Source organism: Heptranchias perlo, chromosome 19 (genome assembly GCF_035084215.1).
Source record: "Heptranchias perlo isolate sHepPer1 chromosome 19, sHepPer1.hap1, whole genome shotgun sequence".
NCBI lineage: Eukaryota > Metazoa > Chordata > Chondrichthyes > Hexanchiformes > Hexanchidae > Heptranchias > Heptranchias perlo.
In genome coordinates, this window is record NC_090343.1 from 37,399,034 (window position 1) to 37,520,929 (window position 121,896).

A 121,896-nucleotide genomic window follows, 5' to 3' on the forward strand; every position below is an offset into this window, starting at 1 on the left:
GAGGGAGTGAATATTTAAGGTGGTGAATAGGGTGCGAATCAAGAGGGCTGCTTTGTCCTGGATGGTGTCGAGCTTCTTGAGTGTTGTTGGAGCTGCACTCATCCAGACAAGTGGAGAGTATTCCATCACACTCCTGACTTGTGTCAGGTAGATGGTGGAAAGGCTTTGGGGTGTCAGGAGGTGAGTCACTCGCCGCAGAATACCCAGCCTCTGACTGTGATGAAGTGCCACCTAAATGATATTTATGTCTTTGTCTCTTAGCTACTCCTCTCTGACTGAGTCCTCCAAGCTTGGTGTGCAGGTCGGTGGGGCTGTCGCTTACTTACCACAAACCTCCCTGCAGCATCTCTGACATGGGTGGCTGCATATCCACTGTGGGAATGCAAGGTGAGAAAAATATCTTTCATAATCATGTAAATAACTAAGAAAAATCGAAAGGTTTTCAGGAAGGAGACCTCCTGCGATTGTAACGAGCCCTTCTTATGGCTTGTTGAGCTCCTTGTCCTTGCGGATGGTGAGCTGCAGGTGACAGGGGATGATGCACGACTTCTTGTTGTCCCGCTCTGCGTTACCCGCCAGCTCTAGGATCTCGGCCGTCTGAAGTACTCTTATCAATATTTTTTGGTTACACCGTCCATCACGTATAGCAGACAAATTGCGCTGACACCAATGCAATAGGGGGTGGGTACTGTATTTTGATGTGGAATTTCGTTCCCTCTAAGACCATGTTGGAATGAAGCACATTCTGTGGTGACCGTAAAACAAATGTGTTTGGGAGCTTTAGTACAGTTCTTAGTAAGACAATAATTGATATGCTGTAAGTAAAGCAGAAAATGCTAGCTCAGTGAGTTTATCTAGCGAGGAGTTGAGCTATACAAACCAGGAAGATCCAGTTTGATATCCAGTCTGTGCAGAGTTAGCCGATCTCGTCTGGGGTGGGTGTAGTTGCTAGGTCTGTATTAACAGCGGAGGGTCATACAATTTCATACCAGCAGCATAGCCGTGCAAACTTTACTCATACGGTAACCATCCTCTCAATAAAATTTCCATTGACCTTGTACTGTTAATACAGACCCAGAATCAGCATTAATATTAGCCTCAGCATGCTTAGGTATGGGAGGGGTAAACTGACCAGGGCTCCGACTAATGATTGCAATTCCTACTGGAAGTGTGCCATTATGGACATAATGGGCTGCCTGGGCTTGGTTGTGACGCCCCAACAATCAAATAGCTTGAGGTTCACATATGAATAATGGCATTTGGGTGAGATAACAGAAAATTTTGGAAATGCACAGCAGATGAGATATCTGAAAGGAAAAGTTAGGTTAATGCGTTAGCTTTAGCAGAACACAAACTGAACTACTTTCGACATTAATTGCTGTTAACTCAGCAGCCTTGCAATTATCAGATTAGTGCCAAGTCTCTTTAACCTGTGCATTATGTGCTAATGTGACATAAACTGGTTAACATGGTGCTAGTTTGGAGATTTTCATATTTTTATGTACCGACTTGTTTGCTTTCCTTGACTCACTAAGTAATTTAAATTCTAACTTCCACTTTTGTCCATTAGACAAGAATTTCAGAGATAGGACCAATTAACAGCACGAAAATGCTCATAATTTTCCACAATTGACTGTAAAAGCACAGGAATGACTGGTGAAAGAAAGGAAGAAAAAAATAGTCACATTAACAGTAGAAGATTGAAATGAGGGCACGTTGTTGGTAAGAATAGCGAGAGCTTTACTTGTATACCCATCCTGTTCTGTGTCTGACTTGAGATAACAAGTATGAGGGACTTCAGTTATGTGGGAGATTGGAGAAGTGGCGAGTGATTATGGTGAGTTTTAAAAGCACATATCTGATACATATCTGATCTAGCTTGATGCATATATTTAAAATGACCGTTCATTTCATGGAGAGTTAGTCCCTTTAAATTGTGAGCAAAATCATGTAAATAGGACCGCGTTAAGTGTTTGCACCATAATATCGCACAGTATAATCGCACAGTCGTGAAAAATTGTGATTAAAACATCAATTTGGTGCTCATAAACCTGGAAGAAGAACATTTTGGGCATCGAAAGGTTAAAGTCGTTGTTGCCAATCACCCCCCCCCCCATCAACCCGTGAACACAAAGGTAACAGTTTGGTTATTGAAATTAGCCTAATTGTTGTCATATTCTACAGTAACAGAGAATGAAACCTTACTACTTAAAGCGGTCTGACGTCCCGTCACAAGAATTGAAGGAGTTACCTGAAAGGTAGCTGATTGTAAACGAGTTTGAGTGTTTTCCCTTTAATTGGCGTAGATTACAATGTGACACATGCTGGAATATTCTTTACTGATAGGCCTCGGACTACAGTAATATCTTAAATAGCTTCTAACAGAGTTGCTGCAGTGCATCCTGTGGATGGTACACACTGTAGCCACGGTGCGCCGGTGGTGAAGGGAGTGAAAGTTTAGGGTGGGGGATGGGGTGCCAATCAAGAGGGCTGCTTTGTCCTGGATGGTGTCGAGCTTCTTGAGTGTTGTTGGAGCTGCACTCATCCAGGCAAGTGGAGAGTATTCCATCACACTCCTGACTTGTGTCAGGTAGATGGTGGAAAGGCTTTGGGGTGTCAGGAGGTGAGTCACTCGCCGCAGAATACCCAGCCTCTGACTGTGATGAAGTGCCACCTAAATGATATTTATGTCTTTGTCTCTTAGCTACTCCTCTCTGACTGAATCCTCCAAGCTTGGTGTGCAGGTAGGTGGGGCTGTCGCTTACTTACCACAAACCTCCCTGCAGCATCTCTGACATGGGTGGCTGCATATCCACTGTGGGAATGCAAGGTGAGAAAAATATCTTTCATAATCATGTAAATAACTAAGAAAAATCGAAAGGTTTTCAGGAAGGAGACCTCCTGCGATTGTTACGAGCCCTTCTTACCGGCTTGTTGAGCTCCTTGTCCTTGCGGATGGTGAGCTGCAGGTGACAGGGGATGATGCACGACTTCTTGTTGTCCCGCTCTGCATTGCCCGCCAGCTCCAGGATCTCGGCAGTCTAAAGTACTCTTTTATCAACATTTTTTGGTTACACCGTCCATCACGTATAGCAGACAAATTGCGCTGACACCAATGCAATAGGGGGTGGGTACTGTATTTTAATGTGGAATTTCGTTCCCTCTAAGACCATGTTGGAATGAGGCACATTCTGTGGTGACCGTAAAACAAATGTGTTTGGGAGCTTTAGTACAGTTCTTAGTCAGAAAATAATTGATATACTGAAAATAAAGCAGAAAATGCTAGCTCAGTGAGTTTATCTAGCGAGGAGTTGAGCTATACAAACCAGGAAGATCCCAGGTTTGATATCCAGCCTGTGCAGAGTTAGCTGATCTCGTCTTGGGTGGCTATAGTTGCTAGGTCTGTATTGAGAGCAGAAGGTCAATGGAAATTTTATTGAGAGGGTGCTTACTGTATGAGTAAAGTTTGCGCAGCTAAGCTGCTGGCATGATGTTGTACGATCTTCCGCTGTTAATACAGACCTAGCATCAGCATTAATGTTAGCCTCAGCATGCATAGGTATGGGAGGGCAAACTGACCACTAATGATTGCAACTCCTGCTGGAAGTTATGGACATGATGGGCTGCCTAGGCTTGGTTGTGATGCTCCCACAAACAAATAGGTTGAGGTTCATATATCAATAAAGGCATTTGGGTGAGATACCAGAAGGTATCCCCAGCAAGGAGGGAGAAAGAGGCGCATTTAAAAACACAGAAAATTTTAGAAATGCACAGCAGATGAGATATCTGAAAGGAAAAGTTAGGTTAATGCATTAGCTTTAGCAGAACACAAACTGAACTAGTTTTGACATTAATTGCTTTTAAACCAGCACCTTGTAATTGGTAGATTGGTTCCAAGTCTCTTTAACCTGTGCATTATGTGCTGATGCAACATAAACTGGTTAACATGATGCTAGTTTGAAGATTTGCATATTTTCATGTTCTGACTTGTTTGCTTTCCTTGACTCACTAAGTAATTTAAATTCTAACTTCCATTTTTGTCCATTAGACAAGAATTTCAGAGGGCACGTTGTTGGTAAGAATAGTGAGAACTTTACTTGTATACCCAACCTGTTCTATGTCTGATTTGCAGCACAGGGATGAGGGACTTCAGTTATGTGGAGAGATTGGAGAAGCTGAGATTGTTCTCCTTAGAGTAGAGAAGGTTAAGGGACAACCTAATAGAGGTATTCAAAATTATGAGGAGATTTAATAGAGCAAGTTGGGAGAAACTGTTTCCTCTGGCAAGTGGGTCGGTAGCAGAGGTCACAGATTTAAAATAATTGGCAAAAGAACTAGAGAGGAATTGAGGAGAATTTTTTTCACTGAGGGTTGTTAAGATCTGGAACGCACTACCTGAAAGGGTAGTGGAAGCAGATTCTATAGTGTAGGGAATTCCTTATGTGTGAGATTCTTGGACACTGGACGAATAGTCAAGCAAAGAAAGTCACCCTCACTCACGATAGTTTCATTAATCAAAAGTAATTATTTAATGATATCATTCATACGAGCATTCTTGAAGCAAAATCAAATCATACATATGGCTTTCCTTTATAAAATCCCGTTATACACTTAATAATTCGCAACAGTAATTATGTAATGACTTAACAATTCATACACACATCAGGCAAATCATTAATACATATACAACCTTTAAACCAAGGCTTTTACTCATCGGGCCTGAAGGTTGATCAGCTGTTCAGTACTCGAGGTCCTCTTTTTCTTGCATGATGTTCAACTGCAGTGTGCGTTCCTTGTGACTGCCGGGTGGTGAAGAGGCTGTTCTTCTCTCAAAGTATTTTTATATTTTTTTACCAATTGGACATAGGATTGGGGAGGGTCATTCTTTTTGTCCAATCGCTCCCTATTGCTATGCCTCAATCATTAACATACTTCAATGATTGACGGTTTAGGTTTTGATCATGTGACTGGAGACCCTTTGATGTAGAAAAGACCATGTGCTCGAACGATGGGTTGTAAAAGGCCCCTTTACTGTCTCTGTTTATGGTCTTTCATGTAGAGATTACCCCCTTATATTTCTACACCCAGACATTCTGAATGGTCCTTACATCTCTAATTTTGATTGCTTCAATGGCTTCAAATCCATTCCTTATACCATTTGACTATATGCTGGGTGCAATACTATTTGATGTTTTACAAATCCCAGTTCTTTTGAACAGATTACCAGATAGGAATGAGAGGCCCATGCTTTTTACACACCTATCATTGCTTTCCTGATCTGAAGTCTTTGATGTATGTCCTTGTTGCCTTTTCTTACATTACCCCCCGCTGTGTTGAATAGCTTGTGCTTCCAAAAGCCGATGTATTTTGAAAGTCTGACAATGCTTTAAGCTCAATATTATCCATCTAACTTATTTATTTAATAATCTAGAAATCTATTCACAGTACAATGTCTTCGATCCCGAAACTCATACTTCTCCAATGCCATCAGCATCAGTGAGGTAAAAACAGGATTTTCGTGAATACAGTTTACCACATTACTGTGTTTGCAGGTTTTCAAATGTCTTTGTTTAAAAGGGGCACAGTTAACCCTTTCCTTCAAATGTCTTTTGTTAAAGGGGTTTTGAACCCCACAATAGGAACTTTCAAAGGGCCGTTGGAAATATACTTGAAGAGGACTAATTTGCGGGGTTATGGGGAAAATGCTGGAATGTGGGACTAAATTGGACAGCTGTTTCAAAGAGCCAGCACAGGCACGACAGGCCGAATGGCCTCCTTCTGTGCTGTAAGAGTCTATGATTCTATAATCCTTGTACTGTTTTACACCACTGTTTTAATTTCATTTTCCAATTATGAACGTGCATAATTTCTGCCAATGAGTTACACAATCACTACTCAGTGATTCCAAGCCTGCCCTCTATACCTTTATTCCTGCACTTTGCTCTCAAACCCTACTAAACTACCCATACTCCAATCCCCACTAAGCACAATTACCTGCTATCCACCTCCCTGCTCTTTATTACCTCCAAATGCCCAATACCTACCTGCATGATATTCACTTACCCTTAACTTATGATCACCCCCATGTCCACTACCCTGTTTCCAAATGTCGATTTTTCCCACTTTCCCCAATTGACCAATCCAAATTTTAACTGTACTACTTCACCCACCCTAGCCCTCACTGTTCCAATTTCCCAAAATACTCATTACTCTATTATTTCACCCATCCCATCAACCACTCATCACGCCTCACTTCCCCTCACTATTCTACCCAAGATGTGGAGATGCCGGTGATGGACTGGGGTTGACAATTGTAAACAATTTTACAACACCAAGTTATAGTCCAGCAATTTTATTTTAAATTCACAAGCTTTCGGAGGCTTCCTCCTTCGTCAGGTAAATGTTCAGGAGCCAAGTACAACCTATCCCCCACCGCCCCCCATAGATCGACATAAGAACATAAGAACAGGAGTAGGCCATTCAGCCCCTTGAGCCTGTTCCGCCATTCAATTAGATCATGCATGATCTGTATCTCAACTCCATTTATCTGCCTTGTTTCCATTTCCCTTAATATCTTTGCCTAACCAAAATCTATTGATCTCAGTTTTTAAATTTTCAATTGACCTAGCCTCAACAGCTTTTTGGGGGAGAGAGTTCTAGATTTGTGTGAAGAAGTGCTTCCTGACATCATCCCTGAATGACATGGCAACATCTAGGGCATATTTTGCTGTTATAGATAAAAAGAAAGAAATGTTATTTTACTAATTGAAGAAGCTTGTAATAGTTTCAACAAAAAAATTGTTTAATTTTATGCACAGAGCAAAATATCACTTCGTTGAGAGTTAAAATAAATTTTTTGTTCCCTCAGATCGTAGGAGAACTGCTGCCATACTGAGATCTAATAGCAGAAATTTGCTTTATCAATCCTCTGCTAGTGAATCTGTGCAATGGTATATTCCTGGTAGAGGGAGCTGGCCTCACCGATGAGCAGAACGTTTCGTACCCTGAAGTAGAACCTGCAGTTGTCGAGGTCTAATTGACGTGTCTGCTGTGGTTCAGTGGGTTGCACTCTTGCCTCTAGGTCATAGGTTCATAGTCCCACTCCAGGGCCTTGAGCACGTTGTCCTAGGCTGATACTTCAGTGCAGCACTGAGTTAGAGGTGCTGACTTTTGGATAAGATGTTAAACTGAGGCCCCATCTGGCCTCTCAGGGGGACATAAAAGATCGAAGAACAGCAGGGGAGTTTTCTCTAGAGTTATAGCCAATATTTATCCCTCAGCCAGCATCACTAAAACAGATTATCTGGTCATTATCACATTGCTGTTTGTAGGACCCTGCTGTGTGCAAAATTAGCTGCTGTGTTTCCTCCATTACAACAGTGACTCCAGTTCAAAAGTATTTCATTGGCTGTAAAGCACTTTGGGGCCTTTTGTGGTCATGAAAGGTGCTATATGACTGCAAGTTCTTTCTTTTTCTACCACTCAATTCATTAATATCAAACCAGTTAGAATACATTCACAACTGGCTCAGTGAATGTATACACCACCTAGTGTGGAACTGAGTCATGCAAGGTCAGGAAGATCCCAGATCAATCTCCATTCTATGCTGTTAGCTGATCTGTCAAGTAATAGTGTCATATAACCCAAGAAATTAGTTGGGGACACATCCTTGTGTCTCCTATTATAGCAGAGGTGTTAATCCATTCAAATTAAATAGGTCAGCGTCAACAATAGTTATAAGCTATAATCTCTCCATTATTAATGTCCCATTTCAGAATTTTTATCAGTTCAAATAATTTTCTCAAGTATTCCAATTGCTGTGCCTTCCCTGCTCAGTTTTTATTATTACTTTTTAATTTTGCTAATGATTTTCTTGTGCTCATAGGTAAGATCATAGAAATTACAGTATGGATGGAAGCCTTTCAGCCCATCATTGTGCTGGTGTCAGTGCATCAACTAGAGCAATCTAGTCTAATTTAATTTCCCTCCCCATTCCCATGTCCTTTTATATTATTCCTTCTCTAATACTTAACCAAATCTCTTTGAAATAATGTTATGACCTCTGCCTCAATAGCCAATTGTGGTAAAGCATTGCAGACTCTAATTAGCCTCTGTATGTAAAAAATTCTTTTAACTTCACCTTTTGTTCCTTGAGTGATAATGCTGAATCTACATCTCTTTGTTACAGGTTGACCAACCAGTGAAAACGATCTTTCACTGCCTGAAAGGGTGGTGGAGACAGATTCAATAGTAACTTTCAAAAGTTGTAAACAATTTTACAACACCAAGTTATAGTCCAACAATTTTATTTTTAATCCCACAAGCTTTCGGAGGCTTCCTCCTTCCTCAGGTGAACGGTGTGGAAGGAGGAAGCCTCCGAAAGCTTGTGGGATTAAAAATAAAATTGTTGGACTATAACTTGGTGTTGTAAAATTGTTTACAATTGTCAACCCCAGTCCATCACCGGCATCTCCACATCATAACTTTCAAAAGGGAATTGGATAAATACTTGAAAAGGAAACATTTGCAAGGCTATGGAGGAAGAGCAGGGAAGTGGGAGTAATTGGGTAGCTCTTTCAAGGAGCCAGCACAGGCATGATGGGCTGAATGGCCCCCTTCTGTGCTGTATGATTCTATATTTACCCTTTCAAAACCTCAAAATGGAATGGAATACTTTCCATTTTAGGCACCCAGTGCCAGGCATAGCGTAGTTAGATTCAGAACAAGGTAGAAGGAACTTTAAGGGTACAAATTTCGCTCGGTGGATACAGTTCTGCCAGTGGTAAGACATCAAGTGAAGACAGAATAATGGAGATTTCCAAACTGCTGGTTTCCCGTTCGTAATGCACACTGCATAAAAAGGCACTCCGCTGCTGTTGGCTCTCGCAAAGAATGTACAAGAGTTTCATCACATGTTGAAACAGAACCCAGATGAAGATATGTTGATAGAGTGAGATGAAGTAAGGTGGGAGGAGGCTTGTGTAGAGGATAAACACCGGCATAGACCTGTTGGGCCGAATGGCCTGTTTCTGTGCTGTAAAATTCTATGTCATTCTATGTAATGTTATGACGCAGCCCTTCATGGTATTTTTCTGATGTACCCGTTCAGTGTTACGTCTGCCCATTTAATATGAATGTCAAAAGTCAGCAAGGTTATTGGCTGTCAGTAAAAGAGCTCCTAAAGGTGCACTGTCATTTTTTAGTGAGCCATTTATTTGCAAGTACATCGAGTTACATCGAGTCTACAGCACAGAAACAGGCTATTCGGCCCAACTGGTCTAGGCCGACGTTTATGCTCCACACGAGCTTCCTCCCTCCCTACTTCATCTCACCTTCTATTCCTTTCACCCTCATTTACTTATCTAGCTTCCCCTTAAATGCATCTATGTATTTACCTCAACTAGGTAAATCGTGTTTAACTAACTTGATTGAGTTTTTTGATGAGGTAACAGAGAGGGTTGATGAAGGCAATGTGATTAATATTGTGTATATGGACTGTCAAAAGGCATTTAATAAAGTGCCACATAATAGGCTTGTTAGCAAAATTAAAGCCCATGGAATAAAAGGGGCAGTGGCAGCATGGATACGAAATTGGCTAAATGACAGGAAACAGAGAGCAGTGGTGAACGGTTGTTTTTCGGACTGGAGGAAGGTATACAGTGGTGTTCCCCAGGGGTCGGTACTAGGACCACTGCTTTTCTTGATATATATTAATGACTTGGACTTGGGTGAACAGGGCACAATTTCAAAATTTGCAGATGACACAAAACTTGGAAGTGTAGTGAACAGTGAGGAGAATAGTGATAGACTTCAAGAGGATACAGATGGGCTGGTGGAATGGGCAGACACGTGGCAGATGAAATTTAACGCAGAGAAGTGCGAAGTGATACATTTTGGCAGGAAGAATGAGGAGAGGCAATATAAACTAAAGGGTACAATTCTAAAGGGGGTGGAGGAACAGAGAGACCTGGTGCACAAATCTTTGAAGGTGGCAGGGCAGGTTGAGAAAGCGGTTAAAAAAGCATACGGGATCCTGGGCTTTATAAATAGCGGCATAGAGTACAAAAATAAGGAAGTTATGTTGAACCTTTATAAAACAACTGGAGTTTTGTGTCCAACTCTGGGCACCGCACTTTAGGAAGGATGTGGAGGCCTTAGAGAGGGTGCAGAAAAGATTTACTAGAATGGTTCCAGGGATGAGGGAGCAAAGAAGGTTCAGAGGAGATTTGATAAAAGTGTTCAAAATCATGACAGGTTTAGAATAAATAAATGAAGAGAAACTGTTCCTGTTGGCAGAAGGGTCGAGAACCAGAGGGCACAGATTTAAGGTAATTGGCAAAAGAACCAAAGGCGACATGAGGAAGAACTTTTTTACGCAGCGAGTAGTTATGATCAGGAATGCGCTGCCTGAAAGGGTGGTGGAAGCAGATTCAATCGTGGCTTTCAAAAAGGAATTGGATAAATACTTGAAGGGAAAAATTTTGCAGGGCTACGGGGAAAGAACGGGGGAATGGGACTAACTGGATTGCTCTTACAAAGAGCCAGCATGGGCTCGATGGGCCAAATGACCTCCTTCTGTGCCGTAACCATTCTATGATTCTATAACTACTCCTTGTGGTAACGTGTCCCACATTCTTACCACTCTTTGTGTAAAGAAATTTCCCTTGAATTCCCTATTGGATTTATTAGTGACTATCTTATATTTATGATCTCTAAGTTTTGGACTCCCCCACTTGTGGAAACATTTTCTCTACGTCTACCCTATCAAACCCTTTCATTATCTTAAAGACCTCTATCAGCACACCCCTCAGCCTTCTAGCCGCAGCCTGTTCAGCCTTTCCTGACAAGCATATCCTCTCAGTTCTGGTATCATCCTCGTGAATCATTTTTACACCTTCTCCAATGCCTTGATATCTTTTTTATAACATGGAGTCCAGAACTGTGCACAGTACTACAAGTGTGGTCTAACCATGGTTAATAAGAATATAAGAATATAAGAACATAAGAAATAGGAGCAGGAGTAGATCATATGGCCCCTGGAACTTGCTCTGCCATTCAATAAGATCATGGATGATCTTCAACCTCAACTCCACTTTCCCACCAGATCCCTATATCCCTTAATTCCCTTAGAGTCCAAAAATTTGTCGATCTCAGTCTTGAATATACTCAACGATTGAGCATCCACAGCCCTCTGTGGTAGAGAATTCCAAAGATTCATAAACGTCTGAGTGAAGAAATTCCTCCTCATCTCAGTCCTGAATGTCCGACGCCTTATCCTGAGACTATGGACCCGATGTTAGCAGGGCTGCGGGTTCTCGGCGGGGGGGGCTATCGGGCGCGCGACTGTAGGATCCAATCCATTAATTGGATCCACTTACCTGGTCTTCCGGGTTCCCCACTGCTGATCTGCGCGTCGGGCTGACTGCACATGCGCAGTAAGATCTGTCAGCTGGAGGCGCTCTATTTAAAGGGGCAGTCCTCCACTGACAGATGCTGCAACAAACAGCAAAAATTACAGCATGGAGCAGCGTGCGGGAGGAAGCGGCCTGCCTCTGCCACCAGGAAGGCCTGGCTCGAGGTGGCAGAGGAGGTCACCTGCACCACCAACATATCGCCCACCTGCATACAGTGCAGGAGGCGCTCCAATGACCTCAGTAGGTCAGCCAAAGTGAGTACACGTAGTCTTTCCCCTACACTCTGTCTGCCACATCACCGCCCCCACCCCACATCTCCTTCGGCACTGCCAACACTACTCTGTCACATCACCCCTCATACCCACTCAAACCTCATCCTCATCTTACCTGCACCTACTCACCTCGCCAGTACTCACCCCGCCACTACCACTCAATCCAATCCTCATACAATCTCATGGCTCTATCTCATACTCACCCTCTTGTGCATCTCTTTCACGGCCAGCGTCACTCAACCTGCCACTACCTGTGCTGCAGCCACAGGGCATGCATCACATATGTGCAGTAGGCAGCGTAAGGCAAACGTGTCGTGAGCATGAAGGGGATGCACAAGGGTGTTTGAGGGTTTGACATGGGTGTTACTTAGATTGAATTTCTGAACAACTCACATTACATATTATATTGGCACCACTACTGCCATGTCTTCGCGAATCCTGTCTGGTTTGTGCAATAATGCCCTCTCCTGAGGATCACTATGAGGACCCACAACTGATGCCACCCATTGTGTCACTGCAGAGTTGGTGTAGGTGTATTTGCAAGGCTCTTTTGCGCAGACGACTGAGAGACATCGGCGATGTCCCCGGTTGCACCCTGGAAGGATGCAGAGGAGAAGTTGTTGAGGGCAGTGGTGACTTTGACAGCGACAGGTAAGAAGATGGTGCTCGGGCCAGCCAGGAGCAGCTTGGCATGAAGGAGGCTGCAGATGTCCATGACTACATGTCGAGTGACTCTGAGCCTCCATGTGCACTGCTGCTCAGAGAGGTCCAGGAGGCTGAGCCTCGGTCTGTGGACCCTGTGGCGAGGGTAGTGCCCTCTGTGACGCATCTCTCTCTGCGGTAGCCCTCCCTCCTGCTGTACAGGTGGATGTGTCACAGCACTCTGTTGTGGAGCTCCACGTGTCAGAGGTGGACGGCGTGGATGGCGAGGCTGGTGAGGCTGGTGATGCTGTTCGACCTCCGAGGAGGTCATGACTGCAGCTACGGCGGCCCCCATCCGGAAGATGTACATCTGAGGGGGTCCGCAAGGTAGGCACATGTCTCCGGACCCCGGGGTAAGTGTGCAGGTTGGTGACTTTGACTGTCAGGAGGAGGGTGGTGGAGGCCAAACTTTGTCCCAAGTGGCCTCCTGCAATGAGTGAGGGTCTCCCCCACCGACCTGTCAAATGGACCTTTGCAGCTGCCACAGGCTGACAGCTGCAACACGTCCATTTGACCTGGGAGTGTTTCCCCCAATGTGGGAAACAGTTATTCTGCTTATCAGATTGACTTTTGCCTTCATCAACATAAATCTTTTATAGAACAGTATAATGGAGTTGTACTGATTATCCTATCAATAAAGTGTTTGGCAAAGAATACTCTGGAGTACTGTGGTTTTCTTCAAATTGTTCCACCATTTCCTTTCCAAGATTAAATAGATATTTCTCTTTCTTTCCAATTTGTAATTCTTTTCTCCCAATCCTCAAATTTATGCCCCTCCAGGAGAGAAGGCAGGTATTCTGTTCCCAGGTCTTGATCAGTGCCATTCATGAACTCCCTGATAGAAATTTGAAAGAACCACCTGAGTTGATAAACCCCCCAATTTCTCCTCTTACTCCTGACCTCTACCCAGTAATTTTTAAGATCTGTACAGTCCAGTGCCTGACCCCTCTAAACAGATATGCCTTTTTGTGTAAAAAATGCAGAGAACAGTCAACCACTTTGGTAAAAATATTTTTACAAATTTCTGCATTTTGACCATCTGTTTCACTTTGAGCACCGGCTGGTATGCTCGAAGGCATTTTCATCTTCACCCACATCCTCTTCCTGGGGCTAACCATGTTGTTGCTTCTCTTCAGCAAGCACCATTCGTCTCTTTTAATAGCATGCAATGTACTACAATTATTCTGCCAACTTGCTCTGGGTCATATTGTGAGGCACCACAAAGTGGTTCAAACATTGGAACTATGTTAACAAGCCAAAGATCTGCTCTACTATTTCTCGACCTCACGATTGAATATCACTGCAGGCCCTTTCACGGGGGTTTACACAGAGATGCCACCAGCCATATCTCTCAGGAGCCAATGTTGGATTTGGACTTCCTCTTTGAATAGCTGGGGAAGCTTTGACTCTCAAGATGTATGCGGCGAGAGCACTGTGTGTATTCTCTCCACAAACTCTTTAAGACTCTCAGAAGTGGCTAAGCCCATTTCAAGTTATGCAGAGTGCTGAGATGATTGTTGCAGTACTGTTGGACTGGGTTCCTTCTTTTGGACTCGAGGCTGTTCTATCAACAAAAGGTTGTGCCGAATAAGCACATGAGCATTATTCCTACTGCACTGACAGTGCATGCTGTGTACCGTGGAGAAACATAAACACTGTTTTTAGGCTGACAAGAGTTTGAACCATTGCCACAATGGACAAATGCAATTATCATGGCGTAAATTAAGAGTGTTATTATCTTCAAAAACTTTAGCAGTATCAGTAAGCCTTTCTATGTCAGGCTTCCTCCCTCACTGATCCACAGCTGGAATGATACACTGGTCATTGAGTGTTATGTTACATGTTTAATAAAGTGATCAATGGATGAGTCATTAGTATTATTGCAGAAGCGTCCTGATTGGATGCTCAATTGTCCATAAATTACTAAACACCCAACCACCAAGAACGGTCACCGAGTAAATCTATTGGTGCCGGGTCCCCCAATGCCTTAAAGTTAAAATTCTTAACCTTATGTTTAAATCTCCTCATGGCCTTTCCTCTTCCTATCTCTGTAACTTCCTCTAGCCCTAAAAGCCTCCCCCCCACCCCCCGCTGAACTCTCTGTACCTCTGATATTGGCCTCTTGTGCATCTCCCCTCCCTACGCTCCACCATTTGCAATCTGGGCCCCATACTCTGGAATTCCCTCCCTATACCCCTCCGTTTGCCACCTCCCCCTCCCCCCCGCACCCCTCCTTGAAACCTACCTCTTTGAGCAAGCTTTTGGTCACCCCTCCTTTGTTTCACTTGGTGCAATTTTTTGATTGTGCCTCTGTGAAGCATTATGGGACGTTTGAAAGGTTTTAAAGGCGCTATATAAATGCAAGTTGCTTTTGTTGCTTTAAATATTTTCCAAACAATCTATTCAGAGAGGAGTGGGTTAGAATTTTGCTGGGTGTTATTTTTAGTGCAAGGATTCATATATTTGGGTAAAATTCTTCTGTTCATAACTTTAACAAATCTTAAAGCCATATAAGGTAAAATGGATTAATCCCATCATTAAAACAGGGCAAAAAGAATCTTATTCAAGGGTATTAAGCAATGCATTAAAATACTCAGTGCAAATTCAAATCTGAGAATTTTAAGATTTTAAACACAAATCAGCAATTATCATACTTGCTAAATGAATTTGTCAAGAATCATTTTTAATGAAAATGTGAAAAAATTGTGCAGAATTTTCCCCCTTTGAGAATGCTTTCCTTGGAGCAGAGAAGGTTAAGGGGCAATTTAATAGAGATGTTCAAAATTATGAGGGGTTTTGATAAAGTGAATGGGGAGAAACTGTTTCCACTGGTGGGAGGACACAGATTTAAGATAATTGGCAAAACATCCAGAGGGGAGATGAGGACAAATGTTTTTATACATTGAGTTGTTTTGATCTGGAATGCACTGCCTGAAAGGGGGGTGGAAGCAGATTCAATAGTAACCTTCAAAAGGGAGTTGGATAAATATTTAAAAAGGAGAAATTTGTAGGTCTATGGGGAAAGAGCAGGGGAGTGGGACTAATTTTATAGCTCTTTCAAAAAGCCAGCACAGGGACGAATGGCCTCCTTCTGTGTTTTTTTTAATTCACTCATGGGATGTGGGCGTCGCTGGCGAGGCCAGCATTTATTGCCCATCCCTAATTGCCCTTGAGAAGGTGGTGGTGAGCCGCCTTCTTGAACCGCTGCAGTCCGTGTGGTGAAGGTTCTCCCACAGTGCTGTTAGGAAGGGAGTTCCAGGATTTTGACCCAGCGACAATGAAGGAACGGCGATATATTTCCAAGTCGGGATGGTGTGTGACTTGGAGGGGAACGTGCAGGTGGTGTTGTTCCCATGTGCCTGCTGCTCTTGTCCTTATAGGTGGTAGAGGTCGCGGGTTTGGGAGGTGCTGTCGAAGAAGTCTTGGCGAATTGCTGCAGTGCATCCTGTGGATGGTACACACTGCAGCCACAGTGCGCCGGTGGTGAAGGGAGTGAATGTTTAGGGTGGTGGATGGGGTGCCAATCAAGCGGGCTGCTTTATCTTGGATGGTGTCGAGCTTCTTGAGTGTTGTTGGAGCTGCACTCATCCAAGCAAGTGGAGAGTATTCCATCACACTCCTGACTTGTGCCTTGTAGATGGTGGAAAGGCTTTGGGGAGTCAGGAGGTGAGTCACTCACCGCAGAATACCCAGCCTCTGACCTGCTCTTATAGCCACAGTATTTATATGGCTGGTCCAGTTAAGTTTCTGGTCAATGGTGACCCCCAGGATGTTGATGGTGGAGGATTCGGCGATGGTAATGCCGTTGAATGTCAAGGGGAGGTGGTTAGACTCTTTCTTGTTGGAGATGGTCATTGCCTGGCACTTGTCTGGCACGAATGCTGTGTCATTGTATGATTCTCTGATTCTATAATTGATATGCTTCTACTAGATGTAATTATTAAGGTTATTTTATCGCATGGGAGAGACAAAAATGTTTGTATTAGGGTACGGAATTGCTCGTGAGGGCTGTACCTCCAGCAGGCCTGAGACTTGGTTTGTTGGTGGTGCTTCTTATAATCATCTCTCCTCACTAAAGATTCCCTTTACTTAAAACACAGTCCTACCTTTCAACAGAGAGATAGTCAAGGGTTTCTGCATAATGTCAAGCTGATGAGCATGGGATGAAAATAGACTTGCTTCAACATCGTCAGAGAGAAGCCTCATGTCATGTGCACTCCATTGGTTCTTGGTTTGTGTTACAGCAGGGCTTTTAGCCTGAAGTGGCTCAGCTGAGTTTTCCTGTTCGCAAATATTGTTTGCAGAACAAATCGGAAGTGTTTTAACAGTTAATATGAATAATTTAACAGCATTGTTCTTATTTAAGTGAAAGTGTGTGCAAATTTGCTGCCATGTTTTCTACATTACAACAGTGGATGCATTGGTAATGATCATCCAAAATTCCCTAGATTCTAGAACGGTCCCAGTGGATTGGAAGGATGCAAATGTAACCCCGCTATTCAAAAAAGGAGGAAGAGAGAAAACAGGGAATGACAGGTCAGTTAGCCTGACATCAGTCGTCGGGAAAATGCTGGAATCCATTATTAACGAAATGGTAACAAGGCACTTAGAAAATCATAATATGATTAGGCAGAGTCAACATGGTTCTATGAAAGGGAAATCGTGTTTGAAAAATTTATTAGAGTTTTTTGAGGCTGTAACTAGCATGGTAGATAAAGGGGAACCAGTGGATGTAGTATATTTGAATTTTCAAAAGGCATTCCATAACGTGCTACATAAAAGGTTGTTACACAAGATAAGGGCTCATGGGTTGGGGGTAACATATTAGCATGGATAGAGGATTGGTTAACAGACAGAAAACATAGAGTGGGGAAGAACAGGTCATTCTGAGGTTGGCAGGCTGTAACTAGTGGGGTGCCGCAAGGATCGGTGCTTGGGCCTGAGCTATTTACAATAGCGTCAGCAACATAATTAACTCTGCAAGAGCCTGGCTTTCAAATCTCTCCATGACTGGCTAACAGCTGGACAAACGCATCAGGGTCATGGACAATGTTAAAAGCAGAAATCAATGCAAGAAAAGCTTGTGGTGAAATTCCTGGGAAGGTGTCAGCGAAAGAAGCATTGAATTTAGTAAGTCGGTCATCTCTTTATGGAAAAGCATGGCAGCCCGTTTAAGTGTATCAGTGAAACTATTACTGGTAGAGTAGGAGTGCTTGCAAACATGACCAGACCCAAGCCAACTGTTGTGTATATTGAAGTGAGCACATTTCACAGGAGCTGTAGGGAGCTAAGGAATAAAAGATGCAGCGGGGAAATAGGGAACAGATGCTGCCAATAGGAATGAACCAGAGGATAATGAACTTCAAGGCCACAAAATTCTGACTGAATATAAAAACAGAACCACTCAGCAGGTCCTCGACCTGGATCGTTAACCCTACCTTCTCTCTCTCCACAGATGCTGCCTAACCTGCTGTGTGTTTCCAGCATTTTCTGTTTTTATTTCAGATTTCCAGTATCTGCAGTATTTTGTTTCCTGAATGAGTAGAGTGATCTTTTCAAACGGGCTGCAATGAGTCTGGGTTGAACCCTGAAGATGTGGAACATGGCTAATATTCTCAAAACCCTGGTATTGATTTGGCAAAATCTTGAAACAAAATTAAAATTATAAGCCAAGAAGTGAGAAATGCACATCCACGTGTGTTGGCATTGGAATAAGATAACAGGAAATGAAAACAGTGGCTCGAGGATCACAAGAAATTGGTCCTCGGGCCTCATCTACATATGCGGGATGATCTGTCGGCGCCTGTCGTGCCTCCACAGACAACTCGCCTGACGGAAACATATAATCCCGGGTCGCCAGCCTCAGAAATCCTGGGACTGTGAATGCCTGTCATGTGGCAACTTGTGATAAGTGAGGCTTTTAATTGGAGTCTACATTGTACAATCCAAGCCTTTGATGTTCAACCTCATGACTAGCCTTGAACATATATGAACTGCGCATGTGCGGTTGCCGGTAGTTGCTCTACCATTTGCATGGCCCAATGATTCCTTCACAAAACATGTCTAATTACAGTGCATCTTCCAAAGATTCACAACAAAAGGGCCTGAAAGCAGAAAATATGAGGCTTTTAATTGGAGTCTGCTTTATACAATCCAAGCCTTTAAAGTTCAACCTCATGACTGACCTTGGACATATATGAATTGTCTCATATCTTACAAAACACAATGGGCTGGATTTTGCTCTGAGCAGCAAACGAGCGGTACCCACCATTTGGTAGTCTTGCACTTGCCCATAGACTTTTCATGGGCTTTTTCACGGCACATTCCTCTCAAGGAGCCTTCAATCCAGTGCGGAGCCCTCCACAGGGCATCTGGGACCTGTGTGAACGGGGCAAGCAACTGTGTAACCTCTCAACCAATCAGATTGAAGCATCGTTAATAAGACACGCAGGGTCAGAAGCAGGAAGTGTAAGTTGGAATAGTGAATTCAATGTCAAATCAGGTACAGAAAGCGAAATAAAGATACGATAAGAAATATTGATTTAAGAGACAGAGATAAAAGATATAGAAAGTAAAAGTAAAAAAATAAAAATGTAATCTTTTTAAATGTCCAACAACAATTAAAATCTGAAGGAATGAGACACTACACTTGGAAAAGTTAATTTTCAGTGCCAGAGAGGTTGTTTGGCGGGCCATTAAAAAGGGTACTTTGACTTAAATGACTTGACGTACCTTTTTTTGGCGAGATTAGTTCGTATCCATCAGGTCAGTGCAGGAACTTCACGCCATTCCATTAATTTGAACGGTGAGTCAGCCGGCGAGGTTTCCTTCCCACGCAGTTTACGGAGGAGCAGGGCATCTGGTACAGCAACTTCCGGATTTCCTCGTTTAACTGCACGTGTGGTTGCCGGAAGTTGCTGTACGAGTTGCGCTGAATAACTGCTAGGCTCGCCGTTATTTTTAGAGCAAAATCCAACCGACTGTGCTATTCAGGGAAGACCTCGGGTTCAGCATAATATTATCATATCAGTTAATGTTATATCTGCCATTACCTTTTGTAGCTCTGGTTCCTTTTATAGGGTTATTGTAAATTTGTTTTCATTCACTCTTAAAAACACCATGCAAACATTTATTAAAACAAGCAATTGAAGATTTATCACAGAAATTATATTTTTGTTTAGTTCTAAACCAAACTACTTGATAGGCTTTAATTTACTGAAGTAAAATCATACAAATAATTTACATATTACTTATAATGATTAAACATTTACTTAATGCAAATATGAATTTTTAAGAAATCAATTTCTTTAATTCATAAATAACTATGTAAATTTAACCAAATTTAATGAATATATTTCATTATACTTTCACTTCAAGTTCATAGTATTTCAGAATGAGCAGCTTTGTAGGTACAAATTAATTATTTAATTTGAGATAAACCTTTAGCTTAAACTAGTATATTTTAATTACTGTTTTAGTTAATAGTTGACTGCATAATAATTTTTTGCAAATATTGTTTTCTTGGCTATTTAATGTAGGAGTTAACCAATTTACTTTAATGTGTTAATGTCTCCGTTACAATAACAGAGCGACCAATTTAATACAAACATGTTAAGCATTCGTGGTAAACAGTGTGACAGTAATTTTCAGGCTATAGTGATCTTTGATTAGAGGGTCAATTTTGCACTTTGACTCTGTGATTAACATTTCTTGCACAAGTTATTTGTGTCCTTGAGTTCTTTAAATTCAGGAAAGTGCAAACAATAAAATGTTTTTCATCTGCTTGATTTTAGATACAGTCCCCACCACTTATAGCGGGCTCGCTGCTGTTAATGACATTTGCCCGCGGTGGATGGTAAAACCAAAAAGGTAAGTAACCAACATATTTTAAAAATACAGGAAGTCTCCACTGAGCAACTGCCTTTCCTAATTGTTAGCAGTTGTATCTAGAATCTCATCACTAAGATAATTGCACTTTAACCAGGTGCAAACAGATTATTGAAGCTGCTTGAAGATCCGATCTTGGCTGAAATCAGCAGAGCTTTTTAAATTGGTAAGTTCAGGGTAAGCACTTATTGAACTGCCCAAAATGGTCAGCGCGCTTAATATGTTATAAGCAGCACCTTTGTAATTGACACCTATGGTAATGACAAATGGTTAGCGCCATTTTCCCGATATAGGTGGCTACCAGTGATAAGTGTGGACGGTGTAAGTGGTGGGACTGTAATATGTATAGTCCACTACTTGTTCAAAAACCCAGGCATGATGCAAGCCTTCCTTACACAATGGGTTTCCCATTCTTGCTCAGGCCATCTGAGGAAGGAGTGGAATACCGTAGACTAAATGTATCCAGAACGGATCCTCTTCCCAGGAGTGAATTCACAGGCAGCATAGACAGAAGCCGGGTAGCGTCTTGCTTGACTCCTCCCCCTTCCCCTCCATCTTAATTAGGGATATCTGAAATAGGGGTAAAATTAACAAATTTGGATTTTTTTTATAGCAAATTTTCTAACAAACAAACATTTAGACATCACTGCCCTGAATTTTAATGGGGTTTCTGCCAGACTCCCACCATAACTCCAGTGGAACTCAGCAGAAATTGACAGGGACCCGGTTGCGCCAGGTCCCTGCAATTCCTGTCGGCTTTGTAAGGGGTACAAACTCTACCCACCCCTTATAAGGCCAATGACATCAGTGGCCATTTCCAAAGGTGGTGCTATGGGTGGAGACTCCCTTTGCTGGGAGTTCCAGCTTTTCCCTGGCTCAGTCAGGACCCGATATATTAGTGGAGGCCGATACGCTGAGCAAGACAAGATGTACCAGCCTCCTGATGGGCATAAGTGGGTCCCACTGTATGGTCCAGGCGAGGGGAGTATCTCAGAAACATGCCTTACTCCAAACCTAAGAAGCACACACCCTTTCTTATCACTAAAATGTTTCCATTTGCCACATTAGCATCCTTGTAGCCACTTTGAGTGAGACTTTGTGTTGTGAATTTGTAGTTGATTGGATTGAATTGGATTGGATTGGATTGGATAAGATTAGACACTGTGTTAAAGATTCAAAAACTGTGCAACAAAGTTAAGTTCAGGTTCCAGATTGTTGTGCTATGAAAAGAAGGATAAATTTACTCTTTTCGGGATTTTTTTTGGATATTACACCTCTCATGACTGCTTTCAGGGTTACATCTTTAATAAATGTTTTAATCCAATACCATGTCGTATCTTGGATTCCTGTGGCTTTTAGAAAACAAAGGCTAAAATGAATCGAGTGCAGCCACTAAAACTATGGCCGACATTAGGAGGAAGGAGAAAGAGGCGAGCCAAAAGGGGCCTTGACACGACAGATGTAATAAAGAGATAGAAAAGCTTAAACAACAACTAAAGTCCCATAGGGGGATGGCACATGTCATAAGTCAGTGTGGTATAGTTGAGGGAGATGATAGTGGGAATGAAGGTCTAGACTGGAACAACCTCGCAGAAAGGGCAGAGCATTAATGGGACGGGGATGATGACCGAGATCATCATCGTTATCAAGGTCCGAGGGACCCATCACCCAAAATGGCCCCCACACGTACGTTCAAATGAGAGGATGAGAGAATTAGGGCCGGGGGGAGTCCAGCCACCAGAGGGTACAACTGCAAACGCTGCAGGGAAGGTGACGCAGACCATAGAGATCCCCTATACAGGTATGGAATTACAGGAATTAGTGAAAACTATTCCTAAAATAAAAGCAAGGGGAGCCCTAGGAGCTTCAATAGCAGCGATAGTTCAAACTGTGGAATTGAACGACTGTTACGATAGAGAGAAGGTGCGAATGATACTGTATGCCTATAGTCCCGAGGTATTCAAGTGTCTGTCAACAGGGATATGGGAAGGCAGGCAGGGATGGGTGGATACTATAGCCGTGGTCTGAAAAGCAGTGGCGAGAGGAGGATGTGGAGGTCAGGCTGCTATGTAAGCAATGATGAATTGTAAGCATGATGTGGAGATGCCGGTGATGGACTGGGGTTGACAATTGTAAACAATTTTACAACACCAAGTTATAGTCCAGCAATTTTATTTTAAATTCACAAGCTTTCGGAGGCTACCTCCTTCGTCAGGTGAACGATGTGAAAATGAAATCCTCGAAATGAAATCGCATTTATAATTCACAGAACAATGCTTGGTGAGTACAGACAGTTTTTTCAACTGCCCGTTGCCAAGGCAATCAGTGTGCAGACAGACAGGTGTTACCTGCCAGGTCTCACAGAATATACAAATCACCAAAAAAAAACAACAAACAAAAAAAAACAGAGATAGAGAGGTAGAAACATAGAAAAGACAGCAACTGACCCGTTATATTAAAAACAGATAACATTTGTTCGCTGGTGGGGTAACGTGTAGCGTGACATGAACCCAAGATCCCAGTTGAGGCCGTCCTCATGGGTGCGGAACTTGGCTATCAATTTCTGCTCGACGTTTTTGCGTTGTCGTGTGTCTCGAAGGCGGCCTTGGAGTACGCTTACCCGAAGGTCGGTGGATGAATGTCCATGACTGTTGAAGTGTTCCCCGACTGGGAGGGAACCCTCCTGTTTGGCGATTGTTGCGCGGTGTCCGTTCATCCGTTGTCGCAGTGTCTGCATGGTCTCGCCAATGTACCATGCTCTGGGGCATCCTTTCCTGCAACGTATGAGGTAGACAACGTTGGCCGAGTCACAGGAGTATGAACCATGCACCTGGTGGGTGGTGTCCTCTCGTGTGATGGTGGTATCTGTGTCGATGATCTGGCATGTCTTGCAGAGGTTGCCGTGGCAGGGTTGTGTGGTGTCGTGGACGCTGTTCTCTTGAAAGCTAGGTAATTTGCTGCGAACGATGGTCTGTTTGAGGTTGGGTGGCTGTTTAAAGGCGAGTAGTGGAGGTGTGGGGATGGCCATAGCGAGGTGTTTGTCCTCATTGATGACATGTTGAAGGCTGCGGAGAACATGGCGTAGTTTCTCCGCTCCGGGGAAGTACTGGACGACAAAGGGTACTCTGTTGGTTGCGTCCCGTGTTAGTCTCCTGAGGAGGTCTATGCGATTTTTTGCTGTGGCCCGTCGGAACTGTCGATCGATGAGTAGAGCGTCATATCCCGTTCTTACTAGGGCGTCTTTCAGCGTCTGTAGGTGTCCATCGCGTTCTTCCTCGTCTGAGCAGACCCTGTGTATTCGCAGGGCCTGTCCATGGGGGATGGCCTCTTTGACGTGGTTAGGGTGGAAGCTGGAAAAGTGGAGCATCGTGAGGTTGTCCGTGGGCTTGCGGTAGAGTGAGGTGCTGAGGTGCCCGTCTTTGATGGAGATTCGTGTGTCCAAGAAAGAAACTGATTCTGAGGAGTAGTCCATGGTGAGCTTGATGGTGGGATGGAACTTGTTGATGTTATCGTGTAGTCTCTTTAGTGATTCCTTGCCGTGGGTCCATAGAAAGAAAATGTCGTCGATGTATCTGGTGTATAGTGTTGGTTGGAGGTCTTGTGCAGTGAAGAAGTCCTGCTCGAACTTGTGCATGAAAATGTTGGCATATTGGGGTGCGAATTTGGTCCCCATGGCTGTTCCGTGTGTTTGGGTAAAGAACTGGTTATCGAAGGTGAAGACATTGTGATCCAGAATGAAGCGGATGAGTTGTAGGATGGCGTCCGGAGATTGGCTGTTGTTGGTGTTGAGTATTGATGCTGTCGCAGCGATGCCGTCATCGTGGGGGATACTGGTGTATAGTGCCGAGACGTCCATCGTGGTGAGAAGTGTTCCTGGTTCAACTGGTCCGTGGGTACTGAGTTTTTGTAGGAAGTCTGTAGTGTCGCGACAGAAGCTGGGGGTTCCCTGTACGATGGGTTTCAGGATGCCCTCGATGTATCCAGAGAGGTTCTCACACAGGGTTCCGTTGCCTGATACGATAGGACGTCCGGGTGTGTTGGCTTTGTGTATCTTTGGGAGGCAGTAGAAGTCTCCCACGCGGGGAGTACGTGGGATGAGAGTGCGTAGGATGCTTTGAAGGTCTTGATCAGTTTGTTGAGCTGGTGGGTGTGTTCTTTGGTCGGATCTGCGGGTAACCGTCTGTAGTGTTCCTGGTTGTCCAGTTGTCGGTATGCTTCTTTGCAATAGTCCGTTCTGTTCTGTATGACTATGGCTCCTCCTTTGTTCGCTGGTTTGATGACGATGTTGCGGTTGGTCTTGAGAGCGTTGATGGCGTTGCGTTGTGCTCGGGTGACATTCTGGACTGTCTTCTGAGTGCGGCTGATGAATCTGGCTGTGACGCATTTCCTGACAGCTTGAGCATACATGTCCAGCTGAGGGCAGCGACCCTCCGGAGGAGTCCAGTTTGACTCTTTCCTCTTCGGTTGCTGTACCGCGGATCCCTCTGTCTGCTGTTCCGGATCGTCGATTGTCTCATTGGAATTGTAAGCAAGAGAAAGAGGAGCCGCCCCATACTTTCGCCAGAAGGCTGTGGAATCATTGAAAGCATGTGTTCATGATTGGACCCGCTGTACCAGTACTGAACACATTGGAGGGAGCTGAGCTGCAAAGGTGGCTGGTGATCATAAGCAGTTGTAATGAGTTCTACAAGGCAATTGGGGACGTATATGAGTCCACCAATCTTCAGCACACGAGGTGTGGCTTCTTGCCTGGATGGATAGGAAATATGAACAAAGTAAGGAAAAAGAGGGGAAAGTCAATACGGTGCAGGGGACTGCAGAGTGCAGGCAACCGTGGAAGAATGGGGGAAAATTAGAGGACAAGGAGGGGTAATAGAATGTTGGAAATGTGGAAGAAAAGGACATGTGTCCTCCTCCTGCCCCACTAGGGCAGCAGGGGGACAAAGAGGGGTATTGGCTAAGGAAATGCCTGCCAAGTCCTGTGGGGTTAGTGAATACATTACGATCGGAATGTCACAAGAGGAATTGCAGAAACTACAGATTAAAGACGGTGCAGACAGAGTTATTGTTAGGAAGAGCAACTTCCGGCGAGTGCCCACGCGCAGTCAAACGCAGAAATCCAGAAGTTGCTCTGCCAGATGCCCGACTCCTCCAAAAGCTGCGCTGGAAGGACTGCCCGCTAACTGACTCATCGGTCAAACAGCTGCAAAGGCATGAAGTTGCTACACTGCCCAGCTAGAAATTAATTATTTTCGCTAGAAAAAGATACATACAATTTTTTTTAGTCTAACAAAATTTTAACAGCGTGGTAAGTCTTAATGATTGCCAAACAATCTCTCTGGCACTGAATATTTACTTTTACAAGTGTGAACTCTTATTCCTTCAAAATGTAATTGTTGTTGGACATTTAAAAAAACAATTTTTAAAATTTATTATTTTACTTTTTTTCTGTCTCTTTTTTCTCTGTCTTTTAATTCAATAGTTCTTACCCTCTGTTTATTTCACTTTCTGTAACTGATTTTACATTGAATTTACTATTCTAACATACTCTTCCTGGTTCTGTGTCTGCGCAGCTTGTTAACAATGTGATTGGATAAGGGGATATACAGTTCCTTGCCCCGTTCACACAGCTCACAGATGCCCGGGAGAGGACGCTGCACTTTCTTTGGCTCCCCATTACAAGAAGTTGGCGCCCAAAAGCCCGTACATAGTTTGTGGGTAAGTTTAAATCTAACGAGCAGCGGGTGCCATTCGTTCACTGCTTGGCGCAAAACCCAGGCTTTTATTTCAACCACACAGTTGAAAAACTAGGTGTGATGCTCCATGTTATTTATGACATACTCAATACCTTACGTAAAACAAGGCAAGGTTAAGAGGAAGTCATATAATGATCGTAAATGAGTACTCATTAGGGTAAAAATATGACAGGTATGGCTTACGTAAACGCAAATAGAATTGTCTGGGTGTGATAATGTTTCTGTTTGGTGTAAAGGTAAGGCTCCTTAGAGCGTAATCTGTGTGGCTGTTACTGTTCAGTTGTATTGAGTGTCTTTAATTACTTGCAGGTGCAAATTACCAGTTGAAACAAGTTTATCAGTGGAATGATTTTGTTTTGCTTCAATAATAACAGCACGATGAAGTATCGGTTGCCTGCTGTGCAGGTGTGTTCATTGTCTATTGTTTGTGAAATGTTTTTTGATTTGGCAGTAGCATTGGGATAATCCCAGGAGGGGGAGGATGAGACTATGAAATATGAGACAAAGTGGATCCAAAGGATATGAATGCGTGAGAGCAGTGGTAGGAAAGATAATGGAATCCTTACTCAAGGATGTATTAGAAAAACATCTAGAAACCAAAAATATAATAAAGAATAGTCAGCAGGGATTTCAAAAAGGGAAGGCCATGCTTGACCGACCTTATTGAATTCTTTGAAGAAGTAGCAGAAAGGGTAGACAAGGTTAATGTAGTAGGTGTAATATATTTGGATTTTCATAAGGCCTTCGATAAGGTACTGCAGAGTAGATTCATGATTAAGGTCAGAGCATGTGGAGTCAGGAGACAAGTAGCAGAATGGATAGCAAGCTGGCTAGAAAATAGAAAACAGACAGTAGGGGTCAAAGATAGTCACTCAGTAGGAAGTGGTGTTCCACAAGGATCGGTGCTGGGACCAATGTTGTTCATCATTTACATAAACGATTTGGACTCGGGAATCGGAAGTACAATTTCAAAATTTGCGGACAACACCAAATTGGGGGGTATAGTTAATACTGAGGAGGACTGCGACAAAATACAGGAAGACATCAATAAACTTGCAGAATGGGCGTGTAATTGGCAAATGAATTTCAATATAGATAAGTGAGGTATTACATTTTGATAGGAAGAATAAGGAGGCCACATGCTGCTTGGAAAATAAGAGTTTAAATAGGGTAGAGGAGCAGAGGGATCTGGGGGTACAGATACATAAATTACTAAAAGTAGCGACGCAGGTTAATAAGGCCATAAAAAAGGCATGATGTGGAGATGCCGGTGATGGACTGGGGTGGACAAATGTACGGAATCTTACAACACCAGGTTATAGTCTAACAATCTTATTTTAAAATCACAAGCTTTCGGAGATTATCTCCTTCGTCAGGTGAGTGAGTGAATGAGAGGTTCTCAAATCGCATATCTTATATTAGGCTGGGACACCATCACACCAATCAAAGGTGTCGTTGGTGTTCAGACAGGTTAGCCACGGAAAACAGTAGGTCCCAGTATACTGAATACACAATGGGTCAAATTACACAGACAGCGAGAAAGAGACCCGAAAGGCAGAGAGAGAGAGAGAGAGAGAGAGAGAGAATTTCCAGTTGTATTAAAAACAGATAACTTTTTTTTCCTGCTGGTGGGGTTACGTGTAGCGTGACATGAACCCAAGATCCCGGTTGAGGCCGTCCTCTTGGGTGCGGAACTTGGCTATCAATTTCTGCTCGACGATTTTGCGTTGTCGTGTGTCTCGAAGGCCGCCTTGGAGAACGCTTATCCGAAGATCGGTGGCTGAATGTCCTTGACTGCTAAAGTGTTCCCCAACTGGGAGGGAACCCTCCTGTCTGGCGATTGTTGCGTGGTGTCCGTTCATCCGTTGTCGCAGTGTCTGCATGGTCTCGCCAATGTACCATGCTCCGGGGCATCCTTTCCTGCAACGTATGAGGTAGACAACGTTGGCCGAGTCACAGGAGTATAAACCATGTACCTGGTGGGTGGTGTCCTCTCGTGTAATGGGTTCATGTCACGCTACACGTAACCCCACCAGCAGGAAAAAAAAGTTATCTGTTTTTAATACAACTGGAAATTCTCTCTCTCTCTCTCTCTCTCTGCCTTTCGGGTCTCTTTCTCTCTGTCTGTGTAATTTGACCCATTGTGTATTCAGTATACTGGGACCTACTGTTTTCTGTGGCTAACCTGTCTGAACACCAACGACGCCTTTGATTGGTGTGATGGTGTCCCAGCCTAATATAAGATATGCGATTTGAGAACCTCTCATTCACTCACTCACCTGACGAAGGAGATAATCTCTGAAATCTTGTGATTTTAAAATAAAATTGTTGGACTATAACCTGGTGTTGTAAGATTCCTTACATAAAAAAGGCAAACCAAGCACTTAGGTTCATTTCTAGATGGATAGAATTGAAAAGCAGAGTAGTTATCTTAAACTTGTATAAAACCTTGGTTAGACCACACTTGGAGCACTGTGAACCATTCTGGTCTCCATATTATAAAAAGGATATTGAGGCACTGGAGAAGGGGCAAAAAAGATTTACTAGGATGATACCAGAACTGAGAGGTTATACCTATCAGGAAAGATTGAGCAGGCTGGGGCTCTTTTCTCTAGAAAAGAGAAGACTGAGGGGTGACCTGAATGAGGTCTTTAAGATTCTGAAAGTGTTTGATAGGGTAAACGTGGAGAAGATGTTTCCACTTGCCAGGGAGAACAGAATTAGGGGCCATAAATATAAGATAGTCACTAATAAATCCAATAGGGAATTCAGGAGAAACTTCTTTACCCAGAGAGTGGTTAGAATGTGGAATCGCTACCACAGGGAATAGTTGAGGTGACTAACATAAATGCATTTAAGGGAAAGCTAGATAAACACACAAGGGAAAAAGGAATAGAAGGGTATCTTCAAAGGGTTAGATGAAGCAGGGAGGGAGGAGGCTCGTATGGAGCATAAACGCCAGCATAGACCAGTAGGGCCTAATAGCCTGTTTCTGTGCAGTAGTTTCGATATAACTTGATGCAAGTAGTCACTGGAGGAGCAGTGCTCACTATGGCACCCCTAATGGCAGCTAGCTGCTGCCCACAAAATAACTCAGAAGATGCCAGCTGCACTTTGCACATTGTAGCTGCCAGTCTGAAATCAGTAGTGAAATATAGCTAAATGAGAACTCTCCCGCCTGACTCCTGGCTTCCGCTTTAGCTCCCACTGATGATTTTAAGTTATGGCACAATGAATAGTTGATGTGACTAGCATAGATGCATTGAATGGGAAGCTAGATAAGCACATGAGGGAGAAAGGAATGGAAGGATATGTTGATAGGGTTAGATGAAGTAGGGAGGGAGGAAGCTCGTGTGAAGCAGAAACACTGGCGTGGTCCTGTTGGGCCGAATGGCCTGTTTCTGTGCTGTACATTCTATTTAATGCCTGAGTTGATTTTGGTTCAGCAGACAAGTTGTCACAGGTTTAAAATAAAGTTGTAGACCAACTTAGAATCAGCATTTCTACTGCTATTTCTTTAACTGAGGCTGAGAAAGTTGCTTCTGATATTAGCATCTATGCTGCGGGCTCTTTCCAGGTTCTGGGTACAGGCCCCAGAAGAAACCTCTATTTCAAGATGATTTTTTGCTACTTCTGACAGAAAAGGCCTGATTTTAATTCTCCAACCCCCCAGACTGATGAGAATGAGGCATGCCAAGGGTTTAAAATATTGGCCGCGTGTTACTCACCTTGTTGAAGCCGTAATCGCGCCCCATGCCATTTTAACAGGTGTATTTTGGGCGTCATCAGATGCCCTCTCCCCAGGCAGTCAAGGACCTTATTGAGATGCAAAAGTCGTGCTCTGATGATTTCATTCAGACCCCAATGTTAATTTAACTCTGGGCCGCGTGACTTGTGCATAGTGCTGATCGTTACCGGGAAGCTGTGAAAAGGTTTCAAAATACCCCAGGTAAGTGAAACATTTACATTTTTTGAAGGTTTCCCTGTGGGCCAGAAGGAGCAGGAATGTGAAAAAAATGGCTTTTATGGAATGGAGAGTCCTTTTCCCATCATCCACAGCGGCAAAGAAACCTCCCTATCCCTGAGGTTGAATGTATGAACGGCATCCAACCCCAGGGATAGAGCGATTTCTCTGCCTCTATGGATGCTGGGAAATGAACTCTCCATTCCACAAAAGCCATTTCTGTCACTAAACCTGCTGCCACCTCAAGCTGATCTGCCAGCCTCCTGAATCACGGAAAGCTCATGCGGACAGAAAGTGGGGCCACCCTTTCCTGCCCAGGTGGGTCCCACCTGGTCAGCTTTCAGTGCAACCTGCACCGCTGCTTCCGCCCACTCTTCCAGCAGCTGCTGGCAGCTCCCCTGCCCCTGACCCTGCCATTGTCTTCTTCCCCTCAGCGTCTGACAGTGGATTCGCTTCTTTGTCTGGAGATCTGGAACTCTCTCCCCTAAAAAGCTGCTGAGGCTGGGTCAATTGAAAATTGCAAAACTGAGATCGATAGATTTTTGTTAGTTAAGGGTATTAAGGAGTACAGAACCAAGGCAGGTAAATGGAGTTAAGATACAGATCAGCCATGATCTAATTGAATGGTGGAACAGGCTCAAGGGGCTGAATAGCCTACTCCTGTTCCTATATTCCTTTTTGGAGCTTTGGCTTGAGGGGATTGAGGGTGGATGTGTGTCCTGGGTCTCTCTCCATCTCTCTGCTGCTCTCTAGTGTGATGGACATGCCTGTGAGCCCCAGTTATCAGTCCATCTCCCTGCAGACTTGCTGATCAAATTTAATGTGAACCTGTTGTATTTCCCTCCCAAATTTCTCAATCCGCATTTAGATTTGCCTTTGGAAACTACAATATACCAGCATAACCTGTCATCACATTTTCCCTTTTTCTCCTGTGACTGCCCTAATACTGTTAAGTAGAAATGCAGTTCATTACTGAAGTTACATTCTGCTCAAAGTTAGAGAGGTTTGTAATGAAACAGGAATTTAGACTGCAAAATTGTAAAGTGAGCAGAGCTCAAAGGAGCTACCATCTGCATTTATCTCTGTAAGTAAGTGGGTTGAATTCTCAAAATGAACACTATACAGTTAGAGCATCGAGTTGCCAACTCTTCCGGATTGTCCGGGAGTCTCCTGGAATGGAAGATGAATCCTCCAGACACTGCTGCTAGCATCCTGGGAAAAAAGTGGAGTATTATGTCCAATTCTGGGCGCCACACTTTCGGAAGGATGTCAAGGCCTTGGAGAAAGTGCAGAGGAGATTTATTAGAATGGTACCAGAGATGAGGGACTTCAGTTATGTGGAGAGACTAGAGAAGCTGAGATTGTTCTCTTTAGAGCAGCAAAGTTTAAGGAGAAAATTAATAGAGGTGTTCAAAATTATGAAGGATTTTGATAGATGGATGTCACGTGATCGGATGTAACTTGATCAAACACCACATGATCAAATCTCTAGGATAGGGAGAAACTGTTTCCACTGGCAGGAGGGTTGGTAACCAGAGGACACAGATTTAAGTTGCTTGGCAAAAGAACGAGAGGTAAGATGAGGAGAAATGTTTTTACACAGCGACTTGTTACAATTTGGAATGCACTGCCTGAAAGGGTGGTGGAAGTAGATTCAATAGTAACTTTCAAAAGGAAATTACATATATACTTGAAAAGGAAAAATTTGGAGGGCTATGGAGAAAGAGCAAGGGAGTGGGACTAATTGGACAGCTCTTTCAAAGAGCCAGCACAGGCACAATGGATTGAATGGCCTCCTTCTGTGCTATATGATTCTATGATTCTCTGATTCTATAAATACGACACATATAAGAATCTGGGTGTGTAAAGGTAATTATCATTTAAACCCATTCAATTTTTAGACCATAAGTTTTAATTTCCATTGGACTTGCTCAACTGGTTTTGGTTTGACTGATGAGGGCAGGGTTAAGATGAACTTGATATGTTGGAAGTTGGGTTTTTTTCAACCTTTGATAATGCGCATTTGTCCTTTTCTCGTTATATGTCTTTTTAAAAAATCATTCTTGAATTTTTACCATGTGTAAATGTAACAAAGTTTTTACAGCACAAACATTAAGGATTGCAGTGAATATGTGTTGAACATGTTACGAAGCTGTATAATCTATTGAGGCCAGTTTACAACATTTCCATAACATTTACTTGAGTCATAATACAGACAAGATTGTGCTTAAATATAGGTGCATCAGAACTAACGTGTAGGAATATTAACCTAAGTGTTACACCATGCAAAATTAACACACAAGTAATTGACACATTTGTATAAAACAATTTTGTCCAGTATTTAACAAAAATGTTAACTTATTTTAAAAAACAGGCGATAAGAGGCAGAGTAATTTCATATGAACATACTGCGCATTTGTATCCTAATATTGTAATGTCTAGGGTTTGAGTACAATATGCATTGGAACCCTTTTCATAGTGAAATCTTTTGCCACAGAACACTGCAATTATTTTGTGATGTTAGTTGCCTGAATTTTACTGACAATTTGATGAAACCAAGAAAATAGTAAGTTCAGGGTTTTTGTTACAGTAAGGGGTCACCTCACCCTGAAACGGCAGCATTCTGAATTCTGTTTGACAACTGAATCTCCCAGACAAAAGAATACATTTTTCACAAATTACCTGGTGAGCTTGTCCTGATACTAACCTCATTCTTTGCGAAAAGGGACGATGACCCTGAAATTGTCCGTTTCCAGAGCAGTAAAGTGAACGAAAACCTTTTACAATGTAACACGCAGTGAGGTGAGGCGTACCAGCCTGCACAAGGAATTGGTTAATGTGTTCACAGACCTACTTCTGGGGGAGGGGGTGGGGGGTGGTAGAGAGAGGGGGGAAGGATGGCTCCAACGTACAGTTTGGGTGTAATTGAAATGAAACTCGGAAATGTAATAAACAGTGAGTAGGATAGTAACAGACGTCAGGAGGACATAGTCAGAAGGGCAGATGCATGGCAGATGAAATTTAATGCAGCAAAGTATGAAGTGATGCATTTTGGTAGGAAGAATCAGGAGAGGCAATATAGACTTAATGCTACAATTTTAAAGGGAGTGCAGGAAAGAGTGACCTGGGGGTGTACCTACAGAAATCTTTGAAGGTGGCAGGACAAGTTGAGAAGGCTGTTAAAAAAGCACACCGGATTCTTGGCTTTATAAACAGAGGCTTAGAGTACAAAGCAAATAAGTTATGCTAAACCTTTATAAATCACTGGTTAGGCCCCAGCTGGAGTATTGTGTCCAATTCCAGGCACCACACTTTGGGAAAGATGTCAAGGCCTTAGAGAGGGTGCAGAGAAGATTTACTAGAGTGGTAACAGGGATGTGGGACTTCAGTTACGTGGAGATGCTAGAGAATTTGGGGTTGCTCTCCTTAAATTAGAGGTTAAGGGGAGATTTAGTAGACGTGTTCAAAATCATGAAGGGTTTTGATAGAGTAAATAAGAAGAAACTGTTTCCAGTGGCAGATGGGTCGGTAACCGGAGGACACAGATTTAAAGTAATTGGCAAAAGAACCAGAGGCGAGATGAGAAGAATTTCTTTTACGCAGCAAGTTGTTATGATCTGGAATGCACTGCCTGAAAGGGTGGTGGAAGAAGATTCAATAATAACTTCCAAAAGGGAATTGGATAAATACTTGAAGGGTCAAAATTTGCAGGGCTTTGGGGAAAGGGCAGGGAAGTGGGACTAATTGGATAGCTCTTTCAAAGAGCCGGCACAGGCATGATAGGCTGAATGGCCTCCTTCTGTGCTGTATCATTCTATGATTCTAATTAGGAGAATTTATGGAATATTAAAAGTTTCAGCTTTTCAGCTAACGTGTTTAACATAATTGAAAGCACGCAATGATGCTTACACTGAAGTGCATAACTAATCCTCTTAATTGAAGGCTGGAAAAACAGAAAACACAGCAGATGCGTCAACATTTGAAAGGATAAACATAGGTTAGCATTTTGGGTGGAACCCCTTTGTCAGAACTCAACACCAGATGTTATGCAAACTGGGTTTAAAGTGATTTTCTTCTTGCAATGTTGAAATGTAATAAAGGGTTCTGCTTATGACACGGCAGTTGAAGCAGTAAATTACCCATGGGTATTCAGTCCTACTGAAGGGAAGGGATTAACAACCCCTTGGACAATTGTGAATTTAAACTATCTGGACATTTGGACATTGCATTTGAAAGGATGGGTTAACTTGCCTTATTGGATATTACATTTGAACAGCATCAATTTAAAGGTGCAAAGACAGCAGTTCGCAGAAATCGCTGAGCCAGCACAAAATAGAACTGATAAACTGAGAATAAAGTGGTTCTGTAAACTTGGAATTTCCTATCAGGCTGGTGTAATAACATTTCAGATGTCTAAACAAAGCAAGGCTTTGAGAACAATACAGAAATAATAAAATGAGAAACAAAGTGGGCAAAGCAAGGCTTTGAGAAGGTTTGGCCACTGATAAGGGAGGCCCACGTGTTGCATGGTCTGGAACAAGCGAGGTAAGAGACAGAAAGTGGTTGAAGGATAAAATATGGTTCAACATCTCAGGAAGTTGAGTGACGCACAACAGACAACTGTCCATCATTGAGACTTGTTGCTCCTTGAGGCCCAGCAACAGCGGGTGATTGGCCAAAGTGAAACTTCCCCTGACTTTTACTTACGCCCCAAGTGGCAAAAACAATATAAAAATGGAACATCGGGGCAGATTCTTCACTTCAGTCGATGGAGTCTGAAGAAGCTTCGACTACAGGAAGGATGTCCAAAAGAAGAAGAAAAGAACCTCAGATGCCGAAGAACTGATCACTTTTATTGCCTTAAAGCAAAAATCCTTGGTTTAAGGTTGTATATTTTGCTTGTTATGTCTGATGCTTGTGTGAATCATTTAAATCATTAAATGATCACGTTGTGAAGTTTATAACAGGTAGAATAAGGTTGTATGCATTGCTTGATTAGCTTGATGCTTGTGTGAACCTTATAATCATTTAAATAATCACTTTTGCTTAATGAGACTACTGTGAGTGTGACATTCTTTAACTGACCATTGTCCAGGTTCAAGAATCACTGTAAATCAGGTTTATCCTACACCCCATTCCCCACCCCTCAGCTCACACATCAACAGTGATCACATGGGTAAGGTAGACAAGGAGAAATGGCACGAATGGACCCGTGTTCAAGATTGAGTCGTTGCCTTCAAAGGGAAGGGCAGATAAGGAGGGAAAATTTGAGGGAAAAAAAACACGCAGGCCTTTAAATTCTTCAGGAGTTCTGCTGGTCTCCTATTGTAACTCCAGCAGGTGACCAGCAGAACCTCCATGGAAACAGCAGAGACCAGGTTACACTTGGTCTCCGCCATGTCTGGGAGTTTCCAAAGAGCCACATAAAAGGTGGAACTTCTGCCTGCCACTTTCAAAGCAGATGATGGACTGGGCGTGGGGTCTCCGTAAGCTGGGAGTCCTGGCCATGGAAGAGGACCTGGTGTTGCAGTGACAACTGGTACGCCCAGTGAGTTGAGGCATACTGGCCTCTATAAGGATGATTATGAGCCCAGGGCCAGCCAGGATTGGACCCCAAAGAGGGAAAAATAAATTCCAGATTGGGGGCTGGTAGGAACAGTGCTGGGGAACATGGGGTCTGAGCAATCCACTCCTTCCACTGACGGGTGGGCAGGAGTCAGGGTTTCCATACACATGGGGCAGGCAGGAGTCAAAGATGTACCTGAAGTGGCACTCATGCCCAGCTGCCCCATACAAATGAGGTGCCCTCCCACTGACTCCACATACTCGGGTGGGGTCAGTGCTGAAGAACACTGTTGTGCGTGATCTCAACCAAGTTTACACAGAATTACATAGAATGTACAGTACAGAAACAGGCCATTTGGCCCAACAGGTCCATGCCAGTGTTTCTGCTCCACACGAGCCTCCTTCCTCCCTACTTCTTCCAACCTCATCACCCTATCCTTCTTTTCCTTTCTCCCTCACATATTTATCCAGCTTCCCCTTAAATACATCTATGTTATTCACCTCAACTACTCCTTGTGCTAGTGAGTTCCACATTCTGACCACTCTCTGGGTAAAGAAGTTTCTCCTGAATTCCCTATTGGATTTATTAGTGACTATCTTATACTTATGGCCCCTAGTTCTGGTCTCTCCTCTACGTCTACCCTATCAAACCCTTTCATAATCTAAAGACCTGGCAAATAGATATAAAACTAGAATTCATTCCTGTTGCTGTAAGTTAATGTTCATTGTTATTTTGAAGGGTCAAGATCCATATGAAACATTAAACTTTTAGGGTAGCTGAGAAATTTTGAGACAACCCCGAATGGTGACACTGCCAGCAAATTTTCCCAGTGTTTAACTCCATGTTGTTTTGTACTGATCTAACTACTGTTTACCTTTCAGGTTGTTCACAAAAAGTATGCACTGGCTTGCTTCCGGAATGTTCTGGTAAGATTCCCGTGCGCTGTGGTCGAACTGCTATCGGTGGATGCTTGAGTGTACATTCGCTTCATAGTCACTCTGCTGGGTAAGGCTTAAGTGTTTTCAGGACAACAACACAATTTCATGTAATTTTTTTTGTAAATGTTTTGCACTCAAGGTGAGGAGTGTCACTGGAATGGTATGGAATGGGAATTCAACTCTATGTCAGGTACCCAGTATCAGCATCAAGGATAGCATGGTTAGATACAGAGTAATGCACACTGTCCTGCCCAATAATGTGCCTTAGTCCTAGCCTCAGAAGAACATCCCTATACTACACATGGTGAGATTTCTCCCATGATTGTAATTACTATAATTTTAAATTATTTTGAAGTGTGAACATTTTCTAGAATGGAATAATATATTGGGCCGGATTTTCCTGGAAAAATAATGGCGAGGCTAACAGGGCTCACCGTTATTTCTGTGCATCTGGTACAGCGACTTCCAGCGACGGCACATGCACAGTAAAACGTGGAAATCTGGAAGTTTCTATACCAGATGCCAACCTCCTCCATAAACTCCGCGAGAACGACATCTCACTGGCTGGCTCCCAGTTCAAATGAGTGGATTGCACTGACCTGATGGATATGAACTAATCTTGCCAAAAAAAGGTACGTCAAGTCATTTTAAGCCTAAGTGCACTTTTAATGGCTTGGTAAGTCTTAATGACTTAATGACTGCCAAATGACCTCTCTGGCACTGAAAATTAACTTTTACAAATGTGGAGTCATATTCCTTCAGATTTTAATTGTTGTTGGACATTTTAAAAAATTTAATTTTTATCGTTTTATTTTTTCTTTCTGTCTCTTGTAACTCTGTCACTTAATTTAATATTTCTTACCCTCTCTTTATTTCGCTTTCTGTACCTGATTTTACATTAAATTCACTATTCTAATTTACACTTCCTGGTTCTGACTCTGCGCTGCTTTTTAACATACTTCAATCTAAATGGGGTAGATTATAGAACTATAGAATTATAGCAACTATAGACCAGTCAGTTTAACCTCAGTGGTGGGGAAACTTTTAGAAACGATAATCTGGGATAGAATTAACAGTCACTTGGTCGAGTGTGGATTGATTAGGGAAAGCCAGCACGGATTTGTTAAAGGCAAATCATGTTTATCTAACCTGATAGAGGTTTTTGATGAGGTAACAGAGAGATTAGATGAGGGGAATGCAGTTGATGCGGTGAATGTGGACTTTCAAAAGGCGTTTGATAAAATGCCTCATGGTAGGCTTATCATCAAGATTAGGGGGCAGTAGCAACATGGATATAGAATTGGCTAAGTGACAAGAAACAGAGAGTAGTGGTGAACGGTTGTTTTCGGACTGGAGGGAGGTGTGCAGTGGTGTTCCCCAGGGGTCAGTGCTGGGACCACTGCTTTTCTTGATATATATTAATGACTTGGACTTTTTAAAAATTCGTTCACGGGATGTGGGCGTCGCTGGCAAGGCCGGCATTTATTGCCCATCCCTAATTGCCCTCGAGAAGGCGGTGGTGAGCCGCCTTCTTGAACCGCTGCAGTCCGTGTGGTGACGGTTCTCCCACAGTGCTGTTAGGGAGTTCCAGGATTTTGACCCAGCGACAATGAAGGAACGGCGATATATTTCCAAGTCGGGATGGTGTGTGACTTGGAGGGGAACGTGCAGGTGGTGTTGTTCCCATGTGCCTGCTGCTCTTGTCCTTCTAGGTGGTAGAGGTCGCGGGTTTGGGAGGTGCTGTCGAAGAAGCCTTGGCGAGTTGCTGCAGTGCATCCTGTGGATGGTACACACTGCAGCCACAGTGCGCCGGTGGTGAAGGGAGTGAATGTTTAGTGTGGTGGATGGGGTGCCAATCAAGCGGGCTGCTTTATCTTGGATGGTGTCGAGCTTCTTGAGTGTTGTTGGAGCTGCACTCATCCAAGCAAGTGGAGAGTACTCCATCACACTCCTGATTTGTGCCTTGTGGTGGAAAGGCTTTGGGGAGTCAGGAGGTGAGTCACTCGCCGCAGAATACCCAGCCTCTGTCCTGCTCTCGTAGCCACAGTATTTATATGGCTGGTCCAGTTAAGTTTCTGGTCAATGGTGACCCCCAGGATGTTGATGTTGGGGGATTCGGTGATGGTAATGCCGTTGAATGTCAGGGGGAGGTGGTTAGACTCTCTCTTGTTGGAGATGGTCATTGCCTGGCACTTATCTGGCGCGAATGTTACTTGCCACTTATGAGCCCAAGCCTGGATGTTGTCCAGGTCTTGCTGCATGCGGGCTCGGACTGCTTCATTATTTGAGGGGTTGCGAATGGAACTGAACACTGTGCAGTCATCAGCGAACATCCCCATTTCTGACCTTATGATGGAGGGAAGGTCATTGATGAAGCAGCTGAAGATGGTTGGGTCTAGGACACTGCCCTGAGAAACTCCTGCAGCAATGTCCTGGGGCTGAGATGATTGGCCTCCAACAACCACTACCATCTTCCTTTGTGCTAGGTATGACTCCAGCCACTGGAGAGTTTTCCCCCTGATTCCCATGGACTTCAATTTTACTAGGGCTCCTTGGTGCCACACTCGGTCAAATGCTGCCTTGATGTCAAGGGCAGTCACTCTCACCTCACCTCTGGAATTCAGCTCTTTTGTCCATGTTTGGACCAACGCTGTAATGAGGTCCGGAGCCGAGTGGTCCTGGCGGAACCCAAACTGAGCATCGGTGAGCAGGTTATTGGTGAGTAAGTGCCGCTTGATAGCACTGTCGACGACACCTTCCATAACTTTGCTGATGATTGAGAGTAGACTGATGGGGCGGTAATTGGCCGGATTGGATTTGTCCTGCTTTTTGTGGCATTTATTGTGTTGGGAGGGTCTGGGGTCACGCGGGAGGCCATACTCCGATCCCATTCGATCCAGGCCCCTGAATCCAGCCATCGCCGCATAAAGGCAATTGACACACCTGCGGGGCAGATCCGTTCCGACCCCCCGACACACACACGTGAATGCCCTGCTCCTCCTTCCACCACTTGTTCCAACACATTTTCACGCCCCCCCTTTGTCCCCGTAATCTGTCGGTACGTCTCGTCCCCCAGTCTCTCCCAGTCCGTGGATGTGTCACCCTTGGCCTGGTCCAACTTCCTCAACCACCACCACCGTCCCAAGGGAATGTGTCCCTTACATCTAAAGCCCCACATGCGCTCACCCTCGGTCACCCCAACCCGTGTGGCCGTAATCTCCATCTGGGGACAGGGGATGGAAGCCTCCCCGTACGTGAACCCGCCGTGACTGGAGTATCTCATTGAATTCGACCCCAGCCACCCTGGCCACCTTCCCTTGTGGAAATAGGCTGCCCTCCCGCCCGTGTCCCCCCTCCTACCCCACTTAGTCACAGTGGGTCCGCTCCCCCCCATACAGCCGAATATGAGGGACAACTCGGTGTCCCCTCTCCTACTGTGCCCCGTCCCGGCCAACATCAAGATCACGCTCAGTCTCAGGGCCGTCTCCATTCCGTCCTCGGCCTCCTATAAAACAAAAGCGACAATCCTTTGCTGTGAGAGGGTCTTACCTCCACAGGTCTGGCTTCGTTATATACAACAGTAAAACTATGTACAGTACCATCCGTGCTGTCGGGTGCTTCCGCTAAGGTTCCTCTCGCCCTTTTCGGTTCACGGCCGCCATGTAAGGAGGCATCCATGGCCCCCTCGGCCGTGGGACCCTACCGCTCCTCCTTACTGCCCCAGCCATTGGGTCATCGTCATCCCAACTCATGGGAGGAAGACCCGCGTCCACCGTGCTCATGACTGTGCCTTGGCATCTTTTTACTTTCGTTACCCTCTCCCCGGGCTTAAACAGCTTGCACTGGTAGATATAAGAACATAAGAACATAAGAAATAGGAGCAGGAGTAGGCCAATCGACCCCTCGAGCCTGCTCCGCCATTCAATAAGATCATGGCTGATCTGATCCTAACCTCAAATCTAAATTCATGTCCAATTTCCTGCCCGCTCCCCGTAACCCCTAATTCCCTTTACTTCTAGGAAACTGTCTATTTCTGTTTTAAATTTATTCAATGATGTAGCTTCCACAGCTTCCTGGGGCAGCAAATTCCACAGACCTACTACCCTCTGAGTGAAGAAGTTTCTCCTCATCTCAGTTTTGAAAGAGCAGCCCCTTATTCTAAGATTATGCCCCCTAGTTCTAATTTCACCCATCCTTGGGAACATCCTTACCGCATCCACCCGATCAAGCCCCTTCACAATCTTATATGTTTCAATAAGATCGCCTCTCATTCTTCTGAACTCTAATGAGTAGAGTCCCAATCTACTCAACCTCTCCTCATATGTCCGCCCCCTCATCCCCGGGATATGGAACCACTTTGTGCGTTTTGGGAGTTTAACCGCGTACACCATGGGGCTTGCCATGTCCACTATACTATACGGCCCCATGTATAGTTGCTCGAATGCCCCTACCTGGGCATAATTCCAGATCATTATTTGGTCTCCCACCTTCCACTCGTAGGTTCTCTGGGGCTCGAGCAGCAATCGTTTTTTCTGGTGCTGACTCCCCATGTTACTGGCTGCCTGCCAATGAATCTGTTTTAACCGCTCGAACAGATTCTGCACAAAATTGTCCTGGTTCACTTCCCTGACTTGGGCTTCAGTGAGGACCAGAGCCAAAATATGGGTGGGGGTGCGCATGACCCTCCCGGTCGTGAGCTCATGCGGGGAATACCCTGTGCTTCTGGAGAGGCTGGCCCGGACACCCTTTAAGACAAGAGGCAAGACCTCGTCCCATCTCTGCAGGAACTTGTTCATCTCCTTCCTCAGTCTTTCCTTCAGTGTGCGGTTCATACGCTCCACAATTCCCGATTGTGGAGCGTATGAACCACTTCCTTTAGCAAAATTCTTGCCATTGCCAATGCTGTGGCTGCTCGGCAAGGGAAGGTTTCCACCCACTTTGAGAACACGTCCACCGGGACCAGGCAGGATTTGTTGCCTCCCTTAGTCGTGGGTAGTGGGAAACAGGTTGAGTTGTTAAGCAAGGAGAGGAGCAAGTAAGACGTGCGTGCTGACAGCATCTGCAGCACGTGAGTCAGAAAAGATTATGGGAGGAGGGAGATGTGGGAAACGAGAAGGAGCATTAGCTACGCAGAGACCCCCTTCATCGGGACCACCAGCGTGGCTTGTGGTCACGGGTGCAGCGATGGCCCACCCAATGATCTGAAGCACAGTCTCCTCCAGGGGGGTGAGGACATGTAGACGTGCCTGTCCACCTTAGTTAGACCACACTAGGAGTACTGCGAACAGTTCTGGTCTCCATATTATAAAAAGGATATCGAGGCACTGGAGAAGGTGCAAAAAAGATTGTAAACAATTTTACAACACCAAGTTATAGTCCAGCAATTTTATTTTAAATTCACAAGCTTTCGGAGATTTTCTCCTTCCTCAGGCAAATGTTTCAAGATCTCCTTGAAGCCTACGCATTTATACATATTGAACAATAATAAATGGTGTTTACAGACTGCCTCTGCAACTGCCCGTTGCCAAGGCAATCACCGTGTTCAGACAGAGAGGTGTTACCTGCAGAACCTCCGAATACACATTCAATAAAAAAACAAACAGGGAAAAAAAAACAGAGAAAAAAAAACACAGAGAGAGGCAGAAACATCCGGAAGGCAGAGAGAGCCAGCAAATGACCCATTATATTAAAAACAGATAACATTTGTTCGCTGGTGGGGTAACGTGTAGCGTGACATGAACCCAAGATCCCGGTTGAGGCCGTCCTCATGGGTGCGGAACTTGGCTATCAATTTCTGCTCGACGATTTTGCGTTGTCGTGTGTCTCGAAGGCCGCCTTGGAGTACGCTTACCCGAAGGTCGGTGGATGAATGTCCATGACTGCTGAAGTGTTCCCCGACTGGGAGGGAACCCTCCTGTTTGGCGATTGTTGCGCGGTGTCCGTTCATCCGTTGTCGCAGCGTCTGCATGGTCTCGCCAATGTACCATGGTACATTGGCGAGACCATGCAGACGCTGCGACAACGGATGAACGGACACCGCGCAACAATCGCCAAACAGGAGGGTTCCCTCCCAGTCGGGGAACACTTCAGCAGTCATGGACATTCATCCACCGACCTTCGGGTAAGCGTACTCCAAGGCGGCCTTCGAGACACACGACAACGCAAAATCGTCGAGCAGAAATTGATAGCCAAGTTCCGCACCCATGAGGACGGCCTCAACCGGGATCTTGGGTTCATGTCACGCTACACGTTACCCCACCAGCGAACAAATGTTATCTGTTTTTAATATAATGGGTCATTTGCTGGCTCTCTCTGCCTTCCGGATGTTTCTGCCTCTCTCTGTGTTTTTTTTTCTCTGTTTTTTTTTCCCTGTTTGTTTTTTTATTGAATGTGTATTCGGAGGTTCTGCAGGTAACACCTCTCTGTCTGAACACGGTGATTGCCTTGGCAACGGGCAGTTGCAGAGGCAGTCTGTAAACACCATTTATTATTGTTCAATATGTATAAATGCGTAGGCTTCAAGGAGATCTTGAAACATTTGCCTGAGGAAGGAGAAAATCTCCGAAAGCTTGTGAATTTAAAATAAAATTGCTGGACTATAACTTGGTGTTGTAAAATTGTTTACAATTGTCAACCCCAGTCCATCACCGGCATCTCCACATCGCAAAAAAGATTGACCAGGATAACACCGGAACTGAAAGGAAAGATTGAACAGGCTGGTGCTCAATTCCCTAGAAAAGAGAAGACTGCAGGGTAGTCTGATAGAGGTCATAGGAATCATAGGAAGGTTACAGCACAGAAGGAGGCCATTCAGCCCATCAAGTGCACGCCGGCTCCAAGCAAGAGCAATCCAGCTAGTCCCATTCCCCCACCCTATCCCCGTAGCCCTGCAAATTTTTTCCCTTCAAGTACTTATCAAGTTCCCTTTTGAATCTGCCTCCACCACCCCCTCGGGCAGTGCATTCCAGATCCTAACCACTCGCTGTGTAAAAAAGTTTTTCCTCTTGTCACCTTTGGTTCTTTTGCCAATCACCTTAAATCTATGTCCTCTGGTTCTTGACCCTTCCACCAATGGGAACAGTTTCTCTCTAGCTACTCTGTCTAGACCCTTCATGATTTTGAATACCTCTGTCAAATCTCCTCGCAACCGTCTCTGTTCCAAGGAGAACAACCCCAGCTTCTCCAGTCTATCCACGTAACTAAAGCCCTTCATATCCCTGGAATCATTCTAGTAAATCTTTTCTGCAACCTCTCTAAGGCCTTCACATTTTTCCTAAAGTGCTGTGCCCAAAACTGGACACGATACTTCAGTTTTGGGCGAACCAGTGTTTTATAAAGGTTCATCATGACTTCCATGCTTTTATACTCTATGCCTCCATTTATAAAGCCCAGGATCCCATATGCTTTTTTAACCGCTTTCTCAACCTGCCCTGTCACCTTCAACGATTTGCGCACATATACCCTCAGATCTCTCTGTTCCTGTACCCCTTTTAGAGTTGTGCCCTCTAGTTTATATTGCCTCTCCTCATTCTTCCTACCGAAATGTATCACTTCGCATTTTTCTGCGTTAAATTTCATCTGCCACGTGTCCGCCCATGCCACGAGCCTGTCTATATCCTCTTGAAGTCTATCACTATCCTCCTCACTGTTTACTACCCTTCCAAATTTTGTGCCATTTGCAAATTTTGAAATTGTGCCCTGTACACCCAAGTGTACAGGGCACTACAGCTGGGACAACATCCCAGCTGTAGTGCTGAAGACATGTGCTCCAGAACTAGCTGCGCCTCTAGCCAAGCTGTTCCAGTACAGCTACAACACTGGCATCTACCCGACAATGTGGAAAATTGCCCAGGTATGTCCTGTCCACAAAAAGCAGGACAAATCCAATCCGGCCAATTACCGCCCCATCAGCCCACTCCAACAACACTCAAGAAGCTCGACACCATCCAAGATAAAGCAGCCCGCTTGATTGGCACCCCATCCATCACCCTAAACATTCACTCCCTTCACCACCAGCGCACTGTGGCTGCAGTGTGTACCATCCACAGGATGCACTGCAGCAACTCGCCAAGGCTTCTTCGACAGCACCTCCCAAACCTGCGCCCTTAGGCGCATGGGAACAACACCACCTGCACGTTCCCCTCCAAGTCACACACCATCCCGACTTGGAAATATATCGCCGTTCCTTCATCGTCGCTGGGTCAAAATCCTGGAACTCCCTTCCTAACAGCACTGTGGGAGAACCGTCACCACACGGGCTGCAGCGGTTCAAGAAGGCGGCTCACCACCACCTTCTCGAGGGCAATTAGGGATGGGCAATAAATGCTGGCCTCGCCAGCGACGCCCACATCCCATGAGTGAATAAAAAAAAAAGGAAGCCCCTGCCCACAGCCCCACGGGTACAGGGAACAGAGGCTGGGTGTCCCGCCACCACACCGGGCCCAGGGAATGGTTTAGTTTTAGTCCCCACCGGGAAGGTTGTATTCCAGGCGGTGCATTACGCGGTCGAGTCGGTCATTTTAAATTTAACCCGGGTGCAGCTGCCCGAGTGGTGTCTGAAGGGGACTGAGCAGTTTTACGAAGCCCTTATTAAAGATGTTCCATCAATTTTTTGAGCTCAGCTATGGGGATGTGAGTCGGGAAGAACTGTATAATATGGATGCGTACGATGGGATTAATCCAGGTAGACAGAGGCGAGGGATGTTTAATGACATGACCACAGCTTTTAACACGGGCACGTCCCTCGTCAACAGCATGGATAACGCACAGCTACAGACCCAGGTTAATATTTTAAGGAACCAGCTGCGAGAGATACTGGGGGAAGGGAACAAGGTGGAAGGTTCGGAGCTAAAGGAAGACCAGACAATGACCATTCACTTAAAAGAGATCATTGCTGAGCTGGAAACACACGTCAAAATGATTAACAGTTTAATACGGGAGGATAGGAATGCCTCGGCGAAGGCAGCCAGAAATGACGCCTGTGTGTTGTACGGTGCGTGGTTGCTGAATGAGGGACGCTGTAATTTGGAGTAGCAACCGGCACCTCGCAGCACTCAGCTCGTATGATAACTCGATGAGTCCGTGTCAGCTCCGATTAGCTTCTGAAGCCTACCCAGTCCCAGTTGATTGCGGCCGGTCCAACCACACGGTTATGGGGATTGTACTGCGTATGCCGGTAATTGGCGGGTCACCACGCCGGTGTACCGGGTAGAGAACATTGGTGTTTTAAGGGACGGGGTGCATGTGCAGTATCATGGGGCCCCACTGTTTGTCGTAAAGGGGGAGCACGCAGAAACTTAACTGGACCAGCCATATAAATACTGTGGCTATAAGAGCAGGTCAGAGGCTGGGTATTCTGCAGCGAGTGACTCACCTCCTGACTCCCCAAAGCTTTTCCACCATCTACAAGGCACAAGTTAGGAGTGTGATGGAATACTCTCCACTTGCCTGGATGAGTGCAGCTCCAACAACACTCAAGAAGCTCGACACCATCCAGGACAAAGCAGCCCGCTTGATTGGCATCCCATCCACCACCTTAAACATCCACTCCCTTCACCACCGGCGCACAGTGGCTGCAGTGTGCACCATCCACATGATGCACTGCAGCAACTCGCCAAGGCTTCTTCGACAGCACCTCCCAAACCCGTGACCTCTACCACCTAGAAGGACAAGGGCAGCAGGTACATGGGAACAACACCACCTGCACGTTCCCCTCCAAGTCACACACCATCCCGACTTGGAAATATATCGCCGTTCCTTCATCGTCGCTGGGTCAAAATCCTGGAACTCCCTTCCTAACAGCACTGTGGGAGAACCGTCACCACACGGGCTGCAGCGGTTCAAGAAGGCGGCTCACCACCACCTTCTCGAGGGCAATTAGGGATGGGCAATAAATGCTGGCCTCGCCAGCGACGCCCACATCCCATGAGTGAATAAAAAAAAAAGGAAGCCCCTGCCCACAGCCCCACGGGTACAGGGAACAGAGGCTGGGTGTCCCGCCACCACACCGGGCCCAGGGAATGGTTTAGTTTTAGTCCCCACCGGGAAGGTTGTATTCCAGGCGGTGCATTACGCGGTCGAGTCGGTCATTTTAAATTTAACCCGGGTGCAGCTGCCCGAGTGGTGTCTGAAGGGGACTGAGCAGTTTTACGAAGCCCTTATTAAAGATGTTCCATCAATTTTTTGAGCTCAGCTATGGGGATGTGAGTCGGGAAGAACTGTATAATATGGATGCGTACGATGGGATTAATCCAGGTAGACAGAGGCGAGGGATGTTTAATGACATGACCACAGCTTTTAACACGGGCACGTCCCTCGTCAACAGCATGGATAACGCACAGCTACAGACCCAGGTTAATATTTTAAGGAACCAGCTGCGAGAGATACTGGGGGAAGGGAACAAGGTGGAAGGTTCGGAGCTAAAGGAAGACCAGACAATGACCATTCACTTAAAAGAGATCATTGCTGAGCTGGAAACACACGTCAAAATGATTAACAGTTTAATACGGGAGGATAGGAATGCCTCGGCGAAGGCAGCCAGAAATGACGCCTGTGTGTTGTACGGTGCGTGGTTGCTGAATGAGGGACGCTGTAATTTGGAGTAGCAACCGGCACCTCGCAGCACTCAGCTCGTATGATAACTCGATGAGTCCGTGTCAGCTCCGATTAGCTTCTGAAGCCTACCCAGTCCCAGTTGATTGCGGCCGGTCCAACCACACGGTTATGGGGATTGTACTGCGTATGCCGGTAATTGGCGGGTCACCACGCCGGTGTACCGGGTAGAGAACATTGGTGTTTTAAGGGACGGGGTGCATGTGCAGTATCATGGGGCCCCACTGTTTGTCGTAAAGGGGGAGCACGCAGAAACTTAACTGGACCAGCCATATAAATACTGTGGCTATAAGAGCAGGTCAGAGGCTGGGTATTCTGCAGCGAGTGACTCACCTCCTGACTCCCCAAAGCTTTTCCACCATCTACAAGGCACAAGTTAGGAGTGTGATGGAATACTCTCCACTTGCCTGGATGAGTGCAGCTCCAACAACACTCAAGAAGCTCGACACCATCCAGGACAAAGCAGCCCGCTTGATTGGCATCCCATCCACCACCTTAAACATCCACTCCCTTCACCACCGGCGCACAGTGGCTGCAGTGTGCACCATCCACATGATGCACTGCAGCAACTCGCCAAGGCTTCTTCGACAGCACCTCCCAAACCCGTGACCTCTACCACCTAGAAGGACAAGGGCAGCAGGTACATGGGAACAACACCACCTGCACGTTCCCCTCCAAGTCACACACCATCCCGACTTGGAAATATATCGCCGTTCCTTCATCGTCGCTGGGTCAAAATCCTGGAACTCCCTTCCTAACAGCACTGTGGGAGAACCTTCACCACACGGACTGCAGCGGTTCAAGAAGGCGGCTCACCACCACCTTCTCAAGGGCAATTCGGGATGGGCAATAAATGCCGGCCTCGCCAGCGACGCCCACATCCCATGAACGAATAAAAAAAAACACTATGGCCAGCACTGACCTAAAGGGGTGCCAGAGCAGGGGCGCACACGTGATATTGTGTCCCCAGTGCCTGAACGCGTTCGATCGGCCAGACTGCGGGTTTGAATCTGAGAGTGCGGAACCCATTAATTGCACCACGGAGGTGACGGCCCAGAGCCACATTCCATCTCAGGTAGCATACGTGGGTAACGGGAAGTACTGCGTCACGACAAGTGTGGACCAGTACCGGGTACACAACAACACTTGGTGCCCGGTCACCGACACGACTTTCTGCTTCAAACCCCACACAGAGGTTCAAGTGGGCCGGGAGCGCATCATTCCCATTCCGGAACCATCTACAGTGCACCTCACGGTAAACAACACGGTACAGAACCTGCAGCAGTAAATTACACGGTTCGGGTACGAGATAACTCCTCTGCCCGAACACCTCAGAGTTACTAAAAGACGTTGAGCTCTCGCAAAAACATTTTACACGCTTGAACAGCGAAACCGGGAGGTGGGGAGGGAGATAAGGGAATTGGTTTCCCCGCCCTGTTGGGACATTGGATTAAGTGTCGAGGTCCCTCCGTGGATCCGTATACTTTGGCACGCTCTGGTAATTATACAGCGTTTGGTTGTATTGTACTTGTTACGGCTGTCCTGTAAAAAGCGAAACAAAACACTCCAAAGTCGTCGGGAGGCCCTGATTAAAGGGTGACCAGGAGTTTTGTTCTTTGTAAATATGTTGGAAGTGTGTTGTTTTGTGATTGAAGAACAGAACCCGGAGTTGTTAAAAGTAATAAACGGTTTGGTTGGGGGCCATGATGCTTTCCACAGTGGAAGGTACATGGATGCTTGATATTCCAGTACGGACATTGAAATACCAAAGGGGGGTCTGTAATAATCAGTGCAGGCCCCAGGGATTTACAAACAGGCATTTTGAAAAAAACAGCAGCCCGTTTGAAAAGTGGGTGTGGCCCAGGTGTGTGTAATGGACAAGGGATTCCGACCAGACCCCTAAGCCAATTAAGGGAAATGTCTGAGCGGACAGAGTTTCTCTGGGAACACAATGAGCCAGGAAGGGCAATGCATATGGTAATTGGCAGGAGACGGAGACACCATTGTTAGTCAATGTTAAACCACTTAACCCAGAAGTGAAACCCACTATCAGCCATTACCATCATTGCCTAGATGAGGTAAACCCGAAGGGCGGGAAACCAAACAAAGGAGGGCCATCAAATCCCAGACTGGTTGGAAGCAAAAGGACATCACTGTGAGATTACTGACTACACGCGAAGAAGTTTGGAACTTTGGGGGGTATAAGAGGAGGCAGTTTTGGGACTTTTCACTCTCTTGCTTCCTCGCCTGTTCTCGTCTTCGCTTGTCTTTACCTTCACAACAAGAACCGAGCACTCTGCCTGGGATGGAGAGAAGAAACCACCACAAGAAGCAGAGCCTCGCTCTTCAACTGTATGGACGAACCTCAAACTGAGACTTGAATACTGCGCGGCGGTACGGAACCAGGAGACACGTTTTCTACAAGGGGAAGCAGCGAGAAAGTCAAGGGACAATCAGGGTGAGCATTGTCCAAGTCCACATCCTTAAGACCACTGGTATTGTGTGAAGGGGTGTTGTGTGTTCCCAACCAAGCCATAGGGGTTTAGTGGGTGGGGTATAGCGTATACTCTACTCTGGGTAGTGACGTAGTGTACTGTATTGTCTTACGCCACTGTTTTTTTTATATATTATTAACCTTAATAAACACTGTACGATTGAGTCCGAAAAACTTGTCCGTGAGTCAATTCTGTTCACCGTAATTCTCATAATTTAGAACTGTGTAAGGGGGAGGTGATTTGAACCACCGAGGCAAACCACTTACAATAATATTTAGAGCTGTGATTCTGAATGTGTTGAGGTACTGATCTGGGTTGAGGTATGGGACTTTGCTGAAGCATGGTTGCATTTTAAATAAATGAAAATCAATGGGCAAACTGTCCGGCGCACAGACTAATATGACATTTTTGGAGCTGACTGGTTTCCGTGAACATTGCTTAGCCAGCATCTCTCCCACTCATGTGACTAATAATGTGTCAGACCCAGTAGCAATGTTGCAGGACTAGTTTTACAGGCTGCATTGTGTGATGAGATGTTTGATATCAACCGTGATCTTATCAAATGGCGGAACAGGCTCGAAGGGCCATTTAGCCTACTCCTGCTCCTATTTCTTATGTTCTTATTTCTGTTCCAGTGTGTTAAAAACTGCAGATGTCAGAATAAAAGCGTGACACCCTGGTTTCAGTATGTTTGAAGACAGGCTTCAATTTTGCAGCGGACACAATTAGACTAATGTCACCATAACATCAAATGTAAACTTAAGTCCCACCTAAATTGTCCTGCCTTTTCTTTGTGACCTCTTCTTCTGCACCGTGACTTCTGCCTCACTGAGCAAGGGAGCCGCATGAATGTGCACACATGGGCAGTGACAGATGGAGCAGCTCAATGGAAGAAGGAACCAGGAAGTTCTGATAGAGACGGCTTTGTGTGCTGATTCTAAAAAGCAAACTAGATACTATACAAATTCTGACTACTCCTGCAAAGCATTTATGATTGGCATATTAGGGTCGGAATTAGGACCACTCCTTTTTTAATATGTATTAATGACCTGGACTTAGGTATACAGAGTATAATTTCAAAGTTTGCAGACGACACGAAACTCGGAAATGTAGTACATAATGTGAAGGATAGTAACAGACTTCAGGAGGATATATACAGACCGGTGGAATGGGCAGACAAATGGCAGATGAAATTTAACGCAGAGAAGTGTGAAGTGATATATTTTGGTAGGAAGAATGAGGAGAGGCAATATAAACTAAATTATACAATTTTAAAGGGGGTGCAGGAACAGAGAGACTTGGGGATGTACGTACATAAATCTTTGAAGGTGGCAGGACAAGTTGAGAATGTTGTTAAAAAAGCATATGGGATCCTGGGCTTTATTAATCGATGATGTGGAGATGCCGGTGATGGACTGGGGTGGACAAATGTAAGGAATCTTACAACACCAGGTTATAGTCCAACAGTTTTATTTGAAAATCACAAGCTTTCGGAGGCTTTCTCCTTCGTCAGGTGAGTGTGGGATTCCTTGAAAGTTACCGCATATATAGTCAGAGAACAATGCCTGGTGATTACAGATAATCTTTCCAACTGCCCGATTGCCTTGATAACGGGCAGTTGGAAAGATTATCTGTAATCACCAGGCGTTGTTCTCTGACTATATATGCGGTAACTTTCAACGAATCCCACACTCACCTGACGAAGGAGAAAGCCTCCGAAAGCTTGTGATTTTCAAATAAAACTGTTGGACTATAACCTGGTGTTGTAAGATTCCTTACATTTATTAATCGAGGCATAGAGTACAAAAGCATGGAAGTTATACTAAACCTTTATAAAACACTGGTTAGGCCTCAGCTGGAGTAATTTTGTTCAATTCTGGGCACCACACTTCAGGAAGGATGTCAAGGCCTTAGAGAGGGTGCAGAAGAGATTTACTAGAATGGTGCCAGCAATGAGGGACTTCAGTTATGTGGAGAGACTGGAGAAGCTGGGATTGTTTCTCCTTAGAACAGAGAAGGTTAAGGGGAGATTTGATAAAGGTGTTCAAAATCATGAACAGTTTTGATACAGCCAATCAGGAGAAACTGTTTCCAGTGGCAGAAAGGTCGGTAACTAGAGGACACGGATTTAAGATAATTGGCAAAAGAACCAGAGGCGATATTTTTTTACGCGGCGAGTTATGATCTGGAATGCACTGCCTGAAAGGATGGTGGAAGCAGATTCAATAGTAACTTTCAAAAGGGAATTGGATAAATACTTGAAGGGAAAACATTTACAGGGCTATTGAGAAAGAGCAGGGGAGTGGGACTGATTGGATAGCTCTTTTAAAGAACTGGCACTAGCACGATGGGCTGAATGGCCTCCTCTTGTGCTGTACCTACTATGGTACTATGAATATGATATTTTTAATCCCCCATCAGTTCACAGGGCATTCTTCATCTTCTAGAATCATAGAATCATACAGCACAGAAGAAGGCCATTTGGCCCATTGTGCCTGCGCCAGCTCTTTGAAAGAACAATCCAATTAGTCCCACTCCCCTGCTCTTTCCCTATAACCCAGCAAATCTTTCTTTTGTGGTGCGAACTGAGCACAGGAAATGAACCCTGGGCTTGAACAGGTAGGCCTGAGGCCTGATCGAAATTGGGCCTGGGGCCTCATTTAAATTAGACTGGTGACTGCAGGTACCTGCTGTGCCTCCTCAGGCAGCTCGCTGGTGAAGCGAGCATCAATTTCAGGCTGCTGTGAGGCCATCAACAGCCCTTACTAAGATCCTTGGGGTGGGGGGGGAGCGGTGGTGGAGGTGATCGGGAGAGGAGGAGGTGATCAGAAGGGGGCCAGGCGATTGGGGCAGGCCCAAAAACAGGCCCAGACTCATTTCTATCACACTGTGTTCTACCCTTCAGCCACAGGAGACTTGGGTTATCACTTCATCAAAGAAATTAATTCTGCTGTTAATTAGGCAGAATAATTAACTGCCTAATTATTCTGGTGTCAGTCGATTGCTTGTTTTCCATTTGTTGTTTCTTTGGCAGACAGAATTCTGGGCCTTGGAGCCGAGATTTTTCATTAAGAGAGCAGCTACTCTGGTGCAAATAACCTTTTTTTTAAAAACGAAGATATTCATTATTTTACTGGCTTGATATAAAGGAGAAGTCTATAACAAAAAATGAAAGATTTTTGGCTATAATGCATCATTGTATTGGCTTCTTTCTTTCTATCAAAGTATACATGTGGTTTAATACAAGGTTCTCTTGCAGAAAGTGGCCCTGCTGCCTCGATGCACAACAATCCCATTAAGACACTGCGGCTGGGTTTTTTTTATTCATTCATACGATGTGAACATTGCTGGCGAGGCCGGCATTTATTGCCCATCCCTAATTGCCCTTGAGAAGGTGGTGGTGAGCCGCCTTCTTGAACCGCTGCAGTCTGTGCAGTGAAGGTTATCCACAGTGCTGCTAGGTAGGGAGTTCCAGGATTTTGACCCAGGGACGGTGAAGGAACGGTGATATATTTCCAAGTCAGGGTGGTGTGTGACTTGGAGGGGAACATGCAGGTGATGGCGTTCCCATGTGCCTGCTGCCCTTGTCCTTCTAGGTGGCAGAGGTCGTGGGTTTGGGAGGTGCTGTTGAAGAAGCCTTGGGGAGTTGCTGCAGTGCATCTTGCAGATGGTACACATTGCAGCCACGGTGTACCAGTGCTACAGGGAGTGAAAGTTTAAGGTGGTGAATGGGGTGCCAATCAAGCGGGCTGCTTTGTCCTGGAGAGTGTCGAGCTTCTTGAGTGCTGTTGGAGCTGCACTCATCCAGGCAAGTGGAGAGTATTCCATCATATTCCTGACTTGTGCCTTGTAGATGGTGGAAAGGCTTTGGGGAGTCAGGAGGTGAGTCACTCATCACAGAATACCCAGCCTCTGACCTCTTAGAGCTACAGTATTTATGAGGCTGGTCCAGTTAAGTTTCTGGTCAGTGGTGACCCCCAGGATGTTGATGGTGGGGAGATTTAAATTGTTCCAGTATAGCTACATTGGCATCTACCTGACAATGTGGAAAATTGCCCAGGTATGTGCTGCCCACAAAAAGCAGGACAAATCCAATCCGGCCAATTACCGCCCCATCAGTCTACTCTCAATCATCAGCAAAGTGATGGAAGGTGTCATCGACAGTGCTATCAAGCGGCACTTACTCACCAATAACCTGCTCACCGATACCCAGTTTGGGTTCAGCCAGGACCACTCGGCTCCAGACTTCATTACAGCCTTGGTCCAATCATGGACAAAAGAGCTGAATTCCAGAGGTGAGGTGAGAGTAACCGTCCTTGACATCAAGGCAGCATTTGACAGACTGTGGCACCAAGGAGCCCTAGTAAAATTGAAGTCAATGGTAATCAGGGGGAAAACTCTCCAGTGGCTGGAGTCATACCTAGCACAAAGGAAGATGGTAGTGGTTGTTGGAGGCCAATGATCTCAGCCCCAGGACATTGCTGCAGGAGTTCCTCAGGGCAGTGTCCTAGGTCCAACCATCTTCAGCTGCTTCATCAATGACCTTCCCTCCATCATAAGGTCAGAAATGGGAATGTTCGCTGATGATTGCACAGTGTTCAGTTCCATTTGCAATTCCTCAGATAATGAAGCAATCCGTGCCTGCACGCAGCAAGACCTGGACAACATCCAGGCTTGTGCAGATAAGTGGCAAGTAACATTCATGCCAGACAAATGCCAGGCAACGACCATCTCCAACAAGAGAGAATCTAACCCCTTCCCCTTGACATTCAACGACATTACCATCGCCAAGTCCCCTACCATCAACATCCTGGGGGTCACCATTGACCAGAAACTTAACTGGACAGCCACATAAATACTGTGGCTGCAAGAGCAGGTCAGAGGCTGGGTATTCTGCAGCGAATGACTCATCTCCTGACTCCCCAAAGCCTTTCCACCATCTACAAAGCACAAGTCAGGAGTGTGATGGAATACTCTCCACTTGCCTGGATGAGTGCAGCTCCAACAACACTCAAGAAGCTCGACACCATCCAGGACAAAGCAGCCCGCTTGATTGGCACTCCTTCCACCACCAGAGCACAGTGGTTGCAGTGTGTACCATCCGCAGGATGCACTACAGCAACTCACCAAGGCTTCTTCGACAGCATCTTCCAAACCCACGACCTCTACCACCTAGAAGGACAAGGGCAGCAGGCACATGGGAACAACACCACCTGCATGTTCCCCTCCAAGTCACACACCATCCCGACTTGGAAATATATCGCTATTCCTTCATCGTCGCTGGGTCAAAATCATGGAACTCCCTACCTAACAGCAGTGTGGGAGAACCTTCAACACACGGACTGCAGCAGTTCAAGAAGGCGGCTCACCACCACCTTCTGAAGGGCAATTAGGGATGGGCAATAAATGCTGGTCTCGCCAGTGACATCCACATCCCATGAACGGATTTTTAAAAAAATTTGGCAATGGTAATGCCATTGAATGTCATGGGCAGGTGGTTGAATTCTCTCTTGTTGGAGATGGTCATTGCCTGGCACTTGTGTGACACCAATGTTACTTGCCACTCATCAGCCCAAGCCTGGATGTTGTCCAGGTCTTGCTGCATGTGGCACGGACTGCTTCATCTTCCACTTTAATGGCTGGAAACTGACAAAACTTGTATTGAAAATTCAGATCGTTTGTCTGGAGCAGTTGTCCTGGGGAGGGGCAAGCCATTCAATTCAACTATGAACATTTTGCGTGCTTTGTTTGTATTTATTTTTACTTGGCAGCTCTTATTAAGTTTAAGTGACACATACTTAAAATTCCTATGTTCAGATGAAATTTTGAGGAGTTTTTCTCAGCTATCTTTTCCAATTGAGTCGTTCATCCGAAGCCATTAGAGGGACATAGATAGGCTGGTGACATGGTAGATGGTCAGCACTTAACTGACACATAAGGTTAATATTCAGCAACTTTGTTCCAGGTCCAGTTCACATTGAAATTTAGCAGAGCAGATGCCACTTTTATTTTCTATCTTCCAAAGAGAGATAGTTAAATCTGTAACTATTATAAATCTACCAATTACTCCTGTTCAGTTATCCACTTACTGTTCAATACATCTGTTAGGCAGTTTGTAGCCTAAGCCGTAATCTTAGGAATATTTATTTTACTGCCTTCTGACGTCAAGGAAAATTACATGAGGGTATGTGATATAACCAGGAGCTGAAATACATTGATATGACTCTCTGTTTAATGCCTGGGCTTTCTACAAATTGCCTAGATATTGGTCAGGAAAGATCAATTCATAGAGAGTGAGGGCCCACCTATAGAAATGGTCTAAGATGTTGAACCCAAGGGAAATATCTGGAGTAAAGCCCCAAAAGTGTCGTAAGGCCGCTGTCTTGTGTTTAGATGGGCCTTTTTCTTGTTGCTCTTATTTCACTCAGGTTTAATAATGCTATGCTTGTATTAATGCCTACTGTTCTGATGAGAGGTAGTCCTGGCTTTCATTGTTACAGTTTGAAGGCCTGCAATCGTAATCATAATTTTGCTGACACTAGGGGTTATCCTCCCCTTTTCATACCTGATCACCTTAATTTTGTTTTTAAATGATTATACATTTGACACAACCTGTTGCAGCTCTTGTATAAGATTTCCCTTACGGCAACAAAGGGCGTTGACTTATTGCCTTCCTTTCCCTACAGAATGGGTGGAGGAGAGGGCGGAGAAGTTTTTCTTCTCTGTTTGGCTGAGGGAACATGATGCACTGAGGATACTTTGTTGCGCTCCCTGTGGCAATGTGCTGAATACAGTTGTGGCCATTGCAACTGGTCCCTCAGAATCAGTGGGAAAATTAGCAACTGGACAGCAATTGTAAAAAGATTAAGACTAAACCATTAAGACTAAATGGAGGGAAAAAATGTCAAATAGAACCATAGATCATCAATGGTATTGATGGGGATGGAGCAATGCTAATGGAACCATTTATGATGTTGGTAAGGCAAAGAAACATAGTTGAGAGGTCAGAAGTTGAGTGGGGAGGACATTGCAGGAGTGGAAGATGGGGGCTTCATAGAAGAGATGAGCTTAAAAAGGATAGTGAAGGGGTAGGGGAGAAACTACAGAGTTATAATGGGTTGAGGATGGGAGTTTGGGATACAGGGACAAGGGGCAGGATAGGAGGAGATGGAAGCTGCTTGGATAGTCTCAATTAGGAGATGAGACAGCCTATAAGTTTCTCACACTTAACATTAGACGTAACGGTGAAGCGGATGGGAGAAAGGGGCCAGACAAGACAAGTTGTTATTGAGGAGATAAATCTTGGATTGCCCTTAGCCTCAAGGATGATCCTAGAAGAATGGTAATTTTTGAACATGAAATGGGAATTTCGGTATTGCTTGATGTGATGAAGCCATACCTGGAAGTGGATGGTTAGACTAGTCATGTGCCAAGCACCAAGCACATTCCAGTCTACCACCCTCAGAGTTTCATTGTCTATGCTTCCAATTTCCACCCATTCCACACCTCCGTGTGGTCCATCTCTGACTCTTCCGTTCCGTTCCTGGGCTCTTTTCTCTATTTCTGGTGATTGGTTTTCCAAAGGCATATATTGCAAGCCCTCCTTCAACTGCCTGCCTGCTTCTTCATCCTTTTCTCCCAGTTTCTCCATCTCAGTCACATCTGCTCTGATGATTTACCCTTCTGAACCATAGCTTCTGAAATGTCTTCTTTTTGCCTTAGCCGAGATTTCCCCACAACAATAGTCAACAAGACCCTTGACCATGTCCACCCCTTTTTTTATGCCTCTGCTCTCAGCTTATCCCCCTTCTCTCAATGATGACAGTGTTCCCCTTGTCCTCACCTTCCATCCCACCAGGCTTTATATTCGCCAGATCATCTCCCGCCATTTCCAGCCTCTACAACATTATACCACCACCAAGTCCATCTTCCCCTCCCCTCCCCCTTTATGGAAGGACTGTTCCCTCTGCAATACTCTTCTTCACTCTTCTAACATCTCAAGTTCCAACTGACCTCCCTTTGGCACTTACTCATGCAACCGCAGGAGTTGCAATGCCATTTAATGAGCAGTAAAATTGCAGGACCCTGGCCTTACTCTGTTGATGTTTCCTTATTTTGTGGAGTCATCTTTATTAACATATTATGGGCGAGCTTCCACCCATATTTAGCATAGCATTGGGAGCTTGTGGCGATGAGAGGGCATTTTAGCTGCAGATGCCCTTGCAACAAATGGCACAACTCTGCATCAGGTTGTCTGCTGACCCAGATTCTTTGTAGCCAGTTCTGCAAGGTATTTAGGTACTTAGACACTGAAATAATATGTCGTGTTGATTTTCTGGAGCTGGAACTCTTGATCTACGCACAGTCGTAAAAAGCACTGATGTTCACATATTATCAATCGTTATAACACAATATAAAGTTAACATTCAAGGGACTTATGTTCCCTTTTGCAAAGAACAGGTCCATGTAGATTTTTCTGCAGGAGGACCACCTAGACAATGCCGGAAGAGGTCATGTGGAGGTGAGTTGCCCAGTAAAAAAAGGTACCAATAGCTTTCTAGTTTTACTTGTAGATATTTCAAAATAGTTTTGCATACTGCATTGTGTCCAGTTCTGGGCACCGCACTTTAGGAAAGATGTGAAGGCCTTAGAGAGGGTGCAGAAGAGATTTACTAGAATAATTCCAGGGATGAGGGACTTTAGTTACGTGGATAGACTGGAGAAGCTGGGGTTGTTCTCTTTGGAACAGAGAAGGTTGCGCGAAGATTTGATAGAGGTATTCAAAATCGTGAAGGGTCTAGACAGAGTAGATAGAGAGAAACTGTTCCCATTGGCGGAAGGGTCAAGCACCAAAGGGCATAGATTTAAGGTGATTGGCAAAAGAACCAAAGGGGACATGAGGAAAAACTTTTTTACACAGTGAGTGGTTAGGACCTGAAATGCACTGCCCGAGGTGGGGGGGGTGGGGGTGGGGGTGAAGGCAGATTCAATCATGACCTTCAAAAGGAAACTGGATAAGTACTTGAAGTGAAAAAATTTGCAGGGCAATGGGGAAAGGGCGGGGGAATGGGACTAGCTGGATTGCTCTTACATAGAGCCAGCGCGGACTCGATGGGCCAAAGACATCCTTCCGTGCTGTAACCTTTCTATGATTCTATGATTCTATTCCTTGTTTTTGAGGTTAACCAGCTGCCTGGTGGAGGACAGAATATATAACCGAGTAGAGCTTTTGTAAAAATATTCTTAAAAATAGTAAGGTAAAGAGGGGAATTTATCATCAGGGTAGCTCCCTCTCTTGAGATACTCACCCTCTCTTCATCCCTTCAACGTCACAAGAAAGAATAATTGGGCATTTTTAGTATTAACAGTTTGTGGTTTCAGTGATGTTGGAATCTACTTTGCTTTGTGCCAGCACTGCATCTCTGCGTTCAACCCCCATTTGGAGAGGCAGTACAGTGAGATGGTGCATTAGTGCCCCAGTGCTCTGTACCATGGAGCTTTGTGCACTCAAATCACCACAACATGATTTTCGGGATTGCCGCTGTGCTAACCAGGAGGTACCAGACAAATGCCATTTGTTTCAACAAAGGAAGGGAATAAAATTCAATGGTTGGTGCTTTGATCTGTTGCCATACCGCCCAGAGTGCAGGATTGGCAGAGGATTCTTTTTTTTTACGAAAGCCAGTTTAATGCAAGTGTGCCAAACTACTGACAGATTAGGCTTCACAATAATTATCAACCTGCCAACTTTTTTCACTGCAGCAAGACGAAACAGATTAAGTTTAACAGTGTGGTTAGTAACTGCTCAAAGCGCTACATAAAGAAGCTGCTTTCAGGTTTAAAAAGCTTTTAGTCTATCAATACCCAATAAGACAACTAATGTACTGTGTAAGGAGTCTGGTGAATTGGTAGTTACACACAAATACACACTCCAGCACACTATCGGGATACACATTATTAGCTCTGAGTGAAGAGGCGTCTTATAGTCAGCATTCTAATATATGTTTCTCCTCTGTTCTATAGGGGATGTAAGATTCTCAAAATTCACAGATCCCCCAAAACTCAGAGGAAAACCCTAAAGAAAAGGACTTTGGACTCTGTTCTAACCATTTCAGGGTAATGAAATATTGGGCCGACTCACACACGCCCCGCACCAGGAAGCATCAACCAAGGAAAAGCACTTTTCGAGGAATCCATGTCCTTTAAGGGGCTCGCTTCCTCGTAGGGGCGACTGTAAGAATTCTGGGAATTCACCTTTTCCCTGAGTATGGAAAACTTTGGCCATTGACTAAAATCCTAAGATGGAAGGATAGGTGAGAGGTCACCAGACGAATCAACAACACACACTGTGGAATGTGGGAGAATTACTGCTTCAGACATGTCTCTGTTTTAATGCAAAACCTACAGCAGGTGGTCAACGCTCAGCACGAATTCGAAAGGCAGTAGGCTATTGAAAGAGGCAACTGCTCCAGACATGGTGGGGCCATGTCTTTGTTTTAAAGCAAAACCGATCAACACCTAGGACGTTGGATACAAAAGGGAGCCTATATACCAGGTGATCAGCAAATCGGAATTAAAACAATGACCCATCGGGAGAAGCAATTGCAACATGATGAGGGACCATCAAAAAGCCATCAAAGATTCTTAAGGACTTTGTAAGAACTGTTTAAACAGACATGAAGTGCCTTTTTTTTAAGTGACGAAGACCATTGTAAGAGAGGGATATAGAAGTGGAAACTCGAAACCTCTCTCTCTCTGACTCTTGCTGGCTCTTGTGGTCTGCTTCGCTTGTTCTGCCTGTCTCTGGAAGGAGAGCAGCTTCCAGCGAAACCAACGAACCGTACGTGAGAGAACCGGTCAGCCAGACCTGCAAATGCAAAGGATTGTTCAACAGCTCGGGAGGCGACAGTTCAACAAGGCGAGTGGGCAACAGAGAGAAGGTCAGCAGCTCTAGAAGCAGGCCGACACACAAGAAGAAACCAGAGCAACAGCCCCAGCGACCATCAGACACCTCGCAGCAACGAGGGCCTTACAAAACAACCAACCGAATATTGCCACCAACCAACCGGGTAATATTGGGCCACCGCGACCAAAGAAAACCAACTCAGGAGAAAACCAAAGATCTGCAAAGTTTCCACTCTACGATCTAGTTCTGACTTACCTCTGGGTGAATTACTGTCAAGGATTCGTTTGGTGAGCATTTTCTCTGGTCCTTTAGAGTCCAACTTAGCTAGTACAGTGGGATTGGGAAGGGTGAGGTATCTTTCTACTGTAATTTCCCTCGTGTGTACCGAAGTGTTCCCCATTTTATTAGAGTGTTAAGATTGTTGTGTTGTATTTTCTCTCTTGAATAAAGATCGAAGTTTCTTGCACCAAAACCAGTTGTCTGCTGCACTTTGTCACAACCCCCAAATAAGTCCAAGGTCTAGAACCCAGGGAATGGGAGCGATTCGAACTGCTCAGAAGTCAGAGGCGAAGCTGACACACACCACCACCCCCTACAAGGACCCCAAGAACCAGCCATAGAATCCAATGGTATTCATCATGTCTTGGACTTTGGACTTCCGCACCTCAACATCGTAACTGTGCCTGTCACCTGTGGGCCTGAGACCTCTCCCATTGATACTGTATGCTGAGTCTGCAACACTTAGGTGGGCAGCCAGTAGAATCACAAGCAGGTTTCAGGATGACACCACACCAATTCCTTCCAATAGGGGCATAATTTAGGAGTAATAATTGAGAAAGAAGATGTTGTATTGGGACACATACTATAAAGGCCCGCACAGTGGTGCAAGATATTAACGGGGGGGGCAATTATCACCTGCCAGCTGCCCGTTTCTAGGCGGGGGGGGGGGGGTGGGGTGGGGGGTGGTGACCTTGGCTGCCCCTTGTATACCTAGTGCCCACCTGATGTTACTTTCAGGAGGGCCTGTAAATGGGCAAACAGCCTGTTTAAATATGCAAATATGTAAATATCCTTTGTAGGACCCTGTTTGCCATTTTGAACTACAAATGGGCAGACCATGTGCTCAGCGTGCTATGACCATTTGTGCTAGGGGCTGGGCAGCCTAACCACCAATCTTTAGAGAGATTGCTGGTGGCCGCTCCATAAAAGGGGCCCTTTTATTTTTCTGGGGCCAGGAGGAGCTCATTTCCGACCTCCCACAACCAGGAAGGTGCAGCAAAGCACCTGTTTGCTGTCCATATTCCAATAAAGCCCTTACCTGAAAATGGTTTGGACTTCCGGATGCCAGCTTCAGACAGGTGGCACAGCTGCCCCGCCGACTTTGAACCCGGTTTGGGCAGAAGTTGAATATTCCATTGCAAAAATTAAAAATGGTGAAAAAGTGATGACATTAAATAGAAAGGAAGAACCTTGAAAACAATTCCAAAGAAAACAACTTAGAATTTTTTCTGATGGGGACAATAGATATTTGGAAGCGTAGAATTCAGAAAAGGTCAATTGGTCCTTTAAACCCACTTATTCTATAGATCACACACAATCTGCTTTATCATGGGTTCTACCCAGCCATGACCTAATGAAAGGTTTATCTGCTCTGTTCACTGAAAGACTCATTTTTAACAATTTCCTGAAGCCATCTCCTGCTCTGCTCATCCCTTGAACTCTATCAGTTCCTTATGATGTTTTAACATTAGCTTCAATTGAGCAAAATGAATGCAAGGAGAAAAACTTGAATAAATTTCCATGATCCCTGTTAATTGCTGCTTAACAAGCATTCACCTCCTCGAGCCTGTTCTGCCATTCTATTAGATCATGGCTGATCTGTACCTCAACTCTATTTACCCACCTTTGATCCATATCCCTTGATACTCTTACCTAACAAAAATCTATCAATGTTCGCCTTGAACATTTCAACTGACACAGCATCCACTGCCTTTTGGAGGAGAGGGTTCCAGATTTGTGAAAAAGTGCTTCCTGATTTCACTCCTAAATGGCCTAGCTCTAATTTTAAGGTTATGCCACCAGAGGAAACAGTTTCTCTCTATCTGTCCTATCAAATCCCTTTATCATTTTAAACACCTTGATTAGACCACCCCTCAACCTTCTAAACTCAAATTTATGCAACCTGTCCCCATAATTTAACCCTTTAAGCCCCGGTATAATTCTGTCAAAAGACTGTGCAGCTTTTTAATTGCACCGTTCAGTCTTTTTCTGTACAACATTGGGGGAATAAGTAGGTAAGATAGTATCAGTAGTAAAAACGAAAGGTCTTCGACCTGAAACATTAACTCTGTTTCTTTCTCCACAGATGCTGCCTGACTTGCTGAGCTTCTCCAGCACTTTCTGTTTTTATTTCAGATTTCCAGCATCCGCATTATTTTGCTTTTGAGGATAGGAACAGTGCTTGGCTCTTTCATTTCTCTCTCAAATTACTTCACTGCCTAATGCAAGTGGGTATTCAAGGTTTGCCAAGCACAGATGTATGACAAACTGGTTTTCCAGAGCCCTGACTGCAGTAGGGTTACCAAACCTCCAGGAGCATCCTGGAGTGTTCAGGAATTAAAGATTAATCTCACCGACACTGCTGCAAGCAACCCAAGAGAAATATCATAGGGGCATTAAAAAAATGTCTTTTTTCTTTCATTTTCCATGAACACATTGGTCTATTAGTCATAGAATTATTGGTGATGAGATGAAAAGGCTGTTTGACTGGGCGAGGTGGTTGGACAAGGAGGTCATGTGATGAAGCCTCCAGAAAAGTCCAACCAGAGATGGCAACACGAGCCTGAAGATTACTGGCCACATCCAGGCCATTTTTCAACATTTCTTTTTCTTGCTTGTTTAAAAATCTGTTGTTCTGATTTAGCCATAATCTTGCAACGTTGATAGAGTGTACAGTGGGCACTGTGGAGGACTCGTGTCTCAGCATCCCATGATATGAAATGCTGACGCCTGCAGCACTACAGGTGCTGAAGATCGCATTACCCACTCAACCTTCTTCGCTTGAATGAAAACAAATTCCACTTTGTGAATCTCTGCTCATAACTTCGAGCCTCGAGTCCCAGTTTCATCTGAAGTCCTTCTTCTTTGAACCTTCCGCAACACATCAGGAAGAGATCAAAAAAATCCTGAACGTTGGGAATCTGAAAGAGAAATGGAAAATGCCAGAAACGCACAGGCAGGTCCATTAAATCTGATGAAGGATGTCTATCCAAACATTAACTTTTCTTTTCTCTTTTTAGATGCGACAAACATGCTGTGTATTTTTATTTTTATTTTTTGGATGATCAATTTGTTATCTAATATAAATCATCATTACTGGTAGATTTCTCTGCCCCCAACTCTCCCCTCAACTGAAATCGGCAGCTTCAGCACTGCTCATAGGGAACTGGTGGTTCCTTAATAATCTATAAGTTTCTGCAATTTGTGGGTAGGGAAAGATCTGCAACAGGAAAAGAAATAAAGATGTTAAGGAACAATTGCGATTCCGTAATAAAACAGTCAGTATTTTTATGGACGTGCTTGCAGAGGTACAGATAAGAAGAGCCTTGTTTGTTACCCTAAAATGATAGTTTCAAGAGCATTAGCCTGTTATGGACTCAATGGATTGAGAATGACCTGTTTATTTTATTTCTCTGAGAAAAATAGGTGAACGAAGATGACCATGACATTTTGGGGAAAACTAGTTGTAGGTTTTGTTAATTGTATGTTAATATACAGTAGTCTACTCTTAAATCAAAGTTTTAAATCACTCTAATGGATTTAAATGTGAGTTCAAAATGGATAAAATACTCTATTTCCTTGATGTTCCTTGTAAAGAAATTAAAGACTTACATTTATACAGTGCATTATTAGATTTCTCAGATACATTTCAAAGCAATTAGAAATGGATCAAAATTGTCAGTTAAATTTATGGTTAATTAAGCAATTTCAGCCCTGGATGTTGTTGTATTAAGCAAGCAATTTATTATCTTCTGTTTTCTTTGGCGCATAAATGAAATACTTTCCATGGGCAAACACTCTTGTAGGGACATCTTATAGGCATAGGAGGACTCTGCTTACAGGGAAAATGGAAGGTTTGAAACATCCATGAAATGGGACATAAAGCATAATGACTGAAACAAGATCTTGCAATAATGGATAAGGAAGTAATGTGAAGAGAACTGGGTGGTATGACAAATGGCGAGTGGTAAGTCATAACAGTAGTGCAAAAAAAATTACAGTGGTTATGATATTTCGTTGAAGGTGGAGAACATGTAGACTACAAGGAAATCACAATTGGCATTAATGTTTTCACAAATGTTGGGCAAGTTAATTGGGCCAGAATTTGCTGGCGCATGCCCGGTTGGTTGGACTTTTTCCTGCACCCTTCAGCTTAATTTTGCCTTGTAAGTTGCTGGAAATGCGAGCTGATAACGGCACAATGAGAGCAAAGGGGTATCTTGGACATTGGTGAACGACGGGACCAACAGCGTATCACCTTAACCAAAGAAATTTAAGGACGGAGAAATAAACAGAGGAAGGATTGAGAAGAAGGGTAAATTAGTGCGGGTAAATTCAATGTCAAATCAGGTACAGAAAGAGAAATAAACAGAGGGAAAGAAAGATTGGCTTCAGAGAGAGAGAGAAAATAAAAGACAGAAAGGAAAAGTAAGAAAACAAGATTAAAATTTTTTAATTTGACATTTTTAAAAATCTCCAACAACAGGGATGAGATTCCACACTTGTAATTATTCACTTTCTGGGCCAGAGAGGTTGATTGGAAGTCATTAACAATTATCACATTGTTAAAAGGGTACTTACACTATTAATTACTAGATTTAACCTTCTGTGGCGAGTTTAAAGGGCAATTATTCTGCAAACGCAGCAACTTCATGAAACTCACGGGGAGGTTAAGTGCAAGATGTCATTTTCGCGAAACTAACAGCGGAGCGGCACAAATCATCCAGCAAGTTATGGCGATTCGCAATTTACGGGATATCTCTTCCTCGCCATAAGCTGCTGGCCGATTTGCACAATTCAGCAAATTCCGGCCCACTGTCAATCAGGTGGGTAAATCTGTTTCCAACATTAGGCCCAAATTCATTGCCCCTCCTCTTGAGAAGAGTAGTTATATGCTCCACTTTTGTGGATAAGGCAGTTGCTGAAAATCAGAAGATGTATTTTCTTACCAAATCAGTCTCGCTGACATGGAACATTTGTGGAGGGGTCAGGAAATTGGACGGAAATTCATTTCAAGTACCCAGGCCACAAATCACCTTATATGAATGTGTGTACAAGTAGGGCTAGAAATTTGTCTTGGACAGTAGCGCAAAACAGAAGGTATCGCATAGGCCGCCTGTTAGACGCCCTGTTATTCAGTTCCATTGAAATAATTTAGGTACCTTGTACTGGCAGTGTGCTCGATGCTAGTTGCTTGTCATATTTAATGGCCACAGAATCAACACATTATATGGCAACATTACGTAGTGCTAACTACGGTACACGCAAACCCATGCATTTAAAAATATCTGAAGAACTGGCAAAGTGCTGTAAATTCTCTATCTGTGATAGTCCACCAAGTTTAGGTTGAAGTGAAGTGAAGTGTGGTTAAGATGCATTGTAACATCAGGCCACATGGCAGCCAACCCGCATAGTTGAGCATCTGCTCCCAAACTCAGGCCAAAGGAGAGACAGCATCCACTCTCTCTGTCACCTCCATCACTAATTGTATGATGCTGTTCTTTATTGCAGGATGGCCCTCACCTCCAAAAAGAGAAAATATGGCAACACAATCACTGCATGCATTTAGAGACAGAACCGAACAACGGAGGATCAAGTGGTATTCTTATCTTCAGCTTTCAGAAGAAGTCAGTAATTCTGCCAAGACAAACTGTCTGTGATGTTACCTGCCCACCTTCTTCTGCAAGGACTGCAACCTCTTTTCAGTCACAGTGTTTGGTTCCACTCATGCCTGTCGCAATGGCAACATTCCCAGGACAGGTTTTCCTCTTATTTTGCCTGGGTGCGAAGTCTGGGTGCAGCTCATAGTGCAAAATCAGGTGGGGAGGAGTGCATGCCTGTAATGGAGCCATCTTCTATTCCATTAGGTTCAGGGTGGACGATCTTCCCTGCCTGATTTTGCTCTATGCGCTGTGCCCAGGTGATCCTTTATGCCTCATCACAAAAAGAGGAAAATCTCCCCCTACATTTCTACCAACAACAAGCCTGAATTTCTATGCACCTTCTTCCATTGGAGAAGTAGGGGTTGTTCTCCTTAGAACAGAGAAGGTTAAGAGGAGATTTGATAGAGGTGTTCAAAATCGTGAACGGTTTTGATAGAGTAAATAAGGAGAAACTGTTCCAGTAGTAGAAGGGTCAGTAACCAGAGATCATGGATTTAAGGTGATCGGCAAAAGAGCCAGAGGAGACATGAGGAAACATTTTTTTACGCAGCGAGTTGTAATGATCTGGAATGCACTGCCTGAAAGGGTGGTGGAAGCAGATTCAATAGTAACTTTCAAAAAAGAATTAGATAAATACTTAAAGGGAAAAAAATACAGGGCCACGGAGAAAGAGCAAGGGAATGGGACTAATTGGATAGCTCTTTCAAAGAGCCAGCACAGGCACAATGGACTGAATGGCCTCCTCCTGTGCTGTACCTACTATGATACTATGATACCTTCTGAGGCACTCCTGCTTTAAGTTTGGAAGAGTGTAGCGTAATGCCCGGGAATTGGTCTGGGACCTGGATATGCCACGTCCCGGCCTTTTCCACCAGTTTCCGCAGGATCTTGATGGGGCGGAAACTCAGTCCACCTCAAATAAGGTCTCCCACATCAAAGAAGGCATGTCTGGGGTGGAGACTCCCCGGCTGCTAGATTCCCTGCCCCTGACCTACGATCAGCTGTCAGGCTGGTAGGCCAAATCAGAAGAGGCGTACTGCTTTCTGGCCAGAGGAACTGGGAACCTCTTGAGGATTTAGGCCTGGGACACAACATGGGGCCCCAAAGATTTTGCTGAGTTTTGGCCGTTTATAAAGCAATTTTGGAGTCCACAGCATTCTCCTGGAGTGGCTAGCCTTCGCCATATTTTGTAGCCCCCCCTGACTGGCAGTCACCTAGGAGAAGGTATTAAGGACAATACCTTTCATGTAGGGACAATGGAAGTAGGGCACATCGGGAAAGACAGCGTCCCAATGTGAAAGGGCACTCTCTGAAGGAAATAATGTTGAACATTTTTTTCAACAGGGGGAGGAGCAGTGCATCGGTTTTGTTTGAAGGAAATATTGTGCAAGTAATACAATGACTTACTTGAACCCATTTGCATTATTTTCTGCAAGGCAGAGAAACGAAAATTTGCATTTTTTTTCTTGAGTATGTGTTCCTTTAATACTGACAAATACTTACCTCACGGGGTGTGGTAACTTTTAAGTATTGAGGCTACAAATAGGCACAGGCTGTTACTGTAAACAAGTGCTCAGGCTGTGTAACTGGGAGCCACGTTCTATCCTCGCAGGACACTGAAGCGTGAGAGAGAGAGAGAGAGAGAGAGAGGAGAAATCATCTACAACATGGACGAAGTAGCATGCTGTGAGTCCAAAGTTCAAATTTTGAAGGATCACTTATTTTGGTTCTCCTTTCTGTCTGTCTGTTTATGCTTGCTAAATGATTTTTCTTTTCTTTTTTTCTGTTACACATGATTGGACTTGAGTGCCTTCCGGTATGGTTGCACAAAACCCATCGGGTACTGTAGTATAGTGGTTATGTTAACATTCTACAAATTCAGAGGTGTGGACTAATAATCTAGAGTCATGAGTTCAAATCCTGCCACAGCAGCTGGGGAATTTAAATTCAATTAATTAAATAAAATCTGGAATTAAAAAAACTAGTATCAGTAATAGTGACCATGAAACTACCAGATTGTCTTAAAAACCCATCTGGTTCACTAATGTCCTTTAAGGGAAGGAAACCTGCCATCCTTACCTGGTCTGGCCTCTATGTGACTCCAGACCCACAGCAATGTGGTTGATTCTTAATCACCCTCTGGAATTGTAAACAATTTTACAATACCAAGTTATAGTCCAACAATTTTATTTGAAATTCACAAGCTTTCGGAGGCTTCCTCCTTCCTCAGGTGAATGTGGAAATGAAATCCTCGAACCCTTCGCATTTATAAATCACAGAACAATACCTGGTGATTACAGACAGTCTTTCCAACTGCCCGTTGCCAAGGCAATTACAGTGTGCAGACAGAGAGGTGTTACCTTGTAGGTAACTTAGAGGCGTTGTAGGTAACACCTCTCTGTCTGAACACTTTGATTGCCTTGGCAACGGGCAGTTGAAAAGACTGTCTGTAATCACCAGGTATTGTTCTGTGATTTATAAATGCGAAGGGTTCGAGGATTTCATTTCCACATTCACCTGAGGAAGGAGGAAGCCTCCGAAAGCTTGTGAATTTCAAATAAAATTGTTGGACTATAACTTGGTGTTGTAAAATTGTTTACAATTGTCAACCCCAGTCCATCACCGGCAAATCCACATCATGGCACCCTCTGGAATAGCCTAGCAAACCACTCAGTTGGACCACCTCGCTACTGAAAGTCACAGTAAGAATAAAACCGGAAGGACCACTAGACACCGGACACGACAAAGGCAAGTTGAACCTGCAAAGTCCTCCTCACGGACATCTGGGGCCTTGTGCCAAAATTGGGAGAGCTGTCCCACAGACTAGTCAAGCAACAGCCTGACATAGCCATACTCACAGAATCGTACCTTTCAGCCAACGTCCCAGACTCTTCTATCACCATCCCTGGGTATGTCCTGTCCCACTGACAGGACGGGCGCACCAGAGGTGGTGGTACAGGGGTCAGGAGGGAGTGACCCTGGGAGTCTTCAACATTGACTCCGGATCTCATGGCATCAGGTCAAACATGGGCAAGGAAACCTCCTGCTGATTACCACCCTCAGCTGATGAATCAGTCCTCCTCCATGTTGAGAAGCACTGAGGATAGCAAGGGCACAGAATGTACTCTGGGTGGGGGACTTCAATATCCATCACCAAGAGTGGCTCGGTAGCACCACTAGCTGAGGCCGAGTCCTGAAGGACATAGCTGCCAGACTGGGCCTGCTGTAGGTGGTGAGCGAACCAACATGAGGAAAAAACCTACTTGACTTTGTTCTCGCCAATCTACCTGTCGCAGATGCATCTGTCCATGACAGTATTGGTAGGAGTGACAACCGCACAGTTCTCATGGAGATGAAGTCCCATCTTCACACTGAGGACACCATCCAATGTGTTGCTGTGGCACTACCACCGTGCTAAATGGGATAGATTCAGAAAAGATCTCGCAGCTCAAAATTGGGCATCCATGAGGCGCTGTGGGTCATCAGCATCAGAATTGTATTCTAGCACAATCTGTAACCTCATGGCCTGGCATATTCCTCACTCTACCGTTACCAACAAGTCAGGGGATCAACCCTGCTTCAATGAGGAGTGTAGAAGAGCATGCCAGGAGCAGCACCAGGCATACCTAAAAATGAGGTGCCAACTTGGTGAAGCTACAACTCAGGACTACATCATACTAAATGGCGGAAGCAACATACTATAGACAGAGCTAAACGATTCCACAATCAACGGATCAGATCAAAGTCTCTGCAGTCGTGAATGGCGGTGGACAATTAAACAACTAACGGGAGGAGAAGGCTCCGTGAACATCCCCATCTTCAATGATGGCAGAGTCCAGCACGTGAGTGCAAAAGACAACCATCTTCAGCCAGAAGTGACGAGTGGATGATTCATCTTGGCCTCCTCCAGATATCCCCACAATCATAGAAGCCAGTTTTCAGCCAATTCAATTCACTCCACGTGATATCAAGAAATGGCTGAGTGCACTGGATACAACAAAGGCTATGGGCCCCGACAACATCCCAACTGTAGTGCTGAAGAGTTGTGCACCATAACTAGCCGTGCCTCTAGCCAAGCTGTTCCAGTACAGCTACAACACTGGCATCTACCCGACAATGTGGAAAATTGCCCAGGTATGTCCTGTCCACAAAAAGCAGGACAAATCCAATCTGGCCAATTACCGCCCCATCAGTCTACTCTCAATCATCAGCAAAGTGAAGGAAGGTGTCGTCGACAGTGCTATCAAGCGGCACTTACTCACCAATAACCTGCTCTCCGATGCTCAGATTGGGTTCCGCCAGGAACACTCGGCTCCAGACTTCATTGCAGCTTTGGTCCAAACATGGACAAAGAGCTGAATTCCTGAGGTGAGGTAAGAGAGTGATTGCCCTTGACATCAAGGCAGCATTTGACTGAGTGTGGCACCAAGGAGCCCTAGTAAAACTGAAGTCAATGGGAATCAGGGGGAAAACTCTCCAGTGGCTGGAGTCATATCTAGCACGAAGGAAGATGGTAGTGGTTGTTGGAGGCCAATCATCTCAGCTCCAGGACATTGCTGCAGGAGTTCCTCAGGGCAGTGTCCTAGGCTCAACCATCTTCAGCTGCTTCGTCAATGACCTTCCCTCCATCATAAGGTCAGAAATGGGATGTTTGCTGATAATTACACAGTGTTCAGTTCCATTTGCAACCTCTCAGATAATGAAGCAGTCCGTGCCCGCATGCAGCAAGACCTGGACAACATCCAGGCTTGGGCTGATAAGTGGCAAGTAACATTCGCACCAGACAAGTGCCGGGCAATGACCCTCTTCAACAAGAGAAAGTCTAACCACCTCCCTTTGACATTCAACGGCATTACCATCGCCGAATCCGCCACCATCAACATCCTGGGGGTCACCATTGACCAGAAACTTAACTGGACCAGCTACATAAATACCGTGGCTACAAGAGCAGGTCAGAGGCTGGGTATTCTGCAGCGAGTGACTCACCTCCTGACTCCCCAAAGCCTTTCCACCATCTACAAGGCATAAGTCGGGAGTGTGATGGAATACTCTCCACTTGCCTGGATGAGTGCATCTCCAACAACAATCAAGAAGCTCGACTCCATCCAGGACAAAGCAGCCCGCTTGATTGGCACCCCATCCACCACCCTAAACATTCAGTCCCTTCACCACCGGCGCACAGTGGCTGCAGTGTGTACCATCCACAGGATGCACTGCAGCAACTCGCCAAGACTTCTTCGCTAGCACCTCCCAAACCCGCGACCTCTACCACCTAGAAGGACAAGGGCAGCAGGCACATGGGAACACCACCATCTGCACGTTCCCCTCCGAGTCACACACCATCCCGACTTGGAAATAAGTTCCTTCATCATGGCTGGGTCAAAATCCTGGAACTCCCTACCTAACAGCACTGTGGGAGAACCTTCACCACACGGACTGCAGCAGTTCAAGAAGGCGGCTCACCACCACCTTCTCAAGGGCAATTAGGGATGGGCAATAAATGCTGGCCTCGCCAGCGACGCCCACATCCCTTGAATGAATAAAAAAAAAGTCTGCCACTTGGTTGTACGCTTCAGTTTGTATATATTCTGGCTTTATGACTCTGTGACACTTTTTCTCTTCTTTCTCTTTGGTAGCATTTAGATTGTGGACAGAAGTAAAGAGATTGACTATTTACAGCTCTATTTTATGCCCTGTTTTTGTTGTTGGTGATCATAGTTTGCTGAAGTATTTTTAAACATCTGGTTTATGGGTACCCACAGCAGCATGCTACTAATCTGAACTGGTCAGGATCGAGGGAATTTATTCAGAATAGCAATTCATGGATGGATGAATTTGATGGAATGGATACTGATGACTTCCAAAAGAATAGAGGCGTAATGTTAGCAGCCATTTACATTCAACTCAGGAGAGAGAAAAGTCATTTTAATACATAAACTTGAGCTCACCCAAAACTCTGCTGCCCGAATCCTAACTCGCACCAAGTCCCGTTCTCCCATCACCCTTGCGCTCGCTGACCTACATTGGCTCCCGTTCCAAGAACGCCAGGATTTTAAAATTCTCATCCTTGTTTTCAAATCCCTCCATGGCCTCGCCCCTCCCTATCTCTGTAACCTCCTTCAGCCCTACAATCCTCCGAGATCTTTGTGCTCCTCCAATTCTTGCCTCTTGCGCATCCTGGATTTTAATCTCATACTGGCAGCTGCAACGTGCAAAGTGCAGCTGGCATCTTCGGAGTTATTTTGTGGGCAGCAGCTAGCTGCCATTAGGGGTCTTCCCATCAGGTGAGCACCCTGCACATGTATTTACTTACTCATAGTGAGCACTGCTCCTCCATTGACTATTTGCATCGAATTTTATCGAAAATACAGCACAGGCTATTCGGCCCTACTGGTCTATGCCGGTGTTTATGCTCCACACGAGCCTCCTCTCTCCCTGCTTCATCTAACCCTATCAAGATACTCTTCTATTCCTTTCACCCTCATGCACTTATCTAGCTTCCCTTAAATGCATTTATGCTAGAAAGAAATTTCTCCTGAATTTCCTATTGGATATATTAGCAACTATTTTATATTTATGACCTCTAGTTTTGGACTCCCCCACAAGTGGAAACATTTTCTCTCTGTCTACCCTATCAAACCCTATCATTATCTTTAAGACCTCTATTGGGCCACCCCTCAGCCTTCTCTTTTCTAGAGAAAAGAACCCCAACCTGTTCAGCCTTTCCTGATAAGTATATCCTCTCAGTTCTGGTATCCTTGTGTATCTTTTTTGCACCCTCTCCAACGTCTCTATATCCTTTCTATATTATGGAGACCAGAACTGTGCACAATACTCCAATTGTGGTCTAACCAAGGTTCTATACAAATTTAACATAACTTCTTTGCTTTTCAATTCTATCCCTCTAGAAATGAACCCTAGTGCTTGATTTGCCTTTCTTATGGCCTTATTAACCTGCGTTGCTACTTTTAGTGTTTTGTGTATCTGTACCCCTAAATCCTGAATACCCCTAAAACTGAATATATTTAAGAAGGAGCTAGATAGATTTCTAGACACAAAAGGCATCAAGGGGTATGGGGAGAGAGCGGAATAGGGTATTGAGATAGAGGATCAGCCATGATCATATTGAATGGCGGAGCAGGCTCGAAGGGCCGAATGGCCTACGCCAGCTCCTTGTTTCTGTGTTTCTACGTTTCTATCTCTTTGCTCCTCTATCCTGTTTAGACTCTTATTACCCAAGCAATATGTGGCCTCCTTATTCCTCCTACCAAAATGCACCACCTCATACTTATCTACATTAAAATTCACTTGCCCATTCTGCAAGTTTATTAATGTCCTCTAGCCTTTTGACGCATACTTCCTTTGTATTAACTACACCCCCCAATTTCTTCAGTGTGTTCTACAGTCAGATTTTGGAGTTCTGCTACCATTTGATGCAACACTGCGCCACTCTGAATCGGCTTTACATCAACATGAGAGTGGCAATATGTCTGCAGCTTTAAATATCACAGTGCTGGAGGAGTTGAGCACAGCATCAACTGCTCCAGCGTCATGGTATTTAAATATTAATGCTCTTTCACAACTTCCAACTTCACTCTTGGCGCCACTGCTGATTTTACATATCAAATGTGCATTTTAGCTTGAAGAGATTGTCTGCCCATTTGGCCCTGTGCCAGTCACACTGCCAATGTCACTTCTTTGTGGTTAAATATACCCGCTCTGTGGAGTGGCATTAATTTCTGAGCTCCGAAAGCATTCCACAGATACAGTAAAGGGTAATATTCAAGGCTGATATACATTTTACGTACTCTATGATATAAACTATTCATCTTGACGAAAGATATCCAATGCCAATAGGAGCTACTGTTTCAAAGTCATTACTCCTGTTCAGATTGTTGATCAGTATGGACAAGCAATGTGTTCTATTCTGATGTTACTGTTTTTTTTACCTATGTTGCATGATAGGGTTGATGAGTCAATTTCTATTGAGTCATTCTTAAAGTGCTATTACTTCTGAAAAACAGGAAGCTCTCATGTTCGATCTTGTGCTGAATTCGATCATCTCAGCCAGGGAAGTGGTGAGGGCATTATGACTGACTTCAGCGCTGTTGTGCTGGGAAAGGGGAAAGAAATCAGCCAGGTTCCTGTTGTGGATTGCCATTCAGGGAATATGTATTTTTTTTAGGAGTGGTGGGGTGTGGAATGTGTGTAGGTGGGGATATAATCATTCTCAACTGTGATGCTCCCCTCAGGTTACTAGCCTGCTGACACTCACAGTTCATGGCTGAACCTGAAAAACAGCCATCGCCCATCCTCAAAGGGCATTCAGGAAAGGAGGGGGTAAACTGGGTGAGGAGTTGATAAAAATTAGAATAACCTGAAAGTTTTTTTTAAAAAGTTTAAGAAACTGTAAAAAGGAATTTATTCTAAACAGATCATTTTCATAAACTTGAGAATGTTAGGAGAAAGAAATGAAAGAGGATAGGAAGTAAATGTTAAGATGAAACTGAATTGTGGGTGAAGGAAATAACTTGTCTGAAGCTTTGTTTAGAACTTTTGTGTACATTCTCCACAGCGTAATTTTTAAAAGCACTTGTTTAAATTTAAGTTGTCATTTCCCTTTAAGGCAATGTTTTTCAAACCATGCTGTTAGTAAGTCAACCAAACACAAAAAACTTCAATTAGTGTGATGAATACGGAGAGAGCTTGGAATCCCCCAGGGCTCTTCCCAAGGGACCACAGGCTCCAGCTTTAAAACCTATGCCCAAAGACAATAGCTGACTCTGTAGGAGACATTTAATGAAACGTAAGTGTATTTTTAAAAAATAGATTACTATTGGGTCTCCATCCTTCCAAAGTTAGTTATTGTAATTAAAAGTGAATCACATGGGATAATTCTCTCCTCATTTGTATGAAGTGAAATTAAGAATTAAAAGATCTTGGGCGCTAAATTGGGCCGTGTAGCGCCCGTTGTTTCGGCGCTACACGGCCTCTTCTACATCCAAGATGGCGTCTTGGATGTGCATGCATGTTTCCAGCATGACGTGCGCCAGACACCATCTTGATATAGGAGTTAGCGCAGGTGCAGATAAGGAACGCTGGAATCATGTAAAGTAGGGAGAAAATGGCTTCAATCATTGTTCAACGCTGATTTGAAGTGATAGACACCATTTTGGGACTTAACGCTCAACTCAACGCACAGTCTTAACCCCGACCATCTGAACGTGTCTTAAAGTGCCTGGAGGACCCCCCCACCAGTGCTATTTAAAGGGATCATGCAGGATTTACAGGTTAGCGGCTGGATTTTTGCTTCTGGCTGCCAAAACATTTGTAACTGTTTTTGGAGGTCTCCTAGATTTGAATACTGGGATGCGGGGACATAGCCTAATATTTAGAGCCAGGACTTGCAGGAGTGAATTTAGGAAATGCTTCTACACGCAAAGAATGGGAGACGTTTGGAACGCTCTTCTACAGACAGCAGTTGATGCTAGCTCACTTGTGAATGTTAAATCTGAGATTGATAGATTTCTGTGAACCATGCGTATTAAGGGATATGGGGCTAAGACGTGTATATGGAGTTAGGTCACAGGTCCACCATGATCTCATTGAATGGCGGAATAGGCTCGAGGGGCTAAATGCCACTGCCACTTGCTGCCTCTTGATATGCACCACCTTCTCCTGCAAGAAAGCGGGACGTGTGTCTGGGTGATGTGCCTGTCATGTTTGAATAGCTGCCAGCGTGTGTGGCCTGTGAGTTGTGGGTGGGCAGCTCGAAACAGTGGTAATGTGTAAGGGTGAGAGGAAGCATCTGATTGGAAGAGTTGAGTACTGATGGAAAGAGTTTATTGGGATGGGGGGGGAATGGGGGGGGGGGGGGTTGTAGTGCATAGTGCAGTTGGTAGGAGACGCCACTTGACAGTTGACCTCACTCACCTTGACCACTTATGTCAAAGCATTGAACTTCTTCCTGCACTGTATCCATGTTCGTGATGCTGTGTGCCTGGCATTGACTTCGTCCCCCGCTGCCTCCCACTGCCTTTTGGGTATATGTCTGGAGGGCCTCTTGCCCCCACCCCCACGGATGTAGGATGTCCCTCCTTCTGTCCACCTCTTGCACCCAAGGTCTCTAGTGCATCAGCAGAGAACCTTGGCGCATGCACTTTTGCAGACCTGATACCAACTCAGATCGGCAGATTGGCGAAGTCTGGCGTGCAGATTGGAGGTTGTAGTGCACAACCTTTATTCAATGTTTTAACATAACTCATCAGTGTGCAAACATAAGGATGGGACCTGCATCTGTGTTTTATGTGTGCGATGTCTGATCTCTGTTCAGACTCCGTGCAGATAGTAGACTGTTATTTTCATCAAATAACAGGTATCAGCTACCTTTAAGAGATTTCTAAGAAACATCCTCCCTTTAAGAGATTGAGCTCCCTCTGGTGGTAGAAAGTGCAAATTGCATTGATTCCACGTGCAAGTCCTGGAAAGGAAGGCTGATCGCAGGTAAGTCCTTGGGTGGGTCCAAACTTGCGTCCTGCCCACGTAGGGTCCATCGGGTGCGGTGTACTAGCGCATCGTTCTACCCCCGCCCGAAATGGACCCTTATCCAATTTATCCCCCCTTGTTTTTTTTGGTCACTTCATTTTCCTCCACAGTCCTGTTGGTTGTGGCTCCAAAGGCTGATCTGGAGCCACAGAGGCCACCACCAGAGAGAGCTCAGCAACAGCAACAGCAACAGCATTGGAACTTGTCCATCTGTTGCTGGCCCTAATGATGCAAACGTTTAAAGCTTTATAGATGTCCTTTTTTTTAAGCTGGGGATTCTGCTCGATTTACCGAAAAATGCCAAGTTGACCTTCAGTATGAGAAGAATAACAAGGAGCACAGAACTAGTGAGATCAGCACCAAGCGACTGATTGTCAGACGGGGACAGACCTTCCACATTAAAGTGACCTTCACTGATGGATTCAATCCAGAAAAGGCCAAGTTTAAACTGATCTTCGAGACAGGTAATGAATCATGGAATTTAAAAATGACTGTAATGTTTAATCGTGAAATAAAAAAATAAAAGGATATTTGCAATAATAATTTTTTGCACTTCTTACTCTTACCCTGTCAAAATTGCTGTTATCACATCCTCCACAAAAAAACTGTATCCTCCTCACTGACTCCATTCCTCTCCCTGGCTACTGGCTGATCCAGACAGCTCATAATCAAGGCATCCTGTTCGACCCCGAGCTGACTTTGTGATCCCATATGCTCTTCATCACTAAGACCGCCTAATTCAGCCTCCTCCCCTCCTCAGTCCAACTGCTGCTGAAACTCTTATTAATGGTTTTATCACCTCCAGTCTTGATTACTCTAATGTTCCCCTGGCCGACTCATCCACCACCCTCTGTAAACTTCAGTTCATCCAAAACCCTGCTACTGTATCCTATCCTGCACCAGATTCTGTATCCTATCCTGCACCAGATTCTGTATCCTATCCTGCACCAGATTCTGCTTGACCATCACCCTTGTTCTTGCTGATTTACATTGGCACTCACTTCCCTAATGCCTCCAATTTAAAATTCTCATCCCTCTGTTTAACCCCCTCCATGGCCTCACCCCTCCCTGTTTCTGTGACCTCCTCCAGCCCTACATCTCCCCTTCCCCAAACTCTCCATTCCTCTGATTCTGGCCTCTTGTCCATCCTCCCCTCTCTTTGCCCCACCGTTGATGGCTATGTTTCAGTTGCCTAGGCCTCATGCTCTAGAATTCCTTCCCTAAACCCTTCCATTGCTCCGCCTCTCCACCTCGTTCTTCTCTTTTAAGACTTTTTTATGGGTACTCATGTCCATGCTACCCTTTGTTCGGTTTATTAATGGTACATTTAACTGCTGCGAGGCAAAGTCTTTTTATTTTCCACACTAAGGGTGCATTTACACTGCAGTTAATATGCTGAGGCTGGTAGCTGCAATCTGGGATTCAGAGAGGCAGAACCTGCCTGGCTGAAACCTGAGTTCTTTTGCCCAAGAAAGAGTTCTGGTTATGTGTGCTTACATGCATGTACAGAGCTCCTCTTCTTGCAGTTAAAATTTAAATGCTTGCATAATGTGGGGGCCCATATCTGCAGTGTCTCAATATTTACAATTAACTGACGGCGGATATAGGAAGTATCTGAGAAGACCAAGGGTTTGATATTGTTTTGGATTTATACACCAAGCAGCGTTGAATGGAGGTGGTGTGAGACTACCTGCTCGAGGGACATTCAATCTATCTCACTTTAGAGCAGTGTTGGCTAATACATTAGCCACTAGCCACAAAGGCAAATTAGGAACCCAAATGTGGCAAATTTAATTTCTAATTGGTAAATAAAATGAATATTAGACACCGTCGTTGGGCATGTGATCCCAGTACTCAAACTCACTTGGTGTATGCACGTGTACTTTAACCTTTTGGTGCATTTGTTGGTAAAATGGCAATACAAAAAGCAGAGTGTGACTGCTTTTTGATCTTTGTGAGTGCTTTACTTCCTTGGTTACTGAATAGTGATAGATGCTTTTTCAGTAAATATACACACGTGAAGTACATTTACGTGTATGGTATATGTATTTAAGGTGTTTCCGACTAAAATTAGTGCATATGTCTAAAACAGCCTCACTACAGCCATGCCAGTAACTAGTCAATGATTTCTATTGGACAACACTGTTTTAGAGTAATGTCAGAACCTTACAAGGGTTGGTACATTATGGGAACCTCTTTACACTGATGCTACAGTTGTAGTGTAGGTGTATCTTAAGATAAGTGCTAATGAGACATAAGGGGACTATTTCCTTGCACTGTGTTTTGAATAAATAACCACAGTATAAGGATCTCAGCCACTCCTTTGAAGTGACTTTAGCTTACCATATATTGAAACAAAATTACATGATTATGAAATATAAAAACCTGGTACAAAGTTGCCTTGTTTTTTTAAAAAAATGATTTGGATCTGGTGTGTTATTAATTTAACTGTGCTTGTCTTGCTTTAGGTCCACAACCTAAGAAATCAAATGGAACCAAAGAAGAGGTTCTTATAACAAAGTCAATAAATGTAAAAAGATGGAGTGGAATCATTTCCTCTTCCACCAGCAGTGAATTGTGCCTAACCATATCCCCATCGCCAAAAGCCAAGATTGGTTACCACAGATTAACTCTGCAGCATTCTTATGACCAGGATGTGAAGTACTATCTTGGAAACTTTGTCGTACTCTTCAACCCATGGTGCTCAGGTACAGCTCCTTTTAAGTCACAGTATTTCTGCAATTAGTGAGTTAGCACATGTAGTGCTGTGGTGGTTGCCTCATAATTTTGTGTGAGTCCAGCTCATTTTGGCGGGTGCAACCAGCACCCGATATATTGTAGTCCTAGAGTAAGTGGATTATCAGCCCCCCGTTTTAAGTTGTTCTATTGTTTATATATCACAAATGATCTGATTATTGTCCCGTCTACTTTATCTTTTCAGAGGATGAAGTCTTTCTGAACAGTGATCCTCAGCGAGATGAGTATGTGATGAATGAAACTGGAATGATTTACGTTGGTAGCAGTTATAGCATTAATGATATTTCCTGGAACTTCGGACAGGTATATGTAAATTAGGAAACGTTCTGGTGCATTCTCTTTATCAGCTAAAGTTAAATCCTGTAACATCTTAGGACTTTTATTTATATGCCTTGGAAGGAATTTTGCTTTAATTCAAATTAAGTTATTGATATAAGGTCAAATTCAGTTTACAAAGTGTTAATTCCCAGAGATACACAAACTTTTTAAAATGTTGATTAGGATGCTTTCTGAAGGGAATACCAGACAGAGCAACTATCAGACTGTGCAATTTTTCATGTTATGTACAGCTTTGAGATAATGAGAAGTCACTGAGCACATTCCATAGCAATTCACACTTGTGTTAGAATTGATTTTCATTCGATACGTCAACCAGGGAGCTTAGCTGAACAGACAATACAGATGCTGTAAGGGGTTTGTTTTTCATTCAAGGTGGTAACATTTTAATTGTCCGTTTGGTAGACTAAATTGTATAAAACAGCGTTGAAGGAGAGGTCAGACGACAGCCTTTGTGATTGTGTGTGTTTCTCTCTCTCTCTTCCTCTTCCTTGCTTTCTAGGTAGTGAGTGTGGGTCAGTCAGAAACACACACAGGCTCGAGTCTGGCAGACTGAATTCATACATTGTTGTAAACAAAAGTTACTGTTGATTACTTCAAGTACAGTTAATGACAGGGATGTGTGGTTTGTCATTTTATAGCATGAGAGCAGAAAGAAATAGATGTATCTCACTGGAAAACTGTTCATTCATATATTTCATGTAAAATAAACCAGTTTATTGGTTTACAATCGGCATCGTCTCACAACAGTGCTTTTTAGTCAGCCTGGAGATCGCACATGGTGATACTTGTGAGATCATAGTTACCAGTACACACGAGGGATCTATCTTACGATTTCTGAATCACACAATTATTTAAGTAGATTTTTGGACAGCAAAGGGCCATCCCTGAATGTAGGGACTTTGAGGTTTGTCTACAGAAGTGACTGGTGAAGCTGTACTCGAGAGATTATCAACTATTGAACCATGAATTTTATAACAAATGCGTTTAGGTGATGGAGTTCCAGCTTGAGGTTGCTTCTAGTGTTACTTTTTAGGTCAAACATCAACTGTTCTTATTCCCTTGTACCTATGTTGATTGCTGACAGTCATCATCTTCCTAGCACTACCAGTAAAGTAACTGCATCAAAAACGCAAGCTTCAGCACCAGAACACTGCCAGTACCATTAGCAGCACAGCTATTTCTGGATTGTATGTCATGTGTTCCAATAAATGTTAATATATAAAATCCAACCCCCTCTTCTAACCAATGAAAGCATTCAGCCTTTAAGCTACCACCATTGTCCACTGATCTTCCTCTCAGGCAGCCAGATGCTAAGGGACATGTGTTCTAAATAATCCAGGAGACTAATTTTAATAGCTTGGGGCTGATGTTCTTCTTCAGGATAAGAGTGCACATTCAAGGGGGAAACTGTTCAGGATTTTCCTCCCATTAATGGATGTAAAATCATGAGTAGCTTGTCCCTGCATTTGCAACAAACACTACTGCTTGAACAAGCTGTTATGCCTGGGTGCTGAGGAGGAAAATTCGCCCCATTAACTCACTGTTGGAGATTGTATGTTTCTAATTCCTGCTATGAAAATGGGAAAATATCCTCATTCCAAAGTGTTGTAGTGGAAGATTTGGCTTTTTCCTGTTGGCCTATAAGTCTGCAAATTAGCATTTCATCTTGAGCTTTAGTAACCTGAATTTTATAGCCATGGGTACAGAATCCTGATCTGCAACATTGGAACAGTTAAATGAAGCCACTGCAGTAGGCTGAGCGTTGTATCGCTTTTCTGAAGAAACAAAGGCAAAGTGCAGGACGCTACTAATGTTGAAATGAGAAGGAGAGAACATGAGGTAAATTGGGAAGTGATGATTAGGTGACTCCAAGGTTGGATTTAAAAGCCTGTAAATTGAATTTGGAAGAGAGGTTTAAGGGAAGTGAGCAGTTTGATAGTTCTAAGATCCTGAGAAAGAATGGAGTCAGCATATTGTGTTAAAGGATGCAGGGAAGAATAAGAGCATAGAGGACAGCTTATGTATTGCATTGCTGATTAATGAAGAAGAGTAGAATAAAATCACATGAAATATCGTAGCATGAGAGTATCTCCAGGACTTAAATTGATGAATCTTGTCTAATACTATTTACCAATTGATACAAATGTTCCTTTTTCAAGTTTGAAGAAGATATTTTGGATATCTGCCTAAAGGTATTGGACAACGCACCCAAATATCTGAAAAACCCAAATAAGGAACTTCGAAGAAGAGGTTTTCCTGTTCATATCGCTAGACTTGTGTCTACCATGGTAAGCACTTGCGTGTTAAGGGGAAAGGTACAGCTCCCCCAATGGTTTTGTTGGTAAAGTCACTGTGTCGTGAGCCGTGTAGACTTGAAGGTCCTAGATTTGATTCCCAGTCTGTGATGACTTAGCTGATCTCTGACAGATGGCCACTGGGTACTACAATTGGCCTCAGCCTCTGGGATAAGGTAAAGAGAATTCAGTCAGGGTTCCTGCTCCTCACATTATCTAGTGATACCTGCTGGAAAGTGCATTCATGTAGATGTCTGTTGAGGACAGAATTGGGTTTGATATAATGCCCACATTAATTTGCCAACTCACTGTTTAGGTATTACATGAAGAATGGCCAGCTTGGGCATGGGACTGGAGGGAGTCTTTGCATCAATGGAACCAGCATGAAGCAATGTTCTCAGGAAAGGAGGAGGGGAGAAAAGGGTCAAAAAATGTTACTGATAATGAGAGGAGAGTTAATGAATAACAAAATAACATTTTTAGGGAATGATTAGCTGCTGTAAACTAAGTGACTAAATATTACACTGTTCTCAAAATTACTCTTTTATGCTTCCCCAGAGTACATTTAGCCCCTGTTCAGCATCCTCTATTCAATCCCTCAGTCTCTTGGCTGGGTATTATTAAAAGGAAAGGTGATAGCTAATTCTGAGGCAGGTCCTAATGAGTGATCCTTTTTGGCCGTAGTTGGATTCTGGTGTGGTGAGCCATACTACTGACTCCCTTATATTTTCTCATTCGAAGCATGATCAGGATCAATTCAAGACCACCAATTCTGTTCCATCTTTTGGGCCTGATCAGTAGCTAGTCCCCCTCACCCCTGCAGATTTCAGTCTTTTTATCCCATCATAACTCCCTCCCACCCCTTTGATTCCAACATGTTTATTCCTCTTCAATCTGATTCAGGGGGCCCGATTTTAGCACCCTCTATCGGGTGCGTTCTCGGCGGGGGGGCCCCGAAAATCGCGAAATCCAGGTGCGGGACCGGATCGCGCCTCGATCCCGCCCACTTCCGGGTTCCCCGCTGACGCGCTGGTGTGCGCGCGCAGCCCCCGCTGGTGGGAATCCCGCAGGCAATTAAAGCCAGCGGGATGCCACTTGAGAGTATTTACTTTGCTTGTTCAGGTCATTAACTGACCTGATTAAGGGACTGTGTGTGATTTTGGATAAACATGGGACTGTTTCACACACTGGGGGAAACACTCCCAGCTCGAATGGACATGTTGCAGCTGTCAGCCTGTGGCAGCTGCAAAGGTCCATTTGACAGGTGGGGGGGGGAGACCCTCACCCATTGCAGGAGGCCGCTCTGTCACTTGGGACAAAGTTTGGCCTCCACCACCCTCCTCCTGATGGTCAAAGTCACCCACCTGCACACTTACCCCGGGGTCCGGAGACATGTACCTACCTTGCGGACCCCCTCAGATGTACATCTTCCGGATGGGGGCCGCCGTAGCTGCAGTCATGACCTCCTCGGAGGGCGAACAGCATCACCAGCCTCACCAGCCACGCCGTCCACCTCTGACACGTGGAGCTCCACAACACAGTGCTTTGACACATCCACCTGTACAGCAGGAGGGAGGGCTACCGCAGAGAGAGATGCGTCGCAGAGGGCACTACCCTCGCCACACGTTCCACAGACCGAGGCTCAGCCTCCTGGACCTCTCTGAGCAGCAGTGCACACGGAGGCTCAGAGTCACTCGACATGTAGCCGTGGACATCTGCAGCCTCTTTCATGCCGAGCTGCTCCTGGCTGGCCCGTGCACCATCTTCCTACCTGTCGCTGTCAAAGTCACCACTGCCCTCCCGAACTTCTGCTCCACAGCCTTCCCGGCTGCAACCGGGGACATCCCCGATGTCTCTCAGTGGTCTGCGCAGAAGAGCCCTGCAAATACACCTACACCCACTCTGCAGTGACACACTGGGTGGTATCAGTGGTGGGTCCTCATAGTGATACCCAGGAGCGGGCATTATTGCACAAACCGGACAGGATTCGCAAAGACATGGCAGTACTGGTGCCATTATAATGTATGATGTGAGTTGTTCTGAAATTCAATATAAGTAACAACCATGACAAACCCTCAAACACCCTTGTGCATCCCCTTCATGCTCACGACACGTTTGCCTTACGCTGCCTACTGCACATATGTGATGCATGCCCTGTGGCTGCAGCACAGGTGGTGGCAGGTTGAGTGAGGCTGGCCGTGAGAGAGATGCACGAGAGGGTGAGTATGGGACAGAGCCATGAGATTGTATGAGGATTGGGTTGCGTGGTAGTGGCGGGGTGAGTACTCGCGAGGTGAGTAGGTGCAGGTAAGATGAGGATGGGGTTTGAGTGGGTATGAGGGGTGATGTGACAGAGTAGTGTTGGCAGTGCTGAAGGAGATGTGGGGTGGGGGCAGTGATGTGGCAGACAGAGTGTAGGGGAACGACCACGTGTACTCACTTTGGATGACCTACTAAGGTCATTGGAGCGCCTCCTGCACTGTATGCAGGTGGGCGATACGTTGGTGGCGCTGGTGACCTCCTCTGCCACCTCGAGCCAGGCCTTCCTGGTGGCGGAGGCAGGCCGCTTCCTCCCGCCCGCCGGGTGGAAGATCTGTGTCCTCCCCCTCCTCCTCACCCCATGTATTGATACCTGGGGTGAGGCATCCTTAGACTGGGAGCAGCCTTCCCCCTGGGCTGCTCCATGCAGTCATCTTTGCTATTGGTTGCAGCATCTGTCAGTGGACGACTGCCCCTTTAAATAGAGTGCCTCCAGCTGACAGATCGTACCGCGCATGCGCAGCCCGCCCGACGCGCAGATCAGCAGTGTGGAACCCGGAGGAGCAGGTAAGTGAATCCAATTAGTGCGTTGCCTGCTACGATTGCGCGGGAAACCCACTAATTTCACCGGGCGCGTTTTCAATGCGCCCGATGTACCACCCGCCGAGAACCCGCACCCCTGGTAAAATCGGGCCCAGGGTCTTTTCTGGTGATCTTTCACAGTAGTTTCAATTCTCATGTGCTTGTTTCAGACATGTGGATGACAGCACTGCGCTCAAATAAGAGATTTTCCTCACTGCTGTGCCTGGGGATCCCTCACTTCCCTAGGCACAGCAAAGGAGACAAAGGGTCTCTGCCCCCCCCCCCCCCCCAGGATTTCCTGGGGCTTCCTAAAATAAAACTACTGCAGTAAGTGCAGATCCAATATTATAATGGAAATGAGGTGGGAGGGGCATTCCTGACCTCCTGCCTCACTTTGCTCCTTGTACAACAATTCGGTGCTCCAAAAGAGTGGCATCTGAAGAAACCTGGTACCAGGGCTTGCAGCCAGAAGGCCCTGATGCCATTACCAGGGTTACAGCTGCAGGCCACTCAGGCCTGCAGCTGCGCCCCTGTGTCCTGCCTTCCTTTCCCCTGCTAGGCCCAGCCTGGCAGTCGGCCCACACTGGAAGTGCACCCAGGCCATTTAAATGGCCCAGGATAGGAAATGCAAGCACACCTCTCCTCTGACAGACACAGTACACCTCAGGTAAGTACTACCTGTTAGGATGCCCTAGAGATAAATCTAGGTATTATTGAGAAACCAAGATGAAGGCTAAGGCCAGCAGTTCGGGTCATCATCAAGGTTGAAAAGAAAAGGAACGAAGATGGAGCAAATTTTGTAACTATCTGTTGCAATATTTGGATTTTAGGAGATTGTAAATTAAAGCAAGACGTGAAAACTAAGATGAAAAGAAAGAACTTGCATTTATGAAGTCGTCTTTCATAGCCTCAGGACATCCCAAAGCACTTCACAGCCAATGAAGTATTTTTGAAGTGTAATCACTGTTGTAATATATGGAAACGTGGCAGCCAATATGTGCACAGCAAGGTCCCACAAATTGCAATGTGATGTGGGACCAATGGTGATCTTGTAATTTATTGCAAAAGGCTAGACTAAGCGAGTGCTAATACCAGCAAGAAAGGGAGAGAGTTCCATGGGTCACCTTTGTAAATGGCTGTAAATTGTCCAATTAGTTTGACTCATTGATCCCATCGATGTGTTTGTCTTGTTCATTGCTGTCATGCCTTCACAACAATGTCAGTTCAAATTTAAAGTGTTATCCTTTCAGGTGAATTGCAATGATGATAATGGAATACTTTTTGGTCGATGGGGTTCGCCGTATACTGATGGAGTATATCCAGGAAAATGGAATGGAAGTGTTGCAATCCTTCGCAAGTGGAATAACAGTGGCTGTGAAGCAGTTCGTTATGGGCAGTGCTGGGTGTTTGCAGCCGTGGCTTGTACAGGTAGGGAGGCAATTGGTGTTAGAGCTCACAAATAAAAGGACTTACAGTTGAAACAGAATTGTAAATGCAGATATGTATTTAAACATTTCCATTAGTAACTGAAATATATTTGTACAAAAACAAAAGTTTATAGAACATATTTTAATGAATGCTGAAATGAATTTCACGGGGTAGAATTTTCTTGGAGTTTTGCCGATCTCCCGCTGAAGTTATGGCAGTTTAGGGGAACCCCCATGCAAATTCCAGGTGTATATGGTTAGGGACCTGAAATTTCCACATGGATTCTCCAATATAAGATCGGCAGAAGTCCCGGAGAAATGGTGAAAATGGCTGAAAACGGTTGTTTGCACAATTTGTACAGGGTTTCTGTTAGTCTTCTGTCAAGCTCACAGCGGAAGATCGACAGAACCCCACTGAAGTTCCAAATGTATTTTTCTAATGGTGGAAAAGTCAGCGTTTCACACATATGACTTTCATTGAAGAATGAATTGCTTCATTGCTTAATTCTTATTTTCTAAGATGTATATATTATAAGATCATTACATGGACTGTAAAGAACTAAAGCCTGGAAATGACTGCCAGCATAATAGCTTACACCAATGGCAATTGTGCAGTCAGGATGGGAATATTGCAAGTTACTGACCTTGTGTACTTCTTGCCTGCTGAGCACAGCTCTCAAAATTACTACAGTGCTTGTCAGCAGGTGGTGTGCTTCCTCGTCCAAATTGTGTGTGCAGCCAATTACCGACACGGAGCTACTTAATAGTCAAGCCTGCAATATGACTGTCTTCATGCACCATGCTCATCCATTTGAAATGGGTGTTAGAGACCAGCCAGGTTCTCTTGTCAGGAACTAAAATCTTACAGCAGCAGGGTTAATTCGTTTTTACTGACAGACACTTCTCAACAGTGGGGATTGCTTTCAGTGCTCGCCTGTCATTTGATTTAATAGATGAACAAAGCAGGTCTGCCAGAGCGTCAAATAGATGACTGCACAAACCAGTATACAACTCATTGTATCGACAGAACCAGGCACAGCTAGCTGGCAATGACTGAGGAACACAACCTCCACCAGGGCATCAGAGATCAATGTTGTCTGCTACTTCTGCACAACATTGTTTACAAAGAGGCCCTAATGAAGGAGGCCAACCTGGAATCAAAACCAGAGCATGGGGGAAATACTGATGTAGCTGTCAAGGCCAGTGCATGTCTCCTCAGCTGCAGCTCTCAATGTGATCACAGTATTCCCCAAATGTAAAAGCATCATCAAATCAGGCACTGCACGGACAAGAGTTTCCATTTTGTGGCAATTTTGCCACACAAACCTGATCCCTGCTGTTCCAGACAAAAATGCAACTTTTTAAATGGTTCCTTAGGACATCTCTATTGTCATTACCAGATAGCCATGCCTGATAGGACAGCTGTTTAGCAGAGTGATGGGACTTCATGTTACATCATTCGTGCCACCTGACATCATGGGCAGCCCTTTCCTGTTCTCGCTGGTCCTCCTCTGCCAAGTCCAGTACTAGTGGAGCGCTGAATGCAGTCTTTAAAGTGCAACAAAACCTAGATTGTGGACTGAAGGTTTGCAGCAACCAACTTTTAATTGAAGATCTTTCCCACTGCAACATCTCCAGTAACACCTGTTCCATCTGAGAGAGATGAATGCATCAAACCAGTGATGCACTCCTGTTGCAATAAGGATTGCTGCCCAATCTGCCACATTAATTGCTAATCACATTAGTGCTTAAAGTAAAAGTTTTCATTATGGCATTTTGTTAGGATCAGGAAAGATGCAGTATGTGAGCTCCATACTTTTTTTTATTTGTTCTTGGGATGTGGACGTCGCTGGCGAGGCCAGCATTTATTGCCCATCCCTAATTGCCCTTGAGAAGGTGGTGGTGAGCCGCCTTCTTGAACCGCTGCAGTCCGTGTGGTGACGGTTCTCCCACAGTGCTGTTAGGGAGGAAGTTCTTGGATTTTGACCCAGCGACGATGAAGGAACGGCGATATATTTCCAAGTCAGGATGGTGTGTGCTTTGGAGGGGAACGTGCAGGTGGTGTTGTTCCTATGTGCCTGCTGCTCTTGTCCTTCTAGGTGGTAGAGGTCGCGGGTTTGGGAGGTGCTGTCGAAGAAGCCTTGGCGACTTGCTGCAGTGCATCCTGTGGATGGTACACACTGCAGCCACTGTTCGCTGGTGGTGAAGGGAGTGAATGTTCAGGGTGGTGGATGGGGTGCCAATCAAGCGGGCTGCTTTGTCCTGGATGGTGTCGAGCTTCTTGAGTGTTGTTGGAGCTGCATTCATCCAAGCAAGTGGAGAGTATTCCATCACACTCCTGACTTGTGCCTTGTAGATGGTGGAAAGGCTTTGGGGAGTCAGGAGGTGAGTCACTCACCGCAGAATACCCAGCCTCTGACCTGCTCTAGTAGCCACAGTATTTATATGGCTGGTCCAGTTAAGTTTCTGGTCAATGGTGACCCCCAGGATGTTGATGGTGGGGGATTCAGTGATGGTAATGCCGTTGAATGTCAAGGGGAGGTGGTTAGACTCTCTCTTGTTGGAGATGGTCATTGCCTGGCACTTATCTGGCGCGAATTCTAAATTGCTAGCCAGTATCGCTTTACGCTGACAGCAATATATAAGCTTAAATCTTCAACAAGCCTATGTAATCTGCATCCAAATGTAAAGTGACCAGATTGGTTGAGAATTTGCTTTTTGACAGCATTACAATAATTGTTCTTCCATAGTTGGAAACACATGCATTAGATGTAAATTAATGACTTTCTTTCTCTCTTTAGTTTTGAGGTGTTTAGGAATTCCTACCCGTGTGGTTACAAACTTTGACTCTGCTCATGATACTGATGCAAACTTAACCATTGATGAGTACTATAATGTAGAAGGGGACAGCACGGGAGAAGCATATGATAGTATTTGGTAAGTTAAAACTGAAGTGAATATTCAAACAGTACAATGCCTTATTATCAAATGCACTTTTACTAACATAATGCCTCTGAGGGGTGAATGGATATTTTACCATATTAAAAAAAAATGCCTGGCAGCCAGTGTTTAAGTATGGATCTAGAAGGAAAGCCTAAGAGACGGGAAAAAGGAGCCTGAATTGGAAGAAACATTAGGCAGAAGCAGGGCCAAGCCACAGGTGGAGCAGGGCTGGGAAATACTTGGGCAGCAGTTTTGAGAGCTCTGACGGGAATTGGGACAGGGGAGTAGTTCAGTACATCAGAAAAGTGTCTGGCACCTGATATTTCAAGTAGGTTAATATACAATTGGAGTAAGTTGCTTACAGTTGTGTTGGCACAGAGCTGAGGCAAACGAGATGGGTTTCAATAGTGCCACCTAGTGTCAGGAGGTCTGCAATTACAGCTGAATGTTGACATAAGATATACCTACCATAAAATGTTGACTTAAGGTTTTCCAATTATGTGTATTAATACAAAAAGATTAGCTCAAAATTTTGACACAGAAAGTAAGGTTAATGTGGACAGGAAGTGTGCATCATATGCAAAACCTTGAATGCATTATAGACACCGGTAGATTGGCCACACCTAGAATAGTTGCTTGGAATATTAAGTGATCAATCATTTAATCAGAAAGTTGATTGCAATAAAACATGTTCATTGGTACTGATCACCAAAATCCAGCAACAGCATTTGTAGGTGAATTTTACTTGGTTCTTGATTTTGAACAATGTTCAGAAATGTTAAAATTGGGAAGTTGAGGTTGAAGTTATGTCAGATGGTGAGCAATCTTAATAACCAATATGTAGTTCTAATGAAGTACCCCAATATATCATATAGATTCTCAAACTCAGGTCCTGGACTCGAGGAGATCTCAGCTGGTCTATGAGGTCATCAGATTTCTGTATTTGTTGACTTACTAGCGTGATCTCTCTGTTGCTGTATAATAATAATAAATATTTTCTGCAATGATATCCCTTTGGATAACTAACATTATATCTTAGATGGGGGCGTTCTAGAGTCTGTCAATATTTGCAGGAAGTCTCTAAGTGTGTTATTATTTGCATGGGATTTCTCAGAGTGTGTCAATATTTGCATGGGGTTGCTAGGAGGATGCCAGTATTTGTACTGTTTCCGTCACACAGAAAAGTTTGAAAATCTTGGATGTAACGCCCTTTTCCAGCTGTTTAATAGTTTTATTTCGGTTAGAATTTCAGTAATCTGAGACTTTTCTCTTTTTACTGTACTTTAGGAATTTCCACGTTTGGGTCGAGTGTTGGATGGCACGAAATGACTTGAATTCAGGCTATGATGGATGGCAGGCAGTGGATGCAACACCACAGGAGGAAAGTGATGGTAAAGACTGAAATAGAATTAGGGAATATTGTGTGCGTTATGAATGAAGCTGTGACACATTAGGAACATAGGAACACAGGAACATAGAAACAGGAGCAGGCCATTAAGCCCCAGGTGCTTGTTCCACCATTCAATTAGATCATGGCTGATCTGTAGCTTAACTTCATCTACCCATCTTGGTTCCATACCTTTAATTCCCTTGCCCAAAAAAATCTATCAATCTCAGTTTTGAAATTTTCAATTGACCTAGCCTCAACAGCTTTTTGGGGAAAGAGAGTTCTAGATTTCCACTATCCTTTATGTGAAGAAGTGCTTTCAGAACATCACACCTGAACAGCCTAGCTCTAATTTTAAGGTAATGCCCCCTTTTCTGGACTCCCCCACCAGAAGAAATAGTTTCTCTCTATCTATCCTGTCAAACCCTTTAATCATCTTAAACACCTCAATTAGATCACCCCTTAATCTTCTATACTCAAGGAAATACAAGCCTAATCTCTGCAACCTTTCCTCATAATTTAACCCTTTTAGTCCCGGTATCATTCTGGTGAAATGCATTGCATGGATTTTAAATAGGATAATAGATAGCAGCAGCCAGATACCAGAGAGTAATTGAATCAAGGAGTTCATATTAAACCATAAATCATGAGAACTGAGTTTACAACACTGGCATCCAGAAATTCAATTACTACCTTCTATCCAGCCATTTTTTAATATTCTTCATATGTTGCTGTAGTGTCTATCAACAAAATTGCATTTTCTTGTTTTGAACCTGGATTGCAATCACCTGGGATTTCTGCAGGCGTTCTTCCGATGTCTTGCTGTAACCTCAGCAGAAGAACAGCGGGATCCAAGGAAAAAATACATAAACAGTCATCTACACTGTTTCTCCGGGGTTTCTGCTGAAGTTATGGTGGGAGATTGGGGAGCCCCCACAGAAATTCTACTCCAGGCTCTCTTCATTGCCCTTTGAGGGGACGGCTCTAGCTTCAGCGGATTTTCAGCTCCCTGTGCCAACAGGAATTATGACGGATACCCTGTTTAAATACAGTATATATACAAAGGAATGTGCCTTTCAGGTACCTGTTAATTTTAAATTACTAAACTTTATTCAAATTCTCAATCATTTCCCTGCTTTTTAGGAATCTTCTGCTGTGGACCGGCCCCGGTCCAAGCAATCAAAGAAGGGGAGGTGGATATGAACTATGACATTCCATTTGTTTTTGCTGAGGTAAACGCGCATTGTGTGGATTGGCTGGTTTTTAAAGACGGAGAGAAGATGAAGATGAACATTTATGAGTCACGTGTCGGCCACTATATCAGCACCAAGCGCTGTGGTTCCAATGAACGTGAGGACATCACAAGCAATTACAAATACCCTGATGGTAAGAAAAAAATTAATTGGCACAAAGTAAGGAAAGGCAAATTTGATTAATCTCTAATCATATATGAAAATACTGTTCATTGTAAATTAAACAGGAGTTCAAATATATTTTGCTGCGAGCAATTCGTAATGTTTTGTTTCTTCCAGCTAAGATCAGGACAATTACAATTCAAAGTAATCTAGAATCCAACATATTTCTTAGTGTTAGGAAAATGAACATAAGAAATAGGAGCAGGAGTAGGCCATGCGACCCCTCGAGCCTGCTCCGCCATTCAATAAGATCGTGGCTGATCTTCGACCTCAACTCCACTTTCCCGCCCTATCCCCATATCCCATGATTCCCTTAGAGTCCAACTCTCCATCGATCTCAGTTTTGAATATACTCACTGACTCAGCATCCACAGCTGTCTGGAGTAGAGAATTCCAAAGATTCACAACCTTCTGAATGAAGAAAGTTTTCCTCATCTCAGTCCTAAATGGTCGACAACTTATCTTGAGACTATGTCCCCTAGTTCTTGACTCTCCAGCCAGGGGAAACAGCCTCTCAGCATCTACCCTCAGCAAGCCCTCTAAGAATTTTATACGTTTCAATGAGATCACTTCTCATTCTTCTAAACTCCAGAGAATATAGGCCCATTCAACTCAATCTCGCCTCACAGGATAACCCTCTCATCCTAGGAATCAATCTAGTGAACCTTTGTTGCACCCCCTCTAACGTAAGTATATCCTTCCTTAGGTGAGGAGACCAAAACTGTACACAGTACTCCACGTGTGGTCTCACCAGAGCCCTGTACAATTGTAGCAAAACCCCCTTGCAATAAAGGCCAACATATCATTTGCCTTCCTAATTGCTTGCTGTACCTGCATGTCAACTTTCTGTGATTCATGTACAAGAACACCCGAATTCCTCTAACTACCAACATTTTAGTCTCTCACCTTTTAAAAAATATTCTGCTTTTCTATTCTTCTCAACAAAGTGGATAAGTTCACATTTCCCCACATTATACTCCATCTGCTACCTTCTCGCCCACTCACTTAACCTGTCTATATCCCTTTGCAGCCTCTTTGCATCCTCCTCACAGCTAACTTTCCCATCTAGCTTTGTATCATCAGCAAACTTGGATTCATTACACTCGGTCCCCTCACCTAAGTGATTAATATAGATTGTAAACGGCTGAGGCCCAAGCACTGATCCTTGTGGCACCCCACTAGTTACAACCTGCCAACCCGAAAATGACCTGTTTATTCCTACTCTCTGTTTCTGTCCGTTAACCAATCCTCAATCCACACTTATATATTACCCCCAATCCCATGAGCCCTAATCTTGTGTAACCACCTCTTATGTGGCACCTTATTGAATGCCTTTTGAAAATCCAAATGAGCAAGCAACACAGCCTTCGAGACAGTCTAAATAAAAGCAGTTTAAAAATATACTGGTATTTAAAAATGTGCTTTATGGGAAACTTTTTCCACAAATGATTGAAAATGTTTTTACTTGTATACATTTTTGAATAAGCTTTAAGTGGTATTTTGAACCAATGGAAAAATTTGCAGCTTTCAACTGCATTATAATCTATTGGAAAAGAATTGCTAATTTCACTTTGAGATAGTGGGGGTTAAATTGGAGAACCCCCAAAACTGGGCACAGGTATCACTATCTGCAATTAACCCGTGCCCGGTTCTTCCTGCACAGGCAGGGCTAAACATTCGTCCTGCCTGTGGACTTACCTGACAACGGCGTTGAAAACTAGGCCTAACATGACAATTCAAGTAAATGTGCACTTTCCACCAGCAAGGGGAGCCCCAATCTCTAAAAGACAGGATGTCCCTTAAAATCTCAAAGGTAGCCAGTACCTGTTATTTGCTAAAAATAACAGTCTGCTGTCTGCACGGAGATCAGACATTGTACACGTAAAACACAGATGCAGGTCCCGTCCCTATGTTTACAAACTGATGAGTTAAAACGTTGAATAAAGGTTGCGCACTACTAAATCCCACATCCTCCAATCTGCATGCCAGACCTCACCAATCTGCCGATCTGAGTTGGTACCAGGCCTGCGAGAGTGCCTGCACCAGGTTCTCTGCTGATGCACTAGAGGCCTTGGAACAAGAGGTGGACAGAAATAGGGGCATCCTATATCCGCAGAGGGAAGGGGGCGCAAGAGGCCCTCCAGACATATGCCCAAAAGGCAGTGGGGGACAAAGTCAATGCCAGGTGCACAGCACCACGAGCATGGATGCAGTATAGGAAGAAGTTCAGTATTTTGACACGAGTGGTCAAGATGTTTGAGGTCGACTGTCAAGTGGCGTCTCCTACCAACTACACCACTAGCCGCATCCACTGCTCCACGCACTACACCCCCCATCACCCACATACCAACAAACTCTTTCCATCAGTACACAACTCTTCCAATCTCGGATGCTTCCTCTCACCCGAACACATTACCACTGTTGCAAGCCGCCCACCCACAACTCACAGGCTACACACATTGGCAGCTATTCAAACATGACAGGCACATCACCCAGACACATGTCCCACTTTCTTGCAGGAGAAGGTGGCGCGTAACAGGAGGTAGTAAGTGGCAGTGGCATTTAGCCCCTCAAGCCTGTTCCACCATTCAATGAGATCATGATGGACTTGTGACCTAACTCCATATATCCGCCTTAGCCCCATATCCTTTGATATCCTTGGTTCACAGAAATCTATTAATCTCATATTTAGAATTCACAATTGAGCTAGCATCAGCTGCCATTTGCAGAAGAGCGTTCCAAACTTCAAACACCCTTTGCGTGTAGCAGCAATTCGTAACTTCACTCCTGCACATCCTGCCTCTAAATGTTAGGCTATGTCCCCTCGTCCTAGTATTCAAGTATAGGAGACATCCAAAAACTGTAAAAATGCATCAGCAGCCAGAAACAATAATCCAGCAATTAGCCTGTAAATCCTGTATGGTCCCTTTAAATAGCACTGGTGAGGCTCCTTTAGGCACTCTAAGACATGTTCAGATGGTCGTGGTTAAGACTGTGCATTGAGTGGAGCGTTAAGTTCCAAAATGGTGTCTATCACTTTAAATCAACGTTGCACACTGATTATATCCATTTTCTCCTTACTTTACATGCTGCCTGCGTTCGGTACTTGCGCATGTGCTACCACCTATACCAAGATAGCGTCCAACGCACGTCACGCTAGAAACATACGTGCGCAGCCAAGACACCATCTTGGCACTTCAAGAGGCCCATAGCGCCAAAACAATGGACGCTACGCAGCCCAATTTCTAGCCCAGCGTTTTTAATCTATTTGACTATTTAGGGAGGAAGAAAGTCTACTCTTATTCAAAATATACCCCCATCATATGAAAGAAAATATTAGTCTCAGAAGAATTTTGATTTAAAAAAAACAGCAATGTTATCACTGATATGGAGACCTTGGAGTAGGGTCTTATTCATTTTTGGGCTTTATGCTAAATATTCCAATTGGGTTCAGCATTCATGGACCTTGCATTCCTTATGCTCAGCGCCGCACATTTATCTGGCTCAATATCTAGGTAAATGATAGCAAGATCCAGGGATCCAACACAAATTCCTTGCCGCTCAGACTGAGGCTCAAGATATAAACCAACTTCATTCTTCATTTAAGTACAGCAGGTAAATTAATATTTTTCAAGATAAAATATTGGATTACAGACTTTATTATCTTTCACAATCCTCTTCTGCCATCCTCATCTGAAGCCCATGCATCTGCACGTTTCAACAGGGACTACTGATAGGGATCCCCTACTTGAAGCAAGAGGCACTGACTGAGGTAGTTGCAGCACATTGGCTGAGATCAGTTTATTCGCCATGGAGTGCAAATAAAATGAGATCCTGCTCCATGGAGCTTACTATATCTCCCTGGCCCATAGAGTGTGCCAAATTTGTTTAAATAACATACAATATTACAAATTTGGATACTTCACTGAAGCCCATTAAATTCAACAGTTTTGAGTTTCATATCTGTTTTAAAATCTGCTCAAATAGCCTATGATTTCTTTATGAAGAGGTTGTTAATAACATTGGTCAGTGCAGGAGCCATGGAAAACATAATTAGGAATTTACTTATGTAACAGTGAGCAGAAGGCAGTTCTATTTGCCATCATGAATCCAGCAGTTTCTGCATAAATATTGTGTTTCTGCAGCTGTTTTCTTAACTTTTTTTTAAATGCACAGTTCGTTCTCTCTTTCTTTTTCTCTCTGTCTATATCTCTTCTTTTAAGTAGACATGGGAGTTAGCTGAATACAGTTAAAGCAATATCTTTTATTCATCGAGGCCAAATCAGCTACAATGTTGAATAAGCAGGCTGTTAATTACCATTAATGACTATTCCGATGCTGTCCTGGTCAGCCTCCTATCTTCCACCATCCATAAACTTGAGTTCATCCAAAACTCTGCCTCCTGTATTCTAACTCGCACCAAGTCCTGTTCACTCATCAACCCAATGCTCGCTAACCTACATTAGCTCCTGGTCCAGCAATGCCTCTAATTTAAAATTATCATCCCCGTGTTCAAATCCTTCCATGGCCTCACCCTTCCCTATCTCTGTAATCACCTCCTCCAGCCTTACAACTCTCCGAGAACTCTGTGTTCCTGCAATTCTTGCCTATTGTCCATCCCCGATTTCTTTCACCCCACCATTGCCGGCTGTGCCTTCAGCTGTCTAGGCCCAAAGCTATGGAATTCCCTCCCTAAATCTCTTCGCCTCTCTACTGCTCTCTCCTCCTTCAAGACGCTCCTTAAAACTTACCCCTTTTACCAATTGTAAACAATTTTACAACACCAAGTTATAGTCCAGCAATTTTATTTTAAATTCACAAGCTTTCGGAGATTTTCTCCTTCCTCAGGCAAATGTTTCCCTTTTACCAAGCTTTTGGTCACCTGTCCTAATGTGTGCTCAGTGTCAAATTTTGTCTGATAACGCTCTTGTGAAGTGTCTTAGGATGTTTTACTCCGTTAAAGATGCTATGTAAATGCAAATTAATGTTGTTAATAAATAGGTAATTTTCCCGCAAACTGTCAGAGATTTTCTTCGTTACTAAATATCTATGTAATAATATTAAGTAGTTCTAAAAAGTTTCTGCTTGAATAACATACTTAATTTCAGGATTTTTATCAGAAATCCCATCCCCCACCATCAAATTTGAAATAATGGAAATCTTTCTGGGATTTCCCTCCTTTAAGTTGATCCTTTTCTGTAGTTTCTTGTGCAAAGTTTCACTTGTCACACCTACAACGCAATGCAATTCTGGCAATGGTCAGTTTTAATGTTTAGCTAATTTGTGTGAATGGCAATTAAAAAAAAGTCTTCCCAAGAAAAGAGTTTAAAGTGCAGCATACGATGAATATGAATCTAATTTAAATATAAATTTGAAACTAATACACATGTTTAAAGCACAATAAAGCCACCTTTTGAGATTTTACAAATGAACTAAATTCTAAAAGTTTTTTTAGGAATAAGCAGTACGGTAGATGGTCGTGGTGTAAACTATGATCAGAATGTGACCTATGTGCAGACCATGTAATAAAGGCTCCAGTTTTAAGTCACCAGTTTAATTTGTCAGTGGGACTGACCATGACACTGTCAGAAACACCATTTATCAATGGACTGAATAATTAAAGACAACCAACTTTTTTGTCTTGTATGTAACAGCACTCATTTGTTTTTGACTTCAAGGCTCCATTCAAGAAGCAGATGTTTTTGCCAGGGCTAGCATGATACAAAATTTGCCAATGCCAGAGAAGACACTAGGTTTGTCTATGATCGCTCAGCAACCCACCTACAATGGAAAAACTGTTGTGGTCTCCATGATCGTCTCCAACAAGACCTCAGAGCAAAAGGTCTGCAACCTCAAATTTTGGGCTAAGAAAAGAAAGTACAATGGAGTATCAGAGAAACAATGTGTCAAGAAGCAAAAAAAGGAGATCACTATTGCCCCCAATGAAGGTAACACAAGAGCTGTTATGTCGTATAAACCTAGAGATTAGTGTTTGTGGTATTGCTGGAGAGATTAGTGCTTATTAGCTTGGATCAATGGTGACACTTCTACAAGTATGTAAAAAGGAAGAGAGTAGCAAAAGTAAACGTTGGTCCCTTAGAAGCTGAGACAGAAATTATAATGACGAATCAGGAAATGTCAGATGCGTTAAACAAATATTTTGTAACTGTCTTCACAGTAGAAGTCACAAAAAGCATACCAAAAATAATGAGGAACCAAGGGGTAAATGAGAGTGAGGAATTTAAAACAATTAATATCACTAGAGAAAAAGTACTGGACATACTAATGGGACTAAAAGCCGACAAATCCCTTGGACCGGATGGCCTACATCCTAGGGTTCGAAAAGAGATGGCTGCAGAGATAGTGGATGTATTGGTTATGATCTTCTAAAATTCTCTAGATTCTGGACCGGTCCCAGTGGACTGAAAGGTAGCAAATGTTACCCCACTGTCCAAGCAGGGACAGAGAGAGAAAACAGGGAACTACAGGCCAGTTAGCCTGACATCGGTTGTTGGGAAAATGCTGGAATCCATTATTAAGGAAGTGGTAAGGGCACTTAGAAAATCATAATATGATTAGGCAGAGTCAACATGGTTTTATGAAAGGGAAATTGTGTTTGACAAATCTATTAGAGTTTTTTGAGGATGTAACTAGCAGGGTAGATAAAGGGGAACCAGTGGATGTAATATATTTGGATTTTCAAAAGGCATTCGATAAGGTGCCACATAAAAGGTTGTTACACAAGGTAAGGGCTCATGGGGTTTTGGGGGTAAAATATTAGCATGGCTAGAGGATTGGTTAACAGACAGAAAACAAAGAGTAGGGATAAATGCATCATTGTCAGGTGGGCAGGCTGTAACTAGTGAGGTGCCGTAAGGATTGGTGCTTGGGCCTCAGCTATTTACAATCTATATTAATAACTTAGATGAAGGGACCGAGTGTAATGTATCCAAGTTTGCTGATGATACAAAGCTAGGCGGGCAAGTAAACTGTGAGGAGGACGCAGAGTCTGCAAAAGGATATAGACAGGTTAAGTGACCGGGAAAGAAAGTGGCAGACGGAGTATAATGTGGAGAAATGTGAGGTTATTCACTTTGGTAGGAAGAATAGAAAAACAGAATATTTTTAAAATGGTGAAAACTATTAAATGTTGGTGTTCGGAGAGACTTGGGTGTCCTCGTACAAGAAGTACAAAAGTTGGTATGCAGGTACAGCAGGCAATTAGGAAAGCAAATGGCATGTTGGCCTTTATTGCAAGGGGGTTGGAGTACAAGAGTAAGGAAGCCTTACTACAGTTGTACAAGGTTTTAGTGAGACCTCTCCTGGAGTACTGCGTACAGTTTTGGTCTCCTTATCTAAGGAAGGATATACTTGCCTTGGAGGCAGTACAATGGAGGTTCACTAGAGTAATTCCTGGGATGAGAGGGTTGTCCTATGAAGAGAGGTTGAGTAGAATGGGCCTATACTCTCTGAAATTTAGAAGAATGAGAGGTGATCTCATTGAAACATATAAGATTATTGGGGGGCTTGACAGGGTAGATGCTGAGAGATTGTTTCCCCTGGCTAGAGAGTCTAGAACTAGGGGGCATAGTCGCAGGATAAGGGGTCGGCCATTCAAGACTGAGATGAGGAGGAATTTCTTCACGCAGAGGGTTGTGAATCTTTGGAATTCTCTACTCCAGAGGGCTGTGGATGCTGAGTCATTGAATATATTCAAGGCTGAGATGGATAGATTTTTGGACTCTAGGGGAATCAAGGGATATGGGGATCGGGCAGGAAAGTGGAGTTGAGGTCGAAGATCAGCCATGATCTAATTGAATGGTGGAGCAGGCTCGAGGGGTCGTATGGCCTACTCCTGCTCCTATTTCTTATGACACTCTTGCCCACTAGTCAGATGGTGTGCATTCAAGGCCCATTCTAGGGCTTCAGCACTTCAGTGCAATACTGAGGGATTTCTGCATTATCAGAGATGCTGTCCTTTGGATTAAATATTAAATTGAAGTTTTGTCTGCCTGCTCAGGTGGATGTTAAAGATTGCATAGCACTATTTGAAAAAGAGCAGGGAGTTCTCCTGATGTCTTTGTTAACATTCATCTCTCAAACAACACCGCCAAATCAGATTAACTAGTTATCCATTTCATTGCCACTCGTGGGATCTTGCCATGTGCAGACTGACTGCTGTGCTTACCTGCATAGCATGCAGCCACTGTAATTTGTGCGAAATGCTTTGAGATGATTCTTTTGTACGACATTCCTTTAGCAACTATTTTCACAGAGCCATTAACTCTTAAAATAATAACCTCTGCTAAAGCAATGTCATATGAACATTAGGCATTCATCTGCTAATATAGCCAACAATAGCTTCCAGTCTCTAATCTGTTGGGACTTGGTTAAATCTGAGCTGATCTTGATATGCCATGGGTGGGAAATACATTATCTATCCAGGTATCTGGGTATACAGTCCACCTAATTGGTTTCCTGAGGGCAGGCAGCTTTGTATCAGCTTGTCAATGAGGCATCGTCTCCATCAGCGATGTCACCAGAGGGGCAAGGAGACCTGACTTGGGGGTGTCTGTTGAGGTTAGAAATTTCATGTTTTTATAAATTATTAAACCATGTTTTTATCAATATATCTTCAGATGCTATATGATGTTATCTAAAAGTTAAACGCATGTCAATTTCATAAGCTCCTTTTTTGCTTTACTGATATTTTGCAGATAAGGAAATCCCTTTCGAAGTAAATTTCCAAGAATATGGATTATTCCCTGACATGTACAACCTAATGAAGCTGATATCTGTTGTAACTGATGTATCAACAAAAGAAAGTTTATCTGCAATAAAAGACATTGCTCTGATCAACCCTCCCCTCACAATTAAGGTAATGACCCCAGGAATTCTCCCATCATATTGAATTTCCACCATGAAAGCTAACACTGATTGTGCTAGCCTCTGTCGATAATTTAATTTTCCCCCCTTCCTGGTTATGTTAGGACCGATATTACACTGGTGGGCTTAGTCGCACTGACGAGAAATGGGTGCACGAGGGCCAAGAAATCAGATCGCCACTCAATCCACAATGTGCAGCTTTTGAAGCTGGCCTAAACTGTTCTCACTCAAAATGTATGAGAACATCACTAACATAATTAATGCCATGAAAATTTGAATGTTGATTATCCTTGCACAATTTCCCATTGTTTTTGATGGGATCAAGCTGTGCGCTTTGCCCACCACATGAAGTAGGCAAGATAGATCACAAGATAGTTAAAGATTAGGAAGACGATTCAGCTCATCTTAGTGCATCTACCCAGAAAGAACCCAAATTCCCTTTGTTTAGGGGAATTTTTCATACTTTTTCTACACAAAGGGTAGTACAAATTTGGAACACTCTCCCCAAAAGGCTGTGGATGCTGGGACAATTGGAACTTGCAAGACTGAGAACGATAGATTTTTGCTAGGATATGGAGCAAAGGTGGGAAAATGGAGTTGAAATGCAAATCAGCCATGATCTAATTGAAAGGTGGAGCAGGCCCGTGGAGCTGAACAGACTGCTCCTGTTCTTAATGGTCCTATGTTTCAGCATTCATTTTGTTTCTTAAAAGATTCCAGGGTTTTAGCCTCCAGTACTCTCCCTAGAAGTCTATTCCATATACTTTTTGTGAGAAGTAGAATTTCCTGACATCAGTCCTAAATTTACCTTTTACTAGTTTCCTACATCCCCTGAACTACTTTTGCTATTTAACTTAAAGTATTATTCCGGGATTACCTGTTCCATTCCCTTAATTATCTTAATTACCTCCATTAGATCACCTTTTGGATGCCTCCTTTCCTGTCTTTCCTCATGACTCAGGCCTTTGATGCAAGATGGTATTGCCTCCAGTGTTTGAATATCACCTTTGTATTTTGGTGACCAGAACTGGACACAATACCTGAAAGTGTGCACTGACCAGAGCCCTGTATAGTTTGCGCACAACTTCCACTGACTTCTGTTTTACTGTTTTGGCTGTGTAGTTCTTTTGATTGCTACTCTACATTGGTTGGACATGTTGAGCATCAAGCCTACTAAGACTCCTGGGTGACTTTAGGCTTCATCCTTATCTATTTCAATGCCATTCACGGAGAATGTGCGAGCTTATTTTTTTTTCCCCTACGGGCAGTACTTTACATTTGTCTGTATTAAATTTCATCTCTCAATGTTCTGCCCACTTACCCATTTTGTTCAATTTATTCAATAATCTCTAAACTGCCCCTCCCAGTTTGATATCATCTGAAAATTTGACAACTTTGCTTTAATTGTTCCCTCATTTCATTGAATTTAGCCTTTTTAAAGTTATATACCTGACTTCTGATCTTAGGTATGTTCTTTGCAAGTATCTTTGTTCCTAGTTGGTTAAGGTACAGCCCATCTCTCCTGTACCAGTCCTATTTATTCTGAAAGTGCGACCAATAATTTATGAAAGTAGGATTGTTGTTTATGCACCAGGTTGCCTGCCATTCACATATATCTTCAATTTTCTTGCTCTTACTTTCCCTCCCCTTTTTTAGTAGCTTTTTCATCAGATCATGAAAGGAATGTTTATATTAAAATAAAAGCAGTTAAGTATTATCTGCAAAATCATTGAAATGTTGCTTTAATTGAGGCATTTACAGGAGTCCAGCGCAACAAGAAATTTTGTAAGAGGTGGGGGTATGAAAAGGGACTCTTGGAATGAAAACTTTCTCCATAGCTCAGGTCGGCACCAGGCCTCCAACTGCAAACTTCAGAGTCGTGTGCTGGTTGACAAGTCAATTTAAAATTAATGATGGGAATTGCTTTTATAGCACTCAGTCACAGTATTTAATTGTTGAAATGGTGCAGAATAAAGCAAAGCATGCCAACCAGATCACATGGCAGTGGACTACTTGCACCTACTGTTATGCCACCAATGCTATCTGTAGACCTTGGCACACTTACCTGCCCATGAAAAGGATAGTTGCCTCCAGAGACTAGTTGCCTGAAAATCGTGTAACCGGCCAATGTGGGGACGATTTTTCTTTCTTTCAATTGTCGACTGCCAGCCACCTTTTCCAGAGTGGTCTTTGGTACTAAGGAAAATATCTGACTAAAAACCCCAACATGTAACGCTGTACCCATCCCATTTATTTGTTTATCTTAGGTAGACTTCTGTTTAGTTCCAAATGTTGAGTCACAGGCAAGCCACATCTATAAAGACATGTTTGACTTGATGTTCCAAAGGGAGTGAAGTATAATTTACAATGTTAAAAATTGATATACTTCTTCAGATCCTGAATTACTCCGTTGTGGTGAATGAAATACTGACTGTAGAAGTCAGCTTTCAGAACACTTTTCCTGATGTTCTGAAGAATTGTGTCTTGACTCTCGAGGGAGCAGGTCTGATTGAAGATGAAAAGGAGATAAAGTAAGTAGAGGCACTCTGAAAGTATAAGTGCATGCCAAGAAACAGATGTATCTTTAACATCTGGCTACTGATAATTGTGTAGTTAGATCTGATAAAGTAATTAAAGCTAACAAAACAGATATACAAGACTTTGAAAGAGCAAACTTTGGGGCCAGGAGGACTCATCAGGGAGGTTGAATGGAAGATTCCACTAGAAGAAAAATGCAAACTTGGGCGGGATAGTGGCTGAGAATTTCGGAAGATTCGGGCAGTGATGCCTACCATTTCTTCACTGCTCTGACCGAGATTTCCCACCTCTGCCCCCGCTGGAACCACTGCTGGCTACTTCTTCCCCGCCCGCTGAATTCAAATAGCAGCAGGGGTCTGGGCTCAGGTTCCTGGAGGATTTCCCTCCCACCACCCGACTTACTGTCGCTTTCCAGGGCTGCCACATGGAAGGTGACGGTTGACTATGGGAAGTAGGAGTAAAGGCCTCGAGCTCCCCCAATGGAGGTAGGGGAGGCCTTGTTGCAGCCTCCCCTCCCCCCAGTCGGAACCCAAACATTTCCCTGCTGAAGGTCTTATTCCTGGCTGAGGCCCTCGGTGGGAATCTTAATTTCAGTCTTCGGGTGTTTCTGCCTCTTTAAGGTCCTTTTCTGTCTCTTCTGATGCTGCAGCAGCTTCCCCACTATTGCACCACCGGAGATTCCTCAGCTGCACTGGCGGACTTCCCTTTGATGGCAGGAATCCCATTGGGAGTCTGCCTTGCACATGTAATGTGCACCGACCCAGGAAAATGGGTTGTGTTTGGGGGGCAACATGAAAGAGTGGGCAGGGGTCCTGTCCTGTTGAAACTCTGCCCAGAAGATGAGAATCCCAACAACACTGAAAATGATTGAGCTACAATTTTAAATTTGCTGAATATACCAATTGTGTCACTCAATGACCAATGAGGCAATTAATAATATTCAAAGCGCTATAAGATTATTAAATGCTGGCCACGTAGAAACAGGATTTCTGCCAAAGTTATGGTGGCAGAATGGAAGGGCGGGGGGGAAGCTCTGAGGATATTTCTGGCAACTAAGTTGTGTGAAATATGCAAGCATTTCCCTTGACCATTCTGCCAGACTCCCACCATAACTCCGCGGGAGTTTGGCGGAATGGCTTGGGAAAAGGCCGGGACCAGGATACGCCTGCTCCCAAACTTATTTGGGAAATTCCGGTTGGCCTTGTAGTGGAGGGAGCTTCTGCCCTTCTCTATAAGGCCAATCATGTCAGAAGGGCGCAGATTATTTTAACTCTTTGTAGTTTATTTGTAAAGCCACACATAGAATACATGTTTTAGCTGACTTTATCTTCAGAAGAGCATTGTCACACTGGAGAGGGTTTAGAGAAAAACAAAGAGCCTGATTAGGCCAGTGGACTATACCATTTGGATTTGAGTCAGCTGCTTGGAATCTTATAAAACTATAGATCAAAAAAAATTCTTTTCATTCGAAGTCCATTTTCTCACTTTTTTTGTCTAATGATATAGAAGCATTAGTTAAGATTTTAAGTGAATTTTCTTTATTAGTAAAGAAAGCATCAGAAACTGACTTGTGATGCCATCTCTTCCCTTTATCCCTGCTGCCCTAGTTCAGTTTTGAACTTGACATAATGTGGCAACACCAAGCATCACATGAAGCTTTAGACTGTAGGGTACTATAGAATTGCTGATTTTAGAGAGCCTATCAGCAAATGTATTTGTATAGAACTCCTCAGAAGTGATTTCATGAAATTCGATTTCAGTGATTTACATAGAATTATATAGAATGTACAGCACAGAAACAGACCATTTGGCTCAATTGGTCCATGCCGGTATTTATGTTCCACCCCCTTCACCTAACTCTGTCAACATAACCTTCTATTCCTTTCTACCTCATGTGTTTATCTACCATCCCCTTGTTAATGAAAAATGCTGCCCTATAACAGTCATGATGTCATTGGAGCAGGACCTCTCAAAACTACTTCAGAGGAATTCTATACAAATATCTGCCAATTGGATACATCTAACCATCAGTAACAAAAAATGACTCAAACAATGAGTACACACACATGACATTCAGGAATATGGGCAATTCAATGGAATTTACTTCTCCATTAGCTGGTATAGGTTTTGGTAATTTACTTCAAGACCCCGCAGTCAAAATTGAGGTTTCAACAGGTAGTGGTGAAAGCTACATTTCTGTGTACTTCATTGGTGTTACCACTAAGTAGCAAAGCATTTACTGCTTCCTGAGGACACCAACTCTACTTGGTGTGAAGAACGTTGAGACTAGAAGCACAAGACACCATGGTTTTAGAAGCAAGAGGTCCTCCTTCGTGTATCTACAGGCATTATTTGAGGAGAAAACTGAATTAGTGGATGATGGCGATTGAAGAATTAAACATACTTGGATTTTCAGAACACATAAATGTGTTCTTTGGTGGAACATTGTAAATTGGCAAGAGATAAAAAAAAATTGAGACCGGGAAGTTGTGATAAGTGCTCATCAGTGGTGTTTCTCACCAATAGTCACTTTCCCCTTTAAGTATTCAAACACACAATGCAATTCATATTGGCTATTGCAGAATAGTTGGTTTTTTCTTCAGTCTTGCATTAACAATTTTATAACCATTGCCTTAGAATTCTTAGGATTCTTTTTTCTTAAATTTTGCTTTTTTTTTTCCTTAGGTTTTCGAACATAGCAGCTAACCAAGTATCAAAAGTGAAGTGTGACTTTGTTCCTTACAAGTCAGGGCTGAAGAAACTACTGGTGGATTTTGACTGTGACAAACTGCAAAATGTAAAAGGATCCTTGAACATCACTGTCCAAGATAAATAGAGAAAAAGGGAAACATGAAAAAAAAAGCTTAAAACCCCATTTCTTCATTTTGTGAATCCGTGGGGCAAATTCATTAACAGATATGATAAGTGCTTAAATTTCCACACATTTGTTACAGGCATTGCAGTCGGTTTGCATGTTTAAATATACTTTTTATTTTAACTACAATTGATGGTCAACTTTAACACGATTGTTTTGGTGAATGTTCTCTCTGTTTATGTGAGCATTTTATTACAAAGCTACTGATTTTGAATTCACTTTGAAATATAGGGCATATGTTCAATCCGTACATGGAGGAATGAGAGATTAAGGAGTCAGTAAAACGATACAAATGATGTACAACACCTTGAGCTTTCAGATATGACATTAAACTAAGACCCTGCCTGCCCTCTCAGGTAGACATAAAAGATCCCATGGCACGATTCAAAGAAGAGCTGGGGAGTTCTCCCTGGTATCCTGACCAATATTTATCCCTCAACCAACATCACTAAAACAGATTTATCTGGTCATTAAACTCATTGCTGTATGTGGGACCTTGCTGTGTGCAAATTGGCTGCCGTGTTTCCTACATTACAACAGTGACTACATTTCAACAGTACCTCATTGACTGTGAAGTGCTTTGGGATGTCTTGAAAGTATGTAAGGTGATATAAATATGCAAGTTGTTTCTTTCTTTGAGCTATGACAATACCATATGATGCCACCCATGTAATAATCCCTTGAACAACAAACTCAAGATATTCGGTAAAATCAAAGATGGCAACAGAATTTGTCAGTTCAATATATTGTTGGCCAGTCTAGTGGGAAAAGGAGTATTCAGTGGGTAACGGCACAGTGGTAGGGGAAGCAACCAATCTTCCTATTCCATCGGATCCTTTGCAGTCTATCTGAGAAGAGACAGGTATTTGTTTCATTGGACAGTGAGGAGAACTTGTTACCAATTGCTGGTATGGTGGCTAGGATCACTGTTCCTGTCACGCAGCCTTTCCACAAACACTTTGTATTTGGATCTCAGGTACTTTTAAATGATCTCCTGTTGCACCAGTTACCTTTCCTGATCCAAACATATTCATTAGACTGAATACCAATTGACACCTCTTAAAAGACTCCTCGTAGTCAATGAATGTAAAATCAGGCATGCATCATTACTTCATATTATAATATTTTATCTGCATGAATCCAATTCTTGGCATTTCTGTTACTTAACATATGTGTTTCATTTTGCATAAGATAATAAAATTGTTAAAGGGCATTAAGGACATAACTTACATGTATTGCAGCTTTGGGAACTGATTTTCTCATTTCAGGCGATTATAGTTCCACCAATAAACTAGGTATTCAAATTAATTCTGTGTAACTATTTGCTTCTTATTGCAGGCCTAGAATTTCCACGCTGTGCGAGTTCAGTGTATAATTGGGGCAAGTAAAATGGGACAGAAGCCATTAATACTGGTTTTCCACCCAAGAATGATCCCCCCCACCGAATTCCCTTGAACTTTTTGACTCTTCCTGTGATCCATCTACTGAGTCCCAAGTGAGGTCATTTACATATATTATAATGAGGTGACAGAGTGGAACGCATTATAGTCGTGTGTTGTGCCCTGCACAACAGAGAGGGGTGCCGCTTGAAGAGGCCCCATCCACATCAGCCACCCACATGGAGATGGAGATGGGGGAGGAGGAGGAGGAGGAGCAGGAGCAGGAGCAAACCACGGGCAGAGCAGCGGCTCACCTGGCTGTTCGTGAGGCCAGGGAGTCACTGATATGTGAACGGTTCTCCTCACATCACACAGTGTGAAGAGTCCAATCCTTACATGACCTGGATAGAGCAGTGCCCACACCAGCCCCCCACCCCACCCCTCCCTGCACAAAACAATCCTGCAACTACACATACATCCACTGCAGAGTGACCCAATGGGTGGCAAGAAGTGTTAGTGTTCATGGTGAACCTCATGAAAGGGCCTTATTACCGAAGCCAGTCAAGAATTGCCAAGACGTGGCAGTAGTGGTGACAATAATAATATTTAATGTGAGTTTAACAAAAAGCAAATATAAATAAAAAACATGACCAACCGTCAATCACACTTGTGCATCCCCTTCGTGCTTACAAAACCTTCGCCTTTCACTTCCGACTACTTATAAGTGGTGCATCCTCTGTGGCTGCAGCAGAGGTAGTGGCAGGTTGCTCTTGTTCATGCCCTGACCGATTAGATACTTTGGGCCTACGCCCTCTGGGTTTTGGTGCCTGTGAGGGCTCCTCCAAAGACTGCTCCACCTGCACCTGTGCAGGGGCAGACTCAGCGACCTGGAGAGGAGGCAGCATTGCAGGTACTGGTTGAGAGGGGGGCAACGGGTGAGACGTGGGAGCGCTTTGAGTGGCATCCTCACTTCCATGTCCCCTTTCGCCATCATCCCTCCCCTGGGCCAGGCCCACACCACTCCTACCATTCTGCTGGACAACAGTTTGGAGGACATGTGTGAAGCCTTGTAAGGCCTGTGCTAGTGTATCTGCCTGCCTGTTTAAGGCGGCAGAATGTTGTTCACTGTGAGTCCGAATGCCCGTTGTCAGACCCTGAATGGAATCATTTGTGAGTCGTGCTTGAAGCTCAATGGAGGCTAGCCTTCTCTCCATCACGGACATTCCCGCACTCAGCCGTGACAGTATCTCAGAGATGCCCTCACGCCCCTGTGACAACATCTCAGAGATGTCCTCACGTCCCTGTTGACAGTATCTCAGGGAGTTGTTTGCATCCCTGTGACACTATCTCAGAGATTCCCTCCCGTACCTGTGCCACTATTCAACTAATGCAGGAGTTGGACTCCTCCATCCTCTGCGCTATTGTGGAGAGAGCACGTGGCACCTGTTCCAGCACCTCACAGATGTGCTGCTGCCCCTCAATCATTCTCTTTTTAAAGGATGGCCCCCAGGGTTCAGCATCTGTGTCCAGCTGAGCAGAGCCTGGAGAGGAGTGCTCCGACTGACGCGGACTCTCCGCTGCTGCCCCTGCCACCAGTGTCTGCTCGTGCTCACGTGTGTGGTAACTCACCATGTGCGACCCCAACTAACTGCGGACTAGGACCCACCGAGGTGTGTGTATCTGCGCTGGTGGATGGCTTGCTCAGATGTGACGGTGCACCCTCAGAGGCCGGCAGGTCCTCTGAGGAATCACCCTCTGCCGTCACAGCGATCGCTGAAGGCCCTATAAGAGAACAGAAGGCAATATTAAGCATGATCACAGACGTGAGATGTTGCGATGAACATACTGAGGTGCTGAAGATGGCAAGGCATGTTAACATCAATTCATATTGTGTGTGCTGAATGTTAAAGCTCTGTCGCCAGATGTTTGCTGGGTGCCAGTCTCGGTGTCCCCAACGGCCAGGGTGCGGCTCAGCGGCAGCGCCTCCTGCTCGACGTCTGTGAGGACAACGGCTTTTTGCGGCCCCCCTCCGGTCCCCATCCTCTCCCGTGCATTCTAGGCTCTCTTCTCCTGTAAGAGGAGAAAGTACAGAAGCGTGAGTGAGGGATGGTGATGTGGCCAAACGATGAATGCATTGGTTTGGGTGCGGCTGACGGTGAAATAGATGCATCGGAGGGTGAATATGAGACGGAGCCATGACATTGTATGAGGATTGGGTTGAGTGGTGGTGGTGGAGTGACTAATGGGGAGGTGAGGAAGTGCTGAGGAAGTGCAGGTAAGTTGTTGAGGATGAGCCTTAAGTGGGTGTGGGGAGTGATGTGATAGAGTAGTGTTGGCAGTGCAGAATGAGTTGCGGGGTGGGGGCAGTGATGTGGAAGATGGTATGTAGGAGAATGAGTACGTTTACTCACTTTGGCTGACCTAGTTAGGTCACTGGATCCAGGTGCGGGAGATGGTGCTGGTGCTGCTGACCTCCTCTGCCACCTCGAGTCAGGCCACTTCCTCCCGTCCACTGGGTAAAAGACATCCCTCCTCCTCCTCACCCCATCCAGTAGCACCTGGAGTGAGGCATCGCTAAATCTTGGAGCAGCCTTTCCCCTGTGCTGCTCCATTGTGCTGTGTGGGTGTTTGGCTCCAGGAGCAGCCATTGGAGGACTACCCCTTTAAATAGAGCTCCTCCAGCTGACAGCCTGTGATGCAGGTGCGCAGTCCACCCACTGCGCAGCTTTCAGACGGCAAACCCGGAAGCCATGTTAAGTGGCTCCAATTGACCCACGATCGTGTGGGAAACGGTCATTTTTTATTGGGTGTGTTACCCACTCACCCAATCAGCCCCCCGCTGCCATCCCGCCTCCATGCTAATATCGGGGCCCTGATTTTTGTTATTCCCATTTCGATACATTTTCTTCAGGCATCATCTTTTAAGACAGTCACCTAGCAGGAGCACAAATGGTGCCTGATCGATCAAAACAGTGAATTTGAAAAAAATATTATAGGTTGGGAGTCACAGCATGAATACTTATTTCCAGGTAACGTCAGATATGACCACCATTTTGAGCTCTTAAAGTTGCAGTGGAAGGACAGGTTGACTTATCGGAAGGTACTTTAAAGCCAAGAAGTAAATGTGGTAGCCCTCACAGTGCCTGCATAGTTAAACATGTCACCTAATTTCACTGTGCCTCGAGAAATTCAAAGTTACAATGTTTGACTGACAGCTTGTGGCTATTGTGGCTGCACAATGTGTTGAACCGAAGGTAGAGTTGTAATGAGATCGAACAGAGTATACTGAGCCAGGTTCTGTTTTAGGAGATCGGTTTTACGGCAGTGCTCTGGATGTTAGAATCTCCCTCCTGAAGAGACAGGTTTTCCAGCTGACTGGGGCTTTAATGTCATAGTCAAAGGCACTAATCTCAGTCAGAGCCTGGCTAAGTACCACCATCTCCCACAAATCACAAAGGTTTCATACAATTCCACAACTTAAAAACATCTCCAGCGCAATATCGCAATTTAGTGAAAGAACAGTTTATGTGTTATATAAAGTATAACCTGGATTGCAGAAACTATTCACAGTTGAGACCTTTCAATGCAGCGTGCAAGTGATTTAACCTCACAATTTGTTCCCTAGCTTAAAGATAGTGGCCTATAATTACTACGTGGTGAGTTGCATCGCTTTCATGCCGATGGAAAATTAATTGTGCCCACTGATGGCTTGGTTTGGCTTATTTGTATATTCATTCGAGTAGTGATTGGCGTAAAGCCCATGTATAATTGGAGTAGTGTGCTGGGATGCATGGGAATTAAAAAGCAGGTCAGGCTAAAGGTTGTAGCTACAGGTTGGGGGAGCAGCAGTTAAGTAAGGAGCAGTGCTAGTTTCAGGGGGATTCTCCTGAGTTACCACTAGTTTTGGGGCGGTAACAAGAGTAGAATTGACTCTTTAAGGCTACTGTCTCAAATTCACCCCAAAAAACTGCATCAGAATTCTCCTCCCAGAAAACCGCCTGTTCCTTTTAAAACCTACCAGAAGTATCTACCGTCCAATGCACATGGAGTCAAGGGGCTGTGGCCGGCTCCTTGAACCCATTTTCCTGTATTTCCGTCCTAACCCACCCCAAATAATTAACACCACTATAAATGTGGCATTGGAGACTTTATCTGGTATTCCTAAAATGGATACAGTTTGGAAAGGCCATTTTGTGTGTTCATACTGAAGGTTGGTGTTTCTTTGGCCCCATAGCATTCTTCAAAGTACTTTTTGGCTTGCGGATTTTTACTGCTACTTTTGCTCAGCTTTGCTCAACGTGCTGCTTAGCACTCTAGACACGGATTTCCATACAGGAATTGTGTTATCAAAAGGGGAAGGAGGATGATGACATACAAGAGGCCAGATTAGAGGCTCTTAAAGTCAAGCATCAGAACAGACTGCTATTTCCTACATGTGGACATACAGTCATTAGGGTCTACGGACCAAGAAGGTCTTTCTTAGACTTCCCTGAACATTTGTGCCTCAGAAGGCGATGCTTCCCCCTGGAAATATATCAGCTGCTGGCTTGTCTGAGAACAGGGTTGTCTGTGCCAGTTCAGTTCAGCACTGCTGTAAACTTATTTGCATCTGGATCCTTTCAGGCAACATCAGGTGACCTGTGCCACATTAGCCAGTCAGCAGCTCACTAGATCAACTAACAGGAAGGTCACTGATACTCCCCTTTAGGATGGTTACACAACTAATTTCCTTCCCTAGATCCTGAGAAGCAGAGAGAAAACCAGTTCTAAAAACCGGCTGGCTCCCCATAAGTGCAGGAAGCAATTGACATAATTCATGTGCCATGTAAAACCCCCTATGAAAACTCCTCCTCCATTTTATGAACAGATAAGGCTTCTATTCCATCAAGGTACAGCTAGAGATTGATGCTAATCACCTGATTCTACATGCCAATGTCATTTACCCGGGGAGCTGGCACAACCAGCTTTTAAATGAATATTTTGTCTCCATATTCACAAGGGAAAGGGATGATCCGGATGTAGTAGTTAAAGAGGAGAGGTGTGAAATATTGGATAACGTAAACATAATGAGAGAGGAAGTACTAGAGGGACTGGAATCCTTGAAAGTTGATAAATCACCAGGGCCGGATGGATTGTTTCCTAGGCTACTGAAGGAAGCCAGGGAGGAAATAGTGGATGCTCTGAGGATCATTTTCCAATCCTCACTAGATACAGGGGAGGTACCGGAGGACTGGAAGACTGCAAACGTAGTACCATTGTTTAAAAAGGGTACGAGGGAAAGGCCAAACAATTATAGGCTGGTCAGTCTTACCTCAGTGGTGGGCAAACTATTAGAATCAATACTGAGAGATAGGATAAACTGTCACTTGGAAAGGCATGGTTTAATCAGGGATATTCAGCATGGATTTGTTCAGGGAAGGTCATGCCTTACAAATCTGATTGAATTCTTTGAGGAAGTGACTAGGAGGATTGATATGGGTAGTGCAGTGGATGTTGTCTACATGGATTTTAGTAAGGCATTTGACAAGGTCCCATATGGCAGACAGGGAAATGTGGCGAATTGGATCCAAAATTGGCTCAGTAACAGGAAACAAAGGGTAAAAGTCGATGGATGGCTTTACAAATGGAAATCCGTTTCCAGTGGTGTGCTACAGGGCTCAGTGTTGGGTCCCTTGCTGTTTGTGGCATATATTAATGATTTGGATTTGAATGTAGGGGGTGTGATTGTCAAATTTGCAGACGTCACAAAAATTGGCGTGTAGTTGATAGTGAAGAGGATAGCTGTAGACTCCAAGAAGATATCAATGGGTTGGTGGAGTGGGTGGAAAAGTGGCAAATGGAGTTAAACTCAGAAAAGTGAGGTAATGCACTTAGGGAGGACAAACAGTAAAAGGGAATACACAGTAAACTGAATATACTGAGAGGGGTAGAGAAAGTGAGAGACCTTGGAGTGCATGTGCACAGGTCCCTGAAGGTGGCAGTACAGGTAGATAAGGTTGTGAAGAAGGCATATGGAATGCTCTCCATTATTAGCCGAGGTATAGAATACAAAAGCAGGGATGTAATGATGGAACTGTATAAAACACTGGTAAGGCCACAGCTGGAGTATTGTGCGCAGTTCTGGTAACCACATTACAGAAAGGACGTAATTGCTGTGGAGAGAGTGCAGAGAAGATTTACAAGAATGTTGCCAGGGCTTGAAAACTGCAGCTACGAGGAGAGATTGGATAGGCTGGGGTTGTTTTCCTTGGAGCAGAGGAGGCTGAGGGGAGACATGATTGAGCTGCACAAAATTATGAGGGGCCCAGATAGAGTAGACAGGAAGTACCTGTTTCCCCTAGCAGAGAGTTCAAGAACTAGAGGACATAGATTTAAGCTGATTGGCTGAAGGATTAGAGGGGACATAAGGAAAAACTTTTTTACCCAGAGGGTGGTGGGTGTATGGAATTCGCTGCCCGAATTGGTGGTGGAGGCAGGGACCCTCAACTCTTTAAAAAGTACCTGGACCTGCTCCTAAAGTGCTGTAAGCTGCAGGGCTACGGACCGGGTGCTGGAAGGTGGGATTAGAATGGGCACCTGGTTGTTCTTCGAGCCAAAGTGGACACGGTGGACCGAATGGCCCCTTCTCTGCTGTATCTTTTCTATGGTTCTATGGTTCTAACCCTTTCATCATAAGGCAGTTCACCATTCCAGCCCTCAGGACTCAAGGCCGTGTATCAGAGGAGTTAATTGCTGTCCAGGGCTAGCATCTGGAATTCATAGCTATTGACGCCAGTGAGACTTCCACAGACAGTTGAGAAGAACAAATATAATGAGGCTAATGCAACCACCAGAAGTGCCATGGAGCAGATTATAGGAATTCTGGTTTTGTTTTAGATGCCTGGATAAATCTTGTCGAGCACTGCAGTACAGTCCAGCCAGAGTCTCCAGGATCACTGTAGCATGTTGCCTGCTTCATAACATTGCCATGATAAAAGACTTGCTATTTACAGAACCTGAAGGCAAAGATGATGATGATGATGATAAGGGCGAGGAAGTATCTGCAGCCCTACATCATGAGGAAGGTTCACAAGTAGGAGAGGCAGTGGAACAGGAGAGCCAGCAGTTAACTGCCAAAGCAAGGAGAGCACAACTTGATAGACCAGTGCTTTTATATAAGGTTGGCTCGCCAAAATAGTCGCTTCACACCTGATTGTTCTGCCCCCAACCCCAACACCCTCACAAAGTTCCTCACTGTCCCAAGACTTCTGTCAAGTTCCTTCCTAAGACAGAAATCTCTTTTTCCCATCCTATCATTATGACCTTCATGACAGTGTCGTTTGTCACTGACCAGCTGCATAATGATGAGACAGTAACCCTTTTTTCATGTAGGCTATAGCATTGTAACAAACGGCATAAATGACCACACTGACGCCACCTTATCCCCGCTGTACTTCAGGAAACCCAGCAGCTCAGTCATGGTGCTGTTGTGGTAAAGGAGATTGAGGTGCTGCTGAATAAACTGTGTAATATATCTATGGATACTGCAGATGTCGCGTGTGCTAGCTGAGTAGGTGCCAAAGACAGAGAATTTTTTTAAAAATTTGCTCATGGGATGTGGGTGTCACTGGCAAGGCCAGCATTTATTGCCCATCCCTAATTGCCCTTCAGAAGGTGATGGTGAGCTGCCTTCTTGAACCGCTGCAGTCCGTGTGGTGAAGGATCTCCCACAGTGCTGTTAGGTCGGGAGTTCCAGGATTTTGACCCAGCAACGATGAAGGAACGGCAAAATATTTCCAATTTGGGATGGTGTGTGACTTGGAGGGGAACGTGCAGGTGGTGTTGTTCCCATGTGCCTGCTGTCCTTGTCCTTCTAGGTGGTAGAGGTCGCGGGTTTGGGAGGTGCTATCGAAGAAGCCTTGGTGAGTTGCTGCAGTACATCCTGTGGATGCTACATACTGCAGCCACGGTGCGCCAGTGGTAAAGGGAGTGCATGTTTAGGGTGGTGGATGGGGTGTCAATCAAGTAGGCTGCTTTGTCCTGGATGGTGTCTTGAGTGCTTCTTGAGTGCTGTTGGAGCTGCACTCATCCAGGCAAGTGGAGAGTATTTCATCACACTCCTGACTTGTGCCTTGTAGATGGTGGAAAGGTTTTGGGGAGTCAGGAGGTGAGTCACTCACCGCAGAATACCCAGCCTCTCACCTGCTCTTGTCGCCACAGTATTTATGTGGCTGGTCCAGTTAAGTTTCTGGTCAATGGTGACCCCCAGGATGTTGATGGTGGGGGATTCGGCGATGGTAGTGTCGTTGAATGTCAAGGTGGTTAGACTCTCTGTTGTTGGAGATGGTCATTGCCTGGCACTTGTCTGGTGCGAATGTTACTTGCCACTTATCAGCCCAAGCCTGGGTGTTGTCCAGGTCTTGCTGCATGCGGGCACGGATTGCTTCATTATCTGAGGGGTTGCGAATGGAACTGAACACTGTGCAATCGCCAGCAAACATCCCCATTTCTGACCTTATGATGGAGGGAAGGTCATTGATGAAGCAGCTGAAGATGGTTGGGCCCAGGACACTGCCCTGAGAAACTCCTGCAGCAATGTCCTGGGGCTGAGATGATTGGCCTCCAACAACCACTACCATCTTCCTTTGTGCTAGGTATGACTCCAGCCACTGGACAGTTTTCCCCCTGATTCCCATTGACTTCAATTTTACTAGGGCTCCTTGGTGCCACACTCGGTCAAATGCTGCCTTGATGTCAAGGACAGTTACTCTCACCTCACCTCTGGAATTCAGCTCTTTTGTCCAGGTTTGGACCTAGGCTGTAATGAAATCTGGAGCCGAGTGGTCCTGGCGGAACCCAAACTGAGCATCAGTGAGCAGGTTATTGGTGAGTAAGTGCCGCTTGATAGCACTGTCGATGACACCTTCCATCACTTTGCTGATGATTGAGAGTAGGCTGATGGGGTGGTAATTGACCGGATTGGCTTTGTCCTGCTTTTTGTGGGCAATTGAAAGCAGTGATTACCTTTAGAGTTAACGTCAGTGCTGTCCTTATGTATGAAGTCAACTGCAGGTCATCTTGTCGCAGTTGATACAGCTCTATAACTAAATCTGAGTCTGTGAACACATTGGTCTTCAATCACTGCCAGGTAGCTGCCACTTGGCTGGTAAGTAAAGCGAGTGGCATACTGGTTGGCACAGTCAGTCTCTTCTGGTGCCATTGATATTCCTGGAAGTCCTTCTTTGCTCCTGTTCATCCTCTTCCATCCAGTCAAGTGGCAGGGGAATGCTTAGGACAATCCCCAGAGCCAAGAAATGTCTGATAGCAAAAACTAATCGGCCCTGTGCCAATTTTAAATTCAGTGCTTAATGAGCAAGAAGCGCACAAGTCCAGTAACTCGGGAAGTTGATGTCACCGATTGTGCAGTTATCACTGACATAAGGCAATATGCCAAGAGCAATTTTCCAGAATACATGATTAAAGGACAAGTTTAGCATTATCACCTGTTTTTTTTAAATGGTTACAAGCAATAATATCTTTGGGATTATTTCCATTTTTCTGCTGATTTTGTTAAAACGCTTTGGTTTAAAGAGTCAGTATTGATGACATCAGTGCAGATGGTTTGGCAAAGATCCCAAACATGAAAATTTGAGTTAATGATGGTACATTTCCTGCAATTATTTCAGCATCCTCACAGTGACACATCAACATATTTAAATTAATTGCTGAGTGTTGGAAATCCAAAAAATACTTCATACAGAAGAATTGTGCCTGGGTGTTAGTTGGGCAGAGCTTGCCTGAAGTGTGACCTGACTTGTGTTGCCCTTATTTACAGGTTCAGGCCATTAGCCAAGGCACACTGCACCCTGGCCAAAGGGCTGCCCCTCGGCAGTGTTGTGCCTGGAAATGGATGCAGAAATGCAACCACTACTGCAGGGCTGGTGCAGCAGCAATAATGGCCACTGGCCAAAACAGCAGCTAGAAGGTCCCATTGACTTGGCCCTGAAAGAAAGAGATTTGCCTCTTTTGGTCCCCTGGACATTGCTGCTTGCCTATTTAATCATCGAGGAGGCTAGGCTCAGGGCCGAAGGCCCACATATTCTAGGTGCCTCTCAAAATGAAGATTTTTCCAGCATTGGGAGAGAAAAATGAGGCTGGCAGCCTTGCACCTGCAAGCAACAGACAAGCTTGCTAATGAGGTGGGAAGTAACAAACAGCACAGCAATTTACTATCTGCACTGAGCTTTCCCAGATGCACTGGAGAGGAATGTTGACCCCAATATCTAATTATATGTTATTAAAATCGGTATGTCTTGTCATCTTTCAAAAGTCCTAAGTCAACAGTCCCTATGGGGCATTCCATGTAAATTGTGTCCACACATCTGTTGCACCAGGTGATGCCTGTACTGTCTCATTTTTAATAGGATTTCCCCATTAATGTGACTGTAGAAACCTTTTAAAGAACTTTCAGATTGTGTGCAGTTCCAGTCTCCGGCCACTGGCCGGTGCTGTGGAGTAACAGTGTGGTTTCCTCCATCACAGCCCTGCCGCCATTTTGTTTTCCCTGCAACCTTCCAGAAGGTAAGTGTCCTTTTGACTTCTTGATTTAAAATGAATATTCACTTTAAACACTTTAATTTCTCGATATAAATAACAGTAACCATGAAATATTAGGCTGTTTCAACCGTTAGCCCATCTTGCTCCCCCTCTCGGTCACCTGCTCTCTCCTCCCCATCTCTGGCACTGTCATTTTTAATAATTTTTTTCTTGATTTAATTGTTTAAGAATGTATTTTTCTCAATATCTTTGTGTATTCATTTAATTAATTTATGTATTTCCAACCTTCCTGAGTTGGTTATTTTAATGAAAAATGAATGACATGGGATAGTTCCCTCCTCATTTGTATAAAGTGAAATTAAGAATTAAAAGATCTTGGGGGGGAAAAAATAATTAGATAGGGCCTATTTTCGGGCGTGGGTAGCGTGATCAGCTATTACCCCACGGCCAATGGTAAGTGGCAGGCAGCATGTGAATTTCGAGCTGCCTGCTACTTACCGTGATTTCTCCGTACAGCCAGCACGACTGAGAGGCTGCACGGAGAATGAGGAAGCTGAAAATTGGGCGTGCTCAGCGCACGTCATCAGCAGCCTGCACCACTTAAAAGGTGCAGGTGCACATTTTAAATGGGACATGCACAGTCCATTAGGAGGAGGGAAAGATGGCTGCAATGATGGTAGGACCAGCGCGGGAGGGGGCCCCACGCTTCTCCCATGATGCACTGGAGGCCCTGGTGGAAGGGGTGGACAAAAAGAGGGCCAACATGTACCCACAGGATGGCAGGAAACCCTCCAGATTGCAGCTTCACAAGCATTGGCAGGCTGTGGCTCAGGAAGTGAACGCCAGGAGCATGGCACCACGCACGTGGGTGCAGTGCCGAAAGAAGTTCAATGATTTGACACGAGTGGTCAAGGTGAGTGAATGCAAGTGTCAAGTGGCATATCCAACCAACTGCACCACTGCTCCATGCAACACACCCCCTGTCACCCACCCATCAACATGCTACACTTGGCATGCTGCATTCCACCCGCACATAGTACCACACTTGCAGGCCACACAACCACCACTCACAGGTCACACACACAAGGCAGCTATTCAACCATGACAGGCACATCACCCACACTTCAGCCAGAAGTGCCGAGTGGATGATCCTTCTCGGCCTCCTCCCGATATCCCCATCATCACAGAAGCCAATCTTCAGCCAATTCGATTCACTCCACATGATATCAAGAAACGGCTGACTGCACTGGATACAGCAAAGGCTATGGGCCCCGAAAACATCCCGGCTTTAGTGCTGAAGTCTTGTGCTCCAGAACTAGCTGCGCCTATAGTCAACATGTTCCAGTACAACTACAGCACTGGCATCTACCTGACAATGTAGAAAATTGCCCAGGTGTGTCCTGTCCACAAAAAGCAGGACAAATCCAATCCGGCCCATTACCGCCCCATCAGTCTACTCTCAATCATCAGCAAAGTGATGGAAGGTGTCGTCGACAGTACTATCAAGCGGCACTTACTCATCAATAACCTGCTAACCGATGCTCAGTTTGGGTTCCGCCAGGGCTCCAGACCTCATTACAGCCTTGGTCCAAACATGGACAAAAGAGCTGAATTCCAGAGGTGAGGTGAGAGTAACTGCCCTTGACATGAAGGCAGCATTTGACTGAGTGTGGCACCAAGGAGCCCTAGTAAAATTGAAGTCAATGGGAATCAGGGGGAAAACTGTCCAGTGGCTGGAGTCATACCTAGCACAAAGGAAGATGGTAGTGGTTGTTGGAGGACAATCATCTCAGCCCCAGGGCATTGCTGCAGGAGTTCCTCAGGGCAGTGTCCTGGGCCCAACCATCTTCAGCTGCTTCATCAATGACCTTCCCTCCATCGTAAGGTCAGAAATGAGGATGTTCGCTGATGATTGCACAGTGTTCAGTTCCATTCGCAACCCCTCAAATAATGAAGCAGTCCGAGCCCACATGCAGCAAGAGCTGGACAACATCCAGGCTTGGGCTGATAAGTGGCAAGTAACATTCGCGCCAGACAAGTGCCAGGCAATGACCATCTCCAACAAGAGAGAGTCTAACCACCTCCCCTTGACATTCAGTGGCGTTACCATCGCCGAATCCCCCTCCATCAACATCCTGGGGGTCACCATGGACCAGAAACTTAACTGGACCAGCCATATAAATACTGTGGCTATAAGAGCAGATCAGAGGCTGGGTATTCTGCGGCGAGTAACTCACCTCCTGACTCCCCAAAGCCTTTCCACCATCTACAAGAGGAGTGTGATGGAATACTGTCCACTTGCTTGGATGAGTGCAGCTCCAACAACACTCAAGAAGCTTGAGTGCAGCTCCAACAACACTCAAGAAGCTTGACACCATCCAGGACAAAGCAGCCCACTTGATTGGCACCCCATCCACCACCCTAAACATCCACTCCCTTCACTACCGGCAGACAGTGGCTGCAGTGTGTACCATCCACAGGATGCACTGCAGCAACTCGCCAAGGCTTCTTCGACAGCACCTCCCAAACCCGTGACCTCTATCACCGAGAAGGACAAGAGCAGCAGGTACATGGGAACAACACCACCTGCACATTCCCCTCCAAGTCACACACCATCCCGACTTGGAAATATATCGCCGTTCCTTCATCGTCGCTGGGTCAAAATCCTGGAACTCCCTTCCTAACAGCACTGTGGGAGAACCTTCACCACACAGACTGCAGCGGTTCAAGAAGGCGGCTCACCACCACTATCTCAACGGCAATTAGGGATGGGCAATAAATGCTGGCCTCGCCAGCGACGCCCACATCCCATGAACGAATAAAAAAAAACACTTTGCAGGATACTCACTGACATACTGTCCTCTGTCTTGCAGGAGGAGGTGGCGCATAACAGTCGGCAGCAGGCGAGACTTCAGGATGGACAGGCACGCTTACACGTCCTCACCACCGCCCCCCACCCCCTCCCAGGGGAGACAGTGCTTCAGATCATTCGGCGGGCCGTTGCTGCAGCCGTGACAACGTGCCACGCTGGAGGTCCCACTGAAGGGGGTCTCTGCATATCTAATGCTCCTTCTCCTTTTCCACATCTCCCTCTTCCCATAATCTTTTCTGACTCACATGCTGCAGATGCTGTCGGCACACACGTCTTACTCGCTCCTCTCCCCGCCCAACAACTCAATCTGTTTCCCTTTGTCATTGCAGATATCTATCTAAGAACACGTAGCGGCACCATCCGAGGAGGAGAAGGACGCTGAAGCCACACCGTCATTCGATCTAACACA

General features: G+C 44.5%; 1 protein-coding gene and 1 long non-coding RNA gene across 2 annotated transcripts; both read left to right on the forward strand.

Moving 5' to 3' along the window:
- Positions 1–31,496: 31,496 nt before the first annotated feature.
- LOC137335487 (uncharacterized) lies at positions 31,497–66,380 on the forward strand. Its single transcript, XR_010966434.1, has 3 exons — positions 31,497–31,569; positions 36,443–36,566; positions 66,302–66,380. It is a non-coding gene; the product is annotated as an uncharacterized lncRNA (long non-coding RNA).
- Positions 66,381–67,822: 1,442 nt separating this feature from the next.
- LOC137335308 (protein-glutamine gamma-glutamyltransferase 2-like) lies at positions 67,823–108,021 on the forward strand. Its single transcript, XM_068000619.1, has 13 exons — positions 67,823–68,139; positions 77,268–77,462; positions 79,467–79,706; positions 79,940–80,058; positions 82,254–82,382; positions 86,480–86,657; positions 89,458–89,593; positions 90,887–90,990; positions 92,130–92,372; positions 98,080–98,349; positions 101,119–101,279; positions 103,682–103,818; positions 106,511–108,021. Exons 1-13 carry the CDS (start codon positions 68,121–68,123, stop codon positions 106,659–106,661), a joined length of 2,082 nt encoding a protein of 693 aa, XP_067856720.1. The 5' UTR covers positions 67,823–68,120; the 3' UTR covers positions 106,662–108,021.
- Positions 108,022–121,896: the final 13,875 nt, after the last annotated feature.

Coding starts and splice junctions, on each gene's coding strand:
- LOC137335308 (XM_068000619.1), top strand. Junction 80,059..82,253: donor TTTCCTGGAACTTCGGACAG/GTATATGTAAAT, acceptor TCCTTTTTCAAG/TTTGAAGAAGATATTTTGGA. Junction 103,819..106,510: donor GAAGATGAAAAGGAGATAAA/GTAAGTAGAGGC, acceptor TTTTTTCCTTAG/GTTTTCGAACATAGCAGCTA.